This window comes from Panthera leo, chromosome B2, assembly GCF_018350215.1.
Source record: "Panthera leo isolate Ple1 chromosome B2, P.leo_Ple1_pat1.1, whole genome shotgun sequence".
In the NCBI taxonomy this organism is placed as follows: domain Eukaryota; kingdom Metazoa; phylum Chordata; class Mammalia; order Carnivora; family Felidae; genus Panthera; species Panthera leo.
This window is the reverse complement of record NC_056683.1, coordinates 71,498,332-71,606,721: the sequence shown is the minus strand read 5'-3', so window position 1 is coordinate 71,606,721 and position 108,390 is coordinate 71,498,332. Positions and strand designations below refer to the sequence as shown.

General features: G+C 37.1%; 1 protein-coding gene and 1 pseudogene across 8 annotated transcripts; one reads left to right on the top strand and one right to left on the bottom strand.

Moving 5' to 3' along the window:
- Positions 1–11,679: 11,679 nt before the first annotated feature.
- On the top strand, positions 11,680–12,563 carry LOC122219080 (annotated as a pseudogene).
- Positions 12,564–44,143: 31,580 nt separating this feature from the next.
- TTK (TTK protein kinase) lies at positions 44,144–91,354 on the bottom strand. 8 transcript variants are annotated; one of them, XM_042939221.1, is made up of 23 exons: positions 83,032–83,048; positions 82,046–82,180; positions 81,684–81,824; positions 78,083–78,305; positions 77,400–77,506; positions 74,599–74,742; positions 73,767–73,881; positions 73,535–73,607; positions 73,349–73,440; positions 71,557–71,647; positions 70,457–70,577; positions 66,648–66,796; positions 62,356–62,492; positions 60,427–60,553; positions 57,802–57,894; positions 53,423–53,580; positions 53,139–53,290; positions 51,528–51,652; positions 50,092–50,172; positions 46,655–46,831; positions 46,224–46,308; positions 45,761–45,858; positions 44,144–44,561 (listed from the first exon to the last, which is right to left on the bottom strand). In XM_042939221.1, exons 3-23 carry the CDS (start codon positions 81,820–81,822, stop codon positions 44,475–44,477), a joined length of 2,574 nt encoding a protein of 857 aa, XP_042795155.1. In that variant the 5' UTR covers positions 81,823–81,824; positions 82,046–82,180; positions 83,032–83,048; the 3' UTR covers positions 44,144–44,474. The 8 variants fall into 8 exon arrangements, with proteins under 8 accessions (XP_042795155.1, XP_042795157.1, XP_042795161.1 ...); XM_042939223.1 differs by lacking the exons at positions 82,046–82,180; positions 83,032–83,048 and adding an exon at positions 91,237–91,354; XM_042939227.1 differs by lacking the exon at positions 82,046–82,180 and having other exon boundaries at positions 62,356–62,489; positions 83,032–83,134.
- Between the last annotated feature and the right edge of the window lie 17,036 nt (positions 91,355–108,390).

The following is a 108,390-nucleotide window of genomic DNA, read 5'->3' as shown; positions in this document are numbered from 1 at the left end:
GCCAAAATCTGCAGGTGGTATGTGTTTTGGGTCCACAATGATGCAAGACCCTGTCCCAGCTGCTTTTGATTGCTACAGAAATCTCAAACTGGCCCTGTCCAACACCTACTTCTGTTATGGTTTGTGACACAAGTTACAGGTCAGCAAGCATGAGTGACAAAATGAACAACAGGTAGGAAGAACCACACAATCTAATCCTTTATCACCCAGACATTTGGAATTGTTGGCAATAACTGACTGGCTTAGTTGTGTATTTACTTACCATGTATTAATGAGCACAAACTGGGTTTAAGGCCCTGAGCTAGGTCCTAGTGGAATATCCCAAAAGGATCATTCCTAAGGATTAAATAAGTAATTTTATTTAAATAAATGTGATGAGACATTGGCCAACATGGCGGAGAAGTAGGAGGAATCCATACTTCCCGTGTCTCTCAAACAAAGAAGTGTAGAAGCCAAAGGACTTTGAGCACCAGAGCCTGGGAGGCAAAGAGACTGAATCTACTAGGAAGAGAATGGGAAAGCTGGAAAAAAGATAGGTGGGTAATTGTGAACTGGGGGAGATGAAAAAAGGCCATGTTGGCACGGAGGGGAGGGACCCCCTTCTGCAGAGAGACAAAGGGAAGAGAAAGAGCGCCTAGGGAAGTGCAGGACCATAGCTGGACAGGAGAAAGACCTCAGACTGAGACTGAGAGGGATCCGATCTCAAACTGTGGGGCTTTCTTGGGACTGGAGCCAGCTCCCTGCTCGAGCACCTGGGGAGGAGGGGAACCAGGCCTGGGTGCAGTGGTAGGTCAGGGGTTCAGTCCGCAGCTGGAGAAAGTGGATCCCTCCCTGGAGGGCTGCGCGATAGTACAGAACCTACCTGCATCTGCCACTCCCGAACACAGTGGCCGGGCCAAGGGCACAGTCTGTAGGAGGAAAAGGCCACTGTTTCCCTGGAGTGCTGTGGGAAAAGACAAAGCCAGCCTGCGTCCACCACCCGCGGGGCTCGTGGTGGCGAGGCCTCGTGGTGGCGAGGCGGGAGGCTCAGTCTGCAGTAGGAGAAGACGGTCCTCCCTGAAGTGCTATGGCACAGACAAAGCCAGCTGGGACCACATATCGCCGCACTGAGAGGCGCTTCTCCAGCGCCAGACCTCACGGAGCAGGACTCTGAATCCTACCCAAGCACAGGGTCCCGGGAGTTCGTGGAGCGAGAAGGACCGCCCCCTCTGCTCCCACAGCACAGTGAGGACGACTCAGACTGAGTCCACCGGTCTGACTCTGTGGAGAAGAGACTTGGAGTCATCATTCCCCCCTCCCCCACCACCACCGAGGCAGGGCCTCAGGGATCACTCCTGGGGCACATAGTGGAAGTGGGTTCAGATTACACCAAACCACGCCCCTTTGCACTGGGTAACTGTGTATACACCCAAGCGGCACAGACCCTGCGGACAGCTACTGGAGACAAGTGATGCAGTATTGCCAGGATTAACTATAGGTCAATTCTGGATATATTGATATATTACCACCACCCCCCCCCCCCCCCCCCCCCGTTTCTCCTCCTTATCTCTTCCCTCCCTTAGGCCGGTTACTCAGGTTATTGGTCTGTCTAAACAGGCATATTTTATATATTATCTTGATACATGTTCTATATCTCCTTCTTTACACTCTTTTCTCTTTCTCTGGAATAATCTAGCCATATAGATTCCCGGTCTGGGTAATTTTATCTTCCTTTCGTTTTCCCCGCCTCCTTCTTTATCTTACTTTCACTCTCTCTGGATTAAGCCTTTCAGTCTCTCCGCCTAGTCAATGTTTATTTTTTCTTCACCACCCCCCCCCCCAGCACCCCCGTTTCTGTCATTTCTCTCTTTGTATGTCCTCTTCCATCAGCACCGCCTCACCCTCTTCTTTACTTGTCGTCAGCGTTTTTGGGTTTTTTGTTTTTAGTCTTTAGATTTTTGTTTTTGTTTATTCGTTTGTTTGTGTTGTTTGTGCGTTTGTATGTTTTTGTCTCCTGTTTATCTGTTTCCTTCATAGGGCTACTCCAAGTAACAAATCAAAGCACACCTGGGGGAGGGTCCAAAATATTACTACAAGTAGGGTAAGAAAATAACCAAACACAACAACAGAGAGCAAGTAACAATCTCCAAAAAAACACCTCCTGAAGGTCCAGGCCCTGGACAGTGTATGACCCCCATTTAATATAGCAGTGCTCACAGGTGCAGAGCACACAACAAGCTTTTAAAACGCATAAGGGACAAAAAACTAGCCAAAATGATGAAACGGAAGAAACTTCCTCAAAAGAAATTCCAGGAAGTAGCGACAGCTAATGAATGAATCAAAACCAACTTAAGCAATATAACAGAACAAGAATTTAGAATAATAGTCATAAAATTAATCGCTGGGCTTGAAAAAAGCATAGAGGACAGCAGAGAATCTACTGCTAAAGAGATCAAGGGACTGAGAAATAGTCACGAGGAGCTAAAAAATGCTGTAAATGAGCTCCAAAATAAAATGGAGGTGGCCACAGTGCAGATTGAAGAGGCAGAGGAGAGAATAGGTGAATTAGAAGATAAAATTATGGAAAAAGAGGAAACTGAGAAAAAAAGATAAAAAAATCCAGGAGTACGAGGTGAGAATTAGAGAACTAAGTGATGCAATCAAAGAGAACGGTATCTGTATCATAGGAATTCCGGACGAAGAAGAGAGAAGAGAAGGGGCTGAAGGTGTACTTGAACAAATCATAGCTGAGAACTTCCCTGATCTGGGGAAGGAAAAAGGCAATGAAATCCAAGAGGCACAGAGAACTTCCTTCAGATGTAACTTGAATCGATCTTCTGCATGACATATCATAGTGAAACTGGCAAAATACAAGGATAAAGAGAGAATTCTGAAAGCAGCTAGGAATAAATGGGCCTTAACATACGAAGGTAGACACATAAGGGTAGTGTAGTAGCAGACCTATCTACTGAAACTTGGCAGGCCAGAAAGGAATGGCAGGAAATCTTCAAAGTGATGAACAGAAAAAAATATGCAGCCAAGAATCCTTTACCCAGCAAGTCTGTCATTCAGAATAGAAGGAGAGAGAAAGGGTTTCCCAAACAAAAACTGAAGGAATTCATCACCACTAAACCAGCCCTACAAGAGATCCTAAGGGGGATTCTGTGAGTGAAATGTTTCAAGGACCACAAAGTACTAGAGACATCACTACAAGCATGAAACCTACAGACACAACAATGACTCTAAACCCATATCTTTCTATAATAACACTGAATGTACATGGACTAAATGCTCTAACCAAAGGACATAGGGTATCAGAATGGATTAAAAAACAAGACCCATCTATTTGCTGTCTACAAGAGACTCATTTTAGACCTGAGAACACCTTCAGATTGAAAGTGAGGGAATGGAGAACCATCTATCATGCTACTGGAAGTCAAAAGAAAGCTGGAGTAGCCATACTTATAACAGACAAACTAGACTTTAAATTAAAAGCTGTAACAAGAGTTGAAAAAGGGCATTATATAATAATTACAGGGTCTATCCATCAGGAAGAGCTAACAATTATAAGCGTCTATGCACTGTCTAGATGTGACAATAAATAAAGAAACAAGGGCCCTGAATGATATATTGGATCAGATGGACTTGACAGATATATTTAGAACTCTCCATCCCAAAGTGACAGAATATACTTTCTTCTCAAGTGCACATGGAACATTCTCCAAGATAGATCACATACTGGGTCACAAAATAGCCCTTAATAAGTATAAAAGAATTGAGAGCATACCATCCACACTTTCAGACCACAGTGCTATGAAACTTGAAATCAATCACAGGAAAAGTCTGGAAAGCCTCCAAAAGCATGCAGGTTAAAGAACATCCTACTAAAGAATGAATGGGTCAACCAGACAATTAGAGAAGAAATTTAAAAATATATTGAAACAAAAATAAAAACTGAAAATACAACAATCCAAATGCTTTGGGATGTAGCGAAGGCAGTCCTGAGAGGAAAATACATTGCAATCCAGGCCTATCTCAAGAAACAAGAAAAATCCCAAGTACAAAACCTAACAGCACATCTAAAGGAAATAGAAGCAGAACAGCAAAGACACCACAAACCCAGCAGAAGAAGAGAAATAATAAAGATCAGAGCAGAAATAAACAATATAGAATCTAAAAACACAGTAGAGCATATCAATGAGACTAAGAGTTGGTTTTTTTGAAAAAATGAACAAAATTGATAAACCTCTAGCCAGGCTTCTCAAAAAGAAAAGGGAGATGACCCAAATAGATAAAATCACAAATGAAAATGGAATTATTACAACCAATCCCTCAGAAATACAAGCAATTTTCGGGGAATAATATGAAAAAGTATATGCCAACAAACTGGACAACCTGGAAGAAATGGACAAATTCCTAAGCATCCACACACTTCCAAAACTCAAAAAGGAAGAAGTAGAAAATTTGAACAGACCCATAACCAGTGAAGAAATTGAATCAGTTATCAAAAATCTCCCAACAAATAAGAGTCCAGGAGCAGATGGCTTCCCTGGGGAATTCTACCAGACATTTAAAGCAGAGAAAATACCTATCCTTCTCAAGCTGTTCCAAAAAATAGAAAGGGAAGGAAAACTTCTAGACTCACTCTATGAAGCCAGAATTACTTTGATTCCTAAACCAGACAGAGACCCAGCAAAAAAAAGAGAACTACAAGCCAATATCCCTGATGAATATGGATGCAAAAATTCTCAACAAGATACTCGCAAATCAAATTCAACAGCATATAAAAAGAATTATTCATACATCACATTAATAAAAGAAAAAAGTTAAGAACCATACGATCTTGTCAATCGATGCAGAAAAAGCGTTTGACACAGTTCAGCATTTTTTCTTAATAAAAACCCTCGAGAAAGTCGGGATAGAAGGAACATACTTAAATATCATAAAAGCCATTTATGATAATAAATCATACAGCTAATATCATCCTCAATGGGGAAAAACTGAGAGCTTTCCCCCTGAGATCAGGAACACGACAGGATGTCCACTCTCACAGCTGTTGTTTAACATGATGTTGGAAGTTCTAGCATCAGTAATCAGACAACAAAAGGAAATCAAAGGCATCAAAATTGGCAAATATGAAGTCAAGCTTTCGCTTTTTGCAGATGACATGATACTATACATAGGAAACCCGACAGACTCCACCATAAGTCTGCTAGAACTGTTACATGAATTCAGCAATGTCTCAGGATACAAAATCAATGTACAGAAACCAGTTTCATTCTTATACACTAATAATGAAGCAACAGAAAGACAAAGAAACTGATCCCATTTACAACTGCACCAAGAATCATAAAATACCTAGGAATAAACCTAACCAAAGATGTAAATATCTGTATGCTGAAAACTATAGAAAGCTTATGAAAGAAATTGAAGAAGATATAAAGAAATGGAAAAACATTCCATGCTCATGGATTGGAAGAATAAATATTGTTAAAATGTCAATACTACCCAAAGCTATCTACACATTCAATGCAATCCCAATCAAAATTGCACAAACATTCTTCTCGAAGCTAGAACAAGCAATCCTAAAATTTGTATGGAACCACAGTAATAGCCAAAGTAATATTGAAAAAGAAGCGGGAGGCATCACAATCCCAGACTTTAGCCTCTACTACAAAGCTGTCATCATCAAGGCAGCATGGTATTGGCACAAAACAGATACATGGGCCAATGGAATAGAATAGAGACTCCAGAATTGGACCCACAAATGTATGGCCAACTAATCTTTGACAAAGCAGGAAAGAATATCCGATGGAAAAAAGACAGTCTCTTTAACAAATGGTGCTGGGAGAACAGGACAACAACATGCAGAAGAATGAAACTAGACCACTTTGTTACACCATTCAGAAAAATAAACTCAAAATGGATGAAGGACCTGAATGTGAGACAGGAAACCATCAAGACCCTAGAGGAGAAAGCAGGAAAAAAACCTCTGTGACCTCAGCTGCAGGAATTTCTTACTTGACACATCTCCAAAGGCAAGGGAATTAAAAGCAAAAATGAACTATTGGGACCTCAGGAAGATAAAAAGCTTCTGCACTGCAAAGGAAACAATTAACAAAACTAAAAGGCAACCAATGGAATGGGAAAAGATATTTGCAAATGACATATCAGACAAAGGGCTAGTATCCAAAATCTATAAAGAACTCACCAAACTCCACACCCAAGAAACAAATAATCTAGTGAAGAAATGGGCATAAGACATGAATAGACACTTTTCTAAAGAAGACATCCAGATGGCCAACAGGCACAAGAAAAGATGCTCAACGTCCCTTCTCATCAGGGAAATACAAATCAAAACCACACTGAGATACAACCTCACGCCAGTCAGAGTGGCTAAAATGCACAACTCAGGAGTCTATAGATGCTGGAGAGGATGTGGAGAAATGGGAACACTCTTGCACTGTTGATGGGAATGCAAACTGGTGCAGCCGCTCTGGAAAACAGTGTGGAGGTTCCTCAAAAAAATTAAAAGTAGATCTACCCTATGACCCAGCAAAATCACTGCTAGGAATTTACCCAAGGGATACAGGAGTACTGATGCATAGGGGCACTTGTACCCCAATGTTTATAGCAGCACTGTCAACAATAGCCAAATTATGGAAAGAGCCTAAATGTCCATCAACTGATGAATGGATAAAGATGTGGGTTTTTTTATACAATAAATTTCATATTAAAAAAAAAAGATGTGGTTTATATATACAATGTAATACTACTTGGCAATGAGAAAGAATGAAATCTGGCCATTTGTAGCAACGTGGATGGAACTGGAGAGTGTTATGCTAAGTGAAATAAGTCAGGCAGAGAAAGACAGATACCATATGTTTTCACTCATATGTGGATACTGAGAAACTCAACAGAAGACCGGGGGGAGCAGAAGGGGGAAGAAAAAAAAGGTTACAGAGAGGCAAGGAGGCAAACCACAAGAGACTCTTAAATACTGAGAATAAACTGAGGGGTGATGGGGGGTGGGGGGGGAAGGGAAAGTGGGTGATGGGCATTGAGGAGGGCACCTGTTGGGATGAGCACTGGGTGTTGTATGGAAACCAATTTCACAATAAATTATATATATTAAATAAATAAATAAATAAACAAACAAACAAATGTGATGAAAAGGCTAAATAAATAATGGGTTACACAAACACACACACACACGCACATACATGAATAAGAAATTGCTAAGGCAATTAAAAACTATTATCCATTGGACATTGCTTCTTTGGTAATTCAATGAATAACTAATTCCTTCAGGAACTTTTCAAGTAAAGTTCAAACTATTAAAGATAAAATTATATTTTAAAATCAATTACTGGGGCACCTAGTTGGCTCAGTCAAAGAGAATGTGAGTCTTGATCTCGAGGTTGTGAGTTTGAGCCCCATGTTGGTCATGGAGATTACATAATAGAGAGAGAGAGAGAGAGAGAGAGAGAGAGAGATAAAAAAATCAATTACTAATGACACACAGTATGATTCCATTTATATGAAGTTCTAGAATAGGCAAATTAATAATAATATAAAAACTCAGAACAAATATATTGAGAATGCAGTAGTATCTGTTGCCATACCAGAAATTACCCCCAATTTAACAGATTAAAATAACAAACAATTATTATCAAATAGTTTCTGAAATTTGCGAGTGCCATAGCCCAAAAGGTCTGGTTCAGAATCTCTCATGAGACTCAAATCGGGAGAATGGCCAGGACTGCAGTCATCTAATGGTTTGACCACGGCTGGCTGATTTATTGCTAATATGGCTCGCTCAGATGGTTGTTGGCAAAGGTTTCAGGTCCCTACTGACTCGGGCCTCAGTAGGCCTCAGTTCCTTGCCACAGTGCCTTGAGTATCTTCACAGCATGACAGCTGACCTTTCCCAGAAAAAGTGATCCAAAAGAGAGCAAGATGAAATCTGAAATGTCTTTAAAGATATACTGCATCATATCTATAACGTCCTATGGGTTACCTTAGTCAATCTTATTTAGTGTGGGAGGAGACTGTACAAGGGAATATGGTGATCTCTGTGGACTATCTTAGAGGCTGGCTACCATAAGGATTAGGGGTTAACTGGGAGGAAACTTTCTGGTGAATTACAAATGTTCTATAGTATAATAAATACACAAATGACATGTGTACATATCTTTGTTCAAACTGTATACCTAAGATGTGCACATTTCAATAAAGGTATATACATTTTATATAAAATGAAGTATAAATAATAATCAGGAAGGGGTGGAGAGTGGATAGGGATATAATAGTGGTAAAATATTGATAACTTATGAAGATGGATGGATTGGTACAGGTGAATTAACTACACTAAAATACTATATAAAATTGCAGTTCTGAGGGTTATTTAGAAAAAATCAGGGAACTAAAGAACTGTACATATATCATATTTATCCAAAGATGCATCAAAAAAGCTTTAACTTGATATTCATGGAAATGTTTTAAACTGAATCACACACAACTCTGCCTTATTAAGTTGTATATATGAAAGTATATGCATATGTGTGTATGGAAGGGGGTTCTTACTGTCTCCAGGTTATCATTATGCCCGGTATCATTATTGTACTGTTCTGTAAGAAAAGCTTTTTTGGACTAAAGTCACCTGAGGGATAGTTTTGGTTGATTTACCTGATAGAATTTCAAGCCCTTTTCTTAGAAGTGACTTTGTAAATACTAAATAACACCCCAAATTTCCCAATGGTAGTTAACTCCTTCTACAAAAGCATTGTACACAAATGTCCCAGATGACTTTGCTTTTTTGAAATCTGTCCTCTTTTTATTATATTGTTTTTGCCTTCTCTCTTCCTGTTAAGCTAACAAGCTTTCACAGATTCAGCCCTAGAGCATTTTCCACTTCGAACACTGATCCCACTCCACTGAGGACTAAAGAACCAGGCAGTAGTTCTACCTAGAGACGCCACAACTTAATGCTTAAGAGCAGAGCAAAGGCACCAGAGACAAATCACATTGCCACCACCAATGATATATTATTTCACTTGTCCGTGTTTTTTTTTTTAATTTTTTTTTTTAACGTTTATTTATTTTTGAGACAGAGAGAGACAGAGCATGAACGGGGGAGGGTCAGAGAGAGGGAGACACAGAATCTGAAACAGGCTCCAGGCTCTGAGCTGTCAGCACAGAGCCCGACGCGGGGCTTGAACTCAACGGACTGCGAGATCATGACCTGAGCCGAAGTCGGCGGCTTAACCGACTGAGCCACCCAGGCGCCCCTTGTCTGTGTTTTTTTAACCTTTCTATGTCTCCTTTTCTTATGTGTGAAACGAGCTTAATCACAGTACAGCAGAGGACTATTGTCAGAATTAAATGAGCTAATGCTTGTAAAACGTTCAGGACAATGCCAAAGCATCACAGATATATTGCATCCAAAATAAACTCTAAGGAATTCCTGCTTTGCTGCTTCAAGTAGTAAATAAAGGGTCATGTTCCATGAATACAAATTTACAGAAAGCACACACAAGTAGAATTTACCGTTTCAATCAAAAAAGCAACCAGGTTAACTTGATATATAGAGATATTATGTTGTATAATCATATATCATTTTTTGCTTAAAACTATAAGCAACTCACATAAGCAGTTAGAATCAGAATCCTTAACATCCTTAACCTACTTTACAATTTTGCTCATCTAATTTCAGTTATTTTCTGATACCTCATGTGAATTATCATCTTCCTTACAAATATACATTTCAAGCACCAGAGAGCCCACCCCAATAGCTGGAATTCCCAGGCTTTTGACACTTTCCCTACCTCCTCTTAATTTTAATTTTTTTTTTTTTTTTACGTTTATTTTTGAGACAGAGAGAGACAGAGCATGAACGGGGGAGGGGCAGACAGAGAGGGAGACACAGAACCGGAAGCAGGCTCCAGACTCTGAGCCATCAGCCCAGAGCCCGACGCGGGGCTCGAACTCACAGTCTGTGAGATCGTGACCTGAGCTGAAGTCAGACGCTTAACCGACTGAGCCACCCAGGTGCCCCTACCTCCTCTTAATTTAGACTCCCCTGGACCCACTTCCGCATTCCTGTCTGGTCTATCTCTTTGGTAGCAGTTATGAAATTGAATAGAGGAAACCTCATTTAAAACGGGGTAGTGAGGCTGGGAGAAGTTCTCACTTCATACCATTCTCTTCAACTGCAGTTCCCAATCCGAAGAGATGTATCTTGCATTAAGTAGGAAGAAACGTACTTTACCACTCCAGCAGGAGGAAGAATTTCTCCATGCCAGCAACTACCTCAGCCAATGAGAAAAGACCACAACTCAGTCAATGAGAAACTGTCACCACTCTGTACTCTTGTTTTCCTCCAGTAGACTTTTGTTCAAAGCAGCCCCCCCAGGGTCCCCCTTTTCTCTGCAAAGCAACACTCCTTTCCTTTGATCTCCAGATTTGCCTGTGGTTTTACCATAGCTCACATGACCTGAATTGCGACTCTTCTGTTATTCCTGAATAAAGTCATTTTGCTGGTAAAATAACTGAATGTTCTAAGGTCGATATTACTTGGTGTCAGATGAGTAGGATCCAGAGTAGAACCCCAGCAACTCCAAGGCTGGTGAGAAACAGGTGGTGGTACCCACTGAACCCAGTGAGCTCTAACTGCTTTTTGGTTGATGCTGGAGTTTGAGGTAAGTTTTCTCCTGGATTAAAGACCTACTCTCTATGTGTTTTGAGCTCTCCAGGCTTAATTTGGGATCTGCTTAAAAGCTTTATCTTTTCTGTTTTTGTGAAAGCTTTGTCTTTTCTGGTGAGTTCTTTTTTGTTTTGTTGAACCTTGGTTTTGAGTAATGAAATCCCAATCCTCTAAACTGTCTCAGGAGAGCCATTTTTCTGAGACCCTCACTTAGTTTTAAACCCTACGGTTTAAACACTATGGCCCTCCTCATGAACATTTTTAATTACATGGGCCAATTTAGCTAAAGATAATTTAAACCACAATGGCTATTACAGGGAACTTTCAACCTCCCCAAACGTTTTTTTTCAGAATTAAATTGCCATGGCTCTAAATGAAATGATAATAATAATAATAATAATAATAATACGATGCCTATTTTAACTTGTAACCTGAGGCTTCCAGACATTTTCAGGATTCTAACACCTCTTTACAAAATATCATTTACAAATTAACCAAGGTGAACAATTAATGGAAGACAAAAAACTCCTGAGGCCTTTCTCCCTTCTTCCATGCTCTTTGTGTCAGGCACCCTCTTGCTCACCTCCCCCTCCTTCTTTGTCTCCAGGTATGCAACAGGCATTTTATGCCAGATGTCCTGACACCATCTCTCTTTTTTCCTCCTGCACTGGCTCCACATTCTTTATACCCTCTATTTCTTCATTCTAATCTTTTCATGGAACTTCCCTTTTTCTTCAAACCTCACCCATTTCTTCCTCTCCCCAACCTATTACAAACCTGCTCTTTTAGGGCTAGGAGCTGACTCTGTGATGGGCACTGTCGTCTGGGAGCGTTGCAGAGACCTCCACCCAAGACGGCCCCCCCTCCCCGGGCTGCTCACCTCTTACCGTCGAGTCCCTTCGCCTCGTGAGCATGTCGGATTTGATATCGTGGGGTGAGGTGAGAGCAGGCCCAGGGAGGGAGGTTACCGCAGAGGAGCCACAGTCACAGTCAAGATGATAGAGGTAGTGACAACAACTGACTCTCAGAAACTGCTACACCAGCTGAATGCTCTGTTGGAGCAGGAGTGCAGATGTCAGCCAAAGGTCTGTGGCTTGAGACTAATTGAATCTGCACACGATAATGGCCTCAGAATGACTGCAAGGCTAAGGGACTTCGAAGTAAAAGATCTTCCTGGTCTAACTCAGTTCTTTGGCTTTGACACAGAGACACTTTCTCTAGCTGTGAATTTACTGGACAGATTCCTGTCCCAAACGAAGGTACAGACCTTGGGTGTGTTGGGCTGAGCTGCTTCTGTTGGGCTGTAAAACCAGTAGAAGAGGAAAGGAATGTCCCATTGGCAACTGACTTGATCCGAATAAGCCGGCATAGGTTCACGGTTTCAGACTTGATGAGAATGGAAAAGATTGTATCGGAGAAGGTATGTTGGAAAGTCAAAGCTACTATTGCCTTTCAATTTCTGCAACTCTACTATTCATTCACTCAAGAGAACTTGCCAATTGAAAGAAGAATACCCTTAATTTTGAAAGACTAGAAGCTCAACTTAAGGCATGCCACTGCAGGATCATATTTTCTAAAGCCAAGCCTTCTGTGTTGGCGTTGTCTATCATTGCACTGGAGATCCAAGCACACAAGTGTGTAGAGTTAACAGAAGGAATAGAATGTCTTTAGACACATTCCAAGATAAACGGCAGAGATTTGACCTTCTGGTAAGTAAGAGCTTGTATCCAAGTGTTTAACTGAAAATTCATCAAACAAGTGTTCCAAACCAAATGTTCAGAAGTTGAAATGGATTGTTTCTGGATGTACTGCATGACAGTTGAAGCATAGTTACTACAGAATAACCCACCTTCCAACAATTCCTGAAATGGTCCCTTAATTGGATTGTTACAACAACAAAATACTCCTCTGAAGCCTTTCTCCACAATCCTAAACTATAGATTCCATAATACTATAATGGATTTAAGCTGTGAAGCCTCAAAACATCACGAAGAGATTAGCATTGATGTTCTCAGATTTGGGAAAGCTACCTAATTAACATGGTGTAGTGGAATTATAATTAAACTTGAATTCATCTGTGAGGCATACAAGTCAAAGCTAAGAGTATAAATGTGAAATGTTAATAACAAGCCTAGGAAGGTAAACTGTGAATCTTCATTTCAAACTTTGATCCAACTTTCTAGATTGGGTCAGTATATTGTATTTAGATAGTATTAAAAGTGGTAACCTAATTAAATTCTAAATTATGAGGTATACATTAAACCAACATTTCACAAATGCACTTCTAAGGCATAATAAGGGTTACTATTCTAGGCAGGGAAAATGGTTTCTTGGTACCTGTAGCGCAAATAATAGATAATCCAGAGATGTGGACTTTATTGCTACTTGGGAATTACATTTAAATTTGAGGGCATTTTATAAAAGCAAAACTACAGACCTAGTCATTTTGGCATATTAGGTGATCTTTAATATTTTTCTAAAAAACAGGTAATATTTGTATCTGTGACAAAACTTATACAATATCCACTGTCTCCATCTAATCCCATCAAGAAAAACTGGTTTTATTGTGAAATTCAACATAAATTAACTTTGGTCCAAAAACTTGACTTAACACTCCATAAGTTTTTACTAAGGGCTGTTTTTATAAAACTTGCTATTCTAGGGGCACTGAGTGGCTCAGTCAGTTAAGCATCCAACTTTGGCTCAGGTTTGTGAGCCCTGCATTGTGCCCTCTGCTGTCAATGCAGAGCCTGCTTTAGGTCCTCTGCTGCCTTCTCTCTCTTGGGGAGAGTGCCTCCCCCACTGGCACGCTCTCAAAAAAAAAAAAACAACAACAACAACAAAAAAAAAATTAAAAAAAAAAAAAAACTGCTCCTTTAAAGGCAGACCCTCTGAGGAGCCAAATGCTAAACCCCGAATTTCTGACAGTCCCTACCTAAAGCTGAACTACAAGGGACAAACACTTTCCCAAAGTGATTGAGGATCCTCAAAAATTTGCTGAGGAGTTTAACATAGTTACTGAGACTTATCAACCCAGTTTCTCACTTTTATATCAGGTCCACATGCTTTTCAGCAGAGCCAGGCATAACTCTGGATGAACACTGTCAATTGGGACAATCTTGGAAGGTCTCTAGAAGTCTGAGAACTACAAGGCATGACCATCTGCCTTGTTATATGATCACGTTCATGCAACTTCTGCTAAGCAACCTCACCAGTCCGTTGCTAGGGCTTTCCCCAAACCTACTAATTGGAATAAGATTCAGGCTTATGCCCAGAAGCCCGGTGAGCCCATGTATGATTATTATAGCCAGCTCCAAATTGTTGTTGTTTTAAGTTTATTTATTTATTTTGAGAGAGAGTGCAGAAGGGGCAGGAAAGAGGGAGACAGAGAATCCCCAACAGGCTCTGAACTGTTAGCACAGAGCCAAATGCAGGGCTCAAACTCACAAACTGTGAGATCATGACCCGAGCCAAAACCAAGAGTTGGATGCTTATCCTACTGAGCCACCAGGGTGCCCCTCCAAATTGTTTTTAAAGAAAAATCTGGTCTACCTTTAAATGTTGAATCCAGTCGGGGTCTTGTAACTCTATGTTCATCAATGGGCTGAACCCACTGGGATCTTTCTCTTCTAGTTAAAAGGACCAGGATGGAATGGGGAACTAGGTCCACTCCAAATTTAATTTGGCCAATCACCTTGCCAGCACCCTACATGATTCAACCAAAAGAAAGTCCACCAAAATTCTTACTATTCAACTCTGGCAAATGGAGGCCTCTCAACAAAACCAAAAATGTAAAGGTCTCTGCTATTATTGCAAAGAGCCAGGACATTGGAGAAAAGACTGTTACAAACTTAAGCCCTCCAGATGCCTTCCACCTTCTAGCCAGCCTTCCTAGTGTCCTCCTAATTCCAAATGATGGAGCTCCAAGGAAGTACAGGGTTTTTTTCTAATCCCCCCCCCCCCCCCCCTTAATTGACTAGGAGAAACAACTCTTCAGATTGAGGAGGAATCGCTCTCTGTTCTTTTTGACACTGGAACTACATTCTCCATGCTCAGGACCACTTTTATAAAGCAGCCCCTGCCTCAGAGTACTAAAATGATTCAAATAGTGTGGGTCTGTAATAACCCTCCACAGGTTCCTGTCTCTGAACCTATTCCCTTTTGTCAAGGCCCTTCAAGAGATAACCACCCGTTTCTCCTTAGTCCCTCTACCCCTATTCATTTATTGGGCCAAGATTCTTAGAAAAATATCATGCTGGAATTTCTTTCTCCAAAAAGAGGGAAATAATGTTAGAATTTTATGGTAGTAATCAAAATAGCCAGCCAGGTGAATTGAATCCCACTTCGACATCTTTTATTTGCTTTATAGCTGAGTCTGAGGGCACTGATAAGCTGTGCCTACTGGATCAGCTACCACCCTCCTTCTGGACAAAATCTTCAACTAATATTGGCAGAATCCACGGTGCACCTTCCGTGAAGATTCAAATAGACCCCTGAAAACCTCTCCCCAGAATTAATCAATATCTATAAATAAAGAAGGCTTTTAAGGCATCAAGCTCATAATAGATTACAATGCTCAGGGCCTCATTATCACCTGCATTGTTCCTTCTAACTTTACTCTATTTTACCTACGAGAAAACCAGTGGCCTTGGATGGAGTTTTGTTCAAGACCTGTGAGCAATAAATGACATTGTTATCCCTTGGCACTCTGTTGTTCCTAACCTCTATACGTTACTGACATCCATTCCCATTGAGGCAAATCTTTCACTATAATTGATACATGTAGTGTATTTTTTAGTATTCTAGTTGATAAGGCTAGCCAGTATTTTTTTTTTTTTTGCTTTCACTTAGAAAGAGCCATAATAAACCTGAACACTAATGCCCCAGAGTTTTTTTTTTTTTGTTTTGTTTTTTATGGTCTATGCCTATTTTATTTTTTTATTTTTTTATTTTTTTTATTTTTTAATATATGAAATTTACTGTCAAATTGGTTTCCATACAACACCCAGTGCTCATCCCAAAAGGTTCCCTCCTCAATACCCATCACCCACCCTGCCCTCCCTCCCACCCCCCATCAACCCTCAGTTTGTTCTCAGTTTTTAACAGTCTCTTATGCTTTGGCTCTCTCCCACTCTAACCTCTTTTTTTTTTTTTTTTTTTCTCCCTTCCCCTCCCCCATGGGTTTCTGTTATGTTTCTCAGGATCCACATAAGAGTGAAACCATATGGTATCTGTCTTTCTCTGTATGGCTTATTTCACTTAGCATCACACTCTCCAGTTCCATCCATGTTGCTACAAAAGGCCATATTTCATTTTTTCTCATTGCCACGTAGTATTCCATTGTGTATATAAACCACAATTTCTTTATCCATTCATCAGTTGATGGACATTTAGGCTCTTTCCATAATTTGGCTATTGTTGAGAGTGCCGCTATAAACATTGGGGTACAGGTGCCCCTATGCATCAGTACTCCTGTATCCCTTGGATAAATTCCTAGCAGTGCTATTGCTGGGTCATAGGGTAGGTCTATTTTTAATTTTCTGAGGAACCTCCACACTGCTTTCCAGAGCGTAATGCCCCAGAGTTTTAATGAGAATCTTCCTTACTTTTCACAAACTTTAAAGACTGATTTGGATGACAAAGTTTTCTGCACGTTTTACTTTGTTACAATATGTAAATGACTTGCTTCTCTTTTCTTCTCAAACCTCTCTTCAGAGGAGACAGCATCCACCAGTTAAAACTTTCAGCCTTAAAGGGATATAAAGTCTCCAAAGAAATATTGCAGTTTTGCTCAGACTTGGCATTCAGGGCACCTGACCTTGGAACAGGGGCTACATTTAGACCCGGCAAGGCTTCACGGTATCCTGAACTTCCCCAATGCAAAATTACGTGCCAATTATGAGGTTTTCTCTGACTAACTGGCTACTTTCAAAATTCAATTCCAAATTTCTCTCTTATGTCTCAATCTCTATATGCTTCACTGAAAAATGACAAACTTGATCTTATTTGGAAAGATCGGGCTGACATAGCTTTTGGAACTTTAAAGAAAAGCTTGACAAAGCCCCTCGTGCTTGGACACTTGATCATCAACTCCCCTTTTTTCTCTTTGTATATGAGAAGGAAGGCAATGTCCTTGGAGTACTCATCCAAAAACATGGGGTCCATCATCAATTCATAGGATATTATAGCCAACGACTGGACTCTGTGGCACAAGGACCCCCTTTGCCTCAGAGCCATTCCTGCCACTGCCCTTTTGGATAAGACCACTGAAGAAATAATCACAGGATCCCCTTTAACCATCCTGCGCCCCATGCAGAAGCCCCTCTGAATACTCACCCCCTCAATATCTTTTGGCCGGCCATCTCACCTTCTATGAAATCCTTTTGCCAACTGCTCCTCACGTAACTCTTCCTCACTGTGATAACCTAAGCCCCGCTGTCCTTCTCCCCTCTTTAGCTGATAAAACCCCTCACCCCTGCTTGATGCCGACAAATCACCTTCTGATTCCCTGTGATAATTTACAGAAAACTCTAACCAATGCAGATTTTTCATGGTATACTGATAGTCTTATTTAAAGGATGAAAATGGTGAATATCATACTGGGTATGCTATTGCAACAATTCCTTTTGAAGTTGTCAAGGTTTTACCTTTGACAATTTTACCTTTGGCAGCTCTGGCCCAACAGACTCAGTTGTATGCCCTTACTCAGGTTTGCACCTTAGCCAAGGGTGAAACTGCAAATATTTACACAGATAGGCGGTATGCCTTTGGGATAGCTCATGACTTTGAGACGTTATGGAAATAGCGAAGTTTCCTCTCCTCCATTGGGGATAAAATTAAAAATGGCTCCCATCTCCAAAATTTATCAGATGCCATACTTTTGCTCGCTGCTCTGGATATTATTATGAGTCCCGGGCTTTCCAGACTCGACCCCCAAAGGAAACTACCTTGCTGAGGTTTCAGCCAAAAATGTTTCTGTCAAGGACACCAATACCAACTTTCCATCATGGTCTAAAGGGATGTCCTCCTAAGTGATAATCTGGAAAAATTGGCCAGAGACACCCAACAATTGGCCCCAGAAAAGAAAAAAGAAAAAAAAAAAGAAAAAAAAATATTGGAAATCTAATAATTATTGGTTTGATAAAAAGAGATAACTCTGGATTGGACCAAACAACAATCCAGCCCTACCAAAATTTCCCAAATTTCCACTACTTACCACTCATTGTACAAGAATTAAGCCATTGGTCTACTGACAAAATGATAGCACTCATGAACAAATATTGGTAGGAAAATATTAATAAGGCTGCAAGAAATGCCTATCTAGCTTGTCCTGCCTGTCCTAAATACAGTCCTTGGAAACCTGCCCACACTGCCCTATAGGATTTTAAATTGACCAGTGGACCATTTGAGGTTTGATAAACAGATTTCATACAGTTTACCCCATCTCATGGATCTGAATATGTTTTAGTCATAGTTTGTATGTTTTCTCACTGGAATGAAGCTTTCCCTTGTATATAGACCACTGCTGCTTCTGTGGCAAAAAGTCTGTTAGAAAAGACTACTACTACCTGGGGGCTTCTGTGGCAAAAAGTCTGTTAGAAAAGACTACTACTACCTGGGGAACCCCACTTGAGTTTCGCAGCCACTTGATGACCCACTTCACTAGTCAAGTACTTTATTTTTTTTTTAATTTTTTTTTCAACGTTTTTTATTTATTTTTGGGACAGAGAGAGACAGAGCATGAACGGGGGAGGGGCAGAGAGAGAGGGAGACACAGAATCGGAAACAGGCTCCAGGCTCCGAGCCATCAGCCCAGAGCCTGACGCAGGGCTCGAACTCACGGACCGCGAGATCGTGACCTGGCTGAAGTCGGACGCTTAACCGACTGCGCCACCCAGGCGCCCCTAGTCAAGTACTTTAATAGATGTGTGCTGTTTGGCTGGTCCTACAACACTTTACTTACCAACTTCAACCCTCAGAGCTAGTAGAATGCACTAACAGCACCATTCAGACTCAATCAACAAAATTTGTAGAGACCCTTCAAATGCCTTAGCTAAAAGCATTGCCATTGGTCCTTCTAAATATGAGATCCATCCCCTTTGGAACTCATAGACTCTCACCTTTTCAGATAGTCACAGGGCACCCGATGCACCTGGCCCTGCCTCTTTGGAGCCACAGACGATAAAAGGAGATACACTCCAATACCGTAAAGACCTAACTGCCTTAGTTGAGAATAACCATGCTTTAGTAGAATAATGGTTTCACAGAACACTCCCACAAGACAAAGACCTTTAGCATCATACCTTGCCACCTAGAGATTTAGCCTATTGGAAAAGACACCTCCAAAAAGACTCTCTTCAACCTTGCTGGAAGGACCCCTACAGGTACTGTTAACCAACACTGTGCTGTCAAACTTTAGGGAATAGACTCCTAGATTCATGTGTCACATCTAAAGAAAACAGCAAACCCCAAATGGCCCTGCACACAAACTAGTGACCTAAAAGTAAATATTTCCAGTAACGAAACCAGATGGCATCTTATAAAGACAGCTTTCCCAAGATATCCAGACCAGTCTGTATACCTTTTTCTCATTGTTGCTTCCTACATTAATTTTTCTCTCTTTTTTGGAAAGACAATGATCTTACCGGTATTTCCCAGTCTATTGCAAAAGGGAGAAACCTTTCTGACTGTTGGATCTGTCAACAGGAACTCCAATCTGTTCATGATATCTGAGATCCTTTAGTCTTACTGTAACCCATTTCTCTTGTAATCTATTCCGCATACTCAAATGGAATATGAATGGGACGAGTCCTCATTTAAGGCTTTTAGAAAAGACCCCTTAAGGATGGGATGGTGCCTCACAGAATGTCATCCTAATTCCTCTGATCCCTGGCTTAAAATGGCCAATTAGGAAATTCCAGCCAATGGATCTATCAATGACCAGACCTTAGTTGCAGTCATCTGTGCTCCACCTGGTATCTTTTTTGTTTGTGGTTAGCCTTTCCCAAGGGCATATGAATGTTTAGATAGCTGGGGAACTTACTGAGATATTTAGCTGTCCCTGTCAACATCCATAAATCCGAAATCCCCCATTGATCTGCCCACTCATCCTCTAGAGCTAACTTAAACAGGAACTTCCAGGAAGTAGTCATGACTGCAGGTTTGCCTTCATAGGGAGAGTCTTTCTCCCTTCTGTTGGAGTAAGTGTCAATGAGTACATGATTGGGAACTTCTTCTGAAATAGAAGAGCTGGCTGATTCCATAGCCAAAGCAGTAACAGCCCAACTATGATCACTTCAGGCATTGGTTAAAGTAGTTTTGGACAATCGCATAACCCTTGATTATTTACTTGCTGAACAAAAAGGTATTTGTGCAATAGCAAATACGACCTGTTGCACATGGATAAATGCCTCTGGACAGGTAGAAATTCAATTACACAAGATCAGGGAATAAGGCCACCCATTACAACAAATTTTATCAAATGACCTCTAGTCTTTTGACCTATTTAGCCAGTTACCTTCAGGTTTGGGCTCCTGGTTTTGAAGACGGTCTAAATTGGATTTATCATATTAGTTTTGATTCTGCTTTGCATAATTATTTTTAAGTTTTGTACCTGTCGCCTGTCAAACCTTTGTGAAAAAAGGCATACCCAATAGGGTGATGCTAGCTTAGTGCTTGGAGAGGATCTCCAATGTTTATCACCTTGATAAGACTTTAGAAAAGAAATGCCTGAGATTTCTCTCTCTCCTAACCTTCCTTGCTACTCAAATGTGGCCTTAAGCGGTTTTCAACTGCTATGTACTTTCCCTCAAGGTACATGACAACCAGGAAAGGTCCTTTCTGGCACCAAGGGACAAAAACCACTAAATACAAAAAACTTGACTCTAGATGAGCGCTGCTTTCTTCAAAAGATCTTGACCAAAAGGGGGAAATCTCTCTTCAGGTTTCGAAAACATTTATCTTCTATTCTACCTCATCCTGAAAAATATCAGTTCTGAGACTAGGGAGGCAAAGAGGTAACTAAGGCATCCAGATAACTCTAGAAACAAGAAAAGCCCTTGATCACTTAAAAGACTCTGATTCTAGCTCTTCAAGAGTAAATCAACCTATGCCCGTTTAGCTTGGCTTTGTCGCTTAAAATTGCAGTGAGGAGAAATAAGAGTTATTGGTGTCTTTTGTTTCGGGGGTGTTTTGTTTTGTTTTGTTTTTAGCACAGGAAAAGTTACACTTTTGCTCAAAGGAAGTCCTTTAAATTTCTCACTGATTCTGTCTCTTAAGGCTGAGGGCAGCCTATTTTGGCCTATAGTTGCAAGGCATAAAAGAGGGTCAAGGGCACAGAGAGAATGGAATGGGAATCTTGGGTGAAGAAATGGAAGCACGTGTACTGTCTGTTCTGAACCTCTTCCTGCAAGAGTCCTCAAAATACCAAGTGCTGCCACCATGTGTTTCCAGGCAATGCACATGCCCGCCCTTGCAAAATGACCTCCCACAGCCACCCGAATTCCCTCAGATGTCTTTTCAGAATTGAGACTAAAGGGCTTAAATTACCAAAACCTGGAAGAATTAACCTGCTCATATGAATGAGTTGTAAATGTAAATGATGGTCTCAGATCTTTGTTTGAATTGAGGGAGAGCTTCAAAAACTGTAAGAATAAAGACAATCATGTAAACTCTAAGAATAAGGGGAAAGGGAGGGTTTGACACTGAAGAATAGTAAACCCAAAGCAGAGGCTGCAGAGAGAGGAACGTTTCCAGGCATTTCACCCGGACTGGAGAAAGACCAAGCTATAGTACGAGGGACACTAACTAGCCAGGTTTGGTCAGGTCCAAGGCGTTACCTAGGACTGAGAGGTTTCCCAAGATGTGACACTTCCACTGCTAAAACCAGAAAAGCCACTGGCAAACCAGGACTGTCACCTTAACTATACTTCATACCCAGGGGGCTCTAAGGAAGGTCACATTAGCCAGAAATCAGACTTCAGAGTAAAGGCCTCAGGGCACTTTCCATGACTTAAAGTTACGATTCCTGGGGTATTTAGTTTACTGGAGTTCCTGCCTTCCTTCCTCCCGCTCCTCACTGTGAGTGGGTAGAAGGTACAGATCCATGAGCTTTATAAGAACAGTGGGCCTTTGAACAACTCGGGATTGAACTGAGCTGGTCCACTTACATGTGGATTTTTTGAATAAATACAGTGTAATACTGTACATGTATTTTCTGTTCCTTATGATTTTCTTAATAACATTTCCCTTTCTCTAGCTTACCTTATTGTAAGAATAATACATTATTATTATACAATATTGTATTATTGTAAGAATAACACATTGACATGTATATGATACATGCTATTATGTTAACTGGCTGTTTATGTTTTTCATAAGGCGTCTGATCAGCAGTAGACTATTAGTAGTTAAGTTTTAGATAAGTCAAAAGTTATATGTGGATTTTTGACTGTGATCCCTGTTTCTCACACATAGCGTGGCACAACAGCAATTCAGAATGGCTGGACCCAAGTCATTGGTCAGCCCCAGCTTCTCTCTCAAGCAATGTAGTTGTGTGCAAGGATCTAGAAGGGAAAAATGTAGCCTGACCAAAGAAACATGATACACTCCCCTGCAGTTCAATTACAAGTACAGTATAAAGTGTTGTTTTCAGGATCTTGACCTTTAAATAATAATTGAAGTGACTTTATTTTTACTTTCAAATGTAGCTATTTTGGAGGGGTGGTTACTTTTATATTATGGATTCTTATTTAATTTTGGTCTCCTATGTTCCTTATTCCCATAAATGGCACCCCACACTGCCCAAGCTGGAAGCCTACAATTGCCCTTCTCTTTTCCCCCCTTCCCCAACTACAGTGACCATCTTATTTACTAATCCATCCTCTTCTCCCCACCCCTGATCAACTGGGTGTAAGCCCTCACTGTCACTCATAGCTTTTAGCAAAAACCTATTTGCTCATGTCCTCACTATTCCATTTTCCTCAAAGAATTAAAGAGACATTTTAAAGTACAAATGGAGACAAATATGTCTCCATCCTGCTTGAAAGGCTTTACCGATTCCCAGTTAGTGGTGGGAAAAGAACCAAGTCCTTAGCATTGTATACACAGTTCTTCCCATCTGGCCCTTACTCCTGGCTCCAGCCTCAGCTCCTGCTGTGACCCTACCAGTTTCACAAGGATAGAAGCTTTATTTTTGCATCCCCAGCACTTATCCCACTCCCGGATTTGATAAATGTTTGCACAATAAGGGAAGGCTTGCATATAGTAAGAAGCGTGAATTTTAAAAAGATACTTTTTAGGGGCACCTGGGTGGTTCAGTCGGTTAAACATCCGACTTTGGCTCAGGTCATGATCTCGTGGTTCATGAGTTCGAGCCCCGCATAGGGTTCTATGCTGACAGCTTGGAGCCTGGAGCCTGCATCGGATTCTGTGTCTCCTTCTCTCTCTGCCCCTCCCCTGCTTGTGCTCTGTCTCTCTCTCTCTCTCAAAAATAAATAAACCTAAATAAATAAATAAATAAATAAATAAATAAATAAACAAAGAAAAAATAAAAAGATACTTGTAGCTCTGAATTTTCTATGAATGGTTCAAATTTATTTCAGATTGTCACATTGAAACTTCAAAGTTAGCTAAAGCTCAATTTCAACACTTAGAAAGTGGTCATAGAAAACATATTTTATATAGATGTACAGATATGTGTATATATGTGTGTATATTATGTATATATATATATATATATATATATATATACACACACATAGGCATATTTCATAGAACATAAATACATTTATCTCCTAAACATCTGTTTTAAGTTTTATCTGCTTCCTAAAAACATCATTTAGCACAATAAACATATTGACGTTTATATCTTTTTGCCAGATAAAAAATGAGATGTTTTTTATTAAAGAGTGACAATTAAAAATTAGAATAATTGAAAATGAAGAGTACTGAAGACCACCCCCCCCCCAAAACAAAAAACAAAACAAAACAAAAGGCTAGGCAAGGAGACACTGTGTTTGGAGGCCCAAGGAGTAAAGATCAGGCCAAAGGAAAGCATACCTGAACAAAGTGTAGCTATGACCTGATAGAAGGTCTTGTTGACCTATGTATGTGGCAACTCATTAGACATCATTTCACCCAGGTGCACATTATCAAAGCTAAACTGAGTCCCTCCTATGTGCCAAGCACTATGCTGGGTGACAGGAGGCCTAGATGACCATGAAATAGGTATTAAGGAGTTCACAATCTAGCAGGACAAATAAGCCGTTGATAATTATAATATGGTGGCATATTCAAAATGCTGTGAAACACAAAGAAGGAGCTTGAGTGTTGGGACCAACAAGGAGGCCAAATCAAGGAAAGCTTTTTAAGGGAGGTAGCATGAACCGGCCTTTAAGGAAAAACGGTGAAGGGTTATCCATCAGAGGACCCAGTGTGAATACTGGCAAGAAGTTTGGGAATTCATGGCATATTAGGTGCCAGATGAGAGGTGGGGTGGGGGTGGGGGCTGGTAATGAAGCTGGACAAGTAGGTGGAGGACAGATGATCCAGTGTGAAGGGCAATCTAAATAATTAATGGAGGACAAGTCATAAAGCCAGTACCCTAATCTGATGCTCAGAAACCAGACCTCTCCAGAGTGGAGAGGCACTGGATGCCTGTTTTTTATCCATGAAGCAATAGGGAATACTTCGCAAGGGTCATTTTGATTAAGTTTCGAAATACAGAATCACACTTTTCATTCAGTGCTGCAGATGTAGTCCTCTTCCTAACCAGTTTTCAAAATGCTAGTCAAGTCATGTATAATCCAAACACAGGGATTTTCTAAATGTGGCCAGCCTCATTAGAGCTAGCTATTTGATCTTCTTTCCAGGAAAATGCGCTTTATTTGAGGATTGTGGGCTTCTTTCCCCCTTTTACATTTATGCGTGTATTTATACTCCTACCACTTTCACAAATGATTTGGTGTAGTCTGTGCTATTTGCTATAGAATAAAATAAGGATAAAATAGAAGTAGAAATAATTATGACCAGGAAAAATCGGGGAAAAAAGAGTTCAAGACCAAGGAAAAAAGAACACAAATGTACAGATGATAAGATCAGATATAATTCATCAGAGCTTCAAATCTAATGCTGAGCTTCCTGGAAATCAAAGCAAAAAGGGGTATCCACCAGTCAGCTATCTGTTTTCAGCAGGAGAAAGAACATAGCATACCAGTTGATCAGGAGACACGGGCTCTAGAACAGGTCTTTTCTAATTTGTGTGACCTTAGGACAGTAACTGAGCCACTCTGTGCTTCAGAGTTCTCATCTGTGAAATGTATAATCATATTTCACTTGGTCTCATTCAGGAGGATCAACTGGAATTATAACACAGAAGTACTTTGAATAATTTAAAATGTCATACCAATGGATTATTATTTGTAACAGAATGCTGAAAAAATTGCCTTAGGAGTATTTGCTATCCATCTACAATGACACAACTGCATGGCAACATCCCTGATGGCATGACAATCGTGTTGACATTTACATCAACTTGCAAATAAATCAAACACCAGCATCCCACAGGACTGTCATTTGTGTGGCTTTAGATAGTGCAATTCCTGGGACACATCAAGTCTGCCTCTTAATAGAAATAGCATCTCTGATTCTTATCAGCCCAGGCAAAAACATCTCTCTATCCTCCCACTATATATAATCATCTCCTTAGCTATTTATTTATATGTTTATTTGGAACAAGAGAGCAGAGCACTGAGTTAATCCATACTAATCACATTACTGTCCCATTTATGGAACATTATCACTGCTAACACATGCAAAAATCTTCTATTGATTTTTATATCAATTTACTCATTTCCCCCTATATCCACTACCATTGCCTTCCCTCATATGTGCACCCAATTTAGTATTTGATGTACATCATTTTATTTGCATATTTCCTTATAAAATATGTATTTTCCTGCGTGTCTTTATTTTAATGAACTTCTGTTTCCTACTTTCTTAGCAATGTTTTTAAGATATATACATGGTGGCCCATGGACATCTAGTCTACTCTGGTGACAGCATTCCCCACATTAACCTCCCCATATCCCCCATAACAGATACCCAGATTACCTCTATTTCCTTGCTCATAAATGTGTTGTCATAACATTTTTGAATGTTTCTCTGGGAATGATTGTTTAGACTCAAAAGCTTAACAATTCTAATTGAAATTATTGAAGAACAACTTAAATGAGAAATATTATTGTAATAAAATAGTTGAAATATGGTCTGTACCATCTAAGACAGAAAGAAGGGAGTAAAGGAAAATGAAATCAGGAATATAAATGAGCTTAAAATGAAAAAAAATTACATTTTTAAAAAATGTTTATTTATTTATGACAGAGAGAGACAAAGCATGAGTGGAGGAGGGGCAGAGAAAGAGGGAAACAGAATCCGAAGTAGGTTCCAGGTTCTGAGCCATCAGCACAGAGCCTGATGCAGGGCTCGAACTTCTGAACTGCAAGGTCATGACCTGAAGTTGGATGCTTAACCCACTGAGCCACCCAGGCGTCCCCAAAGTTACTTTTTATAGAAGGAAAATAATAGAAGAATCATCAATATAGATGTGTCTGTTGGAGAAGAAAATTGACAAGCCGTGACCACCGGTTGACCCAAGCGATTGGACCCAAGCGATTGGAGGGTCCTCACTCCTTCCCCCGTGCTTGAAATGTACACTCTCCCCACCATTCCCACAGTGGGAGCTGTTTGCAAGGACACAGCCTTGAGAGAGCAATGTGTTGTTGAGACCACCTAAGCGGTATATGTGACTAAAACCAGTTAAGGTCTATCTATAGATTTTTTAAGATTTGGTGGATGGTTGAAGAGATCTACTCATCTTGTGGCTGCCTAAGACAAACCTCAGAGTAAGTTCCCTTCTTTACTAAACATGCTCACCTACAAATTTGGAGTAGTCTAAGCCTCTCTCCTCAGTCTCCTCTTCCCCTGTGTATACGAGTGTCAGTTTGCAAACTAACAGCCTGGAGAGTACGCGACAGGAAGAGTATGGGGAAAACTGGCTGAATTATAGGAATATCCATTTTCCTTTTGCTACTTCTGGGGTATGTGTAGTGGGAAGTAAAGAAGAAGAAAGACTGGCAAGATCCATGGTTGACTTCTGGAATTGATTTCTTAACTTAAATGTAAATACAGTTACATCATGTATGTTGCTCACCCACATCGCTGTATGTCATGCTCACTTATGCAACAGCAATAGTCTTTCCCTTTCCCTTGCAACTGGGTACATGAACTGCCAAGCCTCCTCTGCTTCTGCTCTGGGAATCCAAGATCTACTTGGGCCTTTTTTCCCTTTCCCACCCTACCAATGATTGGCCTTAGGACATGTTTATGTTATGACTTCTGAATTCAAAAATATTCAGCCTCCTCATCCAGGGACACCTGCTCACTAAATGTACAAGCAAATATACAAGCCAGATCTAATTTTTTCTATTTCTCAATATTACAAATCCTTCTAAACCTGGATTGCAAAAGAGGACTGAATATCCCCTGAGCAAATTTCAATAATATGATGAGTTTGAGTAAGTCAAGAGTCCTGTGAGATGCTGGTGTTCAATTTAAGGTAAACTTAGTGGTGACCAAGGCATTCCACATTCTTATTTTCCTTGCTTCCACTCTTCTTCTCCCATTTATTGTGCTGTTTCAAATAATAAGGAGGAAATTAAGGCAGCAAAACCATTTATAGATAAGAAAAATAAGATTAATCGATTGCTGAGATTGTAACATCTATCCCAATATCAAAACTAGAATACAGATGATCCCATTTCCCCTTATTCTTTGCTATGGTTAATTGTTCACATTCCCAATTTTTATTTTGTGTCTCTGTGGTAAGTTAATGTAATTTTTTGTAATTTTTGGGGGGCAGGTATTCTCTTACCCAATTCCATTAGGCCTGGTCTTGAAAGTGTTTCACATTGACATCTCCCCCTTTGTTGCCTGATCCAAATCTCAGTGCAAACAAAAGGGATAAAGTGGGAAAATAGATGTATCTTAGTCATTAAAACCAATGTGCTGGGGCAAGAAGCTCATCTGTGTCATTAAAATGCACCAAAGAGCAGTAAAATTTGGGGTGAATCTTAGGACATTCCTAGACCCCCTTTTCCTCATTAGTACAATGAGAATTTTAGTGAGATAAGTTCTAAATATCATCTCATTCTCCACTTCTCCCACTGCTGATGGTCCTCTTTGGAGGAGTTTTCCCTTACAGCAATCACAAATAAATTATGGAAAAGCTGTGTATCTAGATACACATAGGTAAGTGTTCTACATGATATCATTGACTCTCTATTATGTCCTGGGCATTTCACATTCATTGTTTCATTTAACCTTCAAAATAATGTTGCAAGGTATTAGTAATCACACTTTACATAAGAGAAAACAGAAATCTAGACAGACTAAGCAAGTTGCATGAGAACCCACAGTTAGGACACGATGGAGCTTGGGGTCAAGCGGGTCAGCCCCCATCTCTACACTCTTTACATTAAAACATACTGTCAATCATGCAAATCAGGGCAAACCAATGTGCAGACTGTAAAGGCCAAAATTATTCTCATTCTATTCTAAATACCACCAAAGAAATGTTAAAGTGTTTGTGTTGTACTAGAAATTAAGTATTCCAAAAAGTTATCATAGGATCTTGAATTTGCAGGAAGAGATGGAAAGAGAGAGAGATGCCAAACTGAGTCGATAAAAGGAGTTCAGAGGAGAGGGCTTATTTTGGGCTGGACTTTCTGGGCTGCTTCACAGAGATAATAGAACTTAAAACTTATGGGGCCCAGAGAAAATGTCTTTGTCTAATAAGCAGAACAAGGGCTTATATATTATTTAGGATGCTTCCAACTTCATAAAACAGATAATATACAACTCAGCTTGGCTTAAATATTAAGGAAAATGTATCTCATATAGCAAGAATTCTCAAGGTCAGATGGCTTCTGGATTAACTTCATGCTCTAGAATACCACCAGGACCCATGATTTTTGCACCCTCATGGTTTGCCCTTTTACTCCTAGTTTTTCTGTGGTTGCAAGAAAGCTACTGTAGTTCATGATATTAAATGCAGATATAACCATATCCAGAAGAAAAATACGTATTGCTTCTTCCCATGAACTTATTTATTTATGTATGTATGTATTTATTTTAAATGTTTATTTTTGAGAGACAGAGACAGAGTGCGAGCAGGGGAGGGGCAGAGAGAGAGGGAGACACAGAATCCAAAGCAGGCTCCAGGCTGTCAGCACAGAGCCCAACGCAGGGCTCGAACTCATAGACCGGGAGATCATGACCTGAGCTGAAGTCAGACCCTTAACCAACTGAGCCACCCAGGCGCCCCTTCCCATGAATTTATTTTTAAGACCAAAGATATATTTCCTAGAGTCTCCTAGCAGATTTCCTTCATGTTGCATTTGCCAGAAGATATATGCCCAGGCCTAAACCAATCACTGACAGATGAATGAGACCAAGTTGGGCTTAGGCCAATCAGGATTAACCCCTAGAACTGAGAACAGAGCCACTCTTCTCTGAGTCTCTTGGAGGAGGGTTGGGTACCCTTAGAGAATTAGAGTCCTGTCCCCAGCAAGAAGGGGGGAAGGTAACGAGTAGGTAATTAGTGCGGCTACCTAGCACACCAAGATAAGGAGGGAGCAATGTTCTGGAAAGATCACCATAGCAAGGGAAGGCACTAATGGGGACAGGATTGGATCAATAGGTAAGTAGATCAAAATGAGAATTTTCAGGGCTACAAAGATAAAAGAACTTATCTTTGGGCAAGCAGAAAGATGCTATATTATTTCCTTCACATGCCAGGAAAATAGGTTATTATCAAGGGATTTTAGCACAGTTTGTATGCTGTCTGGATGATTAACTCTTTTAATTTCTCTCCCTCTCTCTCTCTCTCTCTACCTACCTCTACACCCAACATGGGGCTTGAACTCATGACCCCAATATCAAGAGTTGCATGCTCTTCCAAATGAGTCAGCCAGGCGCCCTGTAACTCATTTTTTAATATTCCCGAAAATCATGTCTTTTTTTTCATTTTCAAAATTGTTTTAAATGTCTAATATATTGCCAGCAGTTTTCTTGTTCCTTTACTGTTGACTGTGTCTTTCATGCATAATTGGTTACTTTCTGACCATTGGATTCTGCAACGTAGGGATGAAATGACAGACTTGGAGATATAGGCCATCAGGTATAAACTCTAACACAGAAACAGAAAAAAGGGAAAGTTTTCCAAGTTCAGTCTTGCCAAGAAGAAGAGATCTCTTGAGACTCAGCAAAATCTCAAGGCCAATAAGTATAACAAGAAATACATTAATGACAGCTAATATTTATTGTTTATGTTGTACCGAGCACTGTACCAAACACTTTTCCATATATTAACTCATTCATTCCTCACAATGACCCCACAAAGTAGGTACAAGGTCTTCATCTATAAAATGGGGATAATAACTAAGGCATGGAACAGTTAAATGACACTTCCATGATCACACGAGTAATAAGTAAATGGCAGGTCCAAGATTCAGAATTGGGCAGTTACACTCTCTTTCCATTACTGTCTCTTTGAGAAGGTACAAATCAGAATAAAGTTTTGCTACAAGTCAATGACAGAAACAACTCATATTTATTAAGTACTTATTAAATGTCTGGCATTGTACTAAGCACTTTCAAGCATCTAACATTTACTAATCAGAGCAATCATGCAAAGTATTATTATTCCTATTTTGTAGGTAGAAAAACCAAGGCTTAGAAAGATTAAGCGATTATGTACAAAATTACACAGTGCATGACAGAGCCAGGATTCAAATTCAGATCTGAATAACTCCAAAGCCAATGCCCTTACTTATGCAAACAATGGAAATAAACTTTCAGATGAGGTGAATTACCATTCAAAGACCAAAAGAACACACAGGCGTTAAAAGTCAAATATATACCAGACACTGTCACAGGTGCTTTTTCATCATTATTTCACTTCATCTCTGTTACTAACATTTTGTTAGGATTAGGTCTCACTTCTGAAAACTTGGGATGACATTAGGTATTAATTATTCTTGTCCAGACAAAGATTCATGAGATATAAACTCTTAAAAAATATAATTACCTTTTAAAAAGCTGTACAGATTTTAAAAAGGAAAAAAAAAAAAAGAGGCCTAGGATGGTTGAGTCAGAAGACCTAAATTCCAGTTTCTGCTCTGAAAATAAACAGCAGTGCAGTTTGGGACAAGTTAGTTTTCTGGACTCAGTTTCTTCATGTACAAGGTGGCACAGGTTGGCCTGAATGATATCATTCTAAAAACAAGACTGTCCTCTTAGGGATTGCTGCAATGTATGATTCAGGGAGAGAGTAATTCACTGGCTCCTGGTGGCTCGTGAATATCAAAATCACTCAGCTCACAGCATGAGACATAATAAAAGGGAGTTGCACTTTATCAACATCTCCCTTGATTCCTACTCACATGTCCACTTCACTATTTGGATTCCTACTCACCAACTAAAATGCGAGTGGCATGCCCCTTAATTCAGACTGTCCACTTGCACCGTTTCCCTGTCACTCCCCTTCCCAATCCCCCCACCCCGCTGCTATCTCCCGGTGTTTGACCCCCATTTGCCTTCCTTGACTGTTTCTCTTCAACCCCTTGTAAAGACTCAGGCACTCAGCAAGTACTTATCAAGTGTTCACAGGGTATATCTAACAAGGGCTCTTTTCTTCCCTATTTCTTTTAATCAAAAAGTCACCTCCTTAAAAAAAAAATCAAAAATTGATGGGTACCTGGGTGGCTCAGTTGGTTGAGTGTCCGACTTCGGCTCAGGTCATGATCTTGTGGTTCATGAGTTCAAGCTCCACGTCGAGCTCGCTGCTGTCAGTGCAGAGCCCATTTCATATTCTCTGCCCCTCTCTCTCTGCCCCTCCCCCACTTGCACTCTCTCAAAAATAAACATTTAAAAAATCAAAATTTGAGCATTTACTGTTGACAGCCATGTTTCCTAAGCATGCTTCATGATGGGAAACATGTGGGTACTTATTCAAACTATGGATCTTCAGGAATCTCCCCTGAAGAATCTAGTTCAGAAGGTCTATGGTGGGGCCTTAGAGAATCCATGTTTTTCACAAATATGCCAGGCGTTCTTATTATCAAGCCAGTTTTGGAAAGACTCCTGTGAAGTATAAGAAAGGAATCAGGCATTGTGAGTGTGACACTAAGAAGTTAACTATTATAAACCTTAAGAAGCTTGTAATCTATTTGGGGAAGCTAGATCCATATATGTAAAATAACATGGGATTTTTACATTACATTACAAGGTGGGATAAATAAATGCGTTAGACCATAAAAGTACATAAGATCAGAATAAGTTCAGGGAGAGAAGAGAGCTCTGGGCTGGGCCCAGAAGGAAGACTTGGGCTATGCTGCTGAAGACACAAGGACATGATTAAGTATGCAGAGCATGGAGGGAGGAGTGCATGGAATGGCAGAAATGTCAGCAAACATGGAGCAAAGGAAATACGTAAGAGAGGAGTTGCTAAATTTCAACTTAATCATGTAGGGGCTGGGGAACCATTCAAGATGTTTGAGCTAGGGGGCAACAGATAAAACAATGTTGCTAGCAGATGAGTCTGGCTATCACGTTTATCAGTGGCTCAGAGGTTCTCACCTAGAGGGCCCAGCCCCACCTCAAGTTTCCGATGGAGAAGCATGAGAATTTGCATTTCTAAAAAGTTTCCAAGCAATACAGATGCTGCTAGTCCAGGAACCACGCAGTGAGAACCACTGTTGTACCAGTGATGGATTGGAGAGCACAATAAAGAGGTGGGGATGCCTGAGTGCCAAGACAATAGTGGTGGTTTTAAAATAGGAACGAAAGGAAGGAATTATGAAAGAAACTGATGTGTGGTTCGGATGGGTGTGGATAGGCAAAGCAGGAAGAAAGGGAGATAAAATTATTTAGAGTTCAAATCTGTGGACCAAAATAGCACAAAAAAGAAAAGAAGAATGTTGAATATAGAGCCATCTTGATTTTAGGAAGACGAAAAGTTCAGTCTCTTATAAGGAGCTGCTGCTTGACTTGAATCCTTCTTGTCCGGTTCCATGTGGCCCCTGATCGCAGACAATTAAGCAGCAAGGACCAGCCGGTGAGGACAAAAGGAATGCAGAGATTCACAAGAGTGCAAGAAAGTGCTCTGGGCGCTCACTGGATAGATTGGGTAATCAGTGAGTGACAATGTCTTCCAACCTGACCTGACCCAGTTAGCCATCAGTCCCTGGCTGAGCCCTGCAGCATTGTTTCAAATCAGTTATTTACGTAAACTCCCACCCAAACCAGAAAATCCTGCTTAGGACCAGAACCACAGCTGTTGTCACTGTCAATCCACTCCTACCTGCTGGCTGTGAACCTTGACTCACTAGGCCATAGCTCCCAAACTTCAGGCATGGGTGACATCTCAGTATCTCTTGTCCTTACCACAAGGGGGCCCTTTCCAGCCCTACAGAGAATTCTGGCTAGCCTCAGAGTATGGAGAAGCCTCCAGCCCAGGGTGGGGAGAATATCTGGTTATGACAGAGTCGGCCCTTGGGGAGTCCCCACCAGAAGGGGAACCAGGATCCCCTCAGAGACAGCAACAGAGTGGGGAGAGAGGACAGCACTCCCACATCCTGCCCTCACCAGCCTCCCAGATCCTGCAGGCACACTGGGGCACACTGCTTGCCCCTTGTGTTCTGTCAACACTTCTATGTACTCGCTCTACCATACTATCAATGAGAACTATAAAGTCAATGCTAGGACATCTGGGCTACAGCCAAAAAAAAAAAAAAAAAATTCCTTTTCATATCATGGAAGAGGAGAAACACAGAAATAAGCACCTGGAGGGCAGGAACTTCAGTTTACTTCATTTATTTGAATATAGACATACTTCGTGTAGGGGCATGTAACATGTGATGCCTCTGTGGAAAGGTAAATCCCTAATTCTGTATGAAATCCTCCCTGTCAGTTAAGGTTATTTCTGGAAAAAATGGTCTGCATCTGTGAACATCCTTCATTCCTAAAATCCAAGTGTTGCAAAGTAAGTCACTTGGAATGGGTGGTGACCATGAAGGACATCTTATTTTGTCTACTACTCTAGGATTACATCAGTCCATTGTGCTTGCCAGGTTGCTGATATAGCCAATATTGGTTTTCTCTGTATTCAACCAATATTTATCAAGTGTCAGCTATGGAGCAGGCATTATATTAGGCTCTGAGAATATAGTAGTGAACAAAACTGATAAAAAAGCTTTACATCCTGGCAACCGGTATTATACTGAGGGTGGGGGAGGGAAAGAGGGATAAATAGTAAAATAAAAACAAAAATCTAAATCCGTTCTGGGGAATGTTAGAAGGACAAATACACAAAAAGTAATAAAGCAGCAAGGAAGGGGATTATGGAGTGGAAGGGGAAGGGGATAATGACTTTAAATATGCTATTTAAGGAAGGCTTCATTAGGAAAATGACACTTGAACAAACAGAGGAAGATGAGGGAAAAAGCCTAGTGGCTACCAAGGAGAAAGCACTCTAGAAGAGGGAACAGCAAGTCCAAGCGCCATAAGGTAGGAGTGTGCCTACCACACTCAAGATACGCCTGCATACAGCAGGAGCCCTATCCTTCACGGACATGGGCATTTACTCTGAATTAGATGGGAGTCAGTTGGAAGGTACTGAAGAGAGAGCAAAGTGCCTGACTCATATTGGAACAAATCACTCTGGCTGTCCTATAAAGAACAGAACATGTAGGGACAAGAGTGAAAGCATAGCGAACAGTTAGAAAGTTATTGCAATGACCCAAGGTGACGTAGGTGCTGGTGGGGAGGAATGTTTGAATTCTAGATATATATTGAAAATGGAATCAACAGAATTTTCTGGTTAAATAGCCTTTGTCTCCGCCCTGAAATATTAATTAAACCTACTCACAAAGATAATAGGTTGGCCACCACACATCAGCGACAGCTTAAATGTGAACCCAAATTTCAATTGCCAAATCTAATATCAAATTGCTGATAAAAAAAAGTTTCCATGATGGTATCACAATCTTTATTTATCTATGGGTTTATGTTATTAGTTATGTTTTAGGACAAATATTAATTTCCATTCCCATCAGTTCTGAATTATTTTACACAAAACAAAAAATAGAGAAATATCCTTATACATTCACATCATAGGATATTACACAGGAATTAAAAATTATATTTATGAAGGGTTTAAATGACTTAGGAAAATGCTTGAGAAAGGTAGGTGGAAAAATAAAGAGTATAAAGTTATATTATCTCGGTGCAAATATGCCAACTGTTAATAGTAATTAACTGAGGATGATAGGACTGGGAGTTATTTATGCTTCTATTATACTTTTCAAGTAGATTAAGATGAGACTATTATTTTCCTTTGATAGTAACATTAAAAAAAAAACCACTATTGAATATTTCACAAGCAACAGTCTCTATCTATAGTTGCTTTACATGTACCCAACAAGACGAGATAGAGGCAATGTACCAGGTTTATTTAGGCTGATCAGAGTGCCACCAAACGGAAGAGAGGCAGCATGCGCGAGTCCCCACACATATGCAACCCCAGTGTTCCCAACTCTTCTCCAAAGGTGTCTTTTCACACCACCCCATGCTTCACCACCAAACTTCTATTATATTTTCCTCCGTCTAGTCCATAGTTGCTCCATGACTAATTATCATTTTCTTCATCTTCATATGCTTTAAAAAAATTTTTTTTGGTAATGTTCATTTATTTTTGAGAGAGAGACAGAGACAGAGACAGAGTGTGAGTGGGGGAGGGGCAGAGAGAGAAGGAGACACAGAATCTGAAACAGGCTCCAGGCTCTGAGCTGTCAGCACAGAGCCCGACACGGGGCTCGAACCCACAAACTGTGAGATCATGACCTGCGAAGTTGGACGCTCAACCAACCGAGCCACCCAGGCTCCCCTGCATATGCTTTTTATTTTCAAAGAGGATTATAATATCCTTAAACTAAGTGGAGCCTTTGGAACAGAGTTTCCACTGGATCCTCTGTTCCACTTGATAGAAAGACAACTGTGTTCCCTGCCTCTTGTAGTAGCAAGAATGTAAACCATTCACAATCACCTCCTCATTTCACCTATGACTACAGGGGCTGACCTTGTTATCTCAAATTGGCTAATTTAGTGTTTTTCTAATAACATAGTACACAAATCACTCCCATATATACACCCATACGACTCTACAAACATTGTAACATAATAAACATTATTATTACTTTTACTAAACAACTAGTCAATATGATTACTAATACATTTCTCTTTTCAAAACAATACACTTTCTTTCTGGACAAGTAGAGCAGAGAGGAAGAAAGGAAGAAAATAAAGAGGAAGGGCAAAGAACCATAGAAAGCATCCCAAACTTGTTTGCAATACTTTGGGAAAGTAGCATCAATTAAAAACCCTCCAAAATGCCATGACAAGAAAAAGCAGAATATTTTTATTCTCTCTGTGTCACTCAATACCTAGTAGTCCTAGGAGGCCCTGAATACAGGGAAAGAATCCCTGACTGACGCAAAGTAAGAAAGAGTATTGCCGTATCTTCTTATAAATTTTAGTGCTGTTCATCGTGTATTTTTTAGCCCTCTTTCTGGACGCATGATCATTACATTAAACCATGCAACTTCTTTAGCCAATGAATTGTGAAAAGGATGGGCACAGAGCCCAATGCAGGCCTCGAACTCACGAATTGTGAGATCATGTCCTGAGCTGAAACCAAGAGTCGGACGCTTAACTGAGCCACCCAGGTGCCCCTTTGAGTGGTAATTTTAAGAAGCAATAATTTATCATGCTTTCCCTTTCTGTCTGCCACAGCAAACAACAGTGGGGCACCAGATAGCCTGGGTCCAAGAGTGAGGGCAATGCAGAGCAACATCCTACTCCTCCCTCTCCCACAGACATTAGTGAGAAATAAAATTTCATTGTTTAAAGTTATGGACATCTTTCAGGGTTACTTGTTACCATGGCAAAACCTAACCTACCCTGATTGATACTGATACTCATTTAATAGCAAATGCTGGTGTGAAAATTAAAAGGAAATCTCATTTAGAATGGAGTCAGGAGGTTGGGCAGTGGGAGGTCTTATGTCCTAACACTGTTGTTAATTACAAATCCAACAGAAGAGATGGACCTAGCATATGGATACTACTTTGCTATCTCAGTAAGAATAAAAGCTTTCCTCCTTCGCCTGGCAACAGCTCAGCCAATGAAAAGCCACTATACTTTAAACTGCCACTTTACTCCAATAGACTTTTTGTTTATATCAGCCTTCCAAACATCCCCTTCCTCTACAAAAGTGCTCCTCTGTCTTGTTCTATGGACTTGCCTATGATTCTGCTGTAGCTTGCTTGTTCCAGATTGCAATTCTCTGCTATTCCCAAATAAAACCATCTTTTGCTGGTAAAATAACTGTCAGTTTTATTTTTTAAGATTAACACTGGCTTCCTCTCGAATTTCCAACAATTGAGATCAAGCAAATCAGAGATCATGAAGGCTAACAAATTCACAAGAAGGTAAGTGTAAAGAGTAAACATTGCAAGCTTCAGACTGCTGTCCTTAAAAAGGTCTGCTTGGAAGGTTGCCTTTGGCCAGAATCTTGGAACTCAGATTTGAGGAGTGTTCCCACCATTGCCTAAATAATGAGTAGGCTCCCAGTGCCTGATTTGTGAGGTATAAACAATGTGGTGTATGCTAAATACCTCCTTTCCTTCTGGGAGCCTAAAATTTCAGCACATGTTAGGCAGTACATGACCAGTCCCCCAAGACACTTAGAGTGACAAGTCTGTAATAAGCTTCTGTCATAGACAACATTTAGTAGGTATTGTCACAACTTATCACTGGGCAATTAAGTGCATCCTATATGAGTCACTGGGAAAGGGCACTTGGAAACCTGTGGCTTGTTTCCTGCAGACTTTGCTTCATGCACCTTCATACCTTCACACCTTTTCCCTTTGCTGATTTTGCTTTATATCCATCCACTAGTAATAAATCATGGCCATGAATGTGACCAAATCCTGTGAGTTCTAGCAAATCATCAAACTTTGGGGGTGATCTTAGAGACCTCCAACACAGTTAGAAACCAATGACAGAATTAGACAACAAAAGAGATTTTAATTCAAAAACTTCAAGTACTAGAATTGCAGATATGGAAAATAAAATTGTTCCATGTAAAATGACTAAAGAAATAAATGATAAGAATCACACATTTGAGGAGGAAGCAAATAACCATCGAGGAAGAACAAGCAGATTTGAAAAGTAACCAAAGGAAATTTCTAAAAATGAAAAAGTTTAAAGAGATAACGGCTGAGAATTTTTCAGAATTAAGAAGATATATGATTCCACAGACTTGGAAAGCATAATATATACCAAACAAGATTAAAAACAAAACAAAATCAATAACTGGCCATATTTTAGTGAAACAGATCACAGAGCTTTAGATATTAAAAGTAGCCAGAGGAAAAAGGAAGATCACTTATATAGAAATAGATGGATATTAGAAATAATAATCAGATGGACAGACTCTGAAAAAAACAATCTCCTTGAAAACAAGGCTGAATTAAAACATTTTCAAGTAAGCAAAAAGATAATTTTATTATCAATGGATTTTTGCTAAAGTAATTTTCCAAAAGCATACTTCAAAAAGAGAGGAGATCCTCTCAAAAGCATAATTTGAGGTACAAGGAATGTATAAAATAGCAAATGTTTCTGTGAATCTAAGTAAGTATTTCTGTCTAAAATCCTAATAGTAGTCTTGGGGTTATAATAGGATAAAACTAAAATATACCACGATTGTCACAGAAGTTGTGCTAATGTGGTTAAAATACATTACAATCTTCCTTGTTTGGTTGAGAAGGCTGAGATACTTAAGTCTTTGTTAAATTAAATAACAGTAACATTTAAGACTAATCACTAAAAACAAACCAAAAAAACCAAGACTCTAAACCTTCCAAGCCATCAGAGGGAAAATTATAGAATAGAACAACAAACACAAAACTAAAAAGGAGGGGGAGGGAGGAACAAGAATAAAGGAGGGGCGCCTGGGTGGCTCAGTCGGTTAAGCATCCAACTTCATCTCAGTTCAGGCTCTCACAGTGGATTCGAGCCCCGCATCGGGCTCTGTGCTGACAGCTTGCTCCGAGTGTGGAGCCTACTTCGGATTCTGTGTCTCCTTCTCTCTCTGCCCCTCCCCCACTCATGCACTGTCTCACTCTCTCAAAAATAAATAAATGTAAACAAAAAAATTAAAAAAAAAGGAAGGACACAAGTGGATCAGATAGAAATGCAAACATATTATAGTAGAAACATATTTGCTATAATCATAACAAATATTAATAGATTAAATTTGTCAGGCAAAAGAGACAAATTATCAATGACTGGATATAAAGTAAAATTCAGTATGTTATTTACAAAGGATATTCCTAAAAGGCCATAGAAAAGCTGAGTTAAAATTACACACACACACACACACAATCAGGGAACTATTAACCAAGAGAAACCTGAAAAGGACACATTTAGAAGAAATAAATACATATCTAGAAATTGAGGAGATCCCTATGAAATGGTAAACATCATAATTAACCAGGAAGATAAAAAAACTAATTATGCATGCACCTAGCAAAATAGCCTCAAAATATATAAGGCAAAAATGAACTTAACTTAGCAACTGAAAGTGGTATTTTAAACATATTTATATATTGTCATCCTGACTGGATAGCTTGTCCCTTATCTAAGGTTTTATTGTTTCAGAAAACATGTGATACATCGTAATTTTTCCATTTAACATAATAGAAAATAGGCTCCTGGTTAGGAGATATTTTTACACAGACATCTGGTTTTTCAAAAACAGATTAAATAGGAGACACCAACATACTGTTCAAGAATAATTTTTAAAGAGCAAAAGAAAGGTAATTTAGACCAACCCTCCTAAGGACAAACTTTAAAAAATTGGGAAAAAAATAATCATAAAAAAAGTTAACATTTAGTGGTAGGGAGCCTCAAAGATGACCCATGATGATTTCTGCCTTCTGGTAGTCATACCCTCAAGAGTAATTTAAAAAGTATTTTGAATAAATTAAAATACAACATATCCAAATTTGTGGGATGCAGCAAAAGCAGTGCACAGAGAAAAATCTATAATATTGAATGCATATGTTAGAAAAGAAGAAGGTTCTACAATCAGTGATCCAAGTTTCTACTTTAGGAAACTAAAAAAATAAAAGCAAACTAAATCCAAAGTAAGAAGAAGAAAAGAAATAATAAGTAGAGCAGAAATAGATGAAATTGAAAACAGGAAATCAATAGAGAAAAATCAATGAAACCAAAAGCTGATTCTTTAAAAGATCAATAAAATCAACAAGCTTCTAGTCTGACAAAGCATAAAACAGAGAGGACACAAATATCAGAATTTAATATCAGAAATAATAATACTAATATCAGAAAAAAAAAAGAAAGGACCTAATTACAGATTCTGTGGACATTAAAAGGATACTAAAGGAATAGCATGAACAACTCTATGCTCACAAATTTGATAAACTAGACGAAATGGACCAATTTCTTGGAAAACACAATTTGCCAAAACTCACACAAGAAGAAATAAACAATCTGAGTAGGTTTGTATCTATTAAAGAAATTGAATCAATAATTCATGACCTTCCAGATGGGATCCCAGGACCAGAGGGGTTCACTGGTGAATTCTACCAATTATTTAAGAAAGAATTTTGTACAAGATCTTTCAGAACACAGAAGCATAGGGAATACTTCCTAACTCATGCTATAGGGCCAGCATTACCTTTATACCAAAACCAAAGACAGGGGTGCCTAAATGGCTCAGTCGGTTGAGCATATCGGACTCTTGATTTCAGTTCAGGTCATGATCTCATGGTTGTGGGATCGAGCCCTGATGGACTCTGTGCTGGGCATGGAGCCTACTTGGGATTCTCTCTCCCTCTCCCTCTGCCCCTCCCCTGCTCATGCATGGTCTCTCTCTCGCTCAAAAAAAAAAAAAAAAAAATTACAGGAAACCTACAGATCAATATCTCTCATGAATATAGATGCAAAAATCCTCAATAAAATATTAGCAAATGTATAAAAAGAATTATACACCACAACTCAATAGGATTTATCCCAAGTATGCAAGGCTGGTCCAACATTCAAAAATCAATTAATGTAATCAATCACATCAACAGGCTACAAAAGAAAATTCACATGATCATTATTAACAGATGCAAAAAAGCAATCTACAAAGTGTAACATCAATTCACGATTAAAAAAAAAACAACTAAGAATAAAGGGGAACTTCCTCAACTTAATAAAGAATATCTATAAAAAAAACCATACAGCTAACTAATATATCATAGTTAATGCTGAGAAACTTGAAGCTTTCCTACTAAGATCAAAAACAAGGCAAGAAGTCCCTTCACCACTCCTTTCAATAGCATACTGGAAGTGCTAGCTAATGCAAGACAAGAAGGGAGCCTGGTTAGCTCAGTTAGATCAAGAGCATGTGACTCTTGATCTTGGGATTGTGAGCTGCAGCTCCACACTGGGTATAGAGATTACTTTAAAAACCAAACCAAACCAAACCAAACCAAAACAAAACAAAAAGAAGAAACAAAAGGTATGCAGATTGGGAGGGAATAAATAAACAGTCTTGTTTGCAGATGATATGATCATCTACGTAGAAGACCCAAAAGAACCAAAAACTCCTGGAACTAATAAACAATTATAGAAAGGTTGCAGGATACAAGGTTAATATACAAAAGTCCATCATTGTCCTATATAATAGCAATAGACAAGTGGAATTTGAAATTAAAAAAACACAATACCATTTACATTAGCACCCTCAAAAATTAAATAATTGGGAATAAATCTCATATATACGAGGTCTATATGAAAAAAACTACAAAACTCTGATGAACAAAATCAAGGAAGAATAAATGGAGAAATATTCCAATCATGGATAGGAAGACTCAATATTGTCAAAATGTCAGTTCTTCCCAACTTGATCTACTAACTGAATGCAATCCCAGTCAAAATCCCAGCAAGTTTTCTTATGGTTATTGACAAACCAATTCTAAGGTTTATATGGAAAGGAAAAAATAACAATAGTCAACACAATATTGAAGGAGACAAAGTTGGAGAATTGATACTATCCAACTTTAAGACCTACTATAAAGTGACAGCAATCAAGACAGCATGGTATTGGTGAGGGGATAAAGAAATTTTGTTAATTCTTCACAAAAATTAACACAAAGTGGATCACAAATCTAAATGTAATGTAAACTGCAAAACGGTAAAACTCTAGAAGATAACACAGCAAGAAACAGATGACCTTGGGTGTGGTGATGACTTTTCAGCACGATCCATTTAAGAAATAGTTGACAAGCTGGAGTACATTAAGATTAAAAACTTCTGCTCTGTAAGAGACAATATCAAGAAAATGAGAAGACAACCGAATGAGAAAAAATATTTGCAAAGATATCTGATAAATGACTGCTATCCAAAATACACAAAGAATTCTTAAAACTTAACCTTAAGAAAACAAACCACCCAATCTAAAAAATAAACCAAAGACATCTCACCAAAGATGGTATCAGTTGGCAAGTAAGCATATTAAAAGACACTCCACATCATGTGTCAGTGGGAAAATACAAAATAAAAAAACAATGAGATACTATTATTAGAATGGCCAAAATCTGGAATCCTGACAACACCAAATGCTGGCGAGGTCGTGGGGCAACAGGAACCCTCATTCACTGCTGGAAGGAATGCAAAATGGTACAGCCACTTTGGAAGACAGTTTGGCAGTTTCTTACCAAACTAAACATAGTCTTTACATACAATCCATCAAACATGCTCCTTGGTATTTACACAAAAGAGTTGAAAACTTACGTCCACACAAAAACCTGCACACAGATTACAGCAGCTTTATTCATAATTGTCAAAATTTGGAAGCAATAATCAAGATGACCTTCAGTAGTTGGATGGATGAACTGCAGTACATACACATAATGGAATATCATTAGGCACTGAAAAGATCTGGAGGAACCTTTTTTTTTTCTTTTTTTTTAATGTTTGTTTATTTTTGAGAGAGACCGAGTGCAAGTGGGGAAGGGGCAGAGAGAGGGAGACACAGAATCCAAAGTGGGCTCCAGGCTCCGAGCTGTCTGCACAGAGCTAATGCGGGGCTCAAACTCACGAACTGTGAGATCATGACCTGAGCCAAAGTTGGACGCCCAACCGACTGAGACACCCAGGTGCCCCTGGAGGAACATTTTCTAAGTGAAAGAAATTAATGTGAAAAGGTTACCAACTGTACAACTCCCAACTACATGGTGTTCTGGAAAAGGCAAAACTATCGACACAATAAAATCAGTGGTTGCCAAGGGATTATGGGGTAGGGGTGGGATGAATAGGAGGAGCACAGAGAATTTTTAGGGCCATGAAAATTCTCTGTATTCTCATTATACACTTGTCCAAATGCACAGAATGTACACCAGCAAGAATGAACTGTAATGTAAGCTACGGACTTCAGACAACTATTATGGTGTACCAATGTAGGTTCATTAAATTTAAGAAATGTACCAATCTGGTGGGGGATGTTGATAATAGGGGAGATGGTGCATGTGTGGAGGCAAAGGCTATATGGGAAATCTCTGCACCTTCCCCTCAATTTTTCTGTGGACCTAAAACTGATCTAAAAAAGATCTTAAAAAGTCTATTGAGGGGCACCTGGGTGACTCAGTCCATTGAATGTCCAACTCTTGGTTTCAGCTCAGGTCATGATCTCACAGTTTGTGAGATAGAGCCCGAGTCAGGCTCTGCACTGACAGAGTCAGGCTCTGCACTGAGCCTGCTAGGGATTCTCTCTCTCTCTTTTTCTCTCTGCCCCTCCCCTGCTCACGCTCTCTCTCAAAACAAATAAACTTAAAAAAAAAAAAAAAAAAAGTCTAATGAAATCTAAAAAAAGAAGAGAAAAGATAAGATGGAGGGAGAATGTATTAGATTTAGTCCCAAAGATTCTAAGACTACATTGGTAATTACCAATTACCAAGCAAGTCATACACTGAGGGCACGCCCTATACAACTTATACCACAGAAGCCAGCATGATACTCTAAACACCAAAAACAATCGGTATTATGAAGAATCAAAGGGAGAATTAAAAGAACCAGTGCAGCTCTAAAACTCTGGACTGTATCAGTGCCATAAAGCAATCAAGAAATCTATTTTAGAATTCAAACCCTTTGGAATTTTCTTCTTGAAGACTCTTGTGTCTTCCCTTAACTCAATTTTTTTAAAGTGTTTTGCTGCCATACCAGCAGTGCATTAGCTTAAAGAAAATAACCATACATTTTTTTACATTTTAGTGTCATTTTATGCTACAAAGCTTTATTTACATAGTTCTTCAGAATATATTTCAGTTGTCCATCCACTATTCTAAGTGTGATATGATATCAAATAGAGTAGATTTGCAGGAAAGCATAAAAGAGAGAGAACAATTCTACAACTTAATATATATAGTATCATTAGTGGTTATTATTTTTACAGTTTTCTTTTGAGAATAATCCACTGAATTTTTCTGCCATTGACATTTCTGGATTAAGTTGTCCTTAAGAGCAGTTTCCACAGAGAATTAAGAGTATAACAGTCCAATATATTTTTACAGTTGATATTTGACAGTTTGTGAGTAGGTGCAAATCATTTTTTCTCCCATTTTTTTTCAAAAGTCTTGGATGATGAAGAGGAATCATGACCTTCACCACTACTATATCGGTCATATAAAGTCTGAAATTAAAAACACACACCTGTTTTGTAACTTTTTAAATTCAATGGATTATCAGATTAATAAAGATAACTAAACATATTCTAACATGAAATGAATTTCTCTCTTGTTCTTATAACTACAAAATTATTTTATAAACTATTGAAGATAATTAAGAATTGTAAACACCTAGCTTGGCCTAAAAATCTATCATAAGATACAGCTCAATATTTCTGTAAAAGAAATGTACCATAGCTATTAATAAGCATACATATGCACCTTCAAGCCCTTTTTAGTCTCCCGTATTTTTTTTTAAATAAAGCTAGTCTTAGATAAATTGCTACACTTTAAAATACCCTCATCAGGAAATAGACTATCAGATGATATTTCAACTAATAAACAGATGACATTAAAAAAAATAATACAAATTATTATATAAATAGGCATAATCAGCTATAATAAAATCTACATATTTTTTAAAGGATTCAAGACTAAACCAACATCTAATTTATGAAGATGACAGACATCTCTGTCTTGGAGAACACATAACCTTAGTGATAAAGGAAACTAATTCATCTCTATTTATAAAAGGCTCTAAATAATACACTGGTAGAAATTTAAAACATGAAGATGTTATTACTGAAATAAATAATTAGTAACTGCTTGGTTAACTAAACCAGTGGGCAATAAACATACATAGGGTTCTAGAAATGACAAGGTGTTTGATGGCAATGAGATCCAAAAAATGGTGGCATAGACATAAACCAACACTGGGAGGCTGAAAGGTTTGAGGCATTCACTTTGAGAAGTGTTCTGACTGCTGTACACAGCTGTAAGTCATTACATGTAACAAATACTGAGACTTCTCCAAGATGGTTTAAGAAAAAAATGGCTAGAAGAAATGAATTCAAAAGCTGTGTTAAGAATATTGTTGATTCAAAAGACAGGTTGCTTTTTAAATTTATCCAGCTGAGACCTGACTGCAATCTTAGGTATGCACCTTGTATGACAATTCACTTTCAATTGTGCTATCTGTACAATAAGAATGTAAATCAAGTAAGTCTATTTTGTCAAAAAGCACAAGTATCTAAATGTCGAAATATATTTCATAGTTGTCTTATGATTGGACCAAGTTTTCTTTGGAGTACCTGTTTAAGCATCTAATTCACTAAACTATACAAAACAATTAAAAGTAATGTAAATAGAGAACAGACATTCTTACTTTAGCAGCTTTCAAAATGGAGTTAGGAGAATTCAGACCAACGAGTTGGCCCAGAACATATTTCATTTCTTCAGTGGTGCCCTTAGCCATCTGATTACCTGTAATAAAAATATAATCAATAACCTACTGGTACCATTAAAAAAATATAAAATACACAAATACATTCTGTTTAACAGCACAATGGCTGGCTTTATGTAATTTATCATTGATCAAAGCTACTTACCAAGGATAAGTGAAAATGAATGCAAGTTAAAAAAAAAGGCGATTTCATTTATTTTAGTATTTTAGAATAAAAGAAACTTCCTTAAGGAAGGAGGAAATCTGGAAGTAGCCCATTCAAATTCTGGTTTTGTTATAGCTAAACGTCTGTTTATATTAGTAATTAGTATAATTACTTAGTATAATTAGTGTAATTACTTAGTAATTAATTAGTAATCTAATAAACTGATTTTCAAAGAAATACCTGGATGAGTTTGAATTTGAACATATGGATGCACCAGAAGCTCAGGAATGGATATCCTCTGTTTAGGGTCCCTTATTAAACAACACTATAAAAATAAGGATTAATTTTTTTAAAAATCAAGTTTTCTTATGTAATATTGACATAAAGTGTTTTTCAAGATTGCACCATACCACAGAAGTTGCTTTCTAGATAGCCCACTCAGAAATGACAAGATTCCATAAGTCATTCTTGCAAAATTCCCAAGTATTCATAAGCTTTTTAAAAATACCTTCAAAATAAACTTAACATGACTTAAAAAGCTAAGTCATTCAATAATTCCCTCCAATAGACTAGTTATATCTACCTATGCCAGATTTCAATGATTTCTTCTAAGCAAACAATTTAAGTATATGAAATATCATTCTTCTATATCCATATACTATTAATGTTACCTTTAACACATCTTGAAGATCTTTCTCTGGGATATCAGGAAATTCGATTTCATGATTAGGGTCAATTATGGCATGTAATTTAGAAATCTGATTAATTATATGTTGAAATGGTGTCTTCCCATAAGTCATATAGTACAAAATGCATCCTAAGGACCAAACGTCACTTTTGGGGCTTATCTAATTCAGAAAAAAAAAAAAAAAAAAAAAAAAAAAAAAAAAAAAAAAAAATATTTTATTTTAACATAAAATTAAATGTAAGAGTATTTTATATACACACATGTAAACATATATTCCCTGCCATTTAAAATCATAACTAAACCTCAAGGAATGTGCAAGTACTAGATTAAGTTTACATAAAAAAAAATCTTTCTCTAGTTTTTGCTATATTTGGTTATTTTATCAAGAAATGAGCTTTAAGTCTCTCAACAAACTTGTAATTAAAATATTTCAACCAAAACATATATTACGTTCTTGTCAGCTTGCAACAATATAAACTAAAAAACATTAACTGCAAATTTTAAATTTATTTTTCTCCAAAATTATTTTATTATAATAAATTTGTATATAAAATTAATAATATGTAAATATGCATAGATTTCAAAAATGTTAAGTTGAACTATCCTAAACCCAAGAATGCAAATTATAGAGCCAGGCTGGGCTGCATTTGAATCCTGGCCTTATCATTAGCTAATTCTATGTATCTCCATTTCCTCACCGCTAAAACAGAAATAATAAAAGTACATTGTCATGGGCATTAAATGATGTAACCATGAGATATGGGTAAGCATAAAGAATAATTTCCGGTTATAGTAAGTTCTCAAAAATATTACTTATCATAACATGTTCTTTGTATTAAACAATCTCATTAGAAACAATGCAGTATTATAACATAATTACCATTTTGACTTTAAGAGAGAGAAAGGAGAAAAGAAAGCAGAACAGCAGTGTTGACATTAGGAAAGGAGAACAAGAACATAACAAAATACTTTTAACAGAAGAAAGAAAGGCATTTTATAATGATAAGAGATACAACCAACCAAGAAGATGGTCATGAACTTCTTTGCACGGAAACTACATTTAATAGAACTATATTGAGTAAAAACTACAATAAATTCTTTTGGTTGGAAGGGTAGAGAGATTTTAGCACACCTTTCAGAAAACGGCAGATAAAACAGACCCCATTGCCGAACACAAAGAAAACTAAAAATTAATAAAAATACTCCTCTTCCTCCAACTTAACCATCTGGAAATTAAATCTGTTTCTACATAAATCATGGATTAAAAAAGGATTTCAGATTCTAGAAAAATAGCAGTGGCTGTGGCAGAATAGTTTTTCTTATTTATTTTTTTTAATTAAAGTATAGCTGACACAATGTTAGTTTCAGGTGTGCAACATAGTGACAATTCAATACGTTATGCTATGCTCACCACAAGTATAGCTACTGTCTGTCAGTACACAACACTATTACAATACCATTGACTAGATTCCCTATGCTGTACCTTCCATCCCATGACTTACTCATTCCAGAGCTGGAGGCCTGTACCTCCCACTCCTCTTTTGGAGATCTATTTTGCCAGATCTCTTACCCACCTCCCTCCCCTCTGGCAACCATCAGTTTGTTCTCTGTATTTAGGAGTCTGTTTCTGCTTTTTATTTGTTTTGCATTTTAGATTGCAGCACAGTTTTTCATTCTGTCCAAATCCCCAGATAAGACAGACAGAGAAGCCTGTAGCAAAACCATAGACATATGGAGAAGATTTACAACAAAACAAAGTGAAAAGCCATACCCCAAAACCCCAGAATACGAAGGGACACAAACTACCAACAGCCACAAGTCGTGTATAGTAGAGGCATTTGAAACAGAAACAGAGGGAAATAGTGAATGTGCCCAATAGACCTCAGAATAGAAACTCCAAATAGCCAACAGATGTTCATTGGAAAGTAATTTGCAAACAGAGCTAGACTGGGAAGGGTTTGAGCTTTTCACAAGCAGGGATTATCTTACATGGTGGGATAAAAAATTTGTCTTCTGTTCAGAATCATTAAGGCCACTGTTTAGCAGGTGATTACATTGAATGGAGATTTACCCATAATATTAAAGCACTTAGTTGAAAACTGAAAAAATCTGAACTCTACAAGCAATTCAAAATAAATCTTATTTCAAAGTATTTTAAAACTGCAACTGAAAACTTTAGAATTAATGAAAATTAATACTACAAAAAAGTGGAAGTAGAAGTTAAAGTAAAACTCAGTAAAATTCAGTTTTAATGTTTTCATTAAGAAAGAATACAAAAATTAAATTGGCAATTATCTAAATCCAGAAACTACAAAAAAAAAGAAACCTAAAGGAAATACAATTAATAAAGATAAAAACAGAAATTAGAGAGCAAATGAAAATAGAATTAATAAATGAAGACTTGGTTCTTTAAAATTAACAAAACCTTGGAAAGTCTAACCAAGAAAAAGAAAAAAGACAACAAATCTAAGTATTAAAAGAAAAGGGGAAGCTAAACAAATGATAAAAAGAATTTTATAAGAGACTATTTGACATAATGTTATGTCAGTTATTTGAAAAGAAATTTACAAGCCACAATTTTCTAGGAAGGAAAATATAATTAGTAAATAAGCACATATTTATCAAGCAATTATTTAGGGCTAGACAATGTATTATGTGATTTATATTCTTTATCATTTAATCCTCACCTTTAAAATAGGTACTGTTTATAAGCTGAATTTATAGATGAAGAAACCAGGCAAGTTAATTCATAAAGATGGTTGTTAACAAAGAGGCAGGTCTATTACTTGAATGCAGGTCCCTGGACAACAATGTAATGCTTGCATGCACTTGGTTACACTGCTATAGAGCAACGAAGGATTAGCCTGGGAGCCAGAGGCATCCAGGCAAGCAAAATGAGCCCAAGAAGAGACACCAATGAGGCTAACACAAAGTTCACTGAGGTGGTAAAATAAGGCAAGTGGGAAAGTAGCTGTGGCAGGCTGGGAAAAAACTGCCTATTAGAATTGTACTTGGAAATGTAGAATTCACAAATGAATAAATAGTAAGAGATAAAATGTAAGAATCAAAGAGGAAACAAAAGACTTCAAGGATCATTTTAATGTGCCTAACTCTGAGCTAATTTAGTCTTAATTTCTACCTTTCATTTTGAAACTGAAAAAAAATACCCTGGGTACATTTTTTGTTAGAGCACATTGTTGAGACATCCCGTATTAAAAGCACAATACTAAAAGAACAGTCTCAAATCAATAACTGTAAAACTGAATCCCATGACCATTTGCCAAAGAAAGCAAGGTCTCTAAAATGGCCTAAAAAGTTTTAGAACTTAAGCAACTTTCAGTTATCCGTTAGGTTTAATCAGAGAATAGTCCATTCCCTTCTGATGCCAGATAAATGGGATCTAAATAACCTTCATAATACCTTTGACTTGGATTTCCCATTCTCTCTTGAGGAAGACATATCTTTGATTGCTTCTGGTGGCATGTAATTAACTGTACCAACCTGTATGCCAAAGCACAGAAAACACTAATCAATGAAAATATTTTATTCTGCTTTAGATTTTTTAAAACACAAATGTCAGATTCTTAGAAACTTGAATAATTACATATTTCAATAATATATTTTAAAAAATCAGGTAACTGACAATGATATTAGGAATTAAGTTTCTTCACAACTCCAGAAAAATAAATTGGGTCCATAATCAGAAAAGTTATTCCTCTCAGAATGCTAAGCTTTTTCTATGATTATGATAGGCAACTACCATAAAACTGTAGAGGCTAAAATTATATTAATGGCCATAAACTTGAGGAATTGATATCACTCATTTCTCTGTGCTGGAACAGGCCTAGAATGCTTAAAAAAAAAAAAAAAAAAAAAAAAATCAACCAAGCAACAATTCAAAAATCTAGCTATGTCTCCAAGTATTCCTTGGGCCCATGTCCAGAGTGAGATGGGGCAGGAATCTAAACCATGCAAGAGTTTCCACAGTCAGATTATGCCAACCTTAAAAGGCATTTATTTTAGTCTAAAATAAGTGGTTCTGTTTTCAAGCACCGAATACCTGTACTTTAGGGCCTTGCCATAGAGGGAATCTTCAAGTTGATTTACAATTACATGTTCAGCCATATTTTTGATACAAAGAGAAGTTATTATCAAATAGAATTGTTTCAAAGGCATGCTGTTCATCTATTCCTCCTAAAAATAGTCTAGTTTTACTTCTAGGATTATGGCACATCCACACCAGAAATCTGCATACATAGAATACATCATCTTGACTTCAAGCAGGATTATTTTTAGTTATTCTTTGGTGTTATCACCTCAGTTTTTATGGAGACAAATTTATTAAGTTTGTAACTGCATATCCTATTAGAAAAAGGCAGTAGAGTACAATATTATGGTTGTTTCCAATATGAAGGCCCACTTAAGAACTTTTTTTCAAATGCAAGTGATAGGAAAAGCTTTACTTCTCCAGAAGAATGAAATAATCTTACCTCATGGACAATAAAAAAAACATGTAACTGCAATTCCCTCTTTGGTTGCTACCAGGAATCTCTGAGACAAAGTTTCAGGTGAACTCAAGATCATGACAAAGGTGATTTCCAAGACAGGCATTATGCTTCTCTACCTCAGCTATAGGAAAATCATTTCAAAGTGCCAGATTTGTTTCTACCTGATCTTGACTCTCTAAAGTGTATTAAATATGGTTTTTATTCTTATAGTATCTATTCTTAATACAAAGGTTTCAAATCCTTTGAAGAATGAGGTAGGAAAAATAAAATCCCCATTAGCAAAATACTTTACAGGTGAAATGGAACTGAACTGTAGTGGGTAGTAACCAACCATTCGTTAAGTCTTACCTGAGAGTCTTTAACAATACTTGTTGTATCTGGTTGCATTTGATTTGCAATCCCAAAATCAATTAGTTTTAGCATTCCATCAACTATCAGAAAGTTAGCAGGTTTCAGATCACTGTGAACGATGCCTTCAAAATAAAAATCCATTGTAATATCAGACAATGTAAAACATTCTAAGTATAAAATATATTTCACAATGGGGTGCCGAGGTGGCTCAGTCGGTTGAGTGTCCGACTTCTGCTCATGTCATGATCTCACGGCTCGTGAGTTAGAGCCCTGCATCGGGCTCTGTACCGACAGCTCAGAGCCTGGAGCCTGCTTTGGATTCTGTGTCTCCTCTCTCTGCCCCTCCCCCGCTCACTCTGTCTCTCTCTCTCTCTCTCAAAAATCAATAAATGTTAAAAAAAAAAAAAAAAAGAAATTTCACAATCTACTGGCCTAGTTGATTCCTTTGGTCAAAGTAAATGCTCATGTATAATATTTTTTTAATGTTTATTTATCTTGAGAGCGAGAAGAGAGCATGTGAGTTGGGGAGGGGCAGAAAGAGAATCCCAAGCAGGCTCCACACTGTCAGCTCAGAGCCCGATGCAAGGCTCATCTCAATCAACCGTGAGATCATGACCTGAGCCGAAACCAAGAGTCAAACACTTAACCAACTGAGCCACTCAGGAGCCCCTCCTTTTTAATATTTTCTAAAAAGATATAGTACCGGCAATGTACCAAGCACTATTCTAAGTTTGCTGCTTATCTTGAATCATTTAATCCTCACACCAGAACTGGGGTAATTACTATACTAATATTATCCTTTTAAGTGAAAAAACTAAGGCACAGAGATTAAGTAATTTGCTCAAGGTCATAAAACCTAAGTGACAGGGCCTCTGGCTTCAGAGTTTATGATCTTCACCACCCACTAGATAACATCATAAATTATATTGTCAGATGGAAGACCCTAATGCTCCTGACACCTCTATCCCTACAGCCCTGATCTTAATCACTGAATTATCTTTTAACTTATAGGGAGACATGAGGAGAAAAATTACAATTAATCTAGGTTAGCAGTTATTTTTTAAAAAGGATAAGGTAAAAATAAATAAATAAATAAATAAATAAAATAATAAATAAAAAAAATAAAAAGGATAAGGTAAAGGCAGAGAAGCCCTAAAAAGAACCAAGTCCAAGTAAAAAAAAAACAACCTAGGGCTAACAATTGAAAAAGAATAAAACCAACTCCCACACAAGGGACACAATACAAAACGACTAACATAATGAGCACAATAAACATCTCAGATCTTTGGGATGCCTGAACCCCAAAGTCTCAGATCTGCTATAACTGAACTATTTGGAGACACAGGATAATGGACTATGTTAATACTAATAAAGATATGGGTATATTTTGCACTATGGATGCATTATGGCTGTGAGGACTTGAGTTCATGCACTATATCCTTTGGTTAACGGTGTTTTAAAGAAATGTTTTTTGTGCCTCCATCTTTAAATGAGCGTCCAAATATTTAGTTTATCTAGTCTAGAGGTGCCAATAACAAATACCTAAAAATCGTAAGATGACACTATTAATGATTATTGTAACTCAGCATATAACGAGTTTTAAAATACCATGTTGATGAATTGTGTAAACTGCCTCCAACATATTTTTCCAGTAACTTTTACGTTCCCATGGATTGACGGATTTTTTCTTTTTGAGCCAACTATTAAGATCTATATTTCCACATTCCATTACCATATAAATGTACTGGTCCGTGATTTCACTGCCATTAAAAACAAAAACAACAACAAAAAAATACATGGTTAGCTTACACTATTAAGACTAAGTATTTATCTTCTTTATCTGTAGAATTATAGCAAAAATAGTGTTCTTTTATATTAAAAAAAATCCTTACTAATCATAAAGTCGGATGATCTTATCACTGTGTTGTTGTAGTTTATTCAAATAAGCAATTTCATTCCGATAACTATCAATTGTTTGATTATCTGCTTCTTCTAAGTTCACATACTTTATAGCATGTATCTGTTTCTTTTCATTCAATACCTGGAATACCTATATAGAACAAAAGAAAAAGTTTAGAATGCACTACTTTTACACTATCACAATATCTCTAAATTTATTAGAATTTTAGGTTGAGAAATACCGATATGAATAATTAAACGTGTCTGGGCTTATTTTGAGTATTGAAGGGAAAAAAAATATGTTAGGAGAGTTAACAGACCATTCTCAACTACCTATGACAATGGGCATTCAATAACACAAAGGCATAAACATAAAGTTTTTATAACAACATATAAGAAAGATTATTTAAATTTCATATCTATTCATAACACTGTTGGGTTGCCCTGACCAAAAAAATAACCTAAAGCAAAAGACATTCAAAAATGTTAAGAGGGGTGCCTGGGTGGCTTAATTGGTTGAGTGTCTGACTCTTGGTTTTGGCTCAGGTCGTGATTCCAAAGTCACGGGATAGAGCTCAGCAGGGAATGTGAAGCCTGCTTAAGATTTTCTCTCTCCCACCACTGCTGCCCTCTTCTCTGTTTTGCACTCATGCACATGCTCTCTCTTTCATAAATGAATTAAATAAATAAATAAATAATTCAATAAAATGTTAAGAACTACTAAGGGCTTTCATAAAGAGTCAATTCATTTCACAGATGGTGTTTTTTCCAGGTGCCTGGAATTGGCATCTCATTCATGTGGTATTTTAAAATATGTAATAATTGTAAGCTATTTGTATATTCAGTTGTGAAAAGTAGATTAGATCAAAGTTTATGAATTTTTCTTTAAGTAGGCTTCACACCCAGCTCAGAGCACAATGTGGGGTTTGAACTCACACCCTGAGATCAAAACCTGAGCTCAGATCAAGAATCTGTAGCTTAACTGACTGAGCCACCCAGGCGCCCCAGATTAGGTCCCATTTTCAAAGTCAAGTTGACAAGAACAAGATGTTCCTATAAGCCCACTGTCAGGTATGGGTCAAACAGCTCTGGCTATAATGACAGTCAACTTCTAAGCAATAGGGCAGATAATAAATACATTTTGAAAAGTAGAAAATACTGTTAATGTGTCCAACTTTCAGAAAACATGCAAGAGGCATGAGGCTTCTAAAATGCAAGTATACAAATACAAATGCCATTATAAGCAAGAAAAATTACATTCATTCATCCCTTTTGACAAAATGAAGTAAAATATCATTTATTTAAAAACCATTTAACCTTGACCAGGTCGGGGCAAGGATAAGAAGAGAACGAATGTGTCTATGAGATTCATGCATTTACAACTGTACTAATAAGGACAGTCTATCAAGCAGTCAGGTATAGTTACTTTAAAATTTTAAATATAAAACTAACAAAGTATTACTGGTTTTATTTGCACACACAGCAAATTAGACAAAGAGGGGCATTAAAACAGTGATAGGGCAAGAGACCGCAGAAAAGAGCAAAGGATGATAAAAGGAATTTTAAAACAGTGTAAAACCACTTTGTATATGGTAAACAGCCTTCTAAACCTCAGAGAATTGAGAGTACCTACCACTCTAGTAGAATTAAAATGTTGTTAGTAGTTCCTACCACACAGGGTTGGAAGGATGACCAAGATGGATGTGTCTGGAATGTAGCAAAGTTAGCTACCATCATTAAGGACAATTAGGACAGAATGAAGTGGACATTTTAAAACCTATTAAAGTTGTCAGGTATATCAGAAAAAGATATTTGCAAGATATTAAAACTATATAATAAGATCTCAAAGTTTTGAAGGAAATAAAAACTTTTCAATCAACTTTTTGCACGTATGTGCTTTTACTCCCCTACTGCCCCTTTTCTGGCAAAATTCTTGCAATAACTGATGATTAGATAGCCTCTACTTCCATCTCATAGAGATAGTATCAGAGTTATAATTTTCAGTTTCATGGGAAGTTGGTGAAAGAACTAGACAGGCTAGTATCATGACTATTCCTATTAGCCTCTATGACCTTCCTAAATGTTCTTAATACTGTATAAGTTGGCCACTGCCTAAACTCTAGAATAGAGCATAAATGGTTAGTTTCACAAAGCATGTTACCCTCTTTCCCTGAGGTACATTGATTTTGTCAACTCCACCATAATAATTAAATTAAAAAATGATAATATAATCACACTAAAAAAAATATGGGCCAGTCGTGTCTTTATCATCTGACCCTTCACTTAAGCTAACATCTTCATTATGCTCCAAGGAAAAAATGTTTAAAACACCGTCAAGATTATTTTACATCCTCTGAAAACATGCCACTAAATAAGTATCTCACCTGGACACTATTCAATTATAGCTAAAGTAATAAAGGTTAACAAAAGAATTTCTATTAAAGCAACTAAATCAGATAATTCAAATATATTGATAAAAATCAATTGTCCCTTTATTCCCATGCCTGAAATCTGAGACAAGGGAAAGAAAATGTATACAAAAAAGGAATGAATATTATTGAACTGCTACTCATAGTAATGTACACACCTTTTTATAATAAGTTAACAAGACCATCTTAAACAAATCTAGCTATTGTTAGTTGGCTTAGAAAATACAGTAAAACTTAAACCCAACAGGCTGTGCTTCATACATCATCCTTAACTTATAACAGCAAAACAGTTGAGGAGGGACATTCATTCAACAAATAACTTCACTCTGTCATGTTCTAGGTAGTATTCTAGATAGCAGAGCAAACACTGTTGAGCAAATCAGACAAACATCCCTATCTTGATGGAACTATATTCAAGTTCAGGAAGACACAAACAACAAACCAAATAAGTAAATTACAAAGCACAGAGGATGGGCTACAGAGAAAAATAAAGAAGGAAATGGAGCTCACCAGTGACTGGAAGGTTAAGAGTTGTGGTACTAAAGAGTATGGCCAAGGAAGGCCTGATTGAGAAGATATTTGAGCAAAGACATGAGGAGATCTAGAGGAAAACTGACTCTTACGTTAAAATACACCAGGAAAGCAAGGATTAAATCAATGAAACTAGGGATACAGCTATTATAACAATCCAGGTGGAAAGATGGCAGTTGTTTTGAACAAAATGATAGTAGTGGAGGTGGTGAGAAATAGGCAAATGTTAGATATGCTCTGAGGTAGAACCAACAAGATTTACCAACTGACTGGGTGTATGTGTGAGAGAAAGTGAGGTCAATTATGATTTCAGAGTTTTTGGCCTAGTTAGTGGAAGAATGAAGTTGCCATTTACTGAACTGGGAAACACTATGGAGCCAGAGTTATGTTTGGGACATATTAAGTTTTAAATATCTAGTAGACACCCAAGGAGAGATAGTGAGCAATGAGACTGGATATACAAGTCTGGAATTCAAGTGGGAGGTCTAAGCTAGAAAGATGTTTAAGAACTGTCAGCATATACATGGTATCTAAAACCATGAGTCTGGACAACACCAGTGAGTTTAGAAAGAGAAGAAAAGAGGTCAAGGACTAAACCCTGGGGCATTGCACCATTAGGATGGGGGACAAGAACACTTAAAAGGAATGGCCAATTGGAGAAGAGGAAAACTGAGGGAGGCCAAGTGGGAATAAAAAAAAGTTCCAATAAGAAAAGAACAATCAACTCTCCCAAATGCTAAGTAACCCAAATTAAAGCAAAGAATTAGATTTAATAAAAACATTGAGATCACTGGTGATCTTGATAGCAATTGTTTTTGCTAAGTGATAAAGGTAAAAATCTGACTGAAGTGGATTTAAGAGAACCGAATGAGAAGAACTAAAGATGGTAAGTTTAGACAGATCTTTTGAGATGCCTTCCACCCAGAAAAGCAGAACCATGTAAATTTAGAGCTCAAATACATTTAGAAAATGATCTAGTCTAATTCCAGAAACTCTCATTACTAAACTGTTTTTGAAATGAAAAACTCAAAAAACTCAAAATATTAATCATATATCTTGCTGAATCATCCTAAAATATTATTTACAACATGCCCTACCTGATGTTTAGAAAGATTCTTTTATGATAATACATAGCCTCATTTGCCACCCCAAATCCATGTTAATGTCATTTAGAGAAGAAATCTAGAGGCATAGGACATCAGAGGGAAGAACAGAGAATTAGAATTAGGAGATAGGTCTAAAGAGATATGTCATTTGTTGGAAAGAGGGAATGGGAGCAGGGGATAAGGATATTTTTGGCTCAAAAGCAATATGGGCCCCTAGATGTTAAGAAAAAAGAACCCCAAAGGGTAAAAAGACAAAGAAAGGAAAGCTGAAAATATTTTTCTTTCTTAAATATTTAAGATACTTACCTTACTTGAGCCTCCACTTCCTATCTGCTTCAATATGGAATAAATTCTTCCTTTAACTGAAATGCATTCATTTGTTGAAGAGGATGCTGAAATCTAAATAATTAAAATATATAAAGATTCAAAGGTGCAAAGAATATGCCTGAGAAACTAGCATGCATTTAGTACAGTGAAATGCTTCCAATTTTTAAATTATCTTAAATTTCAAGTAATTAGATATTAGTCATAATATTTTAAAGAGGAAGTTTACATATTTTAGTCAAATTAATAAACTTATTAATATATAGATAGACTTCCAAGGTCTCCCTCTAACTTGCCTTTACTTAATTTAAAAAAAAAACTTTTAAATTTAAGTATAGTTGACATACAATGTTCACCTTTACTTCTTAACATAAATAAATAGAAGATTCAGGGGAGAAAACACTTAATGCCAATACACAAACTCACAAGCTATTACTTTTCACCTTATTCTTTTTTCTTATATATCCCTCTTCACTTACATACATGCATAAATAATTATATCTAAATTCTTCTTCCTCATTTAGCACTACATTATAAGGGAAGCAGTATGCTAGCTCCAGAGTCAATCAGACAAATGCAAATTTCAGCAATGCCCCCTTTCTGCTGAATGATGTTCAACAAGTTAGTTAATTTGAACTTCAGCATCTACCTTGGCAAACTTGTAGCTGATGTACTATTGCAACAGACCCCATTTCCCTTCCCTTATGCCAGAGCTCTCAGAGAATCTATAAATGCTTTGCACAGATGGAGTGCAGTGAGAGGACCCATTCCAAGCTGACAAGAAAGCTGAAGACACAAAGCGCATCTGATTAGCTGATTTACTAAGTTGAAACGGGTCTGTCTGAATAAACCTCAATTTAACCAAGTCCTGCTTTAAATCCCAAATGGTAGAACTCTCTCATGTAATCTCTTTCTTTACCTTTTAACCTCAGGGGTTAAAAAACACTATTGAGTCATGAAATATGTTTTCTGTAAGAAAGTATTAGGCTTTGAAATATGTACCTGTTATTTTTCATTCAGTTATAATTTCAGAAAGGCTCTTCACTACCTACTCCCACCCCTCTTCCTTTTGGAGCATCTTCTCGCACTTAAACTGAAAACTTCTGAGAGAGAAGAAAGCAGTTCAATGTTTTTGCCCCCTAACTGCTGACAGTTGTTAGAGTAAGTAATTCTGACTTATTTCTGACTCAATACTAATGTGAAGTTCAGTTTCCTACATAGGACATTCCACATCCCCCTTAGCCCATCCTCCTCACTGTGGCCAGAGTAGTTTTTTTCAAAATGCAAATAAGATCACTTCACTTTCCTGCTCCAACCTGTTACACAGCTTCTTATCCCTCTTGGGGTAAAGTTCAAAGGGCCCAGAGGAACCCTAAGGATCACCTGTCCCTCTTGGACTCTTTTTAGTTTCCTCCTGACACTGGCCTTTTCTAGAAGGCTCCTGGCCCATTCATGTGGTCATGACTTGACTTCTAGATATCAACTCAAACAGGGTCTGACATGAGGAAGAGTTCAACAAATGTTTTGAATCAATGTATGGACAAACCTGATCATCTTTTTCTCCTTAGTAATTTATTATTCTGCTTCAATCTTCAAAATACTATTTCTCTTTCCATAGGATAATCTATTGTCAGCTTTTTTGTTCTTTATTAATTGCAAAATATACATAACAAAAATTTGCATTTTACTCTACACCCATTAAACAGTAATTCCTCATTCCTCCCTCCCTCTAGACACTGGTGACCATTGTTCCACTTTTTGTTAGCTAATTTTTTTTTTTAATCTCTCAATATGTAATAGCTAATTACCTGTTTGTGTGTGTGTGTGTGTGTGTGTGTGTTTTGCTGTTTTATTTAAATAACAATTGCTGCTATCTTTTCTTTACTAAGTAGCAGGCTCCACTGTACAAGTTCCATATATGTTAACTAATTTAATCTTCACAATTATCCTCTATGGTAGGTATCTTTATTATCCCCACCTTATAGATGATGAAATGGCCACAGAAAATTTAAGTAACTTACAAAAGGTCACACAGTTGGTAAGTAGTGAGGCCAAGAGTCATGGCCAGAAAGCCTCTCTTCAAAGTTCATGCTTTCCACCAGTATTTAGTGGCCACTCAGTTATTAGAAACTAATTTTAATAGTATTGATATCAGGAGTATTTTTTATCCAGATGACAATACAATTGCCTCACCAGCAAAAATTTTCCTATTTTTATAATTACTTTATATTTTAGTAGCATCTTATATTGCTATTCTGATACTCTTGAAAACTTAACTGCATATTAACCAGCCAGTGAAATGAGGCTGCGCAGTTAATAGTAGGCTTAAGTAGTGAAACAGAATAAAAAGTTACCTAAATTACAAGACAAATTTTGCCTAGCTATTCAAACTGGGTCTTTTGGCCTAGTTCATGAAAAAGCTTCATTAGCTTCTTCAATAACTAACCTCTCAAAGTCACAAGGCACCCTTAAGAGGTTTTCCCTATTAAGAGTTTTGCCTAAGAATGGACAAGTTCTTAAGGCCTTTCCTAACAACTAGATGCTATGAAAATAAAATCTTTGGATCATACCTTAAACATATACCATCATAAATAAAATTTATCAAACCTGTAAAGTTTGAAGTGGAGTAACAGGTATTTGCTGCTGCTGCTGCTGGAAACAGGCAAGTTGGCTATAAGGTGTTGACAACTGACAAGCAGGTGGAAAGTCATTCTTTACAACTGGAGTTCTAAAACTAGGAAAGAAATGGTTTTAATTTAAAACATGAAAAATGTAGAAACAAGATTCTGACTCAGTGTTTGTGTGATTTTAAAAGATGCATATAAACTTAAATGTATTACATCAAACAGAATCCACATCAGTTTTCATAATATAGCTAAGTTATTTATTCTAGATATACTATCACCAGAAATTTCATTTTGAGGAAATTCTTTCTGAAAGTAATTTTTTGTCCCTAGACAAGAAATCCGTACTAGTAAAAATAATAAGATGGCATTTAAAAGTGAAGTTGGGGTTATTTTAGAAAATTTAGCCAATGCAAAGGTCAGCCTATTGTATACGAGTGCTTTTTAACAATAGTGCTCTACAACAGCATGCTATCAGAAAGCCAATTACATTACAGGAGTTTGGACTTTTTTTTTTTTAATTTTTTTTTAACGTTTATTTATTTTTGAGACAGAGAGAGACAGAGCATGAACGGGGGAGGGTCACAGAGAGAGGGAGACACAGAATCCGAAACAGGCTCCAGGCTCTGAGCGGTCAGCACAGAGCCCGACGCAGGGCTCCAACTCACGGACCATGAGATCATGACCTGAGACAAAGTCAGACGCCCAACCTACCAAGCCACCCAGGCGCCCCCAGGAGTTTGGACTTTTGAGATTAAAGCTGTTGAGTTCACATTTGTGTTTTGCTTATCTTATTCACTATCACATCCTCAACACCTAGAAGAGTGCTTGGCACAAAGGAGTTTAAATACTTGTTGACAATATATAACCTAACTTCACAAAAAATAACTATATCACTATTCTAGTTATCAACTTTCTTTAAAATATTCCACATATGGGGTGTCTAGGTGGCACAATAGGTCAAGCATCCAATTCTTGGCTTCAGCTCAGGTCATGATCTCGCAGTTCATGAGTTCAAGCCCCACATCAGGCTCTGTAGAGAGCCTGCTTGGGATCCCCTCTCTCTCCTTTTCTCTGTTCCTCCCCTGCTCTCTCTCTCTCTCAAAATAAATAAATAAACTTAAAAAAAAAATTAAAATATTCCACATATAATAAAATGAAGTAATATATAGCAAAACTATATTAAATTGGTAAGAGCCCAGGTTATAAAACTTCTAAGGCCAGTTCTAATTAAAATCAAAGATTACATTATGAAAATTAAAAACAAAAGGCATCATGGACTTAAGTTATCCTCTAAGACATTAAAAATATAGCTACTAGTTGGATGATATGATGTGCCACATTCCTTTATTTTCTTTCTTTGAAATGTCATTAATTTGCTTTTGCAATATCCCTGTGTTTCCTATCAATCCGCACTGACCATCCAATTTCTTTACTCATCCCTCATTCCCATACACTCAAGTCTTTTACCTTTGAACACTCCCAGAACTATGTGACCTATACAACCAAATTCTTTCAGAAACTATCACATTCCAATTAAAAACCCTCCTTTGCTATAAAATGTAGCTACCCTTTATCATGTATAAGAATGCTAACCTTTAAAATACCTCTCTCAGTTACATAAAGATATCCATGTAGCAATGTGTAATTACCAAGAAGTTTTACATATTTAGAGTATTTATAGATTGTAGGTACAAATTACAATAGGACAGAGACTTTCAAAACAATCCTTAAAAATGTATTGTAGCCATCTTCCCCTCCCCTTTTACAGGTGAAATAACTGATGCTCAGAAAAATAATATAAATTTGGAAACTCTTTAAAGTAACAGAGCAGGATTCAACTTCAGATCTATTTAACCCCGAAGCCCATGTTATTTCCACTGTGCCAAACTAGAATGCCAAAAGTAATTACCAGCTCATGTAATCATCCAAGGCACTGCTACTGGGTGTCTTACAAACAGATTTTGGGTCAATCCATTTAGGTGCTGATATTGGTGGTGACTGCTTTGAAACTGAAAAGGCAGGTTGCTCAAAAGTGGTTTGTTTCTGCTAAAAAAAAAAAAAAAAAAATCACGATTTACAGTTTTTAGACACCTGTTCAATAGCTTTACAAACATTTTAATTTCTAAAAGAAAAAATAATGTAATACACAAACATGCTAAAATAAGTAAACATATGTATTCCAGACTTCCAATAACTTTTTAGTATAGCTTTCACTCTAAGTTCTGAAGCCTATTATATTTTCTTCAAAAGGATTACAAGGAGAGGGAAGACTCATGGTATTGTTTAACAAAACAAGATCTAATATCCTCTGCCATCAGGACTACTATAACCATTACTGAACTTCTATAATCTAAATAAGTACTCTGTACTTCTGAAAACTTAGCTTCCTTTAATCAATAAAACCACAGTATATGGGATATAGGAATGGGTAGCTAAAGTGCAATTAAGGAAATGGTCAGAAGGGAGGAAGAAATTATTAATCAGAAGTAGGTGGAAGTTATCCAGAGCTTAATATCCTCAAGGAATGATGGGGAGTCACTAGGATGTCCAGAGATGATAGCAATGAGCAAGGAACAGGATGGTATATCCAAAAAACAGGAGCCTCAAAAGGTCAGGGCTCTGTAAGAGAAGAAATGATCTGGATATAGCTACAGGGAGTTTTTAGCTATAAGGTAAGTGAGATGTGAAATAAAAACAATCTCTACTTGAGAGGGCTGCTGGAGAAGCAGTGACTTCAGGAAACCACCTAATTCCTTTTTCTTCTTTTCATAAGTATGCTATCCAGTGGATTTTAGTATGTTCACAAGAGTACACAATCAGCACTATTTTATTACAAAACCTTTTCATCATCCTAAGAAACTCCATATCCATTAGTGGTCACCCTCTGTTCTCCACTCTTCCTAGTCTCTGGCAGCCACTAATCTACTTTCTGCCTCTATATGGATTTGCCTATTCTGGACATTTCTTATAAATGGGATCACATAATATGTGGCCTTTTGTGATAGATTTCTTTCACTTAGCATGTCTTTAAAGTTCATCCATGTTGTAGCATTTGTTAGTACTTCATTACCTTTCATTGTGGAATAATAAAATGAAATAATGAAATTAAAGTACCACATTTTGTTTATTCACTCACCAGCTGTTGGATATTTGGGATTATTTCCACTTTTGGCAATTATGAATAATGCTGCTATGAACATGCAAGTACAAGTTTTTGTGTGGATACAGATTTTCAGTTTTCTTGAGTATATACTTATAAGTAGAATTGCTAGATCATATGATAACTCTATATTTAGCCTTCTGAGAAACTGCCATACCATTTTCCAAGTAACTACACCATTTTATATTCTTACCAGTAGTACATGAGGGTTCCAATTTATCCACTTCATCACCAACATTTGTTATTGTCTCTTTTAAATTATAGCATCTTAGTGGGTATGCAGTGGTATCTCATTGTGGTTTTGATTTGCATTTCCCTAATGACAAATAAATGGTTTTGAGTCCTCTCACCCTGCTATTGACTTTCAAGTTTCAAAAAGAAAAAAGAAAAGATGCTGTTTCATATGATGCATGATTTAACCCATCAGGATTCTTCCCATCTAATATTTATTATTTACTTTATTACTTAGATCTTTAATTAAATAAGATAAAGTCTCTTCAATAAATGGTGTTGGGAAAACTGGACAGCAACAAGCAAAAGAATGAAACTGGACCACTTTCTTGCACTATATACAAAAATTAAATCAAAATGGATTAAAGACTTGAATGTAAGACCCTACACCATAAAAGTTCTAGAAGAAAACACAGGCAGTAGGCTCCCTGATAGGAGTCTTAGCAAGGATTTTTTTGGATGTGATACCAAAAGCAAAGGCAACAAGGCAACAAAAGCAAAATAAGTAAGTGGGGCTATAATTGAACTTAAAGAGCTTCTGCGCAGCAAAGGAAATCGTTAACAGAATGAAAAGGCAAACTACTGAATGGGAGAAAATATATGCAAATCATGTATCTGATAAGGGGTTAATATCCAAGATATATAATGAACCCCTACAATTCAATAGCAAAAAAGCAAACAATCCAATTAAAAATTGGGCAGAATATGTAAATATGTCTAAACATATAGACATATTTTTCCAAAGATATATAGATAGCCAACAGGTAGAGAAAAAGACGTTCAACATCACTAATCATCAGGGAAATACAAATCAAAACCACACTGAGATACCACCTCATACCTGTTAGAATTTTGTCAAAAGGACAAAAGCCTCATACCTGTTAGAATTTTGTCAAAAAGACAAAAACTAATAGTGTTGGCAAGGATGTGGAGAAAAGAGAATTCTTGTGCAATATTGGTAGGAATGTAAATCAGTGCAGCCACTATAGAAGACAGTAGGAAGGTTCCTCAAAAAATTAAAAATAGAACTATCATATGATCCAGCAGTTCCACTTCTGGGTATTTATCCAAAGAAAATGAAAATACTAACTCAAAAAGATACAATCTTATGTTCACTGCAGCATTATTTACTATAGTCATGACATGGAAACAACCTAAGTGTCCACTGATGGATGAACGGATAAAGAAAATATGGTGTGTGTATATATACATAGTATACAGTGGAGTATTTGCCATAAAAGAGAATGAAATCTTGCCATTTGTGACATGGATGGACGCTGATGGCATTAAGTGAAATAAGCCAGATATAGACAAATACTGCATAATATCACTTACCTATGAATTAAAACAAACAAACAAACAAACAAAAAAACGACTTCATAGATTCAGAGGGCAAATTAATGGTTGACAGCAGTGGGGATGGGTGGTGGACGAAACAGGTGAAAGGGATCAAAAGATACAAAGATAGGGTACCAGGGTGGCTCAGTCTGTTAAGCATCTGACTTTGGCTCAGGTCATGATCTGGAGGTCCATGAGTTTGAGCCCCATGGCAGGCTCTGTGCTGACAGCTCAGAGCCTGGAGCCTGCTTCAGATTCTGTGTGCCTCTCTCTCTCTCTCTCTAATATAAATAAACATTAAATAAAGACATACAAAGGTATTTCCAGTTACAAAATAAGTTATGAGGATGCATGTGTAGCATGGTGGCTATATTTATTAATACTATATGCATATTTGAAAATTGCTAAGAGAGTAAATCTTGTAAGTTTCACCATAAGAAAAAAAATTGTGTAGCTGTATGGGTACAGATGTTAATTGAACTTATTATGGTGATCACTTCATAATTCAAATATTGAGTTAGATTGTACACCTGAAACTGATGTTATATGTCAATTACACCTCAATAAAAGAAAACACAAAAATACTTATTTTTCATAAAATATCTATATTCACATGTGATTTATTATTGTTATTTTTAGTAAGTTAATAAATATTTTTAAAATGTCTGTTTTACTTTCTAATACAGTAAATACAGATAAATATAACGTACATAAACAAAGCTCTTTAGTGGTCTTGATAATGAAGAGTGTAAAGAGGATCCCAACACAAAAACATGTGAGAACCCACTGAGTTAGAATATAACTGAAAGTAGTGAGGACAGTATAGCCATGGACTATATATAGTATGACTCTCTAGTAACCTACCAGATCATTCCTTCTGAAATGACCTTTGACCATTGGGAATGATCATTCAACCTGTTATAAATTCACATACAGTGTCTAGTCTATATTTTTCTATTTTATCCATGGGATAATAGGAAATTATCAAATCTTTTGGTACAGCATTGCACTGGTTCAGGGGTCAGCATATCGTATTCTGTAAAGGGCAAGGTAGTAAACATATGGGGCTTTTTAAGGCAGAGTCTCTGTTGCAACTACTCAATTCTGCTGTTACAGTTCAAAAGCAGCCCTAGACAGTAATAAATGGGGATGGTTGTCTTCCAGTAAAACATACTTTACAGACAGGCTGAGAACTAGATTTGACTGATAATAGGCTGTAGTTTGCTGACCCCTGCACAGTCTACCAGAAATCCAAAAGCACCACTGAAAATAAAAAAAGACTTCAGCTTGACATACTTTTACTGAATCTGTCACTAGTAGTGATCATTGTTTTGTGAATAATAAGAAACATCCTTTAAGTAAACTATTCCACTAAAAATGGTACATAAGGATTTAATAAAAGAAAAAAATTTAACATGACCATCACATTACAAATAATGGCAATGTTACACTTTAGAGGAAAAGAAAGTTACCTCTGTATCAACTTTTTGGGCTGTGTCTGGAATCTGCCACTGATTTGAAGATACAGCAGGATTCTGGTTTATACATTCTGACTTTCTCTTAGACTGCCATTGTTTCTGGTTACTCTCTGGAACCTTTGGTTCTTGATGTTCCTTAATTTCTGAAATTGCATTTGTTGTTGTTATCAATAAAAGGAAAGAATATTTGATAATAAAATTAAATCTGAAATACGAAACATGTTACAAACTATATTAGTACAAAGAGAGAAGGGGTGCTTTGGTTGCTCAGTTGGTTAGGTGACCGACTTAGGCTCAGGTCACGATCTAGCAGTTTGTGAGTTCGAGCCCCACATCAGGCTCTGTGCTGACAGCTCAGAGCCTGGAGCCTACTTTTACTTGAATTATGACTAAGTTATGTTTATTCTTAAATGTGAAGTTTGCTTAACATGTGAAAATCAATTTGATTTGCCATAATAACAGGACTAAGAAGAAAAATACATGATCAACTCAATAAATGCAGAAAAAGCATTCTGACAAGATTCAACAGTCACAAAAAATATCTAATGATAATCTAGGTATAAAGCAAAATTCACTGTTTTGGTATTTGATTAAGAGTAGATAAAAAATCTACAGCAATTATTTCATACAAAGGTAAAATATGGAAAGCTTCCCTCTAAAATAAGTAATAAGATTGCCCACCTATCATCTCTTCTATTCATTATGATGTTACATGCAATACAAAGAAAAAAATGAAGGTTAAAAGGATAAGGAAAAAATGTTATATTATTTTCTTTCTATGAAAGAATTCATAGAAAAATGTTAGAATTATTCCGTGAATTTAGTAACTCACTGACTATATCTAAGATCAATAGCTAAAACCAGCTGTATTTTTATATACCAGCAATGAGGTAGAAGATGAAAAAATAGTTTAAAAATATTCCATTCACCATCACAGCATTGAAAATGCCAGGTATCTAGCAAGAACTCTAGCAAAAGAGAAGAAAAACCTCTAACAGAAAATAGTTCTCAATAACATCTTAAATACTACTTAAATGAATGAAGGGATATATGCCAGATTAGTGGATTAGAAAACCTATCTGATAAATGCCAACCTGTCCCATTAGGATCTCAATAAAAAAAAATCCCATTTTAAAAAAAGAATCTGGTAGATTCTAATATTTATATGGAAACCCAAAAGGCCCAATAGCTGATACAGCCTTGAAGATGAATGAAGTTGGAAGATTTTCAATTGATTGCAGTAAATAAGATAGTATTGGCACAAAGATCTATGGAACAGAGAAGAATCCAAAACCAGATATCACAGGATATCTAATTTATAATTCACTAAGGGAGGGGCGCCTGGGTGGCTCAGTCAGTTAAGCATCAGACTCTTTTGGATCAGGTTATGATCTCATGGTTCATGAGTTTTGAGTCCTACGTCAGGCTCTGTGCTGACAACATGGAGCCTGCTCAGGATTCTGTCTCCATCTCTCTCTGCCCCTCCCCTGCTCACTCTCTGTCTCTCTCTCAAAAATAAATAAATAAACATTATAATTCACTGACGGGAAAAGAGGGTCTTTTCAATAAATGATGCTGGACCGACTGGATATCCACATGAGGGAAAAAAACAACAGAATCTTGATACGTCATCTTACTTATACACAAATATTAAATTCAGTTAGAATGTAAGTCCATATGTGAAAGGCAAAATGATAAATCATCTAAAATATGCAGAAATATCATTACAATCTTGGAGCAGGCATAGATTTGTTAAAAGACATAGGAAATACCACAAAGGAAAAGACTGATAAATTAAAATGCATAATAATTAAGAATTTCTTTTCCGGGGCGCCTGGGTGGCTCAGTCGGTTAAGCGGCCGACTTCAGCTCAGGTCACGATCTCGCGGTCCGTGAGTTCGAGCCCTGCATCAGGCTCTGGGCTGATGGCTCAGAGCCTGGAGCCTGCTTCAGATTCTGTGTCTCCCTCTCTCTCTGCCCCTCCCCCGTTCATGCTCTGTCTCTCTCTGTCTCAAAAATAAATAAAACGTTAAAAAAAAAAAAAAATTAAAAAAAAATTAAAAAAAAAAAAAAAAAGAATTTATTTTCCTAAAAAGTCTTCACTACATAATGGGAGAAATTACTTGCAACACACATATGCAACAAAGGATATGTATCTAGATGATATAAATATCTCCTAAAAATCAATGAGAAAAAGAAAGAAAACCCAATAGAAAACTGGCAAGAGTTTCAAACAAGTACTTCACAAGAGAATATCAAAATGGCCAATAAACATAAAAAAAGATGTTCAACATCATAAACCATCAGAGAAGCGCAAATTAAAACCACAGTAAGATATCACTTAGCAGCATCCAAATGTCTAAAATTAAAAACCAACAATAAAACAATTGGGACTAATATGGAGCAAGAGCAACATCCCTGCTAGTCAAAGGGACCACCATTCTAGAAAACTAGCACTATTTGCCAAAGTTGAACATACACACATTCTGTGACCCTACAACCCCACTCTTTGGATACACTCAAACGCGTATGAATGGAATGATATTTCAACAGACCGTACTCTCATGATTTGGGTGATTTTGTAATTGGCAGTTTTACTATATAATAAAGTATTACTGGCACTGTATAGGTACTCAACAAGTATTTACTGAAAAACATTAAATTAGGTATAAGATTAGTATTACTAACAAGCATATTTGGTAAAGATAATTTTTCAGTAATACCAGTTTATGATAGATGCCATGAAAATATCCTTCAAATACTAGGAAAAGGAATCTATTCCAAATCAAAATAATGGCAAATAAACCATTCTAGGGTGAATAACAGTCTCAGTTTGCTGGGAACTGATGGTCATTCTGCTATATATAGAACTTTTCAGGGCTAACACCAGGGAAGTTCCAGTCTGGAAACCAAAGAGTCTCAACAAGCCTAGTATGTCCCAGTTTTCCTCTTCAGTCCAATTAAAGAAAACCATTAGTCAATCTGGTAAACTTTGTTTGGACAAGGATCATCCAATTCATGATCTTGTTCAAAAATCTCTAATGGTACTCTGATATCTACAAAAAAAAAAAATGTAAGCGTGGAATTCAGTTTACCTAGTTTTACCTTCTACTTCTGTATGACCTGTTATAGTTTTCTGCATAGACTATCTTTTGTTCCTAAAATATTTTATTCTTTTGTTTTCATTATTTCCTCCATCTGAAATACTCTATCATTGCCATTTCTTCCTATTTAAACCTAAATAGTTCTTCACCTTTCTTCTCCATAAAACATGTTCTTACCCTAAACCAAATAGTTCCTCACATTTCTCCTTCTTCTGAATTCTCACAGCATTTTATTTATGTGCTTCTCAATATGCCCTCTAAAATTCTACACAGCATTATATTTATCAGTCTGTCTCCCACACTGGATGGCAATCTCCTTGGGACTGTTTCATTCATTTATATCCCCTTAGAACATATCATACTACTCATATAGTAGAAAATCAAATGTCTGATAAAAAAGAGAATTATCATAAAGATACAGCTTGTGTTTTTTTCCAGAAAAGTATTTGTCAAGCCAACTGAAAAACCTAACTCAGCCCCAATGTACTTTCCCTCCACTCTTGCTTTTACACAGCTTTTAGCCAAATAAACTTCCACTGCTACAGAATTCAACACTTTTCATAGACTCTATATAATTCAATTGACATACAAGATAAAGGGACATATAGTCTTACATTGTAATTTGTAGATGGCTGGTCAACTTTCACAAGCACCAGAGTGCTATTCTTAATTAATAAAAGCCTATTTTGTCTCTCTTACCTTCTAATTTTGATAGAAGACTTGATTCAGTTTTATTCTTCAAGGTTACTGAATCTGTAATAAGTTCAGAACTCTTCTCATCCGACATCAGAGGTTCCTTGGAATGGATATTTTGAATAGACTACACGAAAAGAATAAGACATAAAAATAATAAAGTCTCATAAACAGTAATAGTACAAATTTGTCTTAGTGTTCAATAGACTAAAGTCTCATCTATGTGAAAAGATTGCTAAGAAAATTATCTACTATAATCAGATATAGACTCACAAACTGAGAAAAGATTAACTTCTTGAATTATTGACTAGAACAGTGGAACTGGCCATAACCATAAATTTGGCCAATGTGCTTTCAATGGACGTAATCAACTCATAAAATATAATCACTTAAAAAGAGAGGTTGAAAATTTGAATATAACATAAGACATGCCTCATTATTTTGTGACTATGATGGTATTTTATCCCCAAAATAACATTAGTGAAAATTAAGATTTGCATAAGTCTAAAACAGTAGTTATTCTAAAATCCAAAAAGTAAACTTCTTAAACAACTATGCACTATTCTCTAAGGTAGCTATGATCAGTTAAAATAATAAGCATAGACCATGAAAAAGATGAATTACAAAAAATATAAACTTGAAAAGACCCACATTGTGAGGCCAGGGGTTGAACTCAAGTACAATAAGAACAGTAGGAGACTAAAACTGTTTCCAGTCTTTGCATTTACAAAGACACATCACAATTTACTCTCATTGCTATATAAGATGTCCTGTCAGAACATATGATTAAACACACCAGCCAAGAAACAGAATTTGGGGGGAATGACTCCCCTAGCTATTCCCAAACCCAACTAGTCTGTTTAAATATAAGCATGATAAGTATTATGTCAAAGTTATCCCAGGAGATCATTGATCATTTCTCTACATGAAATGTACATGTTCCTCAACTTTGGAGGAACAGTTTAGGACTTCTGTACCACTTCCCACTAGTGGTCCTGTATCTCTTGGGGCTTCAGGAACACTGTTGGACCCCTTCCCCAGGAAAAACTCCATGGATCCTAGATCAGGAAACCTTGCTCCATATAAAGATTTAAAAATTAAGATACCTTTAAATTTCTCAATTCACTGGAATCATTTCCACTTGATTTAGATCCAGGTACAATCATATCTTGGCGTTCTGATCCAGAGGTCTGTCTGCTACCCACAAACCAAAATAGTTTTAATGCTTAATTTGAAATTAATCTTTTTAATGTGCTATTTTTTCCATTTTAAAATTGACTTCTTAACAATATATACACTTTTTAATTGGAAAGATCTCTTGAAAAATTATTTTTAAAAATAACATGATTGTAGTACAAATGTAATGAAGTTAGGTGCTGGGCAATGATGAAAAGGACAGATAAGTGGTAGGTGATTTTGTACTTCATAACGTAATAAGTAACAATTGGGGCTAAGTAGGAATGTGGTAAAGAAGGGGACAGCAGTATGTAGGTGAAACCACACTTAGAAATGCAAGCAGCTTAAGGAAAAGGACTAGAGTATAAACCTTTCCATAGGCCTCCACAGTGCCAACCACACAGTGTATCATGGCAAGCACCAAGAAAATGGCTGGTTTTGTTTTATTTTTATTTTTTTACAATGGGAGAAAGTCTCCTTTTATTATTCGGAGAGGTATTTAAAATGGAGACAAGAAAAAAGTCATCTCATAAGATTCTGGACAACCAAAATATGCTTAGTATCTATCTTTAGTCAAGTGCTAAGTATAACCAAATTTTAATTAAAGATGCCAACTAAAAACAATCAGGGGCGCCTGGGTGGCTTAGTCAGTTAAGCATCCAATGACTCTTGATTTCAGCTCAGGTCATGATCTCACAGTTCGTGGGTTTGAGCCCTGCATTGAGCTCTGCGCTGACAGCATGAGCCAGCTTGGGATTTTCTGTCTCCCTCTCTCTCTGCCCCTCACCCTCTCCTGCTTGTGCACACACGTGTGCTCACTCTCTTTCTCAAAAATGAATAAATAAACATTTTATAAATAAATAAATGATAAAAACAACCTGTTGTATTTCTGAAGTTTATTTGCAAAATGATTCTCTGGAATCCAAGGGGCTTTTTCTAATAGAAATAAGGTTACCAAGAATGGTTAGAGTTAAGAACAGACCAGAATAATTCCCTTAGCTAAGATGGAAAACTAGATTCCCGCTTCTTTTAAGGGGATAAATATCCAGGTTGAAGAAAGGAGAACACATTGGACGTGATGAACAATATTTCATCTCTACCTGCTCTGCCCCACCTCTTGATGCCCTGGGCTCTGTAGCAAATGAGTGAATTAATCATCTTTCCCACTGATAGTTATTCTTTTCCTTGAACTTGCTAGCAAAGAAATTGTTCCTAGACCTCCTTCCTCCCCTGCTATGAAGACTTTCACAAACATAAGAAACGGATTCTTACCAGAGAAACTACCCATAAGCGAGAAATGCCCAGATACTAGGAGTTTTTACCCCAAAGATGTCTGCATATATCTTTTAAGCTTAATATTGATTTAATATTTTTTCCTCCATGTTCCATAATTTGTTAATCATTCCTTTTTTTTTTTTTTAAGATTTTTACCTTTAAGTAATCTCTACACCTCACATGGGGCTCAAACTCACAACTCTTACCTAGATCAAGAGTCACATGTTCCACCAACAGAGCTAGCCAGGTGCCCCCATTTCTTTAATTTTTAATGAGTGAAAAGCAAAATAAAGTCACATTCCCCACTCATTCCTTTGTCCCTAACCTTTAATACTAAGTAAAAATACTTAATCATAATTACTATTATGCAATAAAAAACTGTGTGACCATCCTGTCATCAATCTTTAAGTATTGAAAACAAATTAAAAAATTAAAATTCAAACATACCTTTTTGTAAAACTTGGTACAACTGAATCATCTGTCTTCCCATAATCCGGGCTACTTAGAAGGTTAACTGGGACTCTTCCAAAAGGGCATGACTAGAAATGTTTTGAAAGATTAAGTAACCAACTAGGAAATAAGTATAGACCTCACCACTATCACTTTAATCAAGGTACATTAAAAATAACTTACCCGTTTAGCTTTCTTTGTTTGTTTCAAGGGATTTCGATGACCTATTTCTGCATCTTGAGGGGGCAAGTTTTCTCTATACAGGAAGAAAATACCCCAACTTTTAAAAGAATAATATTAATAGGAATTGCCATTAACTGCTAATGTTATTACTCTAACACTAAAGTACAGATGTAGATGTATAAATAACATAAATGTATGATGAACATTTAAAAAACAGATTCAGTTTCATTACCCATACAAAAACTTGGCTTTAGTAGTCTGTCCTCTGGAATCACAACTGATGTTCCTATTCTGTAAATGTCCAAGTGAATTGGGGAACGATTCTTGAGCAGTTAATATTGTAGATGCTATAAAAAAATTTAAATTGTAATTAAATTTATAAAGACATAAGAAATACACAAAAAGTAACCTCACAAATATGAATACTTAAAAAGATAATTCAGGGGCACCTCAGTGGCTCAGTCAGTTAAGAGTCTGACTTCAGCTCAGGTCACAATCTCGTGGTTCATGATTTTGAGCCCCACATCAAGCTCTATGCTTGATAGCTCAGAGCCTAGAGCCTGGAGCCTGCTTTGGATTCTGGGATTCTGTGTCCCCCTCTCTCCCTGCCCCTCCCCCATTGTACTTTCTCTCTCTCTCAAAAAAAAGAAAAAAAAAAAAAAAAAGATAATTCATAGTAAACATTTGTCCCCAAATAAGATATGCAGACATGAAGATGTTGTGAAGGTAATTCTCTAAGTATACATGTAATGGTTTCAAAATTACATAATTGTTTCCCCAGAATAAAGGTATATTCCTTATTTCTAAAAAGTCATTCTCTTGCTTAGACTGAATTTTTTAATTTACTAATGAGTTTGATTAGCAAAAAAAAAAAAAAAAATTCCAACATGGTTAATAAAGATTTTGGTACTTCTAAAAGCCCTACACCTCCTTTACATCTGAAATTTAATCTGAGATTTTGATCATTCTACACAGATGGTATTTTTCTTTAAAATGTTATCCTGAACTCTTTCTTGCCGGACAATCTACCACAGAAAAGTAGTAGTACACAGTAATACCCTTACCTGATAAACTCTTCTTTTCGTCCTCTGAAAGCAGCTGCTTTTTTTGAAGGTTTAAATTCCGAATGGCAATTTCTAGCATTTCCAGTGGTACTGCTCCACATTCTACAGCTTTATGAAGAAGTTGTTTACTTTTTTTGAAATTACCTAACAAAGTAAAAAAAATTTGTCATTTAAATGCAGCAATCTTCATTCCCCAGATACTTATTCCTCAGGACCTAGGGAAAAAATTTAAAAGGCTTAGGTAAAAATATTTATTCCAAGATTCACATACCTTATCTCATAAACAAATAAAAGCAATTTCTCTCTTTTGGTAAGAATTCTTGTCAAATAGCTTACTTATATAATAAGTAGTTAACATAATTATGCATTCGTTTTAGCAACACTGCCCATTTTCAGAAGTAAAAGGAATATAACAAAGCAGTATAAAGCGGGGGCAGCAAAAACTAAATAAAACAGAAACTTAGGGGATGTAGTAAAAGGAAAAACTAAGCTCTAGATGTTACTACAGTCCCAAGAGCATCAATCTGTTACAATGCAGTATAATAATCATTCATAACAACATTTAGTTATTAAGGATGACATATTTTGCTAAAGGGAATCCTCCATCAAAAGATTCATATTTTAAAAAATAGTAATAGGGACGCCTGGGTGGCTCAGTCGGTTGAGCGTCCGACTTCAGCTCAGGTCATAACCTCGCGGTTTGTGGGTTCCAGCCCCGTGAGGAGCTTTGTACTGACAGCTCAGAGGCTGGAGCCTGCTTCAGATTGTGTCTCCCTCTCTCTCTGTCCCCCCACCCCCCCACTCACACTATCTCTCTCTCCTTCAAAAATAAACAAACATTAAATAAATAAATAAATAAAGACTAGTCTTTAGCTATCAGACTTAGCTATGCCGCCCCCCAAATGTAAAATAACTGACACCACCATAATTATTTTTCTGACTACAGATAAACCACCAAATTTTCTTTCAATTGCCAACTTACTCAATATATTTTGTCTAGAATTTGATTTAAAATGTCAAATGTGTACATCATGTATCATATGGAATGTGTTATCAGCATTTCTGGGAGCAACTCAGCTATGCTACACACTTGGGCACTTAGGATTTATTTATTTTTTTTAATGTTTTTTTATTTGTTTTTGAGACAGAGAGAGACAGAGCATGAACGGGGGAGGGTCAGAGAGAGAGGGAGACACAGAATCCGAAGCAGGCTCCAGGCTCTGAGCTGTCAGCACAGAGCCCAATGTGGGGCTCAAACTCACGGACGGTGAGATAATGACCTGAGCCGAAGTCGGACGCTCAGCCGACTGAGCCACCCAGGCGCCCCATTGGGCACTTAGGATTTAAAAATGATTAGGAAATCTCTATCTTCTGACAGTTTACAAATTTTAAGAATTTAAACATATCTGATAGTGGCTAAGTATATGTTTATTCAGAGTAGTGGTATTTCACAATTTAAGCATTTTAGGGCAGCAAAAGAAGGTAGGCTTAGATAAAAACTAGTAATTAGGGAGCTTAATAAAGTAACAGACCCCTTTGAGAGTCTAATAAAAAAATACCAAATGTCCTCTAACCATACACACCAAACTGCACATAGAATTTCAGAGATGTGCATACTTCCTAAAAACCCATTCATAATCTTGTCCAAAATAACTGCAATTTTGACCTTGAGTGATAAGATTTTTTTACAGATAACAAAATTTGAGGTTTTCAATATTTGTGTGTTCTAAAGATACAAAACTTGTAGTTGCTATTGATAGGCTACAATACTTCAACAAATGCTTTAAGTAGAATGACAAAAAGAGAGAGAGGGTACTAAAGGCCTTGCCAAACTTCCTCGAACAAGCAAGGAGGAATCAATGTTCCTAGGCAGAAAAGGAATGGTTTTTTTAAAAGTCACCTGACAGTGCACAGGATAGATTAGAGGTGATTCAGATAACTAGGACTCAGAAATCATGTAAACACGTAAAAGTTAACGGTTTTCAAACCATTTCCTGAGCTATTACAGTGCTCTTCTCTAACCTCAATCCTGGGAAATACATGCCAGTGACTGAGCCCTGCTTTGGGCACTGTGATGGAAACTCTGGCTGAACCAAAACACTAGCGATAATGTGTGCATCACAGGTAACAAATGGGATTAGGGTTGGAGCAGAAACAAGACAGAGGGAAACAGTAACATGTGGCCAGAGGGCAGACTGAAGCCCTCATGGATCCAAAAGCCCCAGAAAATTAGAAAAAGAAAAGACTAAGGAATGGGCAGGCTAAAAATGCGAGGAAGACATTGCCATAGTTCTATCCAAAAACTCAAGACTATGAAGAATCAAAAGAACAAGAAATAAAGCTTCCACAGCAGTTTCCTTTTTTTTTTTTTTTTTTTTAATTAAAAAGAAGAACTACCAGTTAATGCTACAATTTTATTTTGGTGTATATATTTTAGTACTATGAAACCATAGTATAAGGAAAGCTTATCTAAGCACTAACTTAAGTATCTTATATGCTTCTCTCGCACAAATACTCAATGAAAAAGCCACTTTCCTTTAGACGCTTCCTGAATCTAATCAATGGCACAAACACGATGTTCACTTACATCTCTGGATTATCTGTTACAAGTAGAAAAGCTAGTATAAGAAACATTCTCTACATTTACACTTTGGTGGCATTCTTCCCCCATACTCTCACCTGATCAATTTTCATGCCTTTAGCCTCAAATTTTTACTTCATATGTATGATTTAATATTAGAATGTGAGTTACAGCACGAAGTTAACATTTTTCAAATTTGGACTTGACATTTTCAAATTACCTTGTGATAATTCAAATTGTGCAAAAGATATATGCACAAAAGCAAATTTCTTGCAGTTTGCTCTGGCCATCTGAAAGTAGTCCCGTGCATCATCTGGCTCTTGAATACTGTAAAAAAGATTTCAGAGTCAAATTTTAGAAAAAAGGGCACAGCTACCTAAGTTTGATAACTCCTTATTCAATTTTCTTTTTTTTTAACGTTTATTTATTTTTGAGCCAGAGAGAGACACAGCATGAACGGGGGAGGGGCAGAGAGAAAGGGAGACACAGAATCGGAAGCAGGCTCCAGGCTCTGAGCCATCAGCCCAGAGCCCGACGTGGGGCTCGAACTCGCCTACCACGAGATCGTGACCTGAGCTGAAGTCGGACGCTCAACCGACTGAGCCACCCAGGCGCCCCTCAATTTTCCAAAGGACATGGGATTCTGGTTTTTTTCTGTGTAAAATTAAATACTAATAAGTTAATTTTTAACATCTTTCTAGGCAGAGTCCAGAATACAAACTTTTGTGGAAATATATACATAGTAAACAGAGTTTACAATATTCATTTGCTCATTATAAACAGAAGGATTTGGTTAAAAAATACTAATTTTCTTACAATTAATACTAACAACATGTCTTTTATAATGTAGTTGTGTACTATGTAATGTAGTTAGTTAAACATAATTCAAAAGTGAATACTTACGCTTTTAATTCAGCAAATCTCACTTGAATTTGAGCAAAACTCTCATTTTGGCCATATTTATCTGGAGGAAGTGCTTCAATTGCTTGACTGTAACGACCAATTAATTTATTTAAAAGAGCATCATTCAGAGGGACACTGTTTTTCTCTAGTTTGAGCAACAAATTTAACCAGTCCTCCGGGTTGTTTGCCATCATCATAATTTGGTTGACAGTTCCCGAGTTATCTGAATTAGAGGAAGAAAATATGCCACAAGAAATGCCAAATTGCACTTTTTCTTCAAATTAAAGTTAGTAATTTATATTCTTAATATAAATATACATAAACTCCTTATTTTAAAAACCTTAACAATTCATATAAATGTAAGCAACATATTTCCTGCATATATGTCTTCATAAGAGTTTATTTTACTCCAAAAGTTACATATTCTGAAGGAAAGAAAAACTTTGGAAATAAGCTAGTTTTTTATAGCTTTTAAAAAACCATATGTAAGGGCACCTGGGTGGCTCAGTCAGTTAAGCGTCTGTTGATTTCAGCTCAGGTCATGATCTCACAGGTTTGTGAGACAGAGCCCTCATCATAGAGCAGGGCGTGCTTGGAATTCTCTCTCCCTCTCTCTCTACCCTTCCCCAACTTGCATGTGTTCTCTCTCTCTCAAAATAATAAACATTAAAAAAAGAAAACCCTATGTAGTCTAAAAAAATTTTATCTTGTAGCAGCATAATTCTATTTCATCCCCCTAACTACCCAAAGAAAACCTAAACCTCCCCAACTATCACCTATAACAACTTTGTCAGAAAATTCATCAATGACTTATTCGTTAAAAATTTTTAAACATATCACCTTATTCCTCCCAACATAATCTTTACAACTTCATCCATCCAACATTATCTCCATAGACTTCAAACTTACCTTTAATCCAATTAAATAAAATCAATTTATAAAAGATAAGTAACTGGTATGGTTATTTTCTTCTCCCTCCAAGTTACCCATATTTCTCCATAAAGATTGTAATTTATTTTCTTACTTTCTTTACTGTCAATTGTTTTAAAAAGACAAATTGAATTAATGTCAGTCTCCTGTTCAGGATATTTTAGTCATTACTAAATATTAAACACAGATTTCCCAGAGAAACTATCATTCTTTCTATAAGTTTTGGTTACCTTCAATAAGAGCTAAATCTATGCTTTTATAAACAAAATTACAGTTTCTGTTTTACTAAAACATAACTTTAACTCTGCTTTTTTATTTTAAATTTATTCTGGACTGGGGAACCTGGGTGGCTCAGTCAGTTAAGCGTCCAACTTCGGCTTAGGTCATGATCTCATACTTTCTGAGTTCGAGCCCTGAATCACACTCTGTGCTGACAGCTCAGAGCTTGGAGCCTGCTTCAGATTCTTTGTCTCCCTCTCTCTCTCCGCCCCTGCCATGCTCGCTCTCTCTCTCTCTCTCAAAAATAAACATTAAAAAAAAAATTTTTTTTTAATTTACTTTGGACTGATACTAATTTCACTTTCCATTTTTTACTTCCCTTCCATTGTTGTCCTAGCAAATTAGTTTACAAGATGTCTAAAAACCACTGTGTTTGTAAATGTATTCCCCATGCCTCTGAGTACCATTCTCCTTCTATTCAGAACTTAAATTGTATCTTTATATTGTTAGTGTTCACTTGATGACAAACATATTTTGCAATGCAGTGTAGTGGATGCATACTCTTCCCATCTATAAATCATGGTTTTAAGTATCTTTGATACTTATGATACTGTCTTATGTCCCAGTTACCCATATATGTTAAGTATTTACAAGTTTGGAGATCACCTGGGTGGCTCAGTCAGTTGCGCATCCAACTCTTGATCTCGGCTCAGGTCATAATCTGTTTGTGGGATCGAGCTCCGAGTTGGGCTCTGCACTGACAGCATGGAACCTGTCTGGGATTCTAATTCTCCCTCTCACCTTGCTCTTTCCCAGCTCACACGCACGCACACTCTTTCTCAAGATAAATGAACTTTAAAAAAAAAAAAAAAAAAAGTCTTGGAGCCCCTGACTATGTGGCTCAGTTAGTTAAGCCACCAACTGTTGATTTCAGCTCAGGTCATGATCTCACAGTTCATGAGATCAAGCCCCATGTTGGGTTCTGTGCTGACAGTGTTAAATAAACTTAAAAAAAAAAAAAAAAAAAAAGTATTTACATGTTTGAGTGAGCTAAGGATATTTAAAAAAAAAATTTTTTTTTCATGTTTATTTATTTTTGAGAGAGAGACAGAGCACAAGCTGGGGAGAGGCAGACAGAGGAGGGAGACACAGAATCCAAAGCAGGCTCCAGGCTCTGAGCTGTCAGCGCAGAGCCCAACATGGGGCTCAAAGTCACAATCCGCAAGATCATGACCTGAGCTGAAGTCTGATGCTTAACTGACTGAGGCACCCAGGCGCCCCATGACCGAAGGATTTTAAATAAAGACTCATCTTGGTGTTCACGCTTTGTTAACATTATTTAAATACATTTAATAAAGTATGGTGATACTCTCCTAAGATTTTGTTTAACACCAAAACGATCAGTTTCTAGGTTGTTTCAAGTGAATATGATCTGCCATCTTGACTAGACTTCAGGTTCTTCCATTTATTTTCAATCCTTCACTCATTTAATGGTCAGTATACATATAACAAACTTATCCAAAGGTCACTTTTCAAACAACCTCAACAGTGTGAAATATAGAAAGAGTTAGGCTTATAAGCTAACTTTTCATATTAAACTTTGGGCACATTCTACTCATTAATCATCCAATAAATATTTAAGTACATATTGCATGTCAGACAGCATTCCAAGCTCTATAGATATAACAAAACAGATAAAAATCATGCCCTCATGGAGCTCACATTCTAGTAGAAGAGACAGACAATAAACAAATTCATGAGTAAATTAGATACAAGATGATTAGTGCTATGGAGAAATATAATACAGAGAAGGAAGAGAGGTGTCACATGCCCACACCAGCAGGTTGCTATTTTAAATAGGTGGGTGAGGAAAGGCATCAATGAGAGGACCTTTGAACAGACCTGGAAAAGGAAAAGGTAGACAGTTATCTGGGGAGTGGCGTTTAAGGCAGAGAGCAAGAACAAAGGCATTGGGGTAGGATCTGGTCTAGTATATAGTAGAGACAGCAAGGAAGCCATTGTGGCTGGAACAGAGTGAACAAGGAAGAAAAGGACAAAAGGGGTAGTAATAGGAAGATTCTCCCCTATCAAAAATTGAGTGTTTGACTTTAAGTTTATACATAATTTCATTGCAATTGGTGAGATCTTCTCAGTTTACAGAAAAAAATGGAATGGAAAAAAAATGGCATATCTACTGCCGGCATGTGTATCAGCAGAAATAACAGCTGACAATAATGGAAGAGTTAAGAGCACACTGTAATAAATTATATTAAGTTTCCATTTTTAAGAAAGCAGAAAATTGTGGGAACGTTTCCAAACAGCAGGGTTAAATTATAAAGTGTCTGTAGTCTAACTGGTAAAGAACAATTACTGAGGAAATTACAATTGTGAATACACAAGGTTAACACTTCATTCCTTTACATTAGAGGGCACTCAAAGAAAAGGAACTCACCTGTAGTATCGGCAGAGACTTTATTCAAGCTTAGCTCATCAGTAAGGTCTTCATTTTTAAATTTATTTTTAATATCCCTCACTTTGTTCATTATAGAATCAATTGTCAATTCTCTGCCACTTAAATCTTCGGCCTCCATTTCTAAGGCATAAAAAAAGTAAACGTCATATCATTCCTTTTTACTAGCATTAAAGAAAAAAAAGATGTCTCAACTAGCCTTTTTTTTACCCAGAAGACTATAGCATTAGTTATACGAACACATCTAAACAGATTAATTAGAGTTATTTGTGAAGCTATGTGGATAAAAACAACAGCACATCCTTGTAATTTGTCCAGCAAGGTTTCCAATAGGCCACATATACCTTTTCTTCCCAAAAGAACTTCAACGAAGTCATTGCACAACACAGACGTTGCTACCCCTCCTTGCTTTCAAACTTTCCATTTTTCTTCCACAATTTCCTTTCACTCTTTTTCCAGAATTATTTTCTCTGGGCCATCTGCAAATTCACTTATTATTATTTTTTTAATGTGAGGGAATGCTTGCTTGGATTCTGGTAATGACATATAGACATAATATTTTTGGTAATGAAAATAACCATTCTTTTATTCACTCTCTGTATGCCAGTAAACCTGCACACTCAAAGTGCTTCCAAAGCAGAACATGTACAACATCATAACCCTTTACTGATAAATGGGATATCAGCAGTCTTGTTCTTATGCATGTCTGGCATAATTATGCTTTGCTATCTCAATCGTTCTAAAACCAAGAATCTACTGTATTCTTACACTACTGAGCACTTGCTCATCTGCATGGTGGTGATGGTGCAAAGTGTCTGCAGTCGTTCTTCCTATCAATCTCAGGTTTGTGATTCTCAAGGTTAATACCCAGTAACCCAGGGTAACTGATATCAATGCCGCTCCTGACCTCGAGTTTGACAATGAAAAGGGGTGATAAAGTAGGCAGCTAGATACCACTATTTGAAGTCAGGTTCGAAAGGTAACTGTCAGAAAGGGGCCACCATCTCCTCGCTCTCTTCTAAAAAACCAGACGAGAGGGCGTGCCTTTTGGGAGAGGATTTCCTGTCCCCCAAACTCTCCCCAGGTGCCACACCCGATGCACACACCCACCTCCGGCTTCCAGGGTCAACAAAACCTCTCTCACCACCCAGTGGATTGGCGGAAGCAGCGAGACTTCCCCTCCCCCTCCAGTTCGTTTAGCCGCGCCCCACGTCTCCTACCAGGCTCTGAGTCCTCCCTGCCTCGCCCTCACCACTCACCGACCCTCGCGCTAAACAGCCTACACACGGGCCGCTGCCGTTCCTCGGTGTGCCCCCAAGGAAGAACTCACCGCCAGAAAGCGGAGTTGGGAAGAAAAGATGGAACCCAAATCCCTCTCCGCAAACACGTTTGAATTTCCCCGCCGCTATCTTCGCGTCTGCTTATTGCTCAGTTCTCGTCACGTGAAAACGTCTTCTCTGATTGGCTTGCGTGCGTTGGCAATGCCCCGCCCCCAGTGATCCGCGGAGTGCGTCTTGGGAGTGTCTCACACTCTAACCCCGGGCGGGGCGCCTGCGGTAGCGAGGTGCTCGATTTCCATGCGCGTTCGGGAGGTGTTTTTGAGCTGGCTTTCTTGCACTTCCCTGTTTAACCAGGCCAAATTTTTGCCGGGGAGCGAACCACCTCTGGGCGGAGCTACTGATGAGAGGAAAATAGCGACGGGGACGTTGCTTGGGATCTAAAAGATGCCCTGTGAATCGGTCCATTCCGCCCCATTCCGCCCCTTTCCGCCTCACTGCCACGCGATTGTGTCCTTCACGCGCCTCACTGCCCGGCTTAGGGAGAAGATGGCAAGAAAGGGTCGTTCGCAGGGCTACTTTCAGCCCTGCGGCCAGCTCGAGAATCTCAGTGCTTATTGTCCTTGAGCTTCAACTAAACGCTTTTCCACTATCCTAAAATAAGTAACTCCGCACTTCCTCTTTAAGCCAACGCCTTCCTCTTTGTCAGAATTCCGCACAGAATTCACCAGCTGTCGGGATTGCTGCGTCTGAATTTGCGCGATCAGACAGACCCCTGCCTCCGAATTTGTCCCATTTAACAGTTCAGGTGCCTTCAGGGAAAGGGCACCTCCCTAGTAATCTACCCGTGCTAGGCCTCTGTGCTGAAGTGGGGTTGTGATCCAAGATAACACTTTTCTCTGCCAATGGGAGAGGTGTCTTTGTTGTACCAGCATTAGGACATACGCTGTATGGTCGAACAGGCTGGTTGATTTTGTGTGTGTGTAGAAACTAACTACAGCTGTCACGTAACGCCAAAGCTGTCCTTAGAATCCTCACATTCGCGGGTCTGCTGGCCACTTAGCCAGCAAGAAAGCCTTTCCTTGTTTAATGAATCTTTCCATATCTACTGGCTATGTGATTTCACTTCAGCTGAGCAAAATCATCCGTTGTAGCATGGTTGGCTAATTGTTACCTTTGCATCATTGCAAGGAATTTTTTAATTGCAAGGAATTGATTATTCCACCAATTCTTGTTGATCTCTTGGGACCTGATTTCAAAACTTGCATTTTCCTAAAAATACAGCTGCTGAATAACCTCACCCTAATACTTCTTTCTGTACACTTATTCCTTTCGTGATCTCTAGTCTTAATTTTTAAATATCAGCTATATGCTAAATGTATATGTCCAGCTGAACTCTGTTCCCTGAACTCCAGACTCCTGTATTCATTGCCTACTTAACATCTCCACTTAAATGTCTCACAGCCACCTAAGACTCAAAATTGCAAAACTGAGCCCCCGGTCTTCTCCTTTACCCCCCAAACCTGCTGCTTACAAAATCTCTGTAAAAGACAATCTCATTGTCCTAATTTTTAGGCCAAAATCATTGGCGTCATCCATGACCCCATATCCAATCTAAGAGCATATTGTGTTAGGTCCAACAAAGTACTCCTGGAATCCTACCACTTCTCCCCACCTTTACTGCTACCACCCTAGTCCATCACTCACCTGGATTTGTGCAATAGCTTCCTGGCTGATCTCCTTGCTTCTGCCTTTGCCACACTTCAATTTTTTTTCCAGCACAGCAAAATATTCTTAAATTACATCATATCACTCCTTTGTTCAAAACCCTTCAGAGCTGTCTCACTCAGAATAAAAGCCAAAGATCCTTACAGTGGTCTAGAGCTGCACTATTCAATATGGTAGCTGTTAGCTACATATATATGGCTATTGAACACTTGAAATGTGGCTAGTGCAGCTGAGGAACTGAATTTTTTAATTAATGAAACTAATTAAGTTTAAAAACTGATATTCAGTGCAATTATTAGAAGACTTTTAAGCATGTTTAGAACCTGAGTATGTGAATCTACTTGTTCACCTGTAAATCTTGTGAGATCTAAATGCAGATTAAGTACTTTCAACGAAAGTGCTTATATGTCGTAAGTATAAATACACACTGGGTTCTGAAGACTTATTATGAAAAAATAATGTAAAACATATTGTGGATAATGTAAAAAATATTGATCACTGTCTGAAGTGATATTTTTATATATTGTATTAAAATATATTATGAAAATTAGTATCCCTTGTAACAGACTAGAGGAGATTGACATGACAACTAAATGCAATATGGTATCATGAATTGGATCCTGGAACAGAAAGTGGACATTAATGGACAAACTGATGAAATCCAAATAATAACTGTGATTTAGTTAATAGTAATGTATCTGTGTTGGTGTCTTAATTTCAAGAAATATACCACGGTAATATAAAATATTAACAATAGGGAAATTGAGTGAAACCTATACACCAACTTTCTGGATTACACGTGCAACCTTTGTAAACCAAGATTTTTTCCAAAATAAAAAATTTATTGAAATTTAATTTCACCTGCTTCTTTTTAAATATGGCTAATGGAAAATTGACAATTACATATGTGGTTTACACTGTATTTCCATCAGTGGTCTAAAAAAAATCCTATAGTTTTACTTATCTGACCCACTTATTTAGCTTATTTATTTTCTGACTCTCCACCCCTTACCCACTAGAATGTAAACTCCATAAGTGCAGGAATTTTTGTCTACTTTGTTCATTACAGTATCCTTAGTGCTTAGAATGGTATCTGGTACATTGTAGACACTCAATAAATGCTAGCTAAATAATAACACAACCATTAGAGTGTTCCAGATTCCTATTTCTCCTACTATACTTGTAGACTTCTTGGGGACAGGAAAGTAACCATGTAAACTTCCTGTAAGTGCTTGAAGAACCTTTGTACTGTGTTCTACACAATTCTCAGCAACTATTCATTTACAGATTATCATAACAAGCTATTCAGAAATAAAAGTGGGTACCATTCTTGGCTAAATGTTTTACTGATTGTTTTCATGGGAGGCATGTAACAATGTACCATTTGGGGATGAATAATTCCACTGCAGTATTTATACATTTATGTATGAGGGTGTCTGTGGCTCTCCTACCTTACCCAGATTCAATGTTTCTGACTCACCTATCCAAATAAATTTTGATCCTTAACTGTTGTTCATCCATTGGAATCACAGACCAATGAGGAGCCACCTCCAAAGATGAGTGAAGAAATGAGGTTTTTCCAGTCAAGATAACATACCACAATCACTAGTTTGTCTGAAAACCAACTTCACCTGACAGTGAATAAACTTGTTTATTTTCAGAGTCAAGCCTTCCACAAAACAATACAATTCACCGAGAGGCTATGACTTTAAGATGCAAAGCTTCAGTTTTTTGTTGGGTTTTTTTTTTTTTGACACAAATAAAAGTTTGGACCACGTGACTTTGCCATTATCATCATGTCACTTTTCTGCTAATCTGATGATTTTCTGTTAGCACAGTTCCTTTTATTTGTTGTTTTAATGTTCATTGTTTACATTAGAGAGAGAGCACACGCGCATGAGTGGGAGAGGGGCAGAGAGAGAAGGAGACAGACTCAGAAGCAGGCTCCAGGTCCATGCTGTTAGCGCAGAGCCTGGCGACTTTTTTTTCTTTCAGTTATTGAAGTCATTGTTACATGAGTTCACTAAGTCCCAAACTTTGGTTCCAGAAACCGTTTCCCATAGTTGGATTTACTTTGTGCATGTGCAGAAGCTAAATTTCTAATCAATTGTAAGTTTTTACAGAACGTAGTCGGTTATGAACTGCTTTACAGTGATTTATTCTGGGATAAAAACTCATTAGTATACCTGATTTGGGTGCATATAGGAATGGTGTGAAGCTATAAGGACGGTGAGAACCTGTACAAATAACAGCAGGAAAGCTACATATCACAGAATGGACCAACCCTTTTCCAAAAGAAAAAGAAGAAAAAGGGGTGGGGGGGGGGCAAGGGCAGCCAACAAAGTGCTTCATGATTATGAAGAAAAATGGCAATGACAGTTTAGATAATGTTCTGACAGGGAAAACAGCAGTAACAGTTTAGGATCACTGCTTGAATATCAGGTACTATTTAGTTATCCAGGCAACAGGTCATGTTAACAAATCACAGAAGAAAAATAAGATTCCTATTTTTCTTTTTTCTCCATCATGGATAATAGTGTTCAAACTAACAACCTTAAAAACAAATATGGTCGGAACTCTTATCAGGTGAAGCTACATAAGAAAGGCATTTAGGGGTGCCTAGGTGGTTCAGTCGGTTAAGCATCAGGCTTCAGCTCAGGTCATTCTCCCATGCTTCATGCTTTATTCAAAATAAATGCTTTATTCAAAAATAAATGCTTTATTCAAGCATTTATTCCCATGCTTTATTCAAAAATAAATAAACGTTAAAAAAAATTAAAAAAAAAAACAAAAAAACCTAAGAGCCTATGCCATTTTGACAAGATCATAGTTAAACGTAGCAGCACCTTCCGTCTGTGGTTACTGTGAGCCACTATCTAGCTCCAAAGGGATCTCGCCAGCCTACAGGTGCATATAGCATAACTTGAAGACTACTCAGATCTCAGATATGATTACCCCTAGTTGCATAATGCTGGTTCTCAACCCCTAAGATGTTCCCTTTAGCATTTCTCAGAGTCATAAGTGATGTCTTACTTGTGATCAGAAACAAATCTAGCCTTACTAGATACCACATTTCTCCTCTGACGGCCACCACTTCTTTTCCAGATCCTGTTCCTCCAAGCATCTCCTTCTTCAGCAAACCCTGTTGCTACTCCACTGAGCACAAAGGATGTTACAACATGCTGCAGTTCCTAAAAGTTCGCAGAACTAAAATTTGGTGATCTGTGGCAAATTGGGGTTGTCTGTCTCCAACTTGTAACATTCAATCTGAGGGGTCAAAAACAATGCAGTACATATGTGTGTACACCTTCATGTTTTATGAAGTGTTCAGTAAATGTTCTTTCAGTTTTTACTTACAGTCCTCATTTGGCCTGGGACCCAGACATGAATGTATGGGACTGGGCTGAGAACAGATGTGACATTCACAAAGCTATAATCAAAATCTCTATTTAACTCTGTTGACTAAGGGTTTGATGCTGGGGAGTTCATTAGGTCTCCCTCCTTCCAACCTTAGGATGAATTCTTTTCCAGGTAACTATAGCCCCCTTTTAATTGGACTTCTGCCAGAGATCTCATAATTTACCCCAAATTCCGAGTAGTCCAAGCAGGAGACAAAACTCAAGAATTTTCCATAGGCTTTTCAGGCCCTGGGAAAGTAGGCTGCTCACAAATTTCCCAGACATGCTCAAACAGGTATAAACCTATGGGAGCTACACCCCAGATTTGCTATCCTGATGCACAAGAAGATCTTTAAATAAACTCAGCAGTGACAAGCTTTCATATCACATAAAGCCACCCACACTCTTGGTAAGAAAGCAGCCAGCAGCAACAGAGGCCACAGTCCGCAGCAAGAGCAATTTAAAGGCCACCAAAGGGAACACAAAAGCCAATCACACCAAAGGATATTCTATCAAGGGCAGGAAGGAATTTGGGCTTTCAAGAATTTTGCTGAAATTCTTCCATGATACTCCTCAAATTGGAAACACAGGTTACTTGTTACTATATACGTATATTGACTGGAAGGATATACACAGCATTAAAACAGTTGCTTTATTTGCATGATGGAATTATGGTGCTTTTTCAAAATAAAGTTTGGTTTTTGTATTTTGTTACTGTGTTTCCACAATTAAAGGGCCAAAGAATAAGTGAAGATTACTGTCATATATCTGTAAACCTAGGTATTCTAAGATCATCAACACAACAATAACTTCTTGTTCAAACCAGGAATTAATAATTAATTCTCTCTAATCCCTTGTTCAGTTCGTGAATGTGTATGCTAAAAGCCATAACATAGGAATTGCAGAATCGTAGTTCACAAATTCAAAAGTGCAAAACTATCATATTTGTTTATAATCTATAAATCACTTGAAATCCAACTCCATGTCCTATTCTTACAGGCTGGTGGGAAATTCAGCAACAATTGGGCTGTACCTGTGTCTCATGTATGACCAAGATTCTGGGAGGCTCCAGTCATCATCAATCATTTGCTCATAGTGATTACTGGAGAAGCGCTGGGACATTTTCAGGGAATCTGCTGCTTTGGTCCACATTCACGGCCTTGGAATCATGAGCAAGGCTTAAAGGATCTGTGCTGAAGATACAGCATTCTGTGTATCCCCAGACAGACACCAGGTCCTCTAGAAATCTTGCTACCTCTTGCCTCTGAGGCAAGAAAATACTAAGGGACTGGTCACCTATTTGGAATAAATAATTCCAAATAAGTCATAAACATGAATTACTACAGAACATTTATAACAACTAAAACACATATAATTAACTATGTAACACAGAGCTGTGACAATCAACATTATAAGCAGTGTTCTGAAATTCTAAAATAACTTATTTTAAATTATTATATCAGGCACAGAGTGGTTAAAGTCTTTTCTTATCTATCTATCCATCTATCTACCCATCCTATTTAAAATTATCTTCTAATTGAATTGCCTGGGAGGAGCCTGAATTAACTTATTACCTGAATACATAAAGTGACCAAGAGCTTTCCTCATTTAATAAAAGAATTTAATACGTTATTTTATTCTAATATTTGGGTGCCTGAAGTTTTCTTACATAATTAAATGCTACTATCTATTAGTGATAGGAGTAATGCCTTAATATTTTCATAACATTCTCTTTTATTTCAAATCTTAAGAAAGGATTTCATGGACTCTGAGCACACAGAATCAGTGAGGCATTTATCTAGGGTGAGGAAAAAGTCACCCACCCATAGCCTCTTGCACAACCATGTGTACGCAGGGTCTGATTAGAGTGCCACTTTGCGCCATGGACACCCGGGATAGTGACAGCAGTACCTGTCAGAGGCTCACTCCCTGATTTATCTGATAGGGCAAGATTGCACAGGGAGTGTCCAACAGCCGAACTAGTCTTGTCAGAGTGGAACCCACAGATGGTTCAAGGGTGAAGAAGAGAGCCACAAGAGTCCCTTTCTGTAAAAACACTCAAGATGAGAAAATTAGGAGACACCTTCCCCATCAACTGTAGATGAGTGCAGGAAGGAGAGACAGAAGAAAAGCAGACATTGGTAAATGGTAATTTTTTTTGACAACATAAGTATCTTATAGAAAATAAGTCATCTGACTTTTTTAAGTGAAAGAAGAGGGAAAGAGAAATAGGAATTCAAGGGGGAAATATAACACTCTTAGCAAAATTGATGAGGTTAAAAAAAATTAAGTTTCTTTGGAATAATACTTTAATAAAGTTTGGATATTTAATAATTGGTGATTTAGGGGCACCTGGGTGGCTTAGTTGGTTAAGTGTTCGACTTCAGGTCAGGTCATGATCTCATGGTTTGTGGGTTTGAGCCTGCGTCAGGCTGTGTGCTGACAGCTCAGAGCCTGGAGCCTGCTTCGGATTCTGTGTTTCCCTCACTCTCTGTCCCTCCCCCGCTCACGCTCTGCCTCTCCCTGTCTCTCAAAAATGAATAAACGTTAAAAAAAAATAATTGGTGATTTAGAGTTCTGAATTGTAGTCATTTGGGAAAAAATATATCCTACAATATAATCACATTAAATAAACTCATATCAATATGTAATGATAATAGCTATTATAGAAATCAGTCCCAATTCCTGAAGGAAATATCAAGAGTGAAACAAAAAATGATGTTTTCTGTTTGTAAATAACTTTACAGTTTTCAAAGTGTCTCATTTTGATCCTCATATCAGTTTATGAAAGAGGCATAACATATTTTTCATCATTTTTCAGGTAGGAGATTGAAGATTAGATCAGTTTAGTGACTTACCCTCGGTTATATGACTGGAAAATAGCAAAAGTAGGACTAGGACTCTGGATTCCCGCTTCCAAGTCCATTTTTACTCCTGCCGTAATGACCACTCATAATTCTACAGTTTTTGTTACTGAAAATAGTTACTAATTTTCAAAGTTGAGTAAAGCTTGTCCAGGGATAGATATAATTCATAGTTCTATTCATATTGGATTGATACATTTTGTGGTTGTCCCTTCTCATGTATTATTAAAATAATATGTGAATCAACTTAATAAACAACACCACTCACAATTTTCCTTTGTGTTCTCCAAGAACCTTACTCTTCAATCATAGCTTAGTTGGCAGACGGCTGAGTGTTCCATTTGAAGAACATCCCTTCCTCCTACTCCACCCTTTGACCCAGTTTCTACCAAAGTTGGCACCACGGCCATGATATTGCATATATTTCAGAAATTCTGAATTGGCTTTAAACCTGTCTCAGCAATTGCCAACCAGGCTATTTAACTTAGTCTGGAAAAGGCAAAAGTAGGAAGACACATATGCAAAAACATCATTAGGTTTATTCTCTTCCCCACCAATTTCTTAGATTCACCCCTTCCATCTAGGCCCAGGCGTAAATGTGCAGATGAGTTAGGCTGGACACCCTATTTGGGTCACAAAGACCTTGAGAAGGCCAAACGAATGTTCTCAGCTCTAAAGCTTCCCCAGAAACCATGGAAGCTTCACATGATGTGGTTCCATGGAGAAAATCATGCTTACTTAGAAATTCTTGGTTACCCTGGGATGATCAGAAAAGGTCCACCCCTAACATTTGCGAGCTCCACAGCAAGAGTACAAATAGAGGTCCACATGACCATATATCTAAATACTTAAATGTTATATATAGGTCAGGCTAACAAGTTATAAGATGAAATATGTTCTCTCCTCCTACTGAAACAGCAGTACACTCATAATAACAAAAATAAAATACATGTTTAAAGCTATGGTTGGTGTTACTGACAGTTGGCAAAACATAAAAGACATTTGAGTTTAATTATTACACTACCTTTTAGGGATTTTTTTTGTTGATGGGTCATAGATGTTTATATTAATAATAACATAAAGATATATAATTTATAAATCATTTATAAGTTAATTCATTCCATACATTTATTTTTCTTACTTTCATTAGAAAAAGGTAACTCACTATATTACTCTAATTAAGATTTTTACATTATTTGTGTTCTATTGACAGTAAAGAGCGAGAAGATTAAAAATTAGTTGCAACTATATTGAGTACAAAATTTGAATATATTTTCAGCAAAATTAAAATAGATATAAAAATTATGATTATGTTACATATATTTTCCTAAAAAGTCATCTTCTTCTAAAATATTCAAATTATATATATTAAAATTAAGTCAAAATACAAATTATGATCAATGCATATGAAAAATTTTAATCAAGTTTATTAAATTAAGTTGATTTTTTTTTTAACGTTTTATTTATTTTTGAGACAGAGAGAGACAGAGCATGAACGGGGGAGGGGCAGAGAGAGAGGGAGACACAGAATCGGAAGCAGGCTCCAGGATCTGAGCCATCAGCCCAGAGCCCGGCGCGGGGATCGAACTCACGGACCGCGAGATCGTGACCTGAGCTGAAGTCGGCCGCTTAACCGACTGAGCCACCCAGGCGCCCCTAAGTTGATTTTTTAAATCATCTTTAAACATTAATTAAATCTTATTAAACATTTTTATAAAAATAAAACTATCCATTCATGGACCTTGAGGGCTTTATGCTAAATGAAATAGGTCAGACAGAGGAAAACAAATACTGTATTATCTCACTTATATGTGAAATGTTAAAACAAAACAGAAACCCTAAACCCCAAACTCATAGATACAGAGAACAGACTGATGGTTGCAGGAGGTAGGGGAAGAGGGGTGGAAAAAATAGGTAAATGTGATCAAAAGGTATAAACTTCTACTTAAAAAATAAGTTCTGGGGATGCAATTGTACAGTATAGTGACTACAGTTAATAATACTATATTGAATATTTAAAAGTTGCTAAGAGAGTAGATCTTAAAAGTTCTCTTCATAAAAAAAAAAAATGTATAAGTATGTATGATGACAATTGTTAACCCTGAAAGTAATATGTTGTATTTCAGTTATATCTCAATTAAAACAAAAACAAAGCTATTTACGATACTAGCATTGCATATCCATTTAATTGTTAATAAAGAATCAGTATCACATTTTATAAATATTATGTCTAGATTAGCACCATCCAATAGAAATATTGTGCAAGCTATGTGCATAACTTCTACTTTTTTACATTAAAAAATTTAGAAATGAAAAGTAAATATTTAAAGTAATTAAAATTAATTTTAATAATGTATATTATTTAATTGAACATATTAAAATATTATTCCAACATGTAATCAATATAATAACAATTAATGAAGCTTTTTATATTCTTCTTTTCACATTGAATGTTCAAAATTCAATGTCTATGTTACACTTACAGCACTTCTCTGTTGGAGTAGCTACATTTCAGGTGCCCCAACAACCTCATGTGGTTAAGGCTACCATATTGGACAGCCATGTGTGCTGTTACAAATACCATATTAATTGGTGAGGGTCTTCTGACCCATACACTGAAACACAAAGAGAAGCAAGCAAATGGATGTTCCACACTACTGGGAATGATGTTAAGAGAAAGAACTTGACTAGTTAATTAGTCTTTCTCTAATCTAAGCACTTCTACCACTAACAGTCCTCTGAAGCAATGTCCGTTTCTGCTGTTGGCCATGGCACAACCCACGAACTCTCATGGGTGCAGGTGCCTTTTGTTTCCAAGGTCCTAGCATAAGAGGTTTGGGGAAGCATTTCCTTGGGGTGTGAATGGAGTGAGAAACAAGAGTGGATGTTTAGGGTTACAAATAACACTGTGCAAAGCCAAGCACTAGAGGAGTAACAGAGATAGAATGTGTTTATTAATAACCATTTCTTGGTGTGTTTTGTAAAAATTGGGGTTCAGGAGAGGGGCTGCTCTTGCTCTGGTATGAGGGGGGTATTGGATCAGGGTAGCCCTAGAGCTAGCCGGGCTTCCTGGGGCTACAGCAGAATAGGAAGGGACAGAGACAGGCCAGTCCTCGCAGGACTATGCTAGACAGGGACTGTGAATCCAGGATCACACCAGTTTCTCAGTGTTGAGTTATTGAAGTCTTCAGCATAAAGATATTCACTGGTACATATTTTCCCCTTTGTTGGGCTTTTTGAAGCATTGGTTCCAATATCAAGGTTAAATTTGGAAAAAAAAGAAAGAAAGAAAAGCAAGGAATGAAAGAGGGAGATACCTTCTGACAGATACATAACAAATAATGACTGATCCAACCTCCCTCACCACCCTCCCATCTCTCAAACACACAGATATAGCCCTTATCATATAACACAAACATGAAATTCCAAGGCAAGAAGTATTGCATTGTATTGTTTTTATGCTTTTATTTTAAAAGTATATATGATAAAATATATGAGAGGACACAGAATCTCCCAGAAATACATGCTGCCAATATATTTTGCTAAAACTGACTCCCAAGAGTTTCATCTGCATTTCATTTTATAACTGACACTGACAGCTTCCCTGAAAGCCTTGTGAAGAGGAGCCTGCTTGCCCCTTTAGAGAGATGGTACCATGTAGTGTTGCATACATGATAGTCTTTGCAGTGCCTCACCTCAGAAGATACATGCCATCACTTTGTCCCTTATTGGTCATATTACCTTGACTATGTCATTAAGATACTATCTGCCAATTACCCATTGTAAAACTTCCTTCGCCCCTTTGTAATTAATGTGAGCTGTGTTAAGTGATGTTTCAGGTTATATGACTATCCTGCATCTATTGATAGTTCTAGCCAGAATCAACTATTATTACAGCTGCTGAAAAATCGTGGCTTTTCTACTCTTATTATTCCTTCTATATTTACTGGTGAGCATTTGTGTCAAAAGATACAAAAATGTCCCTCATTTATGTTCATTTTATGGAAGTTGTAGGAATTTTACTATGCTACCTCTGATGTAAGCTCCTTCCACTCATATCTTATCATTATTATAGTAATTCAATTAAAAGACTATGGAATAAGAAGTGCTATTTTGGGAATACCCAAACGGTAAGGATGGTGGTATTAGCTTCTTCTTTTCTTATTACTCACCAGCAGTGTTACAGGATACATGCCATTCTTGCTGCATAATATCAAAGAGAACAGATGCTGTAAATTCATACTCAGGCAGGACATAGAAAGGATCGTTCAGAATGTGTACATGACAAGAAATCATTGCTTGGTTCTAGATGTTCTGCTGTCACAGCGTTTTGGTTTTTTGCCTTCCTCTTCTTTTTGACTTTGTTTATATTCAGCTTTACTCTTTTGCCCCACATTCCTACTCAGAAGAAATGTCTGCTCATTTACATTTGTAATGCTACAAAACTTTGAATAAAATGCTTAAGTATCAATTATAGTGAATAGAGATTTTTATAAATATTCATCACACACTATAATCTACTATTTCCTAGCGAGCAAATTAGTAAAGCTCAGTGCATTGTAAATAACAATCTTCACGGTACTTTGGTTTTATTTATTTTTGTCAAATGATTATTAGGAGAGTGGAGACTGGCACTGGTAATTACAGAAAGAGATAGGATGCCCAGGGTGCACATGTGTAGGTGCCTGACTGTTATTCCCACCCCTATCCTCAATCCTGCCAAGTTACAAGACTGAAAGAGATTATGATACATTGCTTTAGTCTATATTTTCTTTTTTTTAAATGTTCAATTATTTATTTTGAGAGGGGAGGGGCAGAGAGAAGGAGAGAAAGAATCCCAAGCAGGTTCCGTGCTGTCAGCGTGGAGCCAAGTGGGGGGGGGGGGGGGAGCTCAGTCTCACAAACCATGAGATCATGACCTGAGCCATAATTAAGAGTTGGATACTTAACCAGCTGAGCCACCCAGCATTCCTAATCTATATTTTCTAGGTAAGTCTATTATAACTACTTGTCCATCCACCCATCCATTTATCCATCCATCCATCCATCCATCCATCCAACATTTGCCATCTATATTGAACATCTAGTCACTGTCAGGCACTGTTCATAGCATCACAAATATAGAGATGAATAGGACATAGTCCCTACTCTTAAATAACTCCTATTACTATATAGGAATCAATCTACCTCTAAGGCCTTCTTTCTTTTCTGTACAGTAATTTCCTTGCAAATGTGAATACCTACTGTGTTTCTCTCCTCCATGCTGATGCAGATAAAGCCTACTTTTGAGGACTGTTATCCACATCGGCTTCATCTAGGAAGCTAAAAATCACTGCACAACAACTCTAGAGTTGTCCTTTTAAGACAACTTGTTAGGAAAACTGTATATTTCTCTCACCTCCTATGAATTACTGAAAAGAAAACATGATAGAGAAAGAAGGGATGGAAGTATTTGTCATGAAGGGACAGATAAAAATCCTAAAGAAAACTTAAGTTCTCCTTTCCCAATATATCCCTCAATAACTCTATGAGAGAGAAGAGAATATCCAATAAAATATTAGAGAATATAATTCATGCTATTCTTTTTAAGAACAATAAAAATAATTAAAAATTCCAAGTTATCTAGGGTGTGGGGTGCCTGGGTGGCTTAGTTGGTTAAGTAACTGACTCTTGATTTCGGCTCAGGTCATGATCTCATGGTTTGTGAGATTGAACCTCACATTGGGCTCTACATTGAAAGCACGTAGCCTGCTTGGGATTCTCTCTTTCCTTCTTTTTCTGCCTCTCTCTCTCTCTCTCTCAAAATAAATAAATAAAACGTAAAAAAATAAAGGTATTGGAGGGAGGTTTTCTCTTTGTTCTTTTTAATTTTTTTAATGTTTATTTATTTTTGAGAGAGAGAAAGAGACAAAGTGCAAGCAGGGGAAGTGCACAGAGAGGGAGACCCAGAATCTGAAGCAGGCTCCAAGCTCTGAGCTGTCAGCACAGAGAGCCTGACGCGGGGCTCGAACCCATGAACAGTGAGATCATAACCTGAGCCGAAGTCGGATGCTTAACCGACTGAGCCATCCAGGTGCCCTAGGGGGAGGTTTTTTTCAACATGAGAAAATATAATAGAATACCTAGAGGGCTATACTTTTTCCACATGAAAAGAGATAGTTATCAGTGCTTATTTCCTTTTTATACAAAGTAAATTTTTAGAATATTATTTATGGTTACTCAATTCAACTACTAATGAAGAGAGATATATCTCAGTATCTTTTTAAAAATATTTTCAATTTTCCATGAAGAACTTATTCTCTTTTAAGTACATTTATTAGTAACAATTTCAGTAGTAAAATGCTGTGCTTTAAATATACTTTCATATTCATTATCTCATTTCACCCATATAACAATTTCATGAAGTAGATAGAGAATGAATTATCTTCATTTATCAGATACGGAGAACCATAAAGTGACTAGTGACTTGTTCATGCCCACACACCTTAGAGCCAGAGATAAAAATAGATGTAAGCTCTCCATGATTCCTGGTCCAGGATGCTTTCCATTATAACAATTATCTTCCTAGTTGCTCTTAATATCTATGATCTGTTGCAGACAAAATGCCAAAGGAAAATTCTTTCAGTAAAATAAGGAACATACTAGTTAGGATCTAATAAAATGTGCTTAAAAATGTGTTGCTTTCCTTCAGTCGTATCCTTATTTACCCTAGATCAGAAAAGGATGAATGCATACTACCAGAAATTTACCATGAGACTAATTATTTCATAGTTTTGTTAATTTTGTGGCCAACACTAATTCATGTGTCAACCTTTACTTGGAAACCTTCTGTATCATTCTAGACCAAAATCTTACTAGTAATATAAGAAATGTTGCTGAATCTTTGCCAATTATAATTTGGGAGTTTGCTGATGAGTTAAGTTAGACCATATTACTTACAGATTTGATTTAGTTTATTGGTTTAATGATCTTCTCAGTAGAACATGAAAGCGTAATATTTCTTTCACTTTCCAATTTGACTTTATAACTAGGGAGAATTTTATGATCACTAAGGTCCTATTCACATCCAAACCCATGCAATTTAATTCTATATATGTCTTGGCCAGGACAACACTCTCCAATTTACAGAGAAAGTTTTCTCCAAAGAATGTCCATTAGTTCCCAATATGATACTGACAGATATCATCTATTTTAAAGAAAAAGTACAAGTTATAGAAGGCATCAATATGATGGGGAAATCACTTTTGATTTCTCAAAAAAAAAATGATGGAGTAGTGCCTGACATACAGAGCAGTGACTCAATGAATGTTTGCCGAATGAACACATGAACTGGTTAGCATTTATGCATGACATGTATCTTGGCTATTTACCTTTTCTAGAGAGGCATTGGCATTCCCAGTCTAAGTTAGGAGATCCTCTTGTTTCCATTGCATTCCATCATACTCCGGTCTTAAATTTGTCATCAAGGCTGTTGAGGTTAATACCATTGTTACTACTATATTTACTGGGTGCCAGAAGCAGAGGCAGTAGATTATTAGCTCATCTACTTATCTCTCTATTACACTGTTAGTTCTTTAAGGATTGTGCCTGGGTCAGAGTCAAAAGAGCAGCAACCAATATTTATTGAGTTCTCATGCTACTTGTATAGGCTGACCTCATTTAAGTTTCATAGCATGCTTATGCTGTAGGTACTACTGTAAAATCTACTTTACCATAAGATAACACAGTAGCTATTTCTTTAAGATATATTCCTAAAACTGAAATTACTGCAAAGGCTGTAACTATTTTTCCATGTTTTAATTATTTACTTAAAAAAATTTTAATGTTTATTTTTGAGAGAGAAAGTGAGAGAGAGACATAGCGCAAGTGGGGGAGGGACAAAGAGAGAGAGACACACACAGAATCTGAAGCAGGCTCCAGGCTCTGAGCTGTCAGCATAGAGCTCGTCGCAGGGCTTGAACCCACAAACTGCCAAATCATGACCTGAGCTGAAGTCAGACACTTAACTGATTGAGCCACCCAGGTGTCCCCCATATTTTAATTATTTATAATTTTAAAAAATCTTTATTTTTTAGAACAGTTTAGATTTAAATAAAAACTGAAAGTAGAGTCCCATATACCCTACACCCAGTTTCCCTTATTATTAACATCTTACATTAATATGATACCTTTGTCTCAATTATTGAACGAATGCTGAGATAGCACTTTACTCAGATTTCTTTTTTTTTATTTAAAAAAAAATTTTTTTAACGTTTATTTATTATTGAGAGACAGACCATGAGCAGGGGAGGGGCAGAGAGAGAGGGAGACACAGAATCTGAAGCAGGCTCCAGCCTCAGAGCTTGTCAGCACAGAGCCCGATGCAGGGCTCAAACTCACAAACCAAGAGATCATGACCTGTGCCGAAGTTGGACGCTTAACAGACTGAGCCACCCAGGCGCCCCAGTACTTTACTCAGATTTCTTTAGTTTTTACCTAATGTGCTTTTTCTGTTCCAGGATCCCATCCAGAATAATGCATTATTTTTAGTTTTCATGCCTTCTTAGGCTCCTCTTGGCTATGACAGTTTTTTAAACTTTCTTTGCTTTTGATGACCTTGGCAGTTTTAAAGAGTACTAGTTAGATATTTTATATAATGGCCCTCAATTGGAATTTATTTGATGTTTTCCACATGATTCTACTTGGGTTATGAGTTTGGGGTAGAAAGACCATTTTCATTACACAGGGTAAAGCGCCACTTTCATTACATCAGAGCAAGGTATATACTATCAACATTTCTTATCATTATTGATGTTGACCCTGATCACCTGGCTGAGGGAGTGTTTGTCAGATTTACCCATTGTAAAATTTCTCTTTTTCTTCCCTTTCCATATTGTGCTCTTTGGAAATAAGTCACTATGTGTATCCCTTACTCAAGGAATTATTTGGAATTCGTCTACAAGAGATATTTCTCTCTTCTTCCCCATTTATCTAGTCTAGTGATTTGTTTATATCAGTATGTACTCATAAATATTTATTTTAAACACTACTTTACCTATTTTTTTGCTCAAAGTGTTTCAACTTTGGGCATTGGGAGCTCTTCCAGTTGTCTCCTGTGTCCTTTTGCCGTACCCACACCAATTATTTTTTCCTCTTTGAACACATCTTTAATTTCTAGTACTAAAAGATGTTCTGAGATCCTCTTATGCATTTCCTGCCCCAGTCTTAGAATCAGTCATTTTTCCAAGGATCCCTGATTACTTTGATTGGAGAATAGTATTAGAAACCAAAATCTGGGTAATAAGTGTGCTTGTCGCTAGTGATGTATCAATGCTTCTAAATCCTCTCAGTTGACAAAGCAAAAATATAGACATGCATATATTAACTTGTGTATATACACATATTGATAAATACATCTATGTTTAACCATTTTCATGTATCTTAAGTTAAACATGAGTTTACACTGGTGTCTCAAACTGTAATCTATTACCACATGGATCATTCTAGCCTCCTCCAGCTTACCTATAAACTTCCACTCCAACAGTGTGAAACCTAGCTCACATCATTTGCCATGTGTTTACTTAATTGTTTAATCCTACTATACACATACAGCAATATCAGAATTGTTGACTTGTACTCCTGTGGAAAACTACTTTACCAACTAGAGTACATTGCCTATGTGCAGTTCCATTTGCCTTTAGTCTTACAGATGCTACTCATTTCCAAATTTATTTACATCAGTAAATTTTACTCTGACCCCATTCTGTGAGGTCATAGCATACATTTTATAAAACAATTGTATTCTTTTGTCACAGTCTATATTCCATCTTGGGATTCCCCAACCTCTAAATGATTAAAAAAATTTTTTTTATATGTTAAGACTCACTCTTTGCTGAGTGAGTTCTATGGATTGTGAGACACACATAGTGTTACTGATCTACCATTACACTACCATATAAAACAGTTTCGTTGCCCTATGAAATGTCCTGTACTACACAGGTTCAACCTCCTCCTATCTCCCTGGGCCCCTGGGAACCACAGGTCTTTTTACTGTCTCTATAGTTTTGCCTTTTCAGAAATTTCAAACAATTGGAATCATATAGTATATAGCCTTTTGACTAGTTTCTTTCAATTAGCAACATTCATTTAGGTTTCAACCATGTCTCTCATGGCTTAATAGCCTATTTCTTTTTGTTGCTGAACAATATTTCACTGTATGAATGTACCACAACTTGTGTATCCATTCATCTATTAAAGAGCAGCTTGGGGGGGTGCCTGGGTGGCTCAGTCAGTTGAATGTCTGACTGTTGATTTTGGCTGGGGTCATGATCCCAGAGTCATGGGATTAAGCCCCACTTCAGGCTCTGCACTGAGTGTGGAACCTGCTTGGGATTCTCTCTCTGTCTCTGTATCTCTCTCACTCTGCCCCTTTCCCCCACTAGTGCTCTCTCTCTCTCTCTCTCTTTCTCTCTCTCAAATAAAAAAAATAATAAAGAACAGCCTGGTTGCTTTCAGTTTTTAGTGATTATGAATAAAGCTACTATACACATCAATTGCAACTTTTTATAAGTTTTTAAAAAACTATTTATTTAGAGAGAGAGAGAAAGAGAGGGAGGGGGAGGGGCAGAGAGAAAGGGGGACAGAGTTTTTTAAAACTTTCTTTGCTTTTGATGACCTTGGCAGTTTTAAAAAGTACTAGAACTGGTGCAGAACCTGATTTGGGGCTCAAACTCATGAATTGTGAGATCATGACCTGAGCTGAAGTTGGGCACTTAACCGACTGAGCCATGCAGGCATCCCAATGTGAAACATTTTGTTGGACATAAGTTTTCAAATTGTTTGGGCAAATACCCAGGAGCACAATTTGTAGATTATATGATAAGACTATGTTTAGAAACTGCCAAACTGTGTTCCAAAATGGGTGTACCAGTTTTTTTTTCCTTTTGCATTCTTATCAGTGAATGAAAACTCCTATTGCTCTGTAACTTTACCAGCAAATGGATTTGTCAGGCTCTTTTGGAATTTAGCCATTCTAATAGGCATGTAGTATATCATTGTTGTATTTATTTTTTATTTATTTATTATTTTTAAATGCTTATTTATTTTTGAGAGTGAGAACGCCTGAGAACAGGTAGGGCAGAGAGAGAGAGAGAGAGAGAGAGAGAGAGAGAGAGAGGATCCAAAGCAGACTCCGTGCTGACAGCAGAGAGCCTGATGTGGGGCTCCAACTCACAAGTTGTGAAATCATGGCCTGAGCTGAAGTCGGATGCTAAAACAACTGAGCCACCCAGGTGCCCCATCATTGTTGTTTTAATTTACAGTTCTCTAATGGAAAATGACATTGAGCATCTCATGTGTTTATTTGCTGTCTGTATATTTTCTTTGGTGAGGTGTCCAGATCTCTTGCTCGTTTTTAAATTGAGTTATATGTCTTATTACTGTTGAGTTGTAAGAATAGCCTGTATATTTTATTTTTTTCAATGTTTATTTATTTTTGAGAGAGAGACAGAGCACAAGTGAGGGAGGAGCAGAGAGAGAGGGAGCCAAAGCCAGGGTCCAGGCTCTGAGCTGTCAGTACAGAGCCCAATGCGGGGCTCGAACTCTTGAATCCTGAGATCATGACCTGAGCCGAAGTTGGATGCTCAACCAACTGAGCCACCCAGGTGCCCCAAGAATACTCTGTATATTTTCAATACAAAGCTTTGTCAGATAAGTGTTCTGCAAATATTTTCTCCAAGTCTGTGGTTTGTTTCTTCATTCTCTAAACAATTTTTCACATAGCAGAAGTTCTTATTTTAATGGCATCAATTTTTTTCTTTCACAGATTGTGCTTTTGTGTTGTATCTAAAAAACTAATCACCAAAAGTCACCTAGATTATACTATCTTTTCACCTAGAAGTTTTATTATTTTACATTTACATTTAGGTCTATGATCCAATTTGAGTTCATTTTGATGAAAGATAGATGGTCTCTGTCTAGTTTTTATTGTTGTTATTGTTTTGTTTTGCATATGGATGTACAATTTTTCTAGTACCATTTGTTGAAAATCTATCCCTTTTTCATTGAACTGGCTTTCTTCCTTTGTCAAAGATCAGTTGACTATATATGTGTGAATCTATTTCTGGGCTTTATATTTCTTCCATTGTTCTATGAGTTCATTCTTTCAATACCACACCATCTTGATTACTGAGCTTGATAGGAAGCCTTGAAAGCAGTATAAGTTCTCCAATTGTGTTCTCCAGTATTGTGTTTGCTATTCTTTTGCATTCCATAAAAACTTTAGAATCAGTTTGTTAACAGTTATAAAAGAGTTTGCTGGGATTTTGATTGGTACTGCATTGAATATCTAGGTCAGATTGGGAAGCACTGACATCTTAACAACATTTAGTCTTCCAGTCAGTGAACATGGAATATCATTTCTCTCCATTTACTTGTATATTTTAAAATTTATTTCATTAGGGTTTTGTAGTTTCCATATACAGATCTCGTATATAGATCATATACCTGAGTTAGATTTATACCTAAATATTTATTTTCCTAGATACCATTGTAAGTGATACTATTTTTAGATTTCAAATTCCAATTGTTCATTACTGGTAAAGCAACTGACTTTTGTATACTATTCTTGTATGCTATGAACTTCCTCTATTCACTTAGTAGCTCCAAAAGTTTTTTGTTGTGGTTTATTCTTTGGGGTTTTCCATATAGTCAGTGTTATACCCTGTTTTCCAATCTGTATGCACTTACTTCCTTTTATTTTCTTATCGCACTAGCTAGGACTTACCGTACAATATTGAATAGGAGTAGTGAGAAGGGATATCCTCATCTTGTTCATTATTTTAAAGAGAAAGTGTCCAATTTTTCATTTTTAAATATGATATTAGCTATATGTTGTAAAGATTCTTTATCAAGTTGAGGAAATCCCTTATATTTCTTGTTTAGTGAGAGTTTTTAATGTGAATAGATGTTGGATTTTGTCAAATGACTTTTATGTATTAGTCGATAAGATCAATAAGAATTTCTCCTGTAGCTTGTTGATATGGTGGATTACATTGATTTTTGAATATTGAACCAGCCTTGCCTAGCTAGAATAAGTCCACTTTAGAGTAAGTCTAATTATTTTTATACACTGTTGGATTTAATTTGGTAATATTTTCTTGAGGATTTTTACATCTATGTTGATGAGAGATTTTGATCTGTAGTTTTCCTTTATCATAATGTCTTGATCTGTTTTTGGTATTGGGATAATGGTGGCCTCATAGAATGAGTTAGAAAGTGTTCCCTCTGGTTCTATTTTCTGGAAGAAATTGTAAATAATTGTTCTTTACAAATACAATTTTTACAAGAAATTGTAAAGAATCATTTTCTCCTTAAATGTGTGTTAGAATTTACTAGCGAAACCATCTGGGACTGGGGTTATGAATTACTAATTACATTTTAAAAATAGATATAGCTCCATTTACATTTTCAGTTTCTTCTTGTATGAATTTTGGTGGATTTTTAAATTTATTTATTTTTATTTCTTATTTTACAGAGATGGGGGTGGGAGACAGAGGGAGAGAGAGAGAGAATCTTATGCAGGGCTCAATCCTATGACCCTGGGATCATGACCTGAGCTGAAATCAAGAGTCAGATGCTCAACTGACTGAGCCAACCAGGTGCCCCTGAATTTTGGTAGTTTGTGTCTTTCAAGAAATTGGTCTGTTTCATCTAAGTTATCAAATTTGTGGACATAGATTTGTTCAGAGTCTTCATTTATTATCCTTTTAGTGTCCATGGAACCAGTAGTAATGACCACTTTTTCATTTCTATCAATAATTTGTGTCTTCTTTCCTTTTTTCCTTAAAGTTGGTTTGGCTACAGGTGTATGAATTTTAGATCTTATTTGGCTTCACTAGGTCACTGGACCTTTATCAATTATATTTTTGTTTTCAAAGTGTAGCTTTTGGTTTTGTTGGTTTTTTTCTCTGTTTTCTTATTTTCAATTTCATTAATTTCTCCTCTAATTTTTCTTTTCTTCTGTTTGCTTTAAATTCACATTGATAATCTCCAGCTTCCTAAATTAAAAGCTTAATGATTTTAGATTTCTTTCTCTAATATATTCCTTTAATACAATAAAAACTCTCTGAGCACTATTTTTGCCACATTATACAAGTTTTAATGTTTTATTTTTATTTTAACTTAGTTCAGAATATTTAAAAATTTTTCTTGAACCCTCTTCTTTGACCCATGTGTTATTTAGAAATATGCTGTTTAATCTCCAAATATTTGAGGTTTTTCAAGTTATTTTTCTGTTATTGATTTCTAGTTTGATTGTGTTATGGTCTGAGGACATATTGTATGACTTCTATGCTTTTTAACTTGTTAAAGTGTGTTTATGGCCTAGAATATAGTCTATCTTGGTGAATGTTCCATATAAGCTTGAGAAGAAGACATATACTGTTGTTAGAGTATTTTATATCAGATCAGGTGATTGATAGTGTTGTTTAGGCCAACTATAGCCTTACTGATTTTCTGCCTGCTTCACCTATCAATTACTGAAAAGGGGTGTTGAAGTCTCCAACTATAATAATGGAGCTTTCAACTTCTCCTTGCAGTTCTATTAGTTTTTGCCTCATGTATTTTGACATGCTGTTATTCGGTGCATTAAAGATGTGTTATCCTCCTTACATTTTGCTGAATTTGCTTTGATAGATTTTAAAAGGATTTTTATATCTATGTTCATGAGGAATGTTACACTGTATTTTACATTTCTTGACAAGTCTTTTTTAGATTTTGGTATAAGAGTTACATTGACATCATAAAATAAGTTGGGAAGAGTTATCTTCTTTGTATTCTAAAAAAATGTGTAAGATTGGCATTATTCTTTCCTTAAATGTTTCATAGAATTTGGCAATGATGCTATCGGTCTGGAGCTTTTTGTTGGGACATTTTTAAATTACAAACTTAATTTCTTTTATGGTTTATGGCTATTCAGATTTCACATTTCTTCATTTCTTCTTGTTTTAGTTTTGATAAGCTACATTTTCTGAGGAACTAGTCTATTTTATCCAATTTATCAAATCTTCTAGCATAAAATTGCTCATAGTATTACATTATCATTTTTATGCCTGCAAGTTCTGTGATAATATCCTTCTTTCATTCACCTTTTCTTTCTTTCTTTCTTTTTTATTATCTTAGTTCAGGGTTTATCAACTTTCTTAACCTTTTCAAAGAGTCTACTGTTGGTTCTGCTGATTTTCTCAACAGGCTATTTTCTGTTTCCTTTTACTTCTGCTCTTATCTTTATTATTTTATTTCTTTTAATTACTTTGATTTTACTTTCTTCCCAGCTCTTTAAGCTAGAAGCTTAGAGCACTGATTGTAAATCTTTCTTCTTGTCTAATAAAAGTGTTTTAAGTTATTTTTTTTTCTTCTCACAGCTGCTCTAGCTACATCCCACACATTTTAGTATGTTATGTTTTAATTATTATTCAGTTTGGAGAATTTTCTAATTTCTATTTTGAATTTTTTTGACCCATGTGTTATTTAAGATCATGTTCTTAATATATAAGTAGTTAGCATTTTTTTAGTACTGTTATTGATTTTTTATTTAATTCCCTTGTGGTCAGAGAACATAGGGTACATTATTTCAATATTTTGAAACGTGTTGAGAATTATTTGATGGCCCAGAAAATTCTAGATCTTTGTGAATGTTCTGTGGGCACTAAAAAAGAATGTGTATTCTTTAGTAGTTGGATTTAGTATCCCATAAGCCTCAACGAGGTCAAATGATTTACATTGTAATATAAATCTATATTTTGTCCATTTATCCTATCAAATATAAGAGATGGTATTAAATTCCCTGACAATGATTTTGAATTTGTCTAGTTTTTTCCTTAGTCTGTAAAAATTACTTTATGTATTTTGAAGTTGTATAAAAGATGATTACTTTTTACGGATCTTTTTCTCTCTACTAGCTTTGGTCAGCCTACCTCCTGACTCCAAGTAAGTCATAAAAAAAAAAACCAAAAAACACTTCTATCATGTTTTAGGCACGCCTTAAAAAAATTTTTTTTAATGTTTATTTATTTTTGAGAGAGAGAGAGAGAGACAGAGCATGAGCGGGGGAGGGGCAAAGAGAGAGGGAGACACAGAGTCCAAAGCAGGCTCCAGGCTCTGAGCTATCAGCACAGAGCCTAACGCGGGGCTCAAACTCACAAACCATGAGATCATGACCTGAGCCAAAGTTGGACACTTAGCCGACTGAGCCACCCAGGCGCCCCATTTTAGGCACTCTTATTTTCAGTTTTTCTGTAATATATATCCATACCTAATAGTCAATGACATAAGTAGTATGATAGAAAAGTACAAGATACCATGAAGGTGTATACAACTTAGCCATGGAAATCAGGAAGAGCTCTCCATGGAGGTGATATATTACTAGTAAGGTGGAAGTTAGCTCTAATAGCAGGTTGTGAAAGGAACATTCGAAGAAACAGAAAACTTGTGTGCATAAGCCTTGAGGCAAGGAGGAGTTTGGATCTTTGAAGAAACTCAAAGAAGTCAAGAATAGCTCCATTGCTTCATTGTAGAGTGAAGGCAGAGGTGGCAGAGGAATAGTGGGCAGGGAGGCATATGTAGAGGCTTGAAGCTTCCTGAGAACAGTGGAAGTATTAAGAGGTTTTAAGGCAAGAAGCACCATGATCTGGTGTACAATTTTTAACAAGTACTTAAACTGTTGTGAGAATAAATTGCAGAAAGGAAGAAATGGATGCAGAGAGTTAAGAGGTGATTGAGGTGAGTAAGGTGCAGGAGACGAGGGAGGCTTAGGTTAAAGTGTATATAGGAGAGCTGAGGTAAGTGGAAGAAGTCAAAGATAAATTTTGCATCTAGAATGATAGTTGGTCATGGATTGGATGTCGGTGGTAAGAGAGAATGAAGTACCAGTGATGCTTTTTGGCATGTGTGGAAATAGAGAAATATGAACGAACAGATGGGGGTGGGGTGGGGAATAGGTTCTAGTACACTGCAATTCAGATGTCTAAGGTACATCAAAAAGAAAGTATTACACAAGCTGTGAGATATATAAGCCTGAAGAAGGATCTAAGCTGAAGATATACATTTTGGGAGTTATAAACAGATGGCAACTAATGCCAAAAGAATGGATCAAATAATTTAGACAGGAAGTATAATTACAAGAAAAAGAGAAGTCTATAAAACAACCAGAAAGAACTCTTAACATTCAAAGGTCAGAAAGAAGGAGCTGATGAGAAAAAAGGAGAAAAGGGGGCCAGGTATACAAAGTGATCTTATAAAAGTCAATACTTTCCTTCTGGTGATGTCCTTTTGTTTTGTCTATGGATTCTTCAGAGTCAAGGCTCTTTCTCCAAGGTCTGAAGGAGGTTACTCATTTTTGTGTAATCATTCATTTTGTGTGCATGTCCCTCTGCACAGCTGCTGG

Coding starts and splice junctions, on each gene's coding strand:
- TTK (XM_042939223.1), bottom strand. CDS start 81,822: ATGGAGGCCGAAGATTTAAGTGGCAGAGAATTGACAATTGATTCTATA. Junction 50,173..51,527: donor GTATTGTTAAAGACTCTCAG/GTAAGACTTAAC, acceptor TTTGGCATACAG/GTTGGTACAGTTAATTACAT. Junction 45,859..46,223: donor TCAAATTCAAACTCATCCAG/GTATTTCTTTGA, acceptor TTTTTATTACAG/GTAATCAGATGGCTAAGGGC.